The 112,160-nt window shown below is 61.6% G+C and overlaps 3 protein-coding genes across 3 annotated transcripts; 1 reads left to right on the top strand and 2 right to left on the bottom strand.

Annotated features, from left to right (window-relative positions):
* Window positions 1-11,169: 11,169 nt before the first annotated feature.
* Window positions 11,170-76,566, top strand: PLCH2 (phospholipase C eta 2). Its single transcript, XM_055306779.1, has 23 exons — window positions 11,170-11,332; window positions 12,518-12,747; window positions 52,376-52,522; window positions 54,143-54,386; window positions 54,557-54,686; window positions 58,945-59,115; window positions 61,178-61,271; window positions 61,475-61,678; window positions 61,907-62,027; window positions 63,588-63,759; window positions 64,139-64,246; window positions 65,312-65,470; window positions 67,824-67,910; window positions 68,348-68,430; window positions 68,840-68,937; window positions 69,021-69,203; window positions 69,562-69,669; window positions 70,187-70,311; window positions 70,391-70,475; window positions 70,710-70,856; window positions 71,230-71,309; window positions 73,361-74,126; window positions 75,092-76,566. The coding sequence occupies exons 2-23, from the start codon at window positions 12,669-12,671 to the stop codon at window positions 76,342-76,344; spliced, it is 4,644 nt and encodes a 1,547-aa protein (XP_055162754.1). The 5' UTR covers window positions 11,170-11,332; window positions 12,518-12,668; the 3' UTR covers window positions 76,345-76,566.
* A 2,079-nt stretch (window positions 76,567-78,645) lies between these two features.
* Window positions 78,646-94,031, bottom strand: PANK4 (pantothenate kinase 4 (inactive)). Its single transcript, XM_055306792.1, has 19 exons — window positions 93,898-94,031; window positions 89,782-89,864; window positions 89,251-89,465; window positions 88,556-88,739; window positions 88,212-88,304; window positions 87,747-87,900; window positions 87,476-87,657; window positions 86,832-86,913; window positions 86,120-86,220; window positions 83,996-84,151; window positions 83,262-83,374; window positions 82,848-82,935; window positions 81,961-82,112; window positions 80,995-81,050; window positions 80,817-80,866; window positions 80,318-80,422; window positions 79,895-79,995; window positions 79,710-79,778; window positions 78,646-79,201 (listed from the first exon to the last, which is right to left on the bottom strand). The coding sequence occupies exons 1-19, from the start codon at window positions 94,019-94,021 to the stop codon at window positions 78,988-78,990; spliced, it is 2,322 nt and encodes a 773-aa protein (XP_055162767.1). The 5' UTR covers window positions 94,022-94,031; the 3' UTR covers window positions 78,646-78,987.
* A 1,927-nt stretch (window positions 94,032-95,958) lies between these two features.
* HES5 (hes family bHLH transcription factor 5) lies at window positions 95,959-97,358 on the bottom strand. The gene is made up of 3 exons (XM_055306855.1): window positions 97,291-97,358; window positions 97,046-97,211; window positions 95,959-96,933 (listed from the first exon to the last, which is right to left on the bottom strand). Exons 1-3 carry the CDS (start codon window positions 97,342-97,344, stop codon window positions 96,656-96,658), a joined length of 498 nt encoding a protein of 165 aa, XP_055162830.1. The 5' UTR covers window positions 97,345-97,358; the 3' UTR covers window positions 95,959-96,655.
* Window positions 97,359-112,160: the final 14,802 nt, after the last annotated feature.

The raw sequence follows: 112,160 nt of genomic DNA, 5'->3' as shown, positions 1-112,160 counted from the left end.
AGGGGCGGGGGGGCGACGTGGCCGCTAGCGGGGGTCCGGGGCGCGGCTCCGAGGGGCGGAGGGGGGGCGACGTGGACGCGGGGCGGGGCTGGGGCGGGGCTGGGGCGGGGCCTCGAGGAGCCGCGAGGGGCGGGGGGGCGACGTGGACGCCCGCGGGGGTCCGGGGCGGGGCTCCGAGGGGCGGAGGGAGGCGGCGTGGGCGCCCGCGGGGGTCCGGGGCGCGGCTCCGAGGGGCGGAGCGGGGCGACGAGGTCGCGGGGGTGGGCCGTAGCCGGCCAGATTCCAGGCCCGAGAAAGTGGTGGGGTTCCCCTCCGGAAGCTGGCGTGTCGGGTCGCGGAGAGCGGGGCCCCGCCCCCCAGCCTCCCCGCTCCCGGAGGGGGCTCAGTCGCAGGCCGCCGCCGTACTCGCGCGGGGAGGGGAGGGGAGGGGAGTGGGAGGGAGGGAGGGAGGAGGAAGGGCGGGGATGTGCCCGGGTGCGGTCGGGGCCCCACCCGGCTGACCTGGGGAGGAGGGGGAGGGAGCCCCTGGCCCTTTCGGCTCCAGAGAGAGCGCCTCGCTTCGGGGCTAGGGAGCCTCCGAGCCCAGAAGGGTGCGGGGCGGGACGGGCGCCACTCTGGGCCGCCCCTCTGCTGTCGCTGGCTGGAACTGACGGCTGCGGCGCGGCTGCGGGGACTGGCTCAGGGCTCGTCCGGAGGTCCCCCGGCTGTAGGCTGTAGGCAGGCCCCTTAGAGGGAAGGCACTGCCGGGTGGTTCCCATAGTCCCTGCTGCTCCTGAGGCCCGGTGCCCATGCCCCTGTTTCCTGGAGGCAGAGGCTGCCTGAAGCTTCGGTTGGCACCCAGGGTAGACCCTTCAGCCCTGGGGGGTGTGGGCAGCCGAAAGACCCTGCGGCTTTCTCAGATTTCTGGCCAATTCCATATACTGGTCTGCGGCGCTGAGCTCCTTCCTGGTCCCAAAGACGCGCGGCCTGTGGGTTTGCACAGACAGGCTCAGTGTCCAGCGGCCCCCAGTGGACTCTGGTGGAGGTTTCCTTCCCTTCCTGGCCGGTTGTGCCCACGGGTGGGTCCTGCTCAGGACTGCACCTTCCCAACAACTCACCAGGTCAGCCCCACGCCTGGGCAGGGCAAGGCCAGAAACGGTGTGACCAAGTGTGTGTTCTGGGCAGGCGGGACCTGGGTCCGCCGGGCTCAGACTCAGTCTCTCCTGGTGCTGCAGCAGGTCCTTGCTAAGAGGACTTGGGGTTGGAGTCAGAGTGCAGAACGGCCAGCAGGTGGTGCCGTTGGCCCATCGCTATCTGCTCTACAGGGTCAGCGTGTAGAATTTTAGGGGATTGGGGAGTGAGTTTCACCGCAAAGAGTGAATCTGGATCAGAATTCAAGGGGTGGCGGAGTGACCCTGAGCCCCTGTGGCAGGAAGGTAGAGAGCCATGTGGACGTCAGGGACGTGGCCGGCGTGCGGGCTGGAGCTGGCTGTCTGGAGTCCAGCCCCAATGTGGGGCTGCCGTGCCCTGGCTGGGCCTGCAGTCAGGGGCCGCTCTGTTCACCTGAGTGTGCTGCTTCCCGTGTCCAGTGGAAGCCGAGCCACGGGCCGTGCTGAGCAGACGTTGCCCAGGTGTCCTCTGAGGTTCCCAGCTGTGACTTCAGCAGGCCATTGATCACTTACAGAGAGCTTTCACACACATTCTGCTTTAATCCTCTGTGAAATGGGACTGCTGGTAGAATTAGCTGGTGTTTATTTTTTTTATTTTCTTAAAATTATTTATTATTATTATTTATTATTATTTATTTATTTATTTACGATAGTCATACAGAGAGAGAGAGAGGCAGAGACACAGGCAGAGGGAGAAGCAGGCTCCATGCACCGGGAGCCCGACGTGGGATTCGATCCCGGGTCTCCAGGATCGCGCCCTGGGCCAAAGGCAGGCGCCAAACCGCTGGGCCACCCAGGGATCCCTTAGCTGGTGTTTATTAGGAGGCTGCCGTGGTGTTGCACGAGTCCCCTGGGCCACAGGCCACCCTTTGAGCAGGAGTGTGATTCTCAGCACGCTGTGTCCCTTATCCCTCCTCCAGGACACCTGCTCTGGCCGCTCCCTGAGCCCTGTCGCATACCTCACCCCCACCCCCCACCCCCGTTCCCTGCCTCATCTCCCACCTCCACCAGGCAGCAGCCTAGGGGGCAAGCCAGTGGTCAGCTGGCCAGCTTGTCTGTGCCCCTCTGCTTCACCAGAGAGGCTAGCTTCGCCTGGAGTAATCTTCCTGCATGGCTGGCTGTTGTAACGCCAAGGCTAGAGCACTTAGGCACTCAAGAGAAACACGGTGGGTCAGCTTGTCCCTGTTCTCACTAAGGTGGTCTCAGCACATCCCCTAATCCCCAGAGCTTGGGATCCTTTTGTCACATGCCAAGGGGGATGCACCCCGTTCTGGGACTGGGAGTGGACGCTTCCAGGCAGAGATGTTGGGGGACACAAGATGTCTGGGTGCTGGGCCTGGGTGCCCCTGACTGGGCATGCACCCTGGTGGTGCAGAGAGGTGGGCACTGCTGCCTTTTATGGGGAGCGGCTCCTGAACAAACCTGGAGAACAGGTTCCTCTACCCTGTGGCTGCCTGGAGGGCTCAGAGGCCCAGGAATGCACCTCACTCCACCAGATTGTATGGGTGTGCAGTGGTCATGGAGTGGGCAGGGGGTGGGCATGGGGTGGGGGCAGCCTGGGGGGGGAGAGGCGGAGAGGGGAGCCCTGGGTGCAGACGGGCAGCACCTCCAGAACAGAGCCAGGGCTGTACAACACTGGGTCTCCTGACAACCCCTGTAGCAGAGGCCTCTTCGGCTACAGGATAGTCCCAAGCAGTGTCCCCTCAGGGGCTTGTTAGGTGGGATCAGGGCGCGAGGCCAGAACATAGAGGCTGGGCTTGGGGTTTGGGCTTGTCTGGGAGGTGATGTCAGTGGTTCCAGGGCATAGGTGGGTGGCTGGGGACCACTGTGTCCCCTGGGCTGGTCAGGGGTGGGATTTTCCTGGCAGAACCATTTGTGTGGCCAGAGCAGAGCCAGCCTGGCACTCTGGGGCTCAGGGCCATGGTCAGGGTTTCACGGGAGCCAGGACAGGAGTCCGTACTTGAAGGCTGAGGAGGGACACGGTTGCATCACGTGGCAGAGCTAAGAGATCAAAGCTCAGGGAGGCTGTTCTTCGGTCAGAGCACACATCTGGGGAATCCAGATCTGTCTGGTCCCAGATCTGTATCCTAATGATTTCACCTGTTGCTGGGTGGGGGTGGGGTCTCCATGTAGCTGTACCCGTCATCCTGGGTTGAGCTGGTTGGTAGAAGACACTAAGGGCCCAAGGAGGAAACAATTCAGGAGGGCTTCCTGGATGAGGAGGCTTTACACTGGCAGAAGGAGAGGGAGCGCTCTATCCAGACAAGAGGCTGGGGTGATGGGTCATCCTTCTGGCCTCTCATGGGGCTGGCGAGAGAAAGAAAGGGAGGCAGGGAGGGAAAGTCCAGGCCCCTGCAGGGTGAGGACCCATGGACCAGGGAGGGCATCGTCTGGGCAGGGTGTTGAGAGTGGCATGGGTCACCTGTATGCTGTCTTCACTCCAGCCAGGACAGTGGCCTCCCTCCCAGGGTGCGAGGAGGGCAAGCCCTGTCCTGGGCCACGCCCTGGGTGGGGCTGTGGGCAGGGTGGCCACCTTTGAGGGACTGAGTGCTGGAGGCTCCTGGGAGACACTCTCCCATGGTGCCAGGCTCCTTGTAGCAGCCTTCTCATTGTGGGGATGGGGACTGGGCTGCCGTGTCTGCATAGCCCTGCGACCCTGGGCGGCCCCCACCTTCCCTGGGCCTCAGCGTCCTCACCTGCCGAGGGGGGCAGCAGAGGTGTCACCTCCCCAGGCTCTGGGAACTGCAGGAAGTGTGTGCGTGTGCTGGCCGGTGTGGGCCTGTGGGACTGTGGGCTCAGGGTCCTGGGGAGCAGGGGCTGAGGACTCTGACGGTGCTGGTGCTGGGAGGGTCGGTCTGGGGCACTCCTGACCAGCTCCCGGCTCATCCCAGAGCAGGTGCTGGCCTGCCTGCAGCAGGGCTCCCCCGGGGGGACCCATCCTGCCAGCATCTCCTCTAGGGCGGGACTCTGAGTCTCCCGTGCTCTGGCTGCATCCCCCTCGGAGCGTGGACTTCACAGGTTTGTTCCAATCCACAGAGATTAGAAACCGCTGAGGGCAACAGTGCCTCCCAGCTCCTCTGGGCACCTCAGGGTGCTCACCAGTGAGGCAGACAGAGGCAGCCGGGATATTTTAGTTTCAGAGTTGAGGAAGTGAGGCTACTGAAGGCGCATGGCCTTCCTGGTCTTGGGCGTGAGTGTCTGGAAGTGACAAGTCCTGTGGGGCTTTGTGTGCGCAAGGGATGGGCGCTCCTGGGGGGCGGAGATGCCTGAGTACAGCCCGGCTGTGGCCTGCTGTGCCCTGGGTTCTCCACCAAGTGGACACATCCTGAGCCCAGGCTCTGCCGGAGGCCAGTGGCCAGGAGCTGAGGCGTCCAGCAAGAGGCCCTGGGTATTCCTGCCCTGCTGCATGCTCCTGGGCTGCTTACAGGCTGTAGATGGACGAACAGTGTGCCTGCCAAGTGTCACCAAAGGCCAGTACTGAGCAGGTACCCGGCGAGGGGTGAGTCGCCCACTGGATTTAGGAGCTCTGGGTGTGTGGTGCACTAAGCACCCTTACAGTCCACACGGTGTCCCTGCCTCACCACCCCCTGTGGCCCCGAACCGCTCTGGGCCTACAGGATAGTCTAGGTCTGCACTTGGCCCTGGAGGGCCCACAGATATTATGAGCACCTCAGGAAGTGGGGATGTGGGAACAGGGGTGCCCTGTTAGGTGAACACTGCCTCCACCACAAGGACGGCTCCAGGTACCATCTCGTCCAGGGTTGTGCTGTGAGACATCTCTCCAGGCCCCCACAGCAGGTGGCCGGACAGCTGCCCAGATCTTTGGGGGCAGCTGGGGTGCTGTCAGGTGAGGGAGGACCTGGCCTGTGGGACTTTAGAAGGTGTCTCTGTGCCCTCTTGTTCCTGTTGGATTGTACAGCCCTATTCCCAGGCCATCCATGGGGGTCGGGGCAGTGGGTGGGCATGTGTGCTGTTCCTCCAGCCTCGCGTGGCTCTGGGCACCTGCCTGGGACACCAGGCCAGGGGCAGGCAAGGGGAGCTCCTCCATGAGTGTGGGCAGCTGGAGGAGGCTTTCGGGGGAGGCCAGGCTGGTGGGCTTTGGACACTCCCCTTTACAAAGGTGGTAGCGTTTTGTCCTGAGTCCCTGAGGCCTGGGATTCTGGGTGGAGGATGCGTCTTTGGATGATGGGCGTGGGTGGGCCTAGCTGCAGTCTCCCTGCCCTGTCCTAGGGTTGGTCGAGAGCCCCGAGGGCACTGCTGAAAACCTTGATAAAATGGGCACCAGAGGGGAGCACAGCACAGAGTGTGGGGGTAGGGGGGCAAGGGATGGCCAAGGTGGCCTGCAGCACCCCTACACCCACCTCATCCCGCTAGAGGACACCCCACCCTGGGCCCCATATCCCTCGAGTGCTAGCGTCTTTGCTGTCCAAGATGCCCCAGTGTCTGCTCCCCATCCCTCGGTAGTGGCTCCGAAGACTAGTACCCCCCCCCAGCCATGCATCCACCCCAGAGCATAACCCTCCCCAGAACTGCTCTTGTCGGGGTCATGGCACCCCCGTGGCTGGGCCTCTGAGGCCTGAGGTCTTCAGTGGCCCTCCTCCCTCCTGGGACCCGTGGGACCCCCTCTGTCTCCCTTGCGGTCTGCCTGCTTCTATGCCCCTGCCTGGCCAGCCACCTCAGGTCATGGCTGGTCCTGGGTGCCGTTGGCAGGCCTGCAATGGCATGGTCAAGGTGGACGCTCACAGTGAAGCTGCTGGCGGTGGGAGATGGATGTCTGATTCGCTGTTGGCTGTGTGCCCGTCTAGCAGTGGGATGTGGGAAGCCACGGCCTGCCTCCACTGTGAGGACAGTGAGGGAAGAGCAGGGATGGGCCCGTAGGTTCAGTCTGCACTGGGACATGGAGCTCCTTGGCAGCCCTGGCTCTATGGATCAGAGGGCCCTTCCTGCCACAGAGCCTTTGCACAAGCTGTTCTTCTGAAGAGGGTGCTGCTCACAGCCCCGAGCCTGGGCTTGGCTGGCCCCTGGGCCCCTCTGAGCCCCTTCGTAACCTCCTCTGCTCTGGAGCTTTACAGCAGGTTGGCTGATGGATGCAGGTCAGGGGTGGGTGCCAAGACCTCACTGGCTGCCTTGGTCTCTGGTCGTTGGTCAGGAGCTTAGTGTGTGCTGGGTTAAGGACACAGGGATGTGGGGACGTGGCCCTGTGCCTCTTCCTCCTTCCTCTTGCCCCCAGGCTCGACTTACCTCTCACTGTCAGCAGACTCCTGCCTCCATCCCAAAGACCCAGCTCTTCATTGTCAGGTAGTGGCATCCAAGGTGCAGTCTCTGTTGCCCCTCCTGGGCCCTGGGCCGTGTGGTTCCATTTCAAACCCCCAGCTCTGAGGGTGGAGACAAAATTATCACCACCTTTGTGTCTCCACCTGGAGCTGCCTGTTGGGCCCGAGTGACTTGGGTGGAGAAGGTGGGGTTCAGGCAGGGCAGAGGGGCTCTGGTCTGCTGGTGGGTATGGGGGCTTCCCGGGCCTGTCTCCCTTTGTGGGGTGAAACCCCATTACTTGGGCCCTGCCCCTATGGGGTGTGCTCCTGGGACAAGCACCAGAGAGTAGGCCCAGGCACGGCGGTCCTGGGGTGAAGGCCAGGAGGGGCCCATGTCTGCCGGCCAGGCTGGGCTCCTCTGGCACCGGCCCCTGGCAGGTGGACACCACACCTGCCGTCTCCTGTGGGGGAGGGGCACGTAGGACCCTGCTCTAAGGGGTGAAGAAACCAAGGCTCATAGGGAGGCTTCAGGCTGTGCAGGGCTGGTTTCGAGCTGAGTTCTAACTGTGAGAGCCTCTGGGGCCACTCCTGGTGCCGGATGGATTGCCGTTGGCTTGTCTGATCTTCCCAGACAGTGTCCTGGCGGCAGTTCAGGATGCATCTCTTGTTTGTGGTAGTTCTCAGCGTGGATAGTGTTGTTTTGCTGCAGGTTTTAAAAATCAGTATTAGGAAAAAAAAAAAATCAGTATTAGTGGAGCACAGTTTCCAGTCTGAGCCATTGCTGGGACCGTCGAGAGCCAGCTGTGTTGTGACACACGGCCATTATTAACATCAAATTAAACTAATCAAATTATGTAAAACATATAAATTATTTAAAAAGCAAGGTAATGAACAGTCACACTGCTCGCCTCCCGATTAGTCACATCTTGCTGTTATCTGTGTCCTTATCTTGGTGCAGTTGAGTCTTTGCCCAGAGTACGGATGGGATATGCCCGTGTTTCTTCCTGGCGGGAAATTGGCTGCCGAGGGCGTTTTTATATGGAAATTGGCCAATAGCACCCATCAGGGCTTGGTAAATCCTGGTTGGTAAATCCTGACCCGCTCCTGGGTATAATTATCTGATGTTTACTACGTTAGATGTGAAAACTGATCATCTAAAATATTTCTGTCGATGCGGTCTTACTGAATAATATAACCCACTGATCACATGTGCATAAAATAAATATTCTTCGGTTTTTGTAGAGGTAGAGTTGGCGTGCGGGGCTGTGTTAGTTTCGGTGGCACAGACGGTGATCTGGTGGTGCGAGCATCACTCTGAGCTCACCATGATCACGTTATCCCATCGCTGACTGTGTTCCCCACACTGTCCCTCCTGTCCCTGCCACTTCTTATCTTGTGCCTAGAAGCTTGTCCGTCATCACCCCCACCCACCTGCCCTAAGGAAACCAACCACCAGCGTGGTCTCTGCATTCAAGTGTCTATGTCTCTGTTTGTCTGCTTTGTTTTTTAGGTTCTACACATGAGTGAGATCATATAGTATTTGTCTTTCTCTGACGGACTTATTTCACTTAGAATGATACTCTCTAGTTCCATCCACATCGTTGCAAATGACAAGATCTCATTCTTTTTCGTGGCCGAGTAAAATTCCACTGTACGCACCACGTCTTTATCTGTTTATCGAGGGTCACCCAAGCTGCATCTGTATCTCGGCTCCTGTAAATAGTGCGGCTATAAACGTAGGGGTGTTTACATCTTTGCAAATGAGTGTTTTCTTTGGGTAAATACCCAGCAGTGGACTTACTGGCTCATATGGTATTTCTATTTATAATTTTTGAGGGACTTCCGTATTGTTTTCCACAGTGGCTGTACCAGTTTACATTAATATAAGTAACATTTTATGAAAAAAACTTTTCTGGGACACCTGAGTGGTCAGTGGTTGAGCATCTGCCTTTTGCCACCTCACACCAATTAGAAGCCCTGATTGGCAGCTTTAGATTTCTTGATTAAAAAACCTAAATAAACGGGTTAAGTTTTAGGCAGTCATTCAGTAATAAAGAGGTTCTTACTGAAAAGATTGAGAACTATTCCATTTGGTGCTTAGTGAAAATATTTTGAATTCATGTAAGTACCAATTAATTGCCATTTCTTTATTCAAAAATTTTCTGTCAAATAAATAGTAATTTTTCAATCTTAAAAAAAAAAAAAAAAAGGACCTGCCCGCCTACAACTAGAACGCCTTCGGCCTGCGCTATGGCAGGCAGGGGGCTGCGTGGGGCTGCGCGGGTGAACCCTAAACCCCAGGCTAGGGATCCCGGCGTGGGCAGGGGCCTGGGGCTGCAGTCCTGAAGAGAAATAAAGGCAATGCTGCCAACAAAAAAAAAAAAAAAAAAAGGATCCCGGGGTCCTGGGATCAAGTCCCACATTGGTCTCCCTGCAGGGAGCCTGCTTCTCCCTCTTTCTGTGTCTCTGCTTCTCTCTGTGTGTCTCTCATGCATAAATAATAAAATAAAAAAGAAAAGTAACTTGTCTTTTTTTCCCCAAACTAATCCAGTGAGAATGGCGTGGTACGGAGCAAAGCATAATTATATTATGAGGTCTGGGACCTCAGGGCAGGAGGAAGGGGCTGGGTTCTGGGTCTGCTACTGCACCGGGACCACCACACATGTTGCCAGTGTATGTGGGGGGGGGGAACACGTGCGTGGGAAGGAGCCCTCCCCATTCTCCTTCCCGCACAGAACAGCAAGCAGTCCTCGCTGCTGCCACAGCCAAGCCTGGAGCGGGGAGTGGGTGAGAGCGGGGCCTGGGGCAGTGGCCACGTGTGGTTCTGCTCTGTCACCCCAGCAGTCCCTGTTTCCCTGTGAATGGATCTCTACTCAAGCATGCTTCAGGCTGGAAACCACTGGTCAGTGAGCTGGGCAGAGGTCCCAGATGTTGGCATGTCACAATCTCAGTCATGAACGTCGCCACCCTGTTGGGAGGAAAAGCCTTCAAATTTGGAAACCATCAGCCTGCCGAGGTGGCTGCGTGTTCTCCAAAATGCTCATTTTTACTTGATCTTGAAGTTTATCACTGGCAACAGATCCTATCACTTTGTTGTCACTTTGCTTTTTAGGTGGCGGGTTTGTGTTACTTGGTTTTGGGAAAACAGCTGCCCTGTGTTACATGCACCCATGCCGCGGAGCCCAGGCTCTTGGCCAGGCCTCCCACCCCCACCCCTGCGCTGGTGGCCATCACCAGAGTGCCTCCCTCTCAGACACCCCGTGGGCCTGTACCCGCAGTCCCCCATTTTCTCACACACAATGCTGGGAAGAGCCGAGGTTTAATAAAATTCATCTTTTGGAAGTTCTCAGGGCAGCAGCTTTTTCTTTGTTTAGATCTGAGTAAGTGGTAATGGAGGTGACAGAAGGGGTGACCCGGTGCCCTTTGGGCGGTGGCCTTGATCCTGCTGAGCATTATCTGCCATTGTGCTAAGGTAGGCACAGGGAAGGAGAGGATTATTATGCAAATAGCAGACTGTGTGCCCGGCTCTGGGGGTTCTGGGTGTTCTGGGTGTTCTGGGGACACCGGGGATCCCCACGGGCTTCCCACTTTGGGAAGCAGTGCTCTCTGGCACACCCCACGCTGGTTGCTGCTTCCTCTGCTCAATACCATCCTCTCCAGATGGGTCCTGTCCTAGCAATTCTCATGCTGTGGTCACTGGTGCACCCCCACTGGATGGGGCTGTGGACATCTTCCCGCCCCCTTGGGGGCCTGGGGAGTGTTCTTTATGGAGCAGAGCAGCTGGCCCCAGGCTGTACACATGTGTCCTGCCTGTCCCTACACCCTGGGGTCTTTCCCAACCAGGGGATGCCAGTGGAGGGAGAGGCAGTCTTGCCTTTGGCGGCAGGGAGGGCAGGCAGGAGGAAGGGGTGGCCTGGGAGCAGGCTGGGGCTTGCCATGGGCCCCTCCAGTCCTCCTGCGGGGAGCTAGGCACTCTGCTGGACACAGAAGGGGGGTGCTGCGGGCATCAGGGCCGGCGGGGGCGGGGATACCCGCTGGCCCTCCCCAAGGGCAAGGGCAGTGAGGGTGGGCAGGGCACCAGAGACTGACCAGCAAGGACGGGCCAAATGACGATCCCCTTGTCCTCTGGAGGTGGGCCTGCCAGTCTGGGTGTGAGTATCGCAGCCTTGACACCCAGTCTCCGGCTGGCTGCCCTCCTGCCTACCCGGGCCTGGGCTATACGTCTTCATTAAACAGGCTGGTTCTGGGCGGGCAGGAGCAAGAGGACCTCTCTGCCCTGTCCCCACCCCCTGGCCCAACCTGGCACTGGACAGGGCCATCTTGGGCAGTGGCCAGTTTCTAGGACTTGACATTGGCATCAGGGTGAGGGTCTGAGCAGAGGCTGAACAGAGGTGCCCCCACCTCACCTGAGGCTATGCAAGGATGGGCAGGCTTAGCTGGGGACAGCCCCCGGCCCGCAGTCCCCATTCCACAGGGCTGCTGATCCTGATGCAGGCCCCGGAGACTGTAGGGGGTCCAGCGTGGCTGGCAGGGGGTCACCACAAGAGGCCCCAGTGTGACTTGAGGGGCAGGGGTAGGTGGTGATGGGCTCAGCTCACACGGCAAGGTGCAGCCGGGCTCATGCCAACGGCTGACCTCATGGTCCTTAACGGCCGTGCCTCGGCTTGTGGTGTGGCACTGTTGCCTAATTAGGTTCTACTGTGCCAGCCCCGCTGAGCCCCACGCCCGGCCCGCTCTTATAGACGTGTCCAGGCATGGACCCCGGGCTCCCGTTGCAGCAGGAAGCCGCCGTGCCTGCTCGGGAACCCGGCAGTAGCCGGCTGGGACCGTGGTGGGAGCTGCTTGCCCTGGCCTCGTGGGCTGTGGAGCTGAGGGTCTGCTGCAGTCTGGCTGCCTCAGGTGAACCTGGGCCGGGAGACCCCACGCCTGCTGGTGAGCCTGGAGCTGGGGCGTCCAGAGGGGAGACCAGGAGCACAGGGTGGGCCTGTGAAGGGCTGTAGTGGGCACAACCAGGCTGGGGCTGGAGGGGACCCATGAGTCCTGGGTGCCCTGGCCTTAGGGCTGCCTGGCGCTCGTCCTCTGCTCTTCTGGGGCGTGGGACCCCGGAGAGCTCCTGGCTGATTCCAGGTCTCCTGCTGGTCGTGGAGGGAGTAGGAGGGGATAGGCCAGGTGGAGGCCTGGGGGCTGACGCATGCCAGGCTGAGGGAGAGACAGACTTCTGGGAGGCAGGCAGGAGCCCCAGAGGCCTGGGCTTTGAGAGGGTCATGCACTCAGGCTGACCACAGAGACCTTGGGGAGCCTGGGCCTGCCCACCTTGTCATTCTTCCTACTTGGGTAGAGCATGGCTCTTGGGTCTGGAGGGCCCAGGTCTCCTGATGCCCCATATCAACAGGGGTGGGCCTGGAAGCTCTGTCTTGGGCCCTGTGGCCTCCCATCCTGGCCTCTGCGGCCTCTCCCTGCCCCCAGGGAGGAGGAAGTCTCTGGAAGGAGTCGGGGGTGCGAGGAGGAGCTGGATGGATGTGGTGGGGGCTCCAAGCAGGAGGGGAGCCTGAGCAGGGGCCCATGGGGCTGAGCCTGGGGAGAGCACAGGAGGCAGGCCAAGCCCAGGGCCCTGTTGGGGGCTTGGAGAAGGAGCGGCTCCAACCCCTGGGCAGACAGTCAGGTGGCCGAAAGGGCCTGAGCCCCAGGGCTGGGTGGGGGTGATAGTGCAGTGAGTGCCAAGAGCTGTGGGCCCGCCGGGGCAGCATCCTCCCTGCTCCTGGGCTCCGGGGTCGTCCCACTGAGGCCCAGGCCAGGCCGGCACCTCCAGCATCTCCACAGCAGGGGAACTGGCTGATTTCTGTGAAGTGATGCCTGTCTTGCCTTTGAACTTCCTTGAGCTGTGGAAAAGCCCCAGCACAGAGCGAGGGTCACGCTCTGGTGATAGAGCCATTGCCGTGGCGACCGGGCCTCCGGCTGCACCCGCTTATCCCCCCGCCACCCCCACCCCCCCCGCCCCGTGGGCTGCTCATCTGTGAGGGATGCTGAGCTGGGCCGCCCCTCAGCAGCCCCTGCCATCCCAGCCCATCCTTGCACGGCTGGCCTGGCCTCACCCGCCTGCTGCCCTGCTCTCTCTAGGTGTGTCATGAGCCCCACACCCAGCCTCTGCTCCAGAGGGGGACAGAGGGACCTGACAGCAGCCCCCTCCTGCCTCCTGCGGGTGGCCAGCTCCAGCTGGTGACCCAGGCCGGCGCCATCTCTCACCACCGGGAGCCTCCACCCCTCCGAGATGGCTCCCCCGCCAGAGGACCCAGGGCCCAGGCTGGAGAGTGGACGGCATTTCCTGAACATCAATGTTCTGCCTGTGGGTGAGTGAAGCCTCTGGTCAGATGCTGTTGTGGCGCTGAGTCCGGCTTTCCCAGCTTGGTCCCCCAGAGCAGGTGGGCTGCCGTGGGCAGGGAACCCCACACGCGATGCCGGGAGTGGCTGGTGTGCACCTGCCCCAGTGCACAGGGTGACACGTCTTTGCTGGGGGCTGAGGTGGCCCCACCCAAGGTCCCTGGCTTTCCTCAGGCTTAACAGGAACTGTGACAGCTCGAGTTGTTCAAGGGGGGCTCTCAGGGGCTTTGGGCAGAGGCAAGACACAGGCTTCTCCCAGGGCTGGGGCTAGGGGTGGGAGAACAAGGTCATACCCTGCCCCTGCTGCCCTGGGCCTGTTCCCCCCTCCAGGGCCAGAGCAGGGAGTGGCAGACGAACAGACTTTCCTATTAGGGAGACAGCTTTGGGGCTGCCAGCTGGCCCCCCAGCCCTGTCTATCTCAGTCAGGCCCTGGGGACCTGGGCCAGCTCGGGGTCCTCAGCACAGCTGGGCTGTGCATCCCAGGGAGGCTCTTGGCATTTCTGAGCCTGTTGGCAGAGATGTCTGTAGTCTCTGGAATAGAGCACACCGTCTCCTCTCTCAAGTTCAGAAGAGATGGGAGTATAACGTGCACATTGGGTGCATGGCTAGATGAGGTCCTGCCACGTGAATTTGCCCTGGAACCACCACCTTCTCTTTGTGGTATATTACTTTCTAATATTTGGAATCACACAGGTGTTTAGGTATACAGGTGAGCCTGGCCAGGTGTGAGAACCCCTACCCAAGAGGTGGGGGCCCTGGCGGTGCCCATCCCTCCCCGTCGACACGGCTCATGTCTCTCCTGCTGTATAATTTGCTCCGTACCACGCCATGATCTGCCCACGTGGAAGAATTACATACCACTAGGGTGTGAGCCTGCAGGCGGGGCCCAGGCTCCGGAGAAGTGAGAGGCTTCCCCCTCCACCGCAGGATGGTTGGTGCCTTGTCCTGAGTGCCCAGCATGTGGGCATGTGGACGGTGTGTGGAGCCGTCCACAGCCCAGGGGCCTCAGGTCGGGGCTGAGTTGCCCCGTGCGGGCTGGGTCCTGCCAGCCCCAGACCTGGGGGCTGCTGCCCTGGGGTGGGTTGGGAGCCCGGGAGGCTGCTAGTGCCCACTCTGTGCAGAGAGCCCTGGGGTGCTGCTGGTCCTCTCCGCTTCTGCCTCTGAGCAGCAGCAGGTCAGCTCTGCCCGCCCCGTGTGGGGGCCCTGGCTCTTCCTCAGCAGACGCAGCAACTGGTGGGACCCTGACTCAGCTCTCCTGGAGGTGGGGAAAGCCATAGCCGGCGGGGGGGTGAGGGGGTGTCACAGGGTGAGAGGCCCAGCCAGCAGGGCTTTGCAAGCATGAGACAGGCGTGCATCTCAGTGAGATGGTGTGTGCATGTGCGTATGTGAGTGTGTGAGCACATGAGGACCCGCTCTTTCGAGGCTCTCCGCTGCTTGCTTGGGGGTTCCCCCAGGGTAGCAGCAGTGGACATGAGTGAGGGCATGTGTGCATGGTGGGAACTGGCATGCACACCATAAGGGTCTGTGCACATGTGGGTGCGTGCGTGTAGAGCGGGCTGTGTGCACGTGCTCTGTACCCCGAAGGGCCGGACCCAGCTTGTTCTCCTACATTCCCCAGACAAGCCCCAACAGGTCTCCGCCACCGAGGGGACACGTCTGCTCAGAGGCCCACAGCCCCCTGCCCAGGTTCTGGGGCTCCTGCTCAGCTCAGTCTGGGATGGACATTGGGGGGTAGGGGGTGGGGAGTGAGGGGTAGGGGGGGAGTGGAGGCTGCAGAGCCCAGGCAGGCCCTGAGGGGAAGCAGTGGGGCCAGGAGCTAGGGGGGAGGAATGGGCTCTACCCTCTGACTGCTGTCCCCTCCCTGTGCTCTCTGTCCCCTCCCCATGCTCCCTGTTCCCTCCCCATGCTTCCCATCCCCTCCTTGTGCTCCCCATCCCTTCCCTGTCCCCTCCTCGTGCTCCCCCATCCCCTCCTTGTGCTCCTTGTGCCTCTCCATGCATGGCTTGCTGATTGATGTGAGACCAGCCCTGTGCTTGGTTCTGGCCCAGGACTGGGGTAGGAGTGTTTGGGTTTGGCCCTAGACGTCCTTCCAGAAGGCTCCCTGAGGCAGTACCACTGAGCAAAGGGAGGCTTTCCAGCCAATAGGGCAGGAGAAGTCCTGGGGCCTAGAGACCATCTCCAAGCCTGTGGAGCAGGTCAGCAGGTCCTGGAGACTGTTTGGGGACTGTCCGTGGCTGCACGTTCTGTCCCCTGGCAGTCAGGAGGCTCCTCTGGCTTTGGTCTGAAGTGTGTCCAGGTCCCTATGAGCCATAGCACCTGCCTCACTGATGCCCCTTCTGTCCCAGAGTGGGAGCAGGTGGCTGTGTGTCTGGGGTCTGCTCTGGGGCCCTAGCCTCTTGGGCTTCAGGACCTGGGGCAGTGGCTTGCATGGAGCCACTAGCTGGCACCTGCTCTGCTGGCCCCACTGGGACTCAAGGTCACGGGGTCCATGATGGGGTGTAGGCCCCAGGTTCCAGGGGGAGAGAGTCTGGCTTCCTACTGGAGCTGGGTGGGGGGACGCTAGGGGGCCGGGGACCAGGGCTGGGACAGTGGGAAGGTGTCAGGTAGGAAGGCAGCTCCCACAGCAGACTGCTTACCCCAGTCCTCCTGCACCTGTGGCCCCCGGTGTCACTTAAAGCTACGTAGTAAAGGTTTGGGACAATGTTAATGAGCTTCTCCCTGATGTTCTGAGGATGAGGGTGATGAGAGCTGGGGACAGGCTCTGAGAGACCTGCGGCCAGAGGACCCTCCCAGGGGGTGCTGAACACCTGAGCTACCCAGTTGGGGCTCCTCCCTAGTCCTTACAGCACTTGCACCAGGCTCTGCGAGTGACCCCCTCTTGATGCCTCTGGGGTCCAGGATGTCAGGCAGCAAGGGGCAGGCGAGGCAGGCAGGATCAGGCTGGACACAAAGGACATGCTCTGCAGGGGGTGAGTGAGCGTGGTTCCCCTCTAACCACCTAGTCAACAGACTGGCACTCCCTCCAGGGCTTTGGAGGCTGGGGCCTTGGGGCTTCGGGTGCATCCACGGCCCCCAGGGGGCGTGCGTGCACAGGACAACTGCAAAGGCACCCCTGAAGGAGCTGGGGCTGTGGGGGCAGTGGTTCCTCAGGGGACACCTGCCTTCTTGGGAGCTGCAGTGGATGCTTCCCTGGGTTGCTGAGCTGCCTGGCTGACCTGAGAGCTGCAGCTCCTATAGCCAGGTGAGGAGGGGGCTGCAGTGGGAGACCTCAGGAGGATCTGCCCCAGGGGCTCTGCAGTCGACCCCTGTGTGTCCACGTCTTCGAGGATGGGCCGTCTGGAGCAGCCAGAGCTTTGCTGGCAGAACAGGGCTCGGGCGGCCCACGAACTCACAGGTGGGGAGGCTCTTTTGAGCTGCCCCCCTCCACAGCCCCACCTTGGATGCTGAGCCATTGAGCTGAGGAGGATGGGGTCCTCCTTCCATGGTGCCCTGTCTAGCCTGAGGCCCAGGCCTGGGCCAGCACCGTGCTGGGGTGCTGATGCAGCACAGCGATGCTCAGAGCCGTTCAGTCACTAGCTCAAGCTCATGCAGCATGATTTCCAGAGAGGGTCTGGCCTGGGGAGGATTGGCCAGAACGTCAGGATGCTGCTGGGTGTACGAGATCATAGTGTTGGAGCCGACCAGCCAAGGGACCAGAGACAGCCAGGACTCTTAGGCTGGATGGCGTGTGTGTACCTGGAGCGGCTGGTCTCGTGGAGCGGGGGCAGCAGTCCCCCCAGCACCTCTCTGGGCATCTCCAGGGCTTGGCTGGGGCTGCGGAGACACAGCTGGGCTTGGAGCTGAGCTGCGGGTGCCCAGGACAGAGAGGTCGAGCGCGTGTCCAGGCCTGCGTGCCTCCTGTGTGCCTCCCGAGCCAGGGCTGGAGAGGTGGTGCTGAAGCAGCCTCAGGGCCCGTGCAGCTGGGGGGGGATGCAAGCGTGAGTCTCTGAGGGGGCAGCGGGATGTGTGGATCTTCAAAGTGTGTTCAGATCCATGGGCTCCCCAGGGACCTCCCACCCACTCTAGGTCGGTAGTCTTGTTCTGATTTCTTTTCCTGACTATGAAAGCAAGAAGCAAAATTTGCTCAGAGGAGGTACTTTGGAAAATATGGGAAAATGTGGAGAAGAAGCAAGATGGGTCACTACTGCTGGCACCTTCCTGGGAGGTTCTGTGCGGGGGCCCTGCACCCTCCCCCGAGGAGCCCTGCCCTGGGGCTGGGACACAGCCTACGTCCCTTCAAACCCATTGATTTTCTTCTGAGGCCTGATTTTCAGTGGCTGCCTCACAGTCAGGCAGATGTGGCACAATAGCCACCACCAAGTGTCTAGGAGCCTGTGAGTGCCGCAGTCACAGATAACGTGGCTGGTCCGTGCTGCTTCCGTACAGGTGTGTGTCTTTCCCGCTGCATGCAGTGGTATCTGATGTGTGTGCTGACTCTGAAGCTCAGGCCTCTGGCTAAGCGGCCAGTGGACAGGGTGGGAGGCCTGAGCAGAAGCTGTGGCCTCACGGCTGCCTTTCCAGGGTCAGCCCTGCCTGGAGTCAGAGGCCTCCCTGTCCCCCACCCTGAGACAGTGAGTGCACTCACCTTCCTGGCAATCCGAGGCTGCTCCAGGCTCCCTCACTCCCCAGGCAGGGACACATTCCTTTCAGGCAGCTGTGAGTCCAGAGAGCAGCCAGGGTTTGGAAGGTAAAGTCACACCCTGTGCCTGTGAGTACGAGATGGTGTGACCGATGCAAGTACTCGGAACACGTCTGCTTCCCTCTGGGGTCCCCGCACTTGCTACCTATCAGTTCTTCACTTAGACACAGTTCTCTCAGGTGACCAGTTCAAATCTCCAGTCGGGGGAGAGCGTGGGCAGGGTCTCTGCTCTTCAGCAAGTAGAGACAGGCCATGCTTCTGGGTTTCCTGGAACCCTGCTGGCTGCGTCCCCTCTGGGACCCAGCAGGCCTCTCCCAGACGCCATGTGCACTGATACTTCTTGTCATCGTGAGGACTGGCCAGATTGGGCGAATGCAGCTATGAGTTGCTATGTCCCTGGGAGTCCACTCTGGACCGGCAGGGAGACCTGTGCCCCCTGGTTGGGGTCCCCTGGGAGCAGAGTCTTCCCACAGCCCAAAGCTGGCTGCAGAGAGGAGATTCCTTCTGATGCACGTGGGGCTGGCGGCTCCCAGCTACCCATGGATCTCGAGCCTGACACCTGCCACAGTGGGGGTCCCCAGGATGGAGACCTGGCTTTGCCAGCAGATGGGGAGCCAGGCAGACTGGGATACTCCTGCCTGGTCTGCAGGGAGGCAAGTGGCCCCGGGCTAGGCCAGGAAGGGTGACTCCACATCAGGGAGCAGGGAAGGGGTCACGGCTTGCCGCTGGGGCTGGTCTGCAACCTGGCTGGAGGCCATTGGACAGGATAGGCTGGAGGTTGCTATGGCTGGCGGTCAGGGAGTTGCTTCCTACAGGGAGGAAATGTGGTTTTGGGGCATTTTGTCAGTGGGGCCAGGGAAGCCCACAGCCTGATACTCTGAGCCCAGAGTCTCGTGGGGTGGGGGCTGGCTCTGACCACCCTGGCACGCAGGAGGGAGCCAGTCCTGCCAGCATCAGGCTGAACATGTGTCTGGGTTCACTGAGGCTAGGAAGGTGTTTGTAAGGTGGGGATGCTCTCTACAGGGGCTGGGGAACAGGCCCCAGTTCGTGAAGGGGTGTCCTCTGATGAGGCTCCTACTTTAGGGGGCAGGATCTCCCTGTGTGTGTGCAGAGCCTGGGGAGGGAGGTGCTGGCAGCAGGTCCTCACAATGGGGTTTGAGCCCACAGTGGCTCTGCCCCAAGCCTGGGGGCTCCTGCTCTGCACAGTACAGGGCTGAGTTACAGAGCTGGGCTCAGAGCGGGAAGTGAGTTCCCCTCCTCCCTCCATCCCCCCGGGGGCTGGGCAAGCATCCCAGCCCTGTCCCTGTTGCCAGCTGCCCGCTGAGGAAAGGCGTAGGGCATGAGCGGTGTGTCCCTGGAGGACCTGCCGGGGAGCCCAGAGCCCTGAGGGCAGGGCGGCCCCCTTGGGCTGGCATACAGCCGGCACTCAACATGTGCTGGCTCAGGCCCTCTGCCCAGAGCAGTCAGGGAGGGAAGAGCGAGCCCAGACCTGGCCCGTGGGACAGAAGGGTCTTCTGGGGCTTTCTTTCCAGCCAGCACCAGCGTAGACAAGCATCGGCCAGGCAGCCCTGCTCCCAGCCATGCTGGCAGGTCCTCTCCCACGGGGGCCACCCCATTCACGGTGCCCAGCTCACTGCTCCCCTGGCTCACCTAGGCCTGCCTGGCCTGAACCTCTCAAACCAATTGGCTTGGATGGCTCTGCCCCAGACCTCCCCACAGCCTCTAGTCTGAGCAAATAGCACTCCATGTCCTGTAGCCCCGATCCTACTCTCAGTGTTGTCTTGGGTCCCCTCACATTCCTCTACCTCTATGGCCACGCCCTGTCTGAAACACCTGTGTATCTGGTGCCCAGGCTTAGCAGGGGCCCACAGCCAGACGGCCTGCTTCCTGCAGTACCCCATCCCCCCTTTCTGCCCTCCTCCCCCCACCTCAAACCACATATCCCAATGATACTCTAGACCTGACCTATGAACAACTCCTTGCTTTTATCTCTAAGACCCTTAGTGATCTGGCCCTGGTCCTTGCCTCCCTCCCCTGCCTCTCCCTCAGCCCCTCTGCCTCTGCTTTCCCCACCCCGATGGGGTAAAGCTCAGCGCCCCCATCTGGGGCCCCCTCCTGCTATGCCTCTCTAAGAACCCACCTGGTGTCAGCGGTTACACTTTTTGTAAACTGCGTGGGGAGTTGTTTGGGTGCATGTGTCATGCCAGTCAGTTGGCAGAGGCCTCTTCCAGGGCGGGGGGTCTTGGGATGAAGTCACACTGAATTCCTAGCCACCCACCTGGGTGCCCTGGGGACATGCAGGGTTGTAGGAATGTGTGAGCAAGTGAGCAAGCCAGTGGGAGTGAGGCAGTAAGCACAGAACAGTCAGCCTAGCCGCCAGGGCCACAGTCTCAGGGCTGAGCAGGGGGCCAGGGCCCAGTGTCCCCTGCTCCACAGACACTGGGGTGGCTGAGACCCATCCACGGGAGGGCCTTCCTTGTACCCTGGCCCTCCTCTCCCACTTGCCTCCTCCCCCCTCCCCAAGACATACTCCCCACTGCTCCCCTTCCCCAGAGCTCCCCCCCCAGCCCCCTACCACCTCCAGGCGAAGGCAGAAGCAGGGCTGGGGCAATGGGTACAGGGTTGGGGTACCCACGGGGAGGACTGGGAGGAGCTGTGCTTCTCCAGACTGTCTGTCTCCACATGGGATACAGGGGTTTGCCCTGGGGTCATTTCCAACCCCCACCTTCCTGACACAGCTGCCCTGCTCAGGGGTCTGGGCTGGCCTAGAGGGGCCGAGACTCTGGCCTTATAAGACTCAGCCATGACCCAGCCCTGACCTGCCAGAGTGACATGGAAACACCCCCAACCACATCTAATGACAGAGGCCCTTTGGGGCAGGAGACTTGGTATCCAGGAGCCTGGGGCAGGTGCCTCCTCTGTGGCATTGGGGGTTTGTGATCCTGAGGGCTAGCAGTGCCTGTCGAGACCCTTGGCTCATCAGAGATAGCCCTCCCTGTGTGTCCTCACCCCTCCTCTGGTGGCACCACTTTGGCGCTGCAAGATGCTTATGCCAGGGGCCAGGCTGCCTGTGGCTTCTCCTGTACACGTGGAGACACTGGCAGCACCTGGGCCAACGCTGCCCAAGCCTGACTGGGGTCTGTCCCCGGGCTCCAGACTCTGTGTGGGAAGCAGGAGCTCTGATCCCTCTACACTGTCTTCAGTTCTGATTGAGAACGGGACGTCTTAAGACCAGATGCTGGTGAAAAATGAAACACACACTTTCTAAATTTAGCCAGTTGAGAATTGCACATTTACCCAATTAGGCTTATTGATTCGGCGTGTGCACTTGCTCCCCCCTCCCCCCTCCCCGCCACCCCGCACTTGCTGTGCCCCTGGCTGCCTCCCCGAGTGCCTCTCTGGGCCTGTGTGTCCTCACTGGGCCCTCGCTCCGCACCTGTTACTCCGGAGCGGGCAGCGCTGTCCCTTGGGACAGTCTCAGTGTCCAGAGGGCAGCTGGTCAGTCCGGCTGGACCCCTCTCTGCCAAGGACAAGTGGACACACGCCTGAGGCTGACCTGAAGCTGGGTCCAGCCTATGCGTATGGGAGAACAGTGGGCACATGGTGCCCTGCCCTCAGGGACCTCATGATTTTCCTGGGCAGCAAGATCCACAACAAGGGCAAGGCCCTTGTGACACTGCATGTGAAGTTCTCTGGCTCAGACTGTGGATGCTGTAGTCTCAGAGAGGGTGACGTGAGGGACAAGGTGAGCAGGAAAGGCTTCCTGGAGGAGGTGCCTTGCTCCAGGCCCTGGAAACCAAGGCAGGGGTTCCCCTGGGTGTCAGGCTCAAGGGTCTGATCTTGCGGGACAGGAGATTGGGGTTCTTGAGGGTTTGAAGCCAGAAACAGCCTGGTGGGGTGGGCCTGGGGGAGGCTGGAGGCCAGAGTGGGTCTGGGAGATGTGGAAAAGGAAGACCGGCCAGGGCAGTCCTCAGTCGGGGTGATGGAGGGCTCTGGGAGTGGGCAGTGGGTAGACAGAGGACCTAGCGGTCATGGTGGGCAGATGCATACACCAGACACCCCCTCCCAGAGGCCCTGGACCCCGCCTGCCTGGATACCCTCCCTTCCTCACCAGGTTTGCAGTCTGTGGCTCAGAAGGCAGGTTTCTTTCCTGGTTTCCGATCTGCACCCCAGTTTTGTTCTGAGCAGGAGGAGTCCAGGTTTCTCTGTTCTCATCATCTGTCTGTCCCTGGGTTCTCTGGGCACATGCACCCTCCTCCCGGGGCCACACCCCCATGGCCTGCTGGGGTGCTGCCAAGCTCAGGCAGCCCCACCCCCAGGACTGGTGTCTCTGTGCCCCTGGACAGCCACCTCCTTCTCCAGCTGAGCCCCACGCCACCAGGGAAAAGGGGTGCAGGTGGGCATGGTTGGAGGTGTTGACTACTCTGGCCTGCCCCCAGCCCTGGGGACTCTCAGCCAGGTGGTGGATGGCAGGGGCGCCTGGGGCTGCCACTCTGAGGGGAGCCTTGGAGGGCCTGGGGTGAGCCCAGCACAGAAAGAAGCCCCCAGGCCCCTGCTGGGATATCTCTAAAGCTGAGGAGTGAGGGTACCCACGGGTATGATCCCCAAACGCCATGAGGCCCCAAGAAAGAGACCCTTCCTGGTCTGGGTGTGGTTCCTGAAGGTTCCCGAGCATGTCCCAGAGGCTCTGTCACTTGTCCATCTGATGTGTGCTTTTGCCCTCTCACGCCTCTCAAGGTCCTGGGCAGGCACGGGGAGGGGACAAAGGAGCAGTGGCCGTGCCTTATCCTGGGCACTGGGCCTCTGGCGGGGGCCGTGCTGGGGGCAGGGTGTGCAGAGAACCTGAGGAACCAGGAGGTCTTCCACCTGGAGAAACAGGCCCAGAGAAGGAGGGGTTGGGCTGAAGCTAGGTTGGTCTGGGGGGAGCCGGCACAGGAGCCTGCATCCCATCTACTGTTAAGGCTGCACCAGGGCCAGCTGCTGGGAGTCTTGGCCTTTCTGGAAGCTGTTGCCCAGCTGGACATGTTCTGTGGATCTGTCTTGACCCCCCCCTCCTCCACCACTGTCCGCTGCAGAAGAGGGTGTGAGGTGGGGCAGAGAGGGTGCTCCCAAGAAGCCTGGTCTGGTGGGGACGTCCTGGGAGGGAGGGTCCCCAAGGGCTCAGGGCTTGTCTCTGTGGCTGCTTTGGGGGCCCTCCAGCAGTGTGAGGGGAGCAGAAGCTGAGGCTGTGGCCTCCTTGTAGGAGGCCAGTTTGGGGAGGGGAGGCAGCGCCCCTTGGTCCTCTCTCCAGCAGGGAGTTCCCAGTTCGTGGAGAGCCCTGGGCAGCGCCCCTCCCCCACCCTGCGGAACTCTGAGGGGTCTGGTGCCTGGTGGGGGAGGCATCCCTCACCCCACCAGATCTGGACACTTGTGCGGCTTTCTGCACTCGCCACCTTCCCTCTTGGGGGAGGGGTGAAGCCGGGCAAACACCCCCTTCTTGCTGCACCAAAGCGCCCAGCCCTTGGGTGGGGAAGCGGTCCCCGGCGCCCCCCACCCCCGCAGTCCCACCGCCCGGGCCTCAGAGGGGCGTGGAGGGGGAGGCAGGGGAGCGACGACCGCGCGCATCTCCGCATCCCCGCGGGGAGAGCTGGGGACCCACTGTGCGCCGGCTGGACCCCGCTCTCCGCGCCCCGCCCTGCACCCAGCGCCCCTCACCCTGCGGCCGCCGCGCAGCCCGCGCCCCCGGCCCCCTCCGCGCTCGGGGCGGGCAGGGGGTGTGGTGCGGGCGGCACGAGTGACAGCGCTCTCCGCGCGCGGCGCCTCCACGGGGCGCAGTGTCAGCGCGCACAGCCCGCGGCGGGCCGCCCAACTGCGGGGCGACGCTGCCCCAGCGCCGGCCGCGACCCCGGCCCCGGCTCCAGCCCCCCGCCCGCCGCTGACCGCGCCGCCGCCCCCGCCCCGCCCCCGCCGCCGCCGCCGCCGCCGCCGCCGAGACAATGGACGCGGGAGCCGCCCCGCGGAAGCACAGTAGGTGCCGCGCCGCTGCCGGTGCTGCGCCCGGGGCTCGGTGGACGCGCGGGGGCGCCGCTGCTCGGGCGGGGCGGGCCGGCGCGGAGAGGCTGCTTCCGCCCCGCGGCGGGGCGCTCGGACTCCGAGGTCCAGTGCGGGACCCGGACCGAGGGAGGGGACCGTGGGGGGGCGGCCGGGGCTGTGGGTGCGGGATCGCTTCCGGCAGGTGAGGGCTCCTGGGCGCTCTCGCGGCCGCAGGTTCGCGCGGGGACATCTGGGGCTCCCCCTGCGAACTTTCCTCCCCTGGTTGAGGGTGGAACCCCCGCGACCCTGTGCTGAGCCCAGATAGGGTACCCTGTCCCCTCCCTGGATGTGCATGGTGCAGCCGGAGCCCGGCGCTCCTTTGGGTCTGTGGCGAGGAGCTGGGTGGGAATGCAGCAACCCTTGGACTGAACCCAGCTGCTTGGCTGCAGGTGCTGCTCTGGCCCGGACCCGCACTGGCAGGAGACCCAGCCAGGCTCTGGGGTGGCCCTACCCAGGCTGTCCGGAGGGTGCTGGTGCTGGGTACCAGTGCTTTCTGGAGTTGAGGGCCTGCTGGGAGAGCTCTGGGGCAGCCCTTAGGGGAGGTGGACGCTTCTGGAGCCGCCAGAGGGAAGATGCCAGGGGCACAGGAGGCCTCCCTGCCCCTCCTCTATGCCTATCCTGTCCAGTGGCCCTTGAGGCAGAGAGAATGACCACTGACTTCCCAATCAGTGTGGCCTAGCTCCCGTGGCTTTCCCCACCCCTCATCCATGGAACTGCACTCTGTCTGTCCTTTCTGTGCTCTCTGCCCTGATCTCCAGAAGGTGATGCTCAGCTCTCCGGGCACCTGGGCCATGGCGTTGAAATATTTCTGTCCTGAGGAGCCCATTTGGGTCCTGCTGGGGTCCTTTGAGCCCAAAGATTCAATCAGAGGGCTGTAGCCATGGAGGGGAGTGCAGGCACCTGGCCTGGGAGGCAGGTCAGAAGCAGGGATGGGAGCCGGCCCATGTGCCCCAGGACCCGACAGCAGCTCCTGCCTGGGGGAGCAGAAGAGATGGGTTTGGCAGCCCCCAGCCTTCCCCTTCAGTTCCATTCCCTCTGAACTTCACCCATGACCATGTCCTCTGCATGGCCCCGAGGAGAAGGTCCGGGGGTTCCGGAAAGGAGGGAAGTATGTGGCAGGTGGGGTGTGTACTGCTGTGTGACTGAAGGGTCCTCCAGCCCCCTCCCCCAAGGCTGAACATCTTGGTGGCCCAGTCCTGGTCGGTGTCTGGCCAGAGGCTGTGACTCTGCCCCCTCCCCTGGGGGGCATGAGAGCTGACACTTCTTGGGGGGGAGTGGGACTCAGTGTGAGCATGTCCTGGGCAGTGCTGTCTGTGCCTGGGGCTTCCCAGAGAGGGGTCTGGTGGCCTTTGCAGCTTGGACCCTGGCCCACCCCAGCTTTGAAGTGAGCATGGAACTGGGGTCTGCTAGGGTCCTGCATATCATCCAGCCACCAGCAGAACAGAGGGGGCTGCAGTTGGAAAACTGTTGGGAGCCCATGGACGATGTCCAGCCAGCTGGCAGTGACCCCTGCTGAGGGTGATCAGCCAGGGACTTCCTCAGCTGGTGCTGTGGAATTTTAGGGGTACCCGTGACGCCCTGTAGACCCTCCTGGTGGGGGCAGGTGGCCTGGTCCTGCCTAGGCCCTCACTCCCTGAAGCTGAGAGTTCAGGTTACATAATCCCCCCCCCCCCACCCCATGGATTGTTGTAAGTGGCAGGAGCCAGGTTTGACAACAGGAGTTGTAATTGGATTTTAATTTTTAATGTCTGCAGTAGATGAAGAGCCACAGGCCCATTTGTACGTATTCTGTTACACTGCACCTAATAGGGCTACTTCATTAGTGGGTGACTGTCATGCCAGCCGCCTGCTCCCCGGAAGGCAGGGAGTCTAGCCCAGAGACCCACAGGCTGCCTGCCACCTGCTCCGGTGTGGGGCAGGGCCAGGGTTGGGCTCCAGTGGGCGCTCCTTCACTGCTAGGCCACCCTTCCCCTCCCTCTTCTGCATTCGTGCCCATTGAATCCCCCAGGCCCTGTGTGCTGGGGAGGGGCAGCCCTTGGAAGTTTGGGATCACACCACTGGGAAATCAGCTTCCATTGCAGGCCCCGTCAGGCCTTTTGACCCCAAGGACCACTGGGTGCAGATGGCCCTGGACTTGGGGCTCTGCCTGCCTCTTCCAACTGCCAGGCCAACCCCTGGAAGCCAGGACTTATGTGTGACCTGGTTTCCCAGGTGCCAGGGGTGGGTGCAAACCAGGGTGCCCCTCGGGCCTCCAGATGGCCTTGGGCCCTGGGCAGAAGCAGGACCCCCGTGTCATTGGCCCCACCCCCATCCCCAGCTTGAGGGGTCCCTGGAGGCAGGATGGCTAGTCCCCCCTGCACTGCCCGCCCTCTAGATTATTCTTAGGTCTGTTGTATAACAAGCACGGCACAGGGAGCAAGGGCTCCTGGGAGCTGTCTCCAGCGGCAGCAGCCAGCCAGCCAGGAATGGAGCTTTGTCCCTTCCACCTGCCCGGTGCAGGGGACAGAGGAGGCTGCTTGGTCACCTAGCCCATCAGAGAGCTGGCCAGCCTGGGCTATGGAGAGGGGACCTGGGGCCAACAGGGGCTCCAGGGCTCCCAGGGCTGAGTCCGGCACGGAGGCCTCAGCCCGTGGGTGCCTGTGTGTTCCCCCCAGCCCAGGGGTCTAGGGAGAGTGTCCACCCCAGTCCCGCCTGGCTCCTCTTCTTTCCACCCCCTCAGTGCTCCCAGCAGCCTCTGGGGCACTGATTCTGGGGTCTCCACCCCCACAGAGCAGAGCAGGCTCCTCACCTGTCCTCAGCTCCTGATGTGCATCAGACCCCGGTGGGCGGGAGGCGCCAGGAAGATGGGGCTGGCACAGGCAAGCAGGCTGTGCCTGGAGAGCTGCGTCTGAGTGGGAAGGCCCCGGGGGACTCCACTCGCCTGTGTCCTGTGGGGCCAGCACCCCCTTCATCACCTCCCCCAACCCCGCACCATGTGTGTACCCTGGCACTGACACACACATGTGTATACACGCAATCACAGGACAGGAGGCCTCGGGCTGCCCCGGGGAAGGAGTGAGCTGGCTGGCGTATTGGGCCCCCCACTTCTCATCCTAAGACTTTGCCATACTCAGAGGGGTGCCCCTCCCACCAGCCAATGGGCCTTGGCAGCTGGGACAGTGTGAGGAGCATTATGGGGACACCAGGAACAGCAGAGGGAGGCAGAAGGGCAGGGAGGTGTGGGGGGCGGGGGGCAGTCTCTGAAATGTCACAGGAAGAGCCCGGGGAGCCTCTGACCCCTGCTAGGTGCCTGCTCCCCCCAGTGCCACTTCTCCTGGTCCCCTTACGGGCTGTGGTCACCTAACCAGCAGTCCCTTAGTCCTCCTCCAGAGAGCTTGGGCTTCTCATTCAATCATTCATGCAAAGCATGTAGCCCCCTGCCAGTGTTGGAGGCCTTGGGGCCCCAAGGCCACTGTGGACCTTGTCTGGGTGGCCCCCAGACAGGTGGACCTGGCCGAGGCACCCACCTTATCAGGAAGGCTGCATTCTCCCTGAACCCCAAGTGAGCTGCTCCTCCAGACCAGTGTGGAAGGGCCGCCTAGTGCCCTGTGCTGCCACAGCTGAAGAACACAAACCTCTATCGCTGGAGCCTCAGGGCCAGGTGTTCAGGGCTGTGCTGTCTCCAGAGGCTCTAAGCAAGGGTCGCTCCTACCTATTCCAGTCCCCGGCGGCCTCCCTCCAATCTCTGCCTCCGTCTGCATGTGGTCCTGTCCCTCCTGTGTTCTTCCCCTTCTCACAAAGACACTTATCATTGGATGGAGGACCTACCTGGGGCGATCTGGGACGAGCTCATCTCAAGGTGCTTAGCTGGATCACACCTGCAGAGATCATCTTCTGCATAAGTTGTGGGATGTGGATATGTGTCTTGGAGGCCACCACACAGCCCTCTGTAACAGCTGTGCTGTGCACCCACCATAGCCCTGCCCACGCCTGCGAGCCAGAGGCAGGGGCCCACATCTCACACCCCTGAGCCCCACAGGCTGAAGGCCAGCTGAGTGAGCAGAGATGCTGCCTGCTGGGTCCCCACTGCCCCAGGTTCTCCTGGGTAGGGCATGGGCTCCAGAGGCTCCTGGGGGACGGTAAGGAGGGGGCCCCGAGGTCCCAGCCTCTGGGGATGTGGAGGCCCTCCTTCAGTGAATGGCTGCTCCTGGATCCTGCCGGCCACTGATCATGACCACCCAAGGGGTGGGGTCTCCCAAGTGCCCCTTTTGTCAAAGCTGGCTATTTTGCTGGTGAGGCGAGGACCCTTGGGCAATGGCCTGCTGCCTGGGGTCTCGAGTGCATCTCTGTACCGGGGTGGACCTGACAGCCCCCAGGGGCACCAGAGAGCTGCTCTGCTGAGGCACCCCTGGGCCTGAGCAGCCCCCGAGCTGTGTGGGCTTTAGGTGTTACCCGTGAGCATGAAAACACAGCCTCAAGGCAGGCGGGGGCATTTCCATAGAAGTGGGCCTTTTAAACGGGCTCCCGGGCTCCGCTCCCGAGGATGCTCCAGCCTGAGAGCCACTCTAGAGGAATCTCAGGTGCTAGGGTGGGTGGCAAGGAGATCAGGGCCCTGGGGGGCTGTGCATCGCAGGCTAGCTTTCGCGGGAAGTGAAGCCCAGGGCCTGCCCAGGGCAGGGCCAGGGCTGGGAGGACACCCAGAGTGGGCAGACTTAAGTTGGCTCCCAGCTCTGCCACCAGCCCCTGTGTGGCCTTGGCCAGAAGACTTGGTCTGAACGTTTTCACCTGTGAGATGGGCTAATAGTAGTGAGCTGTGGGCAGCGGACAAGGGGCTGTGTGCGGAGCCCTGGCCAGCTGCTAGTGGTGGCCGCTGCTGCTGGCCCTCCCCAGCTCCCCAGGAGCGAGGGTGAGAGGCCAGGGCAGTGGTATGGCCTGGTTCCCTCTTCCTTCAGTGGTGGCCCTTCCAGCACAGGATGGTGGCCCTCTGGGCCCCTCCTTCACTAATCATGAAATGCCGCACTTTCTCAGAGCCTCTGACTGCCCCCCACCCCCGAGCATAGTAAAGATGTGTACCCTCTGGGATGTGTCCTGCAACCTCCAGAGAATAGAAAGGGTGCTGCCTTCCACCCTCACTCAGTTCCCCCCGCCTGGGACCCCTGGGCTGAGCAGGTAGGACCCACTAGAGGTCAGGTATGGGGCCGCGGCCTGCTTCAGACCCCAGCCCTGACACTCCCTGAGCTGTAGGCTCCTAGCCAGACAGTGGCCTCTCTGAGCCCCAGGCCCTCATCCCCAAGGGAAATTCAGGGGACATGCCAGGCGTAATTGCTCCTCCGAGGCTGGGGCTTCTTACTACCTCTGGGAAGATGAACCCTGGGAAGATGGTTCCCCTTGATTGGCCCTCTGGAAGCAGGACTTGGGTACAATTTAGGTCAGCCCAGGGTGGGGGACCAGCAGTGGGCCCCATGTACTGAGGGGAAGGCCAGGACACCACCAGACTCCCCAGGTCCTACTGCCTCTGAGTTGAGGCCGGACGGGGGTCCAGACCTTGAGGCTTGGAGCCCAGAGCTGCATGGTTGCTCGCTGGTGCCCCGGCCCCAGTGGGCTTCTCTGGCTCTTTTGGGTCCTGTCATCGAGGGATGCCACTTGCAGTGACAGTCAGAAGCTGTCACGGAGAACATGGTTAATCTGGATGGATCTTGGGAGGCCCTGACTCTGGGGGCTGGATGGGGGACACATGCCTCTCAGGAGGCCTCCCCCTGCCCGGGGGACTGGTTCCAAGGCCCCAGCCCCCATATTTTTGCACTGAGGTTGGCAGCCCTGTGGGTCTGACACTGGCAGGCCCTGTGCAGAGGACTGCCCTGACATTGCATGGCTCTGAAAGGGTCAGGTGCCCTTGGGAGCAGAGAGTATCCTCCAGTAACTATGGTCAGTCCCTTCCCCAGGGGGCAGTGGAGGGGTGGGCAGGGGAAAGCCAGGCCAGAGGTGACCCTCTGTGCCACAGGCCTGACCGCAGCATGGTCTGCGCCCCCAGCTCTGTGCCCTGCTTGCCGGCAGCCCTGACAAGAAAGAGTCAGGTCCGATGGCAGGGAGGTGCTGAGGCCCAAGTGTCTTTTCACACAAAAAAGCCCCAGGATCTTTGTCATCCTTCAGAAATGCCAACCTGCAAAGCAGCATTTGTGTTCTGCCTCCAGCCAATGGGAGGCAGGCAGAGCAGGACTCCTGCCCAGGCACCCTGCCTGACCCCTGCAGTGCCCCTTATTGGAAGGGGGCACCTGCAGGGTCCAGTCACTCCATTTGGCCCCACAGAGCCAGGGCAGTGACCCTGTCCACCCAGATATACAGAGGGAGAGAGCTGGGGGGTGGGGGGTGGCAGCCCTGGGTGCCGGACATGGGCACTGGCTTCAGGGGGCAAACCTGAAGTTCCCCAGGGAGTGTCTGGCTGGGGTACCCCCATGGGCCCCTCCACCCAGCCTGGCCTGCAGGGGAAGAGCTGGCAGGAGGGTTCCATGGTGGCTGCTGGCTGAATGTGAGCCAGGGGAGGGGAGGGCTGCTCGTAAGGCCAGGGACCCCTTGCTGTGGCCCTCGGGGGCCCCCCCCCCCAGGGCTTGAGAGCTGCCACCCTTACCAGCAGGAGGCTGGGGCAGCATCCACCCCCTCCTAAGAGCTTCGAGGTCATGCATCTGCCCTTGTCTGCTGAGGAGAGCACGTGGGCCTGGGCAGGTGCCCATGTCATTCTCAGGCAGTGGGGAGAGTGGCTTGGCTAGGGCTCCCCGATCAGGGACAGCTGTGAGCCTCCCTTGCAGGGGCCTGGCCATTGGTCAGCCTGGTCTTGGGAGCCCCCCTCTGTGTGTTGTTTCCAGCCCTCCCAGGGTTGGTCCTTGGTTCTGTTGTTGCTCCATTTTTTGTATGAGGATGTCGAGGCTGGGGGTGCTGACCTGCCCAGTCCTGGGGCTGGTGGGCAGTGGAGTGGGCGACCCCCTCTGCTTTCTGGTTACCTAGGGGCACCTGTGCACAGAGCAGATGCTCCCTGGTTCTGGCCCCTCATGGCAGGCGTCGTCGTGGAGGCCCTGGGCTCGTTCATCCTGGTGTAGGGGTCTGGCCTCCCCCTTCCGTCTCAGTGCTGAGAAGCGGATGGCTCACAGGACCCTACCCATGGGCCCCGGGCCAGGCCCTCCAGCCCGCAGCCCTTGCCCCTCCATCCTGTACACCACCCTCCGTCTACTCTGTGCACAGCCACATCCCACATCCACATTCCACGTCCCTGTGCCACTGCCACGCGCCGGGGTCCTCTAGCCCAGGGGTGGGGTGGAGCTGTCTCTGTGTCCCCAGCGTGTCCCCATGTGTCCCAACACCACAGGTTGTGGTGACTCCCACTGTCTCTGGGACTGTGCCCACGTCAGGGTACAGCCTGATGGGAAAACCCTTCCTCCCTCAGGTGGGGTGCGGGAGGCGAGGGACACCCTTTGGGAGCCTGAGGACCAGACACCTCCTGACTCAGCAACAAGCCCGTGTCCCGCTGGCTATGGGCAGGGGGTCCGGGCTGCCCAGGCCAGCTCCCCTGGGGAGCCCTCCTGGGCCTGGGCGGTGCTGAGTCCCCCTGCCCTATGTGCAGCTGTCCGCAGGCCACCCACCGCAGAGGCAGATCCCGGGACCACCGGAGCCGGTTCCTGGGGCCATGGCCTGCTCTCTTCGGGCTGCGGGGGCATTGACCGCAGCGGCTCCCAAGCCTGCCTCGGCCAGCAGGCCACGAAGGGTGGGGTACTCCTGGCCTCTCTATGCCTTGATAAGTTGGGGGTGAGAGAGTGATGGGCAGGGGTTCAGCTCCCTGGAACAAGGCCAGTCTGTGCTCCTCTGGGCAGAGCTGTGTCCTGAGGGGCTGGGCGGCCCATCTGAGTGTGCTCTTTCTGTGACCCGTCCTTGTCACCCTCACACACCCAGCGCCCCCTTCAGCGCCCCCTCCAGCCTGGCATGCTGTGGTGTGTGTGGGGGCGGTGTGACAGGCTGGGTGGGCTGCAAGGGGAGGGGTCATGCAGTGGAGGCTGGTTGACTGAAACCATGACCTCGGTTCTGTGGGCCTAGACCAGCAATGCCCGGTGAGAGTCCAGCCCCTTTACTGGAATGGGGCGGCCTGATGCGGCCCCCAGCCTTCCTGACCAGCATCCTGGGGGGTAGGGCCCAGTAGGGCCTTGGGAGTTCTTCAGGGTGAGGCTCCTGAGTGCAGGGAGGAGCAGGACATGGATGCCAGTGGGCTTCTAGCTGCACCCAGGGCCCAGTCGGCCTCTGCAGAGGAAAGAGCCACTGGACCATGTTTCTCTGGTGCTGTGGGGTTCAGAGAGCCAGCCCATTCCTGGGGCCCCTCTGGTGTGCGGGCCGAGGCTGCTAGGCACCTGGAACTGGATAATGGCCGACCCACTAGACACTCTGTCCACCTGCCCAGAGTGGGTGCCAGGGATGGTCTGGGCCTGGTGGGTGTGGAGGACTGGCCACGTGATAGGCTCATGTTTGCCTTTTTCGGGCAGGTCTGCACAATGTGGCAGTCCATCTGCCATTCCTAGCATGGATGGGGAGCATGGGAGCGTAGGCAGGGGCTAGGGGCCCCAAGAGGGGGCTCAGGGCAGCAGGGGGAGAGGCCTAGGCAGCCCTGCTTTTCTGCAGAGGTGAGTCCTCCCAGGCCTACCAATTGGGGAGGACTGGGGGGTCTTGGGGGCAGAGTTGGGGTGCGCTGGGGTGGCAGATGGTCTCCCCCTCCCAGGGGACATGCCAGAGGCATGGCCTGCAGATGTGAGAGCACGTTTGGGGAGCCCGTCGCCCCTCCATCCCACATGCCACTCAGGGCCTCCCCTCATTCCCCCGGGGTGGAGGGCAGGCCCCTCCCCATCGTGCCCCTACCTTTACCCCCTACCTGTGGTGGCACAGCGGGCGGAGGCGGGCGTCCTCGTGGTTGGGTTTGTGTCTGTGTTTGTGCATTTTGTGTATTTTTAAAGCGACTCTGCAGCTGTGCTTGACTCAGTTACATTCTGAAGGAGCTCTGCACGCGGCGCATTGTGGGGTTATTTTGGGCTTGGCATTATTGGGAATTATTATATTCTGCGTCTGCAAGGAAATGCACCACCACCCGGGGGATCATGGGGCTGAGGTGTCAGGGGGTACTTGCTGCAGTTTGGGAAGTGGCCCAGAGTGAGGTGGGGGCATCCCCCAAGGGCTGCCCCACACTGCCTGCCCCTCACTCTTAGGTGCAAATGGCCACAGGCCCTGTTCACAGCAGGTGCTCTGTGAAGGGCTGCAGGCTTGAGCTGGGGGCTGGGGTGTCAAGCAAGGCCCCTGGCAGTGTTCGTGGCTGTGGGGTGCTCTCAGGGAGCAGACACACAGATGGGTGCCAGGAGAGCAGGAATAGCTGTGTGGGGATGCTGGGACTCGGGGGGCCTCCCTGCCCATACCCCCGGGGCTCCTGGCTGCAGTTGGTCCAGAACCAGAACCAGAGCCCACATCAGACAGTTTCCCCAGACCCCCAGCACATGCTACTGTCTGCACTCGCCACCCCCCGCCGGGTGCTCCCCAGGTCCCCCATCCGAGGAAATCCCTTGAAGGGTTGCAGCCCTCTCATAGACATGCCACCCCAGTCATATAGCAAGGGAAGCCCACCCCCAGGCCAGTGAGTGGGGGTCTACTGCACACCCCACCACGTGTCACCTTGTCCCTGTCCGGCCCAAATCCCTCTGTCTGTGGCTGCACCCCCACCTTGTGGGATCTGGAGGGCATTGCTCAGTGGGCACATGGCTCTGCGCTGGGCTCTGACCTTGTGTTCTCTGCCACACACTCTCCCGTCTTGTCAGAAAGACCTAAATTGCCCCCCTGCACTCAGCTGTGCCTTAAAAAGACCCAGATGGTGACTCAGCCATCCCCACTGGGCACTGCTCCTGGAGACCCACAAGGGCACTGGGGTGGCTTGGTCTTCTTGAAGACACTGGACCAGACTTGCTCCCACAATGGGACATGGCCCAGTGGGCGGCCCCTTCTCTCCGCCTCTGGTGTAGGTCCTGTTTGTCCAGCCTGGGACACTGGCCCCTTTCTTAAGGAGTGGGAAGCTGTCTCCAGAACCCCTGGGCCTGGCCTCTCCAGTCCCAGTGTCCGTGGCTGGCCACAGTGGCTTTTCCATCCTTTCTCAATGGTTATGATGCTGGCCAGTCCTTATCCAGGGTGGCCTGGAGTTTGGGGCACTCAGGGCTCTCCCAGGGTAGCCTCTCCCAGGCTGGAGGCTCCATCCTTGGCATCTCCTGCCCTGTCTGGGGTTGGGGACTCGCCTGGCCATGGGGAAGGGGCTACAAGGGACCAGAGGTCTGGGGGGCCTGTGCCCCTCAGCAGCCACATGGGCTGTGATATGGGGTCACCCTCTGCAAGTGGTTTCCAGGGGACAGTGGCTTCTCTCTGGTGCTTCTGACTCTCCTGGTTGATCACCCTGAAATGAATAAGATGGCTCAGATGCTCCCCAGACAAGAAAGATATGCTGCAATGGGGAAAACCCATTCTCCTGGGGCTATGGTGGGGGGGCCAAGCCTGCTGGACAGCAGCCTGCTCTGGATGGGCATAGAGGGACACGGTGGTCAAGGACCTCTGAGGGAGCGGCTTTCGTTGGAGCCCTGGCTGCAGGAGGGTGATGTGCCCAAGGGCCAGCCGGCGCACGTGCTGCCCTTCGGGAGGGGGGGGAAGTTCTGGTCCTGCCTATGGGGGTGCTGGGGCTGCTCCCAGTGCTGTTTGCTTGAACATCCCCAGTGACTCACCCTCCGGATAAGCCACCCTTCTTCTTTCTTTTCTTTTCTTTTCTTTTTTTGCCCTAGAGAAAAAAATAAACATTCATGTGCATAGCACTTGATGGCTGCTGGGGCCCACGCAATCCAGAGGCAGGGAGTTCGGGGGCAGAGGGTGAGCAGGGGGGCAGGCAGGTCAGGGACATGGTGCCCTGGGCTCCCTGTGCTTGTGTCTGCTGCTGGCTTGACTTGCCACAGGCTGCGGGTGGAAGTGCATGTCGGGAGGACAGTCACCATGGGCAGGGAGTGTGACCTGTTGCCACCCCAGCTCCGTGTTCCTTGAGGCCCTGAGGGTCAAGGATTGATGACCAGGTGGAGTTGAGGACCTCAGGGGCTTGAGCAGGGGGCTCGTGGAGACAGATGGCCAGGATGGCCCTTCTGTGGTCAGTGCCCACTGCCTGGGCAGCTGCTGTGCTCTGTGCTGAACTGGGGCAGCCCTTCCTCCTCCAACAGGCCCCCTGGGCCCTCTGCTCTCTGCTGGGCACACATCTGGGTCCAGTAGGATGTCAATGTCTCTCTTTGATCTTGAAGGAAATTGTCTCTTCCAGGTTTCTTGGCCCTGGCCTTCCTGAGCTATGTGTTCACACCCCCGGCTTCCCTAAGCTGTGCGTTCACACCCCTGGCCTCCTTGAGCTGTGTGTTCACACCCTTAGCCTTCCTAAGCTGTGCGTTCACACTCCTGACTTCCCTGAGCTGTGTGTTCACACCCCCAGACTCCCTGAACTGTGTGTTCACACCCCCGGCTTCCCTGAACTGTGCGTTCACACCCTTAACCTTCCTGACCTGTGTGTTCACACACTGACCTTCCTGAGCTGTGTGTTCACACTCCTGAGTTCCCTGAGCTGTGTGTTCACACCCCTAGGCTTCCTGAGCTGTGTGTTCACATACTGACCTCCCTGAGCTATGTGTTTACGCCTCTAACCTCCCTGAGCTGTGTTTTCACACTCCCAGACTCCCTGAACTGTGCATTCACACCCTTAGCCTTCCTGACCTGTGTGTTCACACAGTGACCTCCCTGAGCTGTGTGTTCACACTCCTGAGTTCCCTGAGCTGTGTGTTCACACCCTTAGCCTTCCTGAACTGTGTGTTCACACTCTGCCTCCTGAGCTGTGTGTTCACACCCTAGACTTCCTGAACTGTGTGTTCACATACTGACCTCCCTGAGCTATGTGTTTACACCTCTAATCTCCCTGAGCTGTGTGTTCACACTCCCAACTTCCCTGAGCTGTGTGTTCACACCCCTAGGCTTCCTGAACTGTGTGTTCACACCCTAGACTTCCTGAACTGTGTGTTCACATACTGACCTCCCTGAGCTATGTGTTTACGCCTCTAACCTCCCTGAGCTGTGTTTTCACACTCCCAGACTCCCTGAACTGTGCATTCACACCCTTAGCCTTCCTGACCTGTGTGTTCACACACTGACCTCCCTGAGCTGTGTGTTCACACTCCTGAGTTCCCTGAGCTGTGTGTTCACACCCTTAGCCTTCCTGAGCTGTGTGTTCACACCCCTAGACTTCCTGAACTGTGTGTTCACACCCCTGGCCTCCCTGAGCTGTGTGTTCACACCCCTAGACTTCCTGAACTGTGTGTTCACATACTGACCTCCCTGAGCTATGTGTTTACACCTCTAACCTCCCTGAGCTGTGTGTTCACACTCCCAGACTCCCTGAGCTGTGCATTCACACCCTTAGCCTTCTTGAGCTGTGTGTTTACACCCCCGGCCTCCCTGATCTGTGCGTTCACACCCCTGGTTTCCCTGAGCTGTGTGTTCACACCTCTAACCTCCCTGAACTATGTATTCACACCTCTGCTCTGAGCCGCTTCAGCCTCCCTGAGACTTTGCCCCCTACCTGCTAGCTGATCAAGGCATTTCCTGTCTTAGGAAAGACAGACCCTGGCTCTGATCCCAGTGCTTTGGCGGTTAGAGGGGCAGTCACTCTGACCCCCGCTCTGAGTGGGGAGCTGGCTGGGCAGACCTTGTGCTTTTGCAAGGAAGCTCATTATGGCTGCTGCTGGGAGGTCAGCAACTGAATCTCCCAGGAAAGATGGCTTGGGTAGGGGTGTCGCCAGGGCACTGCCACCTGCCTCCAGCCTGGCCCTCCCTGCTGCCTGGGTCTGGATCTGGGAGAGGTTACTCTGTAAACACCGAGCAAGAAGTTGCGTACTGGCACGGCTTTGGGCACTGGGTTAGCTATGGGTTGCATGGCCGTATCCCCAGGGAGCCCCCTAGCACAGACTCGTTCCCCATGAGGTACATCCCCTACATAGACCTGGTCGCCACACAGTTGGTCTTGAGGCCAAGATTAACTCCCTGCTCTGTCTCTTGTGTTTCCAGTGTCTCAGCTTTTGATATGGGTGCTTATGCAACCATTGCTCTTCTGGCACAAAAGGTGAATTAATCTGGGGACGTTGTAGTATGTGGTAATGTGGGCTGGTGGTCTCCTTGCATTGGGGCTGCCTCTCCTGGTGGTGGGGCAGCAGGATTACAAGACACCCAGGGTGTGTGGGTGCCCGCGGAACCACTGGCTCATAGAGAGAGACCCAGAAGCCCCCTCCCAGGCCCCAGGCACTGGCCCCTATCTGGAGGCTCAGCATGTGCCACAGGGACGGTTTTGGAGTTTACAGGCTCTGTTCATGTGCCACGAGTCCCATGAGCGCAGCCTCTTGGGGTGACCTCACCTCCCCCCGTGGGAGACATAACAACAAATTCTGCACTAACCACAGCCTGTCTGACATGTTTATTCAGTTTGCTGCTGGAGATGAGTGTGCTACCACCCAGGATTTTTAAATGTTTCCGTTGTGCCGGTGAACGCTACATGAACAAAGTAGTGATGGAGCTAATCCCGCAGCAGCTCATGCACAACCTCAGATGTGCCAGCAGCCCCGGGGCTGGGGGCAGCTCTTGGAGGATGGTTTCAGGAGTGTGTGCTGTGACAGGGCTGTCCGTCCTAGGCACAGCAAGACTGGAGGGTGCTGACGGCCGGGAGGGGCCAGCATGCGGCAGCCCCTCGCCGCTCCCCTGACCCTGTGCCCTGAGCCTCGCTCGTCCTGGGCCAAGAGCTCTTCTGCTCACTGCACGTGCACCCTAGCTGGTCTGCTCTAGCTCTGCCTCCACCTTCATGCCCACAACCCCTTCACGTCTGGTGCTGAGTCCAGCCAGAGAAACAGCTCCATGGCCCTGTCTGTGTCTCCATCTCTGCAGGCAACTGGCCTGGTCCTTTCTGGGCTTTGTGAAGGTTTCAGCACTCTGTGGGGTTGGGGGAGGGCCCCCTTCTGCCTACCCCCGTCCTGGGCTGCCCCATGGAGCTGCGCCCATTCCTGTCCCTCTGCCTTTCCCTGAGGGTGGGGGCTGCTTCTGGTTTGCTCACTGCTCCCTTCTGAGCCCCATGTGCAAGCCTGACACATGACAGATGCTTAACGAACGATGACCGGCAGCTGGGGGTGTGGGCAGGTGGGAGGAACACCAGCAAGGAAGGATGGCTGAGCCCGGCCCTGGAGTGCCCCCCCCCCCCAGAAATGTGCCCCAGGCCTATAGGCCTGGTAGCCCGCGGCAGGGGCTGATTTGCATACATTTGCATCTGCACATTCATGCTTCTGATTTCAAGGATTTTTGTGGTTTTAATTATTAAAAGTGGCCAAGAGTGGCCTGCAAATGGCCCCAGGTGCAAAGACTGGCTACCCAGGCATGTGGCATAGATTGCAAGCCCTAGAGGGCTGGCCCAGCCTGCTGTGGGCCAAAGCTGTGGGAATGGGCATCCCTCAGTGGGCTGGGCTGGTGGCTGTGCGGCTGTTTGCCCTGGAATCCGGCCCTCTTGTCTCAGTGCCAGGCTGGCTGGGGCCCTGCCTGGCTGCCACTCGCAGGCACAGAATCTAGGTCAGGCTGGTGCAGAGAGGCAGGGCAGTCCACTGGGGCCACGGCAGCCCGGGGCAGGTCCCTGACCTGATGATCTTGACAGGGGGGTAGGGGTATGGGTAAGGGGGTTCAGTCCTGGTGGGGGGTGAGGAGGGAGGCAAGTGGCAGGATGTTGCGGCTGAGGGTGCCATTGGCAGGGGTGAATGGGGTCTGTGTGGGGCAAGGCACCTAGGGTGTGGCTATGGCCCTTCAGACAGAGCCTTCCAGAAGCCCCCATCCCTCTGGCTGTCTGTGTCCTCCATTCCCTGCCACCCACCCCGTCATTGCCCGAGTCATCCCATCCCCCCCCCCCCCCCCCCCCGCCTCCTCCCACTGGTCCATCTGTGGCCCTGGGGCTCTGGCCGCATTCTGCTCTGCACAAGGACTGGAGCCGGTCACCAGCACTGGGCCTCAGCTCCCCTCCTGCCCTGGCAACCCTCTGGCCCACGGGCCTCTGCCGTCCTTGCTGTCCCCTATCTCCACAGACACCATGTCCATCCAGCCCTGCTGCTGTGTCGTCCTTGTGCATCCTGCTCTTCTGCCTAGGAATTTAGTGCTGTTTCCAAGCTGTTTGCTGGCTCAGCAGGGCTTGGGGGACCATGAAGCAGATTCATGCCCTGGTCTGGGGCTGGCATGGGGCTGCTGGGGGCAGTGGGGACACCAGGCTTTGAGCAGCAGCCCCTGCCACCCAGGCCCTTAGGGTCTGCAGTTCTGTCTGCAGCTCACCCATTACCCTGTACTTCTGTCCAGGTCTGGGGCTTGCCTGGGTCTGCTTTTTCCAGACATCTTCTAAGACGCGCCCTCTGGAACTCACTCCTGGGGTCAGGGCCTGGATCCTGGTCTTGGCTCTGCCTCTGCTTAGCTATGAGCCCCAGGCAAAATGTCCGTGCCTCAGTTTCCCTATCTGAAAGCAAAGAGGTTGGACCCGGTGGCCTCTGGGGGCCCTTCTAACTCAGACATTCTGAGGAGCAGAGTGGAGGACGCCCCGCAGTGCTGGTGGACTTATGGTACAGCCTGTCTGAGGCTGGGCTGCAGCTTACTGCAGCAGGTCACTGGAGAAGCGTTTCCTTGGAGATTTATGTAGGACGGAAGTCCGGAGACAAAATCTGAGGTGCCCTGTGGAGGTTTGTGCGGTTGCAGATCTGCTCTACTCCACTCATGAGGAGGTGACTGCTCATAGCCTCTTGTCCCTGGAGGCTGTCAGGCAGAGTGGCTGCTCCCCAGGCACTGGTCAGGGCCCGTGGCCCTGAGGATAGTAAGGCGGTGCTCCTGGGCCCTCCCCATACAGTGGCCACCAAAGGGGACAAGGCAGTGGCATCTTCGGTACCTGAGGCCTGGCCCCAGCTGTGCCCCTTGCCCCCTCACTGCCCTTCAGGCCTTTCTCTGAGCCTCATCTGGAGGCCCTTCAGAACTGCTGGCCCTCCCTTGGTTTACAGACAGGGAAGCTAAGGCCAGAGGGGCAGTGGCTTCATGGGTCACACAGAGGTCGGACAGAACAGGGAACTGGGGTCTCCCGACACCTGGCTCTCCGTGTGCCTTCTCCTGTCTCCGGTGGTCTTTGCTCTCCCTCCCTCCCTCCCTCCTGGCCTGGTGGTCAGTCTAGGGGACACAGTGCTTCCATTGGCTGGTGGGTGGCTCTGGGGTTTGGGCCAGGCAGGGAGGGACAGCCAGTGAGTGGTGGGGGTTGTACTTCCTGTCTAGGCCTGTGTCCCTGCCCCTCTGTTTCTGGGTCTCCACCAGGGGTCTTCTGTCCCTCTTTTTCCTTTGCAAATACCATTTTGTTCATCCCAACACAGATTGTGCACAGCGGCACTCTCACCAGGCCCTGGGCGTGTGCATGTGAGCACACAGGTCCTGCAGGTCCCCACATGCCAGGAGGAGCCCAGGTCTAGCTGGGACCCCATGTGTTGGGGTGCAGTCTGGCCTTCTCCTGGTGATGTTTGGGAACCAAAGGATGGACCCAGTTGGAACTCACGGCCAGATCCAGCCTCACCTTGGCCTCTGCCCAGTGTTTTAGATCTGGATGGCGAGGACCCCGTTCCAGGGAGTGGAGGTGGATGGTCCCCTGGGTCCTCTGGGGGTGCTTCGACACCTATATATGCTTCGACACCCTATATACTCACCCTGTGCTGAGTATATAGGCCTGGGCTCTGTCCCTAGGTGGGGGAAGCCCTGCCCTTGCAACCCCAGGTCAGAGCTAAGCCCTCTGCAGAACCTTCAGCCTCAGGCAGGGAGTGGGCACAGGCAAGTGGCCAGAAGGCGGGGAGGGAGCTGGTGGTGGGCTGTGGCAGCTGGAGGCTGTGGCAGCTGGAGGTGTATGCCTGGCAGGAGGAGAAGGGCCTGGGAGGGCAGAACTTGGGCTCCAGAGCACAGAGCATGAGCTCTGCACCCCTCCAGGAGGAAGGGCTCAGGCACCCCCACCCCACCTGAGGGTATCTGTGTATTCCGGTCCCCTTCTTCAAACAAGAACAAATTAGACTCCTGGGGGCCCCGCAGGCCCTTCTTCCAGACGGGTGCATGCATCCCCACCCACCACCAGTCAGGCCAAATGCTCTCAAAGACAGAATTTTGCTTAAATGCCCAGAAAGGAGATTTAGGAGATCGGAATCTTGCAAATTAACATGTGCGGCAGGCGGCTTTTAATCACCGCGGTGATCACCCGCCCGCCCCGCCCCTCGAGGGAAGTCAGCTCCAGGCTGCGCGGGGGTGGGGCCGGCAGAGCCGATGGATTATTCATCAGAACCTGAACTTGAACCAGAACCTCCCTTTGTCCACCCCAGGGAGCCGGCACCCCGCAGGGACCCCATGTCCTCGTGCCCCCCTCTGTTCCTCTTTCTTCCTGCTGCTCCCTGCCTCAATGTCCCCATTTCTGAGGCTTTGGGGCTGCTGGCCTTTCCCAGGGGGGATTGTGTAAGGGCACTTGCAGAGCTAGGCATGGGGTGCTGGACTGGCCCCTCCCTCCTTTGCTCCCTGGCCTCAGGCAACCTCTGGTGCCATTGTTTGGCCTGGTCCCCTCTTCTTGGCCCAACAGAGCCTACCTCAGCCTCCCCCAGCTCCGGCGGCTGTAGGACCCCCTCCTGCTGCAGTCAGCGGAGAACCTCAGTCACACCTGGTGCCAGATGGAGGCTCTGCTTCTCTCTTTGGGGTCTGTGCCAGCCCAGGGGACACAAGCCCAGGGACCCTGACGGTGCTCGGTGGACACATGACCCATGTGGACATGAGAGTCCCAGTGTCAAGTTCACGAGGGCAGATCCCCAGCCCGGGCAATGGCCCCGTCCACCGAAGCCTAGGGTTTTGCTAGTGACAGCCACGGGAGAATGGCTGTCCCTTTAAGGAAGCTGGGCAGCAGCCCTGTGGCTTGCCCTGGGGAGGATCCAGGTGGTGGTGGTGACAATTCCTGTATCTCACTCCCCTCTACGCCTGGGGGCCTGGCCTGGCAGGAGGCAGTCACACCTGGGGTGGCAGCAGCTCCTAGTAGCCCCAGGTGCTCCCGCTCTGGCCTGCCGCCTGCCTGCCACCCCTGGCCTGCCGCCTGCCTGCCACCCCGTAAACCTCCCCGGCCACCCTTATGGCTGTGGGCAGAAGCGGCAGCTTTCAAAACAGCACGCGAGGGACAAGGGACGAAAATCTCTTTCGTTGATGTGGGAGATGTTATTTCTCTCAGATGCTGGATGCAGCAGGTTGAACCAGAACACACCGCAGGAAGAGGCAGGCGGCACTGGATCAAGATCCGTTGGGGGCCGCTCAGCACGTGCCTACCCCTAGACTGCTCCCCCTTGGCCCAGGCAGGACCCCAGACCCCAGGATCTTCTGCAGGACCCTCACTGAGGGACATGTGGGGGGAGGCAGAGAAGGAGCCTATGAGGGGTTTGGATGCCACGTGGCCAGGGCTGTCACCAGGGGCTCCCAGACCCCCATCGTCACCATCCTGTACACATACCTGACCAGGCAGCAGTGAAATGTCACCCTAGCCGTCCTTGAAGCACTGAGCATTCTTGGGAGCCCCTCCTTGGAGAAAACTAGCCCATGGGGTCTGGGGGAGGCTGGGTGTAATGATCTGAGGGACCCTGTGGTCTTGAGGGGCTGCCAATGGGGGGGATGTTTTGTCCTTGAGGGGAGCGTGCTGCTACCCGCCTCTGGTAGGAGGGAGATCAGAGTAGCTGAGCGTGACCTCCGGAACCACCGCTGGAGGAGTGGGCACGCGCCACCCCCACCCCCAGCCCCTGAGCCAGCTGAGACCCCCACCGCACCCCAGCACACACTGCCTCCCCTGCCCACCGCGGGCCTGGGCTGTGAAGGGTTAAGGCAGGCGGGGCTCTGGCGGGAGGGGCGGTCCCACCGGCAGCGGCGGGCTGAGCGCTCTGTGCTCCTGATCGGCCATGGGCCCGTGCTCAGGAGCAGGGACAAGCGGGGCCAGCCGAGCACCCGGCCCCCCTTGGGCCACGCTGGTATCTGTGGGGGTGGTACCTGTGGGCCATGGAGGAACCCGGGGACCCCAGCGGGCTCAGTCGGGACGAAGGTAAGAGGGATCAGAAGGGGATTCAGGAAGGAGGCTGTGATCGCCCCAGCAGGGAGCCAGGGTCAGGTGCTGAACGGCCTATTGGTGACCCACAGGGCAGAGCTCGACCCCCTCCCCCAGGGATCTCTAGGACATTCCCATTCCCCCAACACATACACATCCCCCTGTCCCCCACGTCACCCCCCTCTGTACTGGCATCTCTGCAAAAAGTGGTGACAATCCCGATGGGCGGTGGGGAGGAGTTGCCCCAGCAGAGCTACCAGTCCCCAACGTCCAGCTGGCCCCCAGGGGATGACGGCCTCAGTGTGGGGGGTCGGATCTGGAGTATCCTGCCCTGGGGGACCTGGGGGCTCACCCGGCCAGTCCCCTCCCGCTCCCCTTGTCCTGGGCAGCGTGGTAGCCCTGAGCCTTGTCAGCACCCTGGACAGGGCAACAGCTGCCTCTCCCTGAGGGGCGGGTTCTGCCTGCGGAGCCCCCGGGGGTGGGGCTGAGGGTGGATTTCCTGCTCAGATCTGTTGCTCAGTCCTGACCTGGGGGCCCGGGCACTATCCTGGGCAGACCCCAGAGATCAACAGGGCTGGCGGGAGCCCTCTCAGGCTGCCCAGCACCAGCACCAGCACCAGGGAGCTTGGTTGCCCAGCAGCGTCAGGGCCTTTACCTGTATCTCACAGGTAAGTGGGGCAGCACTTCTCAGGGTCAGGGGTAGGTCTGCCCCAGGGCAGCACTTGCCCCGGGGCGGGAGTGGGGAGAAGCAGAGAGGGAAGGGGGCCAGGGCCACATCTGTGGTTGGAGTGACCACAGCCAGATGAAGAACTTCCTGATTAAGGACTGAGACCCCAAGGAGAGTATGGCTTGCCTTCAGACAATCTGTCCAGATCCTGGTTGTTTTGGACCGACTTTGCCTTGAGTCTGATTGGTGTGGACATGGGGGAGGGACTGCGCAGCACATGTGGGAGCAGGGACCTCCCTGCTGGCTACACTGAGGGGGAGTCCCTGGCAGCGCCTTTGTGGGCTGTGTGACCACAGGCAAGGCACCAACCCACAAGGTCTCTTGTGCAAGAGAGGACCGGCGTGGGGTCCCTTCGTAGGGTGGTTGTGGGCAGAGGGTGCCCTGTCCGTGCGGGGTCTCCAAGAATGCCTGCCTGCTCCATACCCACCCTCCCTCCCTGAGATGCCTTTATGAATGGAGGATAGCATGACAGGTGAAGATGGGGCTGGTGGTGCAGACACCCCTGGCTTGGCTGAGCTCTTGGGCCACTCGTGGGCATCCCCACTTGATGACCACAGCCCCCGTGCCAGTGTGGGGCAGGGTTCCCTTGTCGGGTGGTCCCTGGGGAGAGGCTGGCCCAGCACATCCTGCCTACCTGGCCTGCAGAGAGCTCTTTGGAATCGGCAGCCTGCGCTGGTCAGAGCACAGGGTCAGGGTGTCTGCCTGCTAACCCACGAGGGACTGGGTGCTGCCAAGGCCCAGGCTGCAGCCAGCAAGGGAAGAGCCCTGGTCTCAGGAGGGTGTAGGGTAGTTGCAACAGGAGCAGAGGGGAGCTCACCCCTCAGGCACCCACTGTCTGGGTCAGGGTCTCAGCTCACCTCGAGGTGGAGATGTGTAGCATGGCCCTGGTCTGCTGGGATGAATGTGCTGCGCCCCTCCTGCCTCCCCGCTCCGGGAGAGAACAGTCCCAAATGTGCAGCTGAGGACAGAGCAGATGGGCTGGAGTCTTGGGTCCGGCCCTCCATCTGTACAGCTAATGAGCGAATGGCATGGCTTCCATGCTCCTGGCACCTTCTCCTGGAGAGTCAGTGGCTGGGCCCTGAGGGAACATGGCCCTCTCCTGGGGCAGGTGTAAGTGAGGGGGATGCAGAGGGCCCTCTCCTGTGCAGAGGCCAGCCCCATGCTCCTTGAGGGCTGTTGGGGGCAGAGGCATCAAGGAAGGGATGAGTAATCAGAAGAGCCTGCTTCTTCCTGGGACTCTGCTTCCAACAGAGCGTACGTGGGCTTCCGCCGGCTGGACGGACTTCCTGTGTGGGAAAGGCCGGTGGGCGCGGGCCCCTTGGCTGGGGACACACACCCTTCCCAGGACAAGATGTTTCATTTGGCTCTTGGGCAGCACCCAGATGGGCCTCCATATGGAGGGGGCATCGTGCCCTGGAAGACCCTAGGATGGGGGTGGGGGGGCTGGATGTCACACGGAGAGAAGGTCAGAGTGGTTCTGGAGGTCTTGGCTTCACATCGACAAGAAGTGGTCCCGGCCCAGGCAGGCCCCAACTCTGGTCAGCTGAGCTTCTGGGCTTTGGGAGCTCCCTGTCAGTCAGGGCGTGTGGTGTGGCTGACCCCGGGCCAGGTGTGGGTGGCCCCTCCTGAGCTCCCTCCCAGGTCAGCCAGGGGCGTGCGAGGGGGGGAAGTCAGGGTGACACTCAGGGAGGCGCTCCTGGCCCAGCCCACACAGGGGAGTGGGAGGGGTGCTGCACAAGGCAGAGGGGACCTTAGGAGAGCCCAGCTGTTTCTGGACAGTCCTCAAGGCTCCTGAAGCCCCAGGGCTCTCGAGGAAGCCGCCCTGGCCAGAGGGAGCAGCCGGGCCCGGGGATGAGTCCTTGGGCTCAGCCTTCTTCTGTTTCCTGTTGGCTTCATGGCTCTGTGCCCGCTGTGCCGGCGGTCGTCCAGCATCGCCAGCTGCCGCCGGCCTCCTGCGCAGGCCCAGGTGGGTGTGGGGTGGGGACAGGGCTGGTTCGCCCGATGCAGGGGGACCCCTCCCTCCACACGCAGGAGCTTCCTCTCCTCCCAGCAGGCAGGCCCGGCTCCATCTGGTGACTTTTCAGGAACATGCCCCCACCCCCAGAGCCACTGTGAGTCTGTCTCTGCTTCTCTGGCCACTCCTGGGGGCTCCCTGGGGGTAGGTCCGTTAGATAAAGGCCACAAAGCAGGGCACCTGCCTCCAGGGAGCCCAGGCCAAGGTGGGTGGTGATGGCCAACCTGCCCCTTCCCAGCCTCCACCAGGCCAGTGCATGGGAGCTGAGGGCTGGGGCCTGGGATGGGAGCCCCTAGAACATATGAACCAGGGCACCCATGAGGGCAGGATGCAGTGGACGGGCCATTAATAGAGTCCTGTCCCTGCATGGCTGTCCTCTGCGGTTAGTATCACCACTGTGGCTGAGCTGGGGGCTGCCAAGACAGGAGGGGGCAGGTCTTCAACTGGGGAAGACCCTCAGTGAGGCTGGCATGGGCTCAGCTGGGCAGGCAGAGGAGAGCAGGATGTTGGGACCCCACCGTGCTGAAGATACTGGGTGTGCTGAGCAGCCTTGGTGACCGTGTGGTGCCTACTGCATGGGAAGGGACTTCTCCAGTGGGAAGGCGCTGGGCACCAGACACTCTCTCGCCCACTGTGTTCACTGCTGCAGGAGCCTGGGCCACCGTGCGCTGCTTGTCCATCACAAATGCTTCTGTCCCATCACAACCTATCAGGTGACACTCAAGTTCCTGCTGGCTTTCCCTCAGGCCGGGTCCTGCCGAGAGCTTGTGTCACCAGCTAGTAAGGGGCAGGCTGCTGTGGTACCCTGCCCAGAGGCGTGAGCACCCAGGTCCTTGTGGATGGATGCTGCAGGCTGGTCAGTCTGCATGGTGGATGGGGCTTGGCTGGCTGTGCGAGCCTATGCCCACCCTCTAGGAACACTTGCCTCCCGGGCTCCCTGGGTTCTGAGTGCACAGGCCTGGAGAGGGTGGGCTAGGCCAGAAGCAGCCTGCAGGGGCAGAGTGAAGTCCCAGTGGTCTGCATCCCTGGTCCTCTTCCCTTCTGAGCTGGTCCACGAAGCTCTCAGGCTCCTACTGGAAGGCTGAGCCGTCTGCCCAATGGGGAGGGTGCTGTGGGGACAGAGGACTGTCCTGGCAGGTGGCATATCTAGTATGGACTGCCATTCTCTGCTGTGCCCCAATCCCTAGCCCTGAGCCCTCCATCAGGCTTGTCTGGGGCCAGCCCTGGGCCTTGCCTACTTGGCCAACCAACCCCAGGGTCTTCCGCCCTCTTGCAGACCTCTGGGCACAGTCACCCTGGAGTCCTGCCTGGAGAGCCGACTCATACTCCCTGATAAAATAAAAATAGTTGGGAGGAGGCGCCCAGACGTGCAGGGGGAGGGGGGCACGAGCTGCTTCTCAGACGTTTAAATAATCTCCGCCATATGTGTGTGGGCCTGTCCCTCCCTCTGGCGAGGCGCTGGCCAGGGGCCGGGCTGATCCCCCGTGGGTGCACAGAGCCCAGTGTGGCAGGGAGCCCACTGACCCCTTCCTCTTCTCTCCCCAAGCACAGTCTGAGTGCCTACTGCATGCTGAGCTGGCCCCAGAAGAGGGCAGGTGTAGCTCAGGGCCACCGAGGGGGGGTGGGGGAGCGGGGTGGGGGTGGGGCTGAGGACCCCATAGAGGGTGCTGGGCTCAAGCTGGGGGTTGGGGCCGGAGGAGTCTTGGGCTCCCTGTGTCCTGCTGTTGCTGCCCCTTTGAGTAGAGTGGACAGAGGAAGAACTTGCTTAAAGATCCTTCAAGAAGGCAGACAATTGCTGGGGAGGGGAGGGCCAGGCCTGGGCTGTGTGTGGGGGTGTGCTCCGCATGCCCCAGCCCTGTGTGCCTGTGCTCAGTGAAGGGACAAGTGAGGCAGGGCCTGGGCCCCGCACACCCCTTGTGGAAGTGGGGCGTAGCACTTCCAGAGTCTGCCTGCGGTGTGTGCTCACACGGGGAAGTCTTTGGGCGTCATTTGTGGGTTTTGTGGGAAGAGTAAATTGATTTTCTAGCCTTCCTAGGGAAGAGGCGGAGCTGCTGACCTGCCCTGGCCTCTTGCGACTGCTCATGTGAGGATAGGGTCAGTGTCCGTTGTAGAAGCAGGACGTTGCCAGCGTCCTGTTGGCAAGGATGCTTCCCCCTTGGACAGCAGTAGCCCCTAGAGGAAGAAGAGAGTGAGGGGGAGACTGAGGCACAGAGACAGGCAAGGGCTGCACTCAGACTCTGCTTCTCGGCCACTGTACAGGACAGGCCATCCAGGTCAGCGGTTCAGCCCTGGGCCGGGGCCAAGCTGAGGAAGGCCATGGGCACCTGTCCTCTGGGGCATCTGTGTAGGGAGTGGCCCAGCCTGTTCCTGTCTGTGCTGGGCACATCCTGGCTCTGGGCTCCTCTGGGAGTGCAGCTGGGGGCACTGGCTCTGCTGGTGATGACCTCACCCTTGAGGCCAGGATGGTCAGTGATGATGGCATCCCAGGGGCTGGCTCCCATCAGCTCCTGGGGCTGGCTTGGTGGCCTTGGCACGGGGGTCCCTGCCTGTGCTCACCCACATTTGAGTGTCTGATGTGGGCCAGTCCCAGACAGCATAGGGACAGAATGGGACAGGATAGGGTGGTCTTGCCCGAGGTCCCTGGGGGTTTGGGAACTTGTCTCATCAGGCATCCGCAAAGCAGCCTCAAAGATCCTTGAAGGAAGATCTCAGGTCACAGAACAGAACCAGTAGAGGTGTGTGCAGGGCACGCCTGAGGGGATCCCTCTCCCCCACGGAGCCCTTCTGCCCCTAGCTGGCCCCCAGCTGACTTGGCCACCTCGTGGGCCGGTTGGTCAGGTGAACCCTGGCTCGAGGGCCCGGAGGCTACGTCTGCTGGTACTGGGGCCTGGCCGCTGGGGACTGACCTAGGGTGAGCACTACAGATGGAGTCGGGGTACTGGGATGTCAGCTTCCCCCCCGGCACCAGAGCAGCTGGTGCTCTCAGGGACAGGCAGGGTGGAAACCAGGCCAGGTGAGGTGGTGTCCCAGGTGGGGGTGGGCTGGGCTCCTGTTTCTCTGGGGAGGGGCTTTCTCAGGTGCTGGGGCTCGATCCCTCTGTAACCCTGAGGGAGCGTGTGGGGGCTGGCTCATGTGGACATGAGCACATGTGGACATGGGGTTTGGGGGGGCCCACCTGGCGCTTTTGGAGAGCTGCTAGATCATAGATGCCCCCTGCCCTCTGGAAGCTGCTGCCCCCTCCCTTTGAGGGCTGGGACTCAGCCCCTTTGGGGGAGGATGGGGAAGGAGGAGCCTTGCCTCCTGGCTTGGGGGACTGAACCATTGGGGTTCAGGGCCTGCCTTGGGTTTAAGCTTATCTTAGCAGTCACCTGAAGCACAGCCTCCACAGTGGGGCAACATGGGTGCCCCCGGAGCCAGGAGCTCCCCCATGGTGTCCTATAGCCCTCGAGCACCCCCACCTTGCACAGGGGCCACAGTTCTGTGTCCACCTGCCTCATGGAGTATCCGAAGTAGTGTGGGGTCACCCTCTGTTTCCGGGCAGCACAGGGGCTTCACTGGCAGAGTCATGCATCAAGCTGGCTTGACTGGACCTTCCTCCACTTGATCAGCAGAGAACCATGCCCTGGGTTGGCTGAGGAGGACTCGGAGTCTGGGGTGCAGGAGCTGGGCCCACTCAATCTGTGCCCCCAGCCACAGCCCCTACCCAGGCAGATGGGGCCCCCAAGCCCCCCTGACTGATGGCAGGAGACTGTTGATCAGCTAGTGGCTGAGAGCCCAAGGGCATGACCTGAGGATGGCAGGGTGTGACTGGCTGGGAGAGCTTTTGAGGGGATGGGAGGTGAGAACATGCCCCCCCCCCCAGTGGAGCCAGCCCTGGGGGAGGAAAGAGGAGCAGATGTGATCAGGTGTGAACTGGATTTGAGGAGCTATAGGCCTTTGAGGCAGGAGGGAATGGCCCAGCGTTGGGGAGGGACAGCTGATGGGGGGCAGTGACCCAGGACAAGCAGGTGGGGAGGTGGGGACCACCCTCGGACCCTTGTCCTGATACTCCCTGCCGGTTTCCGGTCCCCCTGTCCGGCTCTGACTCTCCCCGCTCCCTCATCACGCCAAGGCTGTCAGGGCTCCCAGGACCCACAGCCTCTCCCATTCCAGAGGCTGAGAGCTTCCTAGTCCAATTCCACACAACGCTCCTCCTGCAAGGGACCGAGTCAGTGCCACTCTGGCAAAGGCTTTTAATTGGGTTCTGGCATTTGACTTTGAGTCGATTATGTTGGATCTGACCAGGTGGGGCCCTGGTCACCTCCTGTGACCAGCTCTGGAACTCTGGGCCTGGCTTCTATCTGTGCTGGGAACAGAGGGGTAATGGTTCCTGTCTCAGCACAGCCCAGTGAGGACGGGGCAGGGGCCCCAGGGTGGGCTAGGGGCTCACGGGCCTGTGGCAGAGGGGCCCTGGGGTCCTCACCTCAGCGGGTTGTGACTGGGGTGGGGTTCTGCTGCCTGGTCAGCTCCCAGAAGCTGCTGCTCCTGCCCCCCAACCCTGGGACTGCAAGAACCCCCTCAGAGCCCTGGCAAGTACAAGAGATGTGGGGTTAGGAGCAGGGGCTTCTGCTGGAGCTCTGGCCGGGATGGAGAGGGCCAGCAGCCTGTGAGTCCAGCATGGGGAGGGTGGTGGGAGGACTGTCACCCCAGTCCTTACAGCAGTGTTCCTGAGTCCCTGGAGTGGCTACCTCTCTGACTGGGCTGTCATTGCTAGGATGTGGGGGCTGGTGGCCTGTGCCCTTGTCGACACTGCCTCCTGCCCAGTGCCCTCTTGGTCCCCAGCTGGGAATTCCCTTGGCCTAAATCCTCTGGCCAGCTGGGCAGGACCCAGGCTTGGATTAGCACAGGGGATTGGGCAGAGGATGGGCGGGGTGGGCAGAGGCGCTGCAGCTCCCCTGCCCTTGGACTCAGGGACGCTGCCTCTTTGGGGATCCCTTCGTGGCCCTGGTGGGTGGGCAGGCTGGCCTGGGGGCCGCAAGAGACAGCAGGTGAGAGCTGGGCCATGCCGGAGGTGCCTCTAGCAGGAGGAAGAAGCGGCGGCAGAGAGGAGGGGCCCGTGGAGCCCCCGTGCCACCTGCCGTTGCCTGAGTGGCTGCTGAGCCAGGCTGGGGGACACTGGCCCCTCTGGCTCTGGGAGCCACCCCTGGCCAGCGTCCTACCATGTCTGTCCCCCCGCCATCTACCCCCAGCCAGACCAGGGCAACAGTGGCCTGCCTGGCGGAGGCCCTCCTCTGGGTCGGAGCGAGCGTGGCCATGTCCCGGCCGTGGCATCTCAGCCCACTAGGTAAGGCGGCCGGGAGGGGCCAGGACAGGCCTACTCTCGTCTGAAGGCCCTCCCCTGGGGGCCAGAAGGTGGGGGCTGCTTCTGGGGGAGAGAGGCCTACCTCCTCCCAATGAAACCGTGATCTCCTGCCGCTTGGCTCTGCGTCTGGGGGTCACGAGACTCCAGCAGCACACCCAGTCTGCCTCTCTGGCTGCTCCTTGCTCCACCCCCACTGACCCCCAGGCCTGGAGGCTAAACACCAGAAAGGCAGTAGGGAGGGTAGGGGTCGGGGGGCTGGGTCAGGCAAGGGCTGGTGGCAGGAGCCTGGCTGGGCACTCAGGTGGCTTGAAAGCTTTTGGTGAGGGGGTTCCTGGCACTCTGGGGGGCAGTAAGTGTGGGTGCAGGACATGACAGCCCTCAGAGGTGAGCAGAATGCCCCTGACGAGTGTGAGACGTGGTGTGGGGGGTTGAGCCTCTGGCAGGTGATGAGAACGTCATGTCTGTGTTGGCAGGGCTGGCCCATGGACGGCCCCATGTGGGGCTGTGTGGCCCCACTGGCTCTCTCCACTCCAGCTGAACGATGGGGCCTGGCACATGCTCTGGGCCTCCGGGCCACCCCTGGCCCCACGTCCTGCCTCTCCACCCCTACCCCCGCATACCAGCAGCCCACCTTAAGCATCCCCTGTGGAGCCAGCCTCTCTGTCAGGGTCAGGGATGGGCTTCCTCACTGGCCGGTCTCTTCGGACTGGCATGTGCCTGCACAGCAACTCCTGAGGGTCCCTCGCTGGGTGGGTCTTGTGGGGCTTAGTGACTTGGCGCTTCAGCAGATGGCACTGTCTGCATCCTGGGCTCTCTGTAAGTAGGTGTGAGGGTGGGGTGCCTCTCTAGAGCCAGGAGGCTGCCGGCCTGCTGGGCGCCCCCCGACCCCAGGACCTGGCAGACATGTAGGCTGCAGGCACTCCCAGTGGACAGAGGAGTGGGAAGAGAGGGAAGGAACGCCAGGGAAGGGTTTGCATTCTGGAGCTGAAGTCTGCTTCTGCACCTGCTGCAAGCCTTGGCCTCACTGGGCCTCCCCCCAGGGGTGGACGAGTGCCATGCCCCCCTTACTGCACGGAGGAGGAGGAGGAGGTTGGCTTTCCTGGACACCACGGGAAGGGGGCTCAGGCTCTCAGGAGAGCCTGTGGCCACTGGCTGCCTGCCTGGTACCGGCCCTGTGCCCAGCCCGGGGTCTCAATGCACAGAAGCCCCTGAGAGTGGCTCAGCCACCACAGCCCCTCATGTGTCATAGACTTTGGGGGTGGGTCATGGCAGTCAGTGGGGCCAACAGAGGGTGGGCGGGCAGGTAGCTGGAGCAAAGGAAAGCAAAGCTGTGGAGGAGCTGGGCCCGACCTGGGACCTCCCCCAACCCAGGAGAGGCTGGCCACATCCTGGCCAGGCCCAAGAGCTGGGCTCCTAACCCCCATGGGCCGGCGGGGGGTGCAGTGGATGGTCTCCACGCCTTGGCAGCACGTGGTTGGTAGGCGGTGGGGCTGGCCCAGCCCTCATGCCACTCCTGTCTATCTCTGTGTCTGTCATCTGTCTGCCTGCCGGGTCCGCGGACATCCAGTGGAGGGATGCATGAGCGCCATGCAGGCGGGGACACAGATGGTGAAGCTCCGTGGCAGCTCCAAGGGCCTGGTCCGCTTCTACTTCCTGGACGAGCATCGCTCCTGCATCCGCTGGCGGCCCTCACGCAAGAATGAGAAGGCCAAGAGTGAGCGGGGCAGCCCTGGGGGGAACGACTGGGGGGGCATCTCAGGGGCAGCAGCATCCTGAGCCCTGGGCCTGGCACGTGGGTCCAGTGGCCTTGGGGTTTTGAGGTGACCTCTGGACGCCAGGTGGGGAGGGGTAGGGGCCCCATGCCCTTCAGTGCCCTGGTTGTGTTCCTGGATCTGGGTGGGGCTGAGGGGTAAAAGGAACTTCAGTCTGGCTGGGGAACAAGACCTTCCAGAAACAGAGAGAGACACACGCCAGCCGGGCACACCAAGGGCAAGGTGGCCTGGGGCCGGGAGGGGTCCTGAGCTAAAGGATTTGTGTAGGAAGGAAGAGGTTGGTCTCTGAGCAGGGCATGGTGGGGACCAGGCTGAGGGGTAGGAATGGACCAGGAGAGACCCAGGGCTACCAGGGCAGGGTCTCAGCCCAGCAGTTGCCAAGGGCACTGTCACTGCCAGAGGCCTGGGAGAGGGCCGTGCTGCAGAGGCCCCTGGAGGGCATCCTGGAGGAGACGGCTGGCACTGCCCCCTGGGCCCAGGGAGGTGACACTGCTGAGCTCAGTTGGAGTTCCTCCTTCTCCCCGGCACTGTTCCCTGCACTGGGCATCCTGGGAGCTGGGCAGTCCCTCCTCACAACAGGGCAACCTCACGTCCTGACAAGCACTGGGTCAGATAGGGTCACGGAAGCCCCCGGAGGGGAGCAGCCGACAGGGCAGGGCCAGTGGGTGGGCCCAGGGTGCTGTTCAGAGCTGAGTCCCCATGAGGGAGGAGATGGGGGCAGCTGTTCCTGATGGTCACGCCTCCTAGTCTGGAGGCCCAGATCCCAGGGAAGTGGGCTCTGCATGCTGAGCGCTCACGGGTGAGAGCAGAGGACAGAGGGTGAGATGGGAGGATCCCCAGAAGGGCTGCCCTGCAGGAGGCAGGAGGCATGAGGCCGGCTAGAGGGGCAGTGGTGGGGATGGAGCTCAAGGTGCCTGGCTTAGGGCAAGGGGGCTGCTGGGCTGGGAGGAGCCCCCACCACTTGTACGGACCAGACCCTATGAACACCTTTCTGAGCTCAGCTCCTTGGCGTCATTCAGATTTGTAGGAGGGTCTGTGGAGCACGGGTGCTGCGTCCAGTAATGAAAGCCCTGCTAGAGCAGGATCCTGCTGCTCCCGCTGCCCCCTCCTGCTGGTGCCAGAGCTTCCTAGGGAGGCAGCCCAGGGTCAGCCCAGCCTCAGAGTTGGGAGGCCCATAGGCTTGTCTGGGCCTTGTCACCCTGCAGCCTGGCTGCTTAGTGCACAGGCCACAGCTGGAATCGCTAAGTAGGGGGAGGCCGCCCCCCTCTGGAAGGGTGTATAAAGACACCCCCAGGGAAGTGAGGAGCAGACCTCTGGGTCAGAGCAGAGCAGGGAGGGCTGACCCACCAGCCTGAGCACGTTTGTACTTTCTCTTTCTCCTGCCTGAGGGCCCTGTCCCCAGCCCCCCCCAGCCGTCAAGCTCCTCCCCGGCCTTCCCCAAGCTCCTCCCCAGCCCCAGCAGACCACCAGCCTCGCCTCCCGCCTCCCGAGTCCCTGTGTGCTGAGCTGCTGTGGCCTGGGGCCCGGGGCGGCTGTGACAGGTGCTCCCCCACCCCCCGCAGTTTCCATCGACTCCATCCAGGAGGTGAGCGAGGGTCGGCAGTCGGAGATCTTCCAGCGCTACCCCGATGGCATTTTTGACCCCAACTGCTGCTTCAGCATCTACCATGGCAGCCACCGAGAGTCGCTGGACCTGGTCTCACCCAGCGGGGACGAGGCGCGCACCTGGGTCACCGGCCTGCGCTACCTCATGGCAGGCATCCGCGATGAGGACAGCCTGGCCCGCCGCCAGCGCACTAGGGACCAATATCCTTGGTCTTGGGGGACAGACCTCAGGGACACACTGTGTCTTCCTCCCTGTGGGGTCATCCTGCCCCTGTCAGGGCCACACATTTGGGGAAGGATGCTTGGGCTGGTGTCCTGGGCAGGGGGCAGGGCACAGCTGGACCCATGTTGGTCCCTAACTCGGCCCTAAAGTGGCTGAAGCAGACATTTGATGAGGCCGACAAGAACGGGGACGGCAGCCTGAGCATCGGTGAGGTCCTGCAGCTGCTGCATAAGCTGAACGTGAACCTGCCCCGGCAGAGGGTGAAGCAGATGTTCAAGGTGAGGCGAGGCAGGGCTGGGGGCTGCAGGTGTGTGGGAGCTGCAGGAAGTCGGGCAGGGCCTGCGGTCAGTGGTCACTGAAGGAAGCCACCAAAGGTGGCACACTGGCCTGTCTCACAGGCCATGTCTCTGGTTCCCCGCCCTAGGCAGTCTTCCCAGTTGCCAACCGGCCTGGTGTTAGAAGTTACAAACGCACATCTGTCAGCTGACAGGGAGGCTTTATTGTCTGTAATTAGTTTCTGTCTTTCCAGAACTCCTGCTGCTGCGGTGGGGAGAAAAGGTGGCATTGGTGGGTTGTGCTTTGTGGGGTTGATGGGCAAGCAAACCCAGTTCCTAGGCTGCAGCCTGGAAAAATGCTTCTCCCTCCCTCTCCCTCCTTCCCTCCTTCCCTCCCTCCCTCTCTCTCCCTCTCCCTCCCTCTCCCTCCCTCTCCCCCCCCCCCCCCACGCGAACACACACAACCAACTGCTCCACCAGGCATAGCCCCTGGTGGCTTCACATGTGCTCTCATGATAGACAGGTGGTGGCACTCAGCTGGAGAGAGGGGAACCTGTAGCTCAGAACACATGGGTCTGGGCATGAATGAAGGGGCCACTGGGACACCCTCAGGCTGCTGGCCAAGGACTCGAGGTGGCTCCCAGGGCCCCTCCTGAGGGCCCCCAAGAAGACAGGGCCTGCCTGGGCAGTGAGGAGCTGGAGCTCAGGCCTGCAGATCAGCAACGCCCTGCCCCCCCCCCATGTACCCTGCCGATCCTACCTCTAGGGGAAGCTCCAGGGTGAGAGGCTCTTCCAGAATGGTGAGGCTGTTGGGGGCCAGGCAATAGGCTGGGTTAGGACTCAACCAACCTGGCCTAGGCAGGGGCACCCCGAATGGGGTACAAGTGCACACAGTCTCCCAGGGCCTGAAGGTCAAGTGTAAAGTCCTGGCTTGAAGATGCACCCACACTGGGAGCTCTGGGGAGCCCATGCCCACCTGCTCCTCCTGTAGGGACACTGGGCCTAGGTGCACTCAGCACAGGGGCTCCCCACAGAGCCCTCTGACCAGCCACCGACTTGGCTGAGTCTGGGCTCTGACCTGATGCCCTTGAGGAAACTCAGAGTAGGGAGGAGATGCCTGCAGCCTGGGTCCTGCCAATGGGGTGGGGTCTAGGCTCAAGGGAAGTGAGCAGCAGGGTAGGAAGGGCCCTGCGGAGCCCAGACCCAGGGCAGCTCAGAACCAAGCAGCCATGTCCATGGGAGTCCCTGAGAGCACAGGCCTCTCCGGCCCTCTCCACGGCCACCCTCCGCAGGGCTCTGGAACCCAGGGAAGGAGGGCTGACCTCCAGCCAGGCAGGGCAGCTTTGCTCGTTAGCATCAATTTGGTCGTCGAGAAATCTCAATACTGTTTCCATCGGAAGTGCCTGATCAAAGGAGAGTCTGTGTGGTGGGTAAAGGCTGCCTTGAACAGAGTTTCATAAAGTCTGAGATAAGAGCAGAGTGCAGGCTAGGCCCCGCGTGGCCTCCAACACCCTGTGCTGGCTCCGAGGCCTGGCCCAGCTCGGTGGCTCCTGCCTGAGCGCGCCCTCACCTCCCACGGTTGCTCTCTGCAGGAAGAGTGGCCTTCCTTCAGGAAGCACTTCTGGGGCTGAGGGGCTAAGTCTGTCCTTTTGGGTCTCCTGAGGGTCTCATCCCCATAAAGTGTTCTTACTCATCCTGAGGGCTGGCAGCTGGACAGAAAGCCAGCAGCCACCCCATCCTGGCTGGACTCCTGGCTGTACCACCCAGCACTGAACTGGGTGGGAGGCCAAATCACCCTGTAAGTCGGACACTCAACACAATGGGCATCTCTGCCCAGCTCCAGCCACACCCTGGGGGCACTGACAGCCTGGCTGGCTCTGTCCCCAGGGTGCCCTTTGACCTGCAGCATGTGCCCTGGCCTGGCCTGGCCTGCTGACTCTCAGACCCAGGGCTGCCCTCAAACCGAGCTCCAGACACATGTGGTCTTTGGTGTCTTCTGGGTCCCAGCACACGGGGCTCTGGGCTCTGATCCTGCTCCAGCCTTGGCGAGGATGCTGAGGTCCTAGAGTGAGGCTCTGGGGCCTTGCTAGGTTCTCACTTCAGTGCCAAGCTAAGGGCAGATGTTAGAGATCAGCCTTCCCAAGAGCAGTGCTCTCACTAGACACGGACATGCAGGTGGCTGTGGTACCCTGGTTCCCTGCTGATGCTGATGGTCCAGAGAGAGCCTCAGGGACCTAGTGCCCACCCCCATCACCCCAGATTGTGTCATCACGTGAGGAAAATACTCCAGATGGCACTCACAGCTGGGCGTATTGCTGTCTGTGGTGCTGACCTGATGTCCCTTCCTGCCGTATAGTCAACCTCCAGGCAGGTCTGGAGCAGCATTTTCTATGGGGACTTTCCTACCCATTCCCAGGGACCGCCATGGCCACAGGGCACCTCAGGCTCTTCTGGGCAGCCAGGCCTGCAGTTGCTGTGTCTAGTCCTCTGGGTCTGTCCCTGGCCTTGGTGTTCAGTGTTCAGGGTCTGACACTTCAGTAGATGCTCCCTGAGTGAGTGTGTTCATGAAGGGGTTTCTGGTCTCACTGGGGTCCCAGAGGGTTTGCCCCTGGGTTTCCTGCAGGTGTTGTGGGAGCTGCCCTGTCTGCAAGAGAAAGACAGTGGCCAGATCCTCTCTCTGTTGTGGGGACTGAAGCCAGGGCACTCCTGTACACCTTGGGGCCTTGTGCTTTTCTAAACAATGGGCAACCAATTGTAATTACAGGCCACAACCCAGGGTGGGCATTAACACCAAGGTGGGGTGTTAGCTCCCAGTATAGGGTGTTGGCTCCAATGTGTGGTGTTGATTCCAGAATGAAGTGTTGGCTCTCAGGGTGGAGTGTTGGCTCCAGGGTGGGGTGTTGATCCCCAAGGCGGGGTGTTGACTCTTGAGTGAGGTGTTGGCTCCAAAGTGGGGTGTTGGCCCAACGTAGGATGTTGATTTTAAAGTATTGGCTCCAGGATGGGGTGTTGGCTCCAGAGTAAGGTGTTAGCTACAGTGTGGGGTGTTGGTTCCAGGATGGAGTGTTGGCTCTCAGGTGAGGTGCTGGCTCCAGGATGGGGTATTGGCACCAGGGTGGGTTGTAGGCTCCAGGGTGGGTTGTTGGCCCCTAGGTGAGGTATTGTCTCCAGGGCAGGGTATTGGCTAAAAGGGTCTTGGCTCCAGTGTAGGGTGTTGATTCCAGAGTAAGGTGTTAGCTCCAATGTGGGGTGTTGACTCCAGGATGGAGTGTTGGCTCCCAGAGTGGGGTGTTGGCTCTCAGGGTAAGGTGTTGGCTCCAGGGTAGGATGTTGACTCTATAGTAAGGTGTTGGGTCCAATGTGGGGTGTTGACTCCAGAATGGGGTGTTGGCTCTAGGGTGAGGTATTAGCTCTCAGGGTTAAGTGTTGGCTCCAATGTGGGGTGTTGACTCCAGAATGGGGTGTTGGCTCCAGGGTAGGATGTTGACTCTAGAGTAAGGTGTTGGCTCCAAAGTGAGGTGTTGGCTTTCAGGGTGGAGTGTTGACCCTAGAATAAGGTGTTGGCTTCATTGTGGGGTATTGACTCCTTATGGATTGTTGGCTCCCTGAGTAGAGTGTTGGCTTCAGTGCAGGGTCTTGGCTCCAGGATTGAGTATTAGCTCTCAATGTGGGGTGTTGGCTCCAATGTGGGGTGTTGGCTCTTGATTGAAGTGTTGGCTCCAGGATGGGGTATTGGCACCAGCATGGGTTGTCAGCTCTAGCTTGGGTTGTAGGCTCCAGGACGGTGTATTGGCCCCTAGATGGGGTATTGGCTCCAGGATGGGGTTTTGGTTGAAAGAGCCTTGGCTCCAGTGTAGGGTGTTGACTCTAGAGTAAGGTGTTGGCTCCAATGTGGAATGTTCACTCCAGATTAGAGTGTTGGCTCCAAGAGTGAAGTGTTGGCTCCTAGGTGGGGTGTTGTCTCTCAGTATAAGGTATTGTTCCCAGAGTGGGGTGTTGATTCCCAGATGGAGCACTGACCCCAAAGTGGAGTTTTGACTCCAATGTGGGGTGTTGGTTCTCAGAGTGGGGTGACTGTGCCAGGTTTAATTGTAAGTTAATTTTGAAAGGCTAGGGGAGGGGGGGTCAGCTCTCAGTTAAAGAGTCACTTGGTGGCTTCTTGGTAGGAGAGTCAGAAGGGGAGCCCAGTGAATTCACTGCAGCCAGGGGCCCAGGGGGCTATCAGGGTGGGACATTGGGGGACACAGGCTTTGGCTTGCAGGAAGCAGATACAGATGACCACCAGGGGACACTGGGCTTTGAGGAGTTCTGTGCCTTCTATAAGATGATGTCCACCCGCCGGGACCTCTACCTGCTCATGCTGACCTACAGTGACCACAAGGACCACCTGAATGCCACTGACCTCCAGCGCTTCCTGGAGGTGGAGCAGAAGGTGAGGGCATGGGGCAAGAGGAGCCGAGTCCCAGCCTATGTGGCTCCCAGGGCACTTGAACCAGTTCAGTGTGGCCGAGAACCCTTCAGTGTGGAAGGATGGTCTATAGCCGGCATTCAGGGTCCCTAAACCCTTTCACTTAGTGGACCTGCTTTGGTTCCCATCATGGGCCATGCCAACATATTTCAGGGGGTGTCCCATGGAGGCCCTGAGGGGCCTTCTCTGTGGGCCTCTGAGCAGTTCAGCCCTGACCACAGACACCCCAAGCTTCCTGAAGGGAGCCTGCACTTGACTGCAGCACCTTTAGCGTGGAGTGCCTCATAGAACTGGGGTTCCATGTCCCAGCCTTCCCACCTGTTCCAGCCATGGGTCTGGCTAGCTTGTACCCCCTGAGCTCCAGGCCGATTGCCACCGCCACTCACTCATTAGTCCAGCAGAGGCCTCTGGGTGTCCGAGGGGCATGCCCACCCATTTCTCTTGATTCTAGGCCTTCCTGTCCATTGTAAGAGGTTGAGGGCTCCCTGGACACTGTCCTCCTGACTGGGGGCCCAGTGTCCAGAGGCTCAGGGATGTGGACTCCTCAACCTCAGATGAGGCAGGGCCTGGGTGTTACCTTCTGTGGTGGGCAGGAGGCTGGAAATCTGTAGTGGGAGAGGGGAAGGCCAGAGTCCCCCAAGGAAAGAGCACTGCTGTGGTGGGGCTCAGACAGCATATGGCTCCCACCCTTAGGGCTGGTGGGAGCAACCATGAGGACCAGCTTCCAGACTTATAACTTCCTGGAACCCTTAGGGACCTAGTTTTGGGCAGAAAGTGGGAGCAGCAGTCAGCTTGGAGGTTAGGGGCCACAGGAAGTGGCCACTGGACCGGGCCGAGGGCTGGGTGGCTGGAACAGCAGGTGCAGCCGAGAGACCCAGGCCAGTCTACCCAGCAGTTGCCCAGGATCTCCCACCACTGCTGTCCCGGGTTGGCACCCTGCCCCACTCCGCTCCACGATGAGGCTGCCCTAAGCCCAGGGCATGACAGAGGGCTGCCCCTGGGGCTGTTCTCCCAGAATCCCTCCCCACCACTCACTGTTTGCTGAGGTTCTGTCCTTGTGGCAGTTCCGCAGGCAGGAGCCCTGGGGTCTTATCCAGGTGGGAGAGGCTGACAGCAGCCTCGTTGAATCTTGATGTCCAGGGAGACTCACCCCCAGCCCAGCCACTGTGAGTGGCTCTTTATTCCCTGCCCTCTGCCCTAAGCTTTCTAGAACTCTCCCTATGTCTGGGGCTAACACTGTCCACCAGGAGGGTGGTTTGGGCCCTGACCAGCCCCCTGGACTCTGGACCTCCCGCAGTCCACAACTGCTCTGAGCTCTGACCCTATTTGTCTCCCTTGCCTCCCCTCAAGGTTACCTCTCCCCCTGCATTCCTCGGGACTTCCTGGAAGCCCTGCTGGTGGGCCTGCTTCTGGGAACTGGGGGTTCCTGGACTGGGCTGCCCCCAGGGCCCTGGGAGATTACCCAGCCTCTTATGTGTGGGGTCATTGATGTGAAGGGCCGCAGGGGCTCAGCTCTATTGTGCGCCTTCCTGTGATAGCTGTGGATAGGCAGCAGAGCGGCCAGGGAGAGGAGGCTCCCTGTGCCCCCGGGGTTCCTCCAGGGTGGGACAGGGTCCCAGTTTTCCTGCACCTTTTCACACACAGGACTGCCCTGGTCCATAGCTGTTGAGACCCCTGACACAGTGGGGATGTGGGGTGGCCCAGCTGATGAGACCAAAGACCCTCCCCAGCTTCAAGGATCCTCAGTCGGAGACAGCTCTTCCAAAGCCGTGTGATCTATCAGTAGTCCTCTGGCCACTGAAGCTCAAGTCTTGTAACACTGGGAGTAGCCAGTGGGCCACCTGATCAGGGAAGCACACTGCAGGGGCCTGAGCCTCCCCCCCCCCCCCCCCGCTCTGGTTAGTCTTGGTGTGACAATCAGAGGCAGGGTGGGAGGCAGTGGTGGTGGTGGAGGAGGGGGTCCTGCCTGAGTCTAGCCCAAGCCAGTGACAGGCTAGCTTGGGCTTAAGCCCCTGCTCTGGCCTAGATGGCGGGTGTGACCCTTGAGAGCTGCCGGGACATCATCAAGCAGTTTGAGCCCTGCCCAGAAAACAAGAGTAAGGGGGTGCTGGGCATTGATGGTGAGTGGGGGCGTCTCTGCGGTTCAGCTGTCCTGGCAGGCCGATGGGGGGGGGTGCTGGTGGCTAACTTGTGGCCCTGGACTGGTGGCCTGAGCGGGTATAGCTTCCTGTTCCACGTGGTGTGGGGATGGGTGGTGCTGAGATGAGCCTTGTGGTGTGACCGTTGTGCAGGGGCTAAGCGCCAACTTGTGCTCCCCACACAGGCTTCACCAACTATACTCGGAGTCCCGCCGGCGACATCTTTAACCCAGAGCACCATGGCGTGCACCAGGACATGACACGGCCGCTAAGCCACTACTTCATCACCTCATCCCACAACACCTACCTCGTGGGTGACCAGCTCATGTCCCAGTCTCGGGTAGACATGTACGCCTGGGTCCTGCAGGCCGGCTGCCGTTGCGTGGAGGGTGCGTGGTCAGGCCTCTAGGACTCCACATCCCCTCAGCCCCCAGGGTCCCAGGCCTGGACTGTGGACTGGCCCCACCCCTGTGGGGTCTCTGAGCAGGGTGTCTGCCCTCCTTCCCAAGCAGGAGCCGTGAGAGGCTCCTCCTGATGGTAACTGCTGGGCAAGTCCATGAACTCTGGGCGTGGGCAATCAGGCTTCTGGAGCTGACTGAGGTTTACTCTGCCCACAGTGGACTGCTGGGATGGGCCTGACGGGGAGCCCATTGTGCACCATGGCTATACTCTGACCTCCAAGATCCTCTTCAGAGATGTCATCGAAACCATCAACAAATATGCTTTTGTCAAGAATGAGTGAGTGGCTGGGACTGGAGAGGGGGGAGACTGAAGGGGGGGTGGAGGAGGGGTTCAAATGGCTCTTCCCCCACATCCTTTCTTGGGAGCAGTTTGCAGAGGCCAAGGGGCTGGTTTTGGGGTCTGTTGTTGAAGCTGAGGGTCAGGGAAGGGAGTGGAGCCACAGCTCTGGGGAGAGGAAAGGCAGTGGGTGCAGGTGCTGACAGCAGATGAGCTGTGGCTGAGTGGGGTACCTGTGCCAGCAGCCCCTGCCCACAAACACTCGGCAACCTCTGGTGTTAGCTGCCGGAAGCAGTGGTGGCTCTGGCACTAATTACCCCCAGAAGTTACTCTGTGTCCAAACACAATTTGCTGTCACTCAGCTGTAGCTACAGACATTGCTGAACAAAACCCAATTTAGTTTCTGGAAATAGAAGACTGCCTCCCCACACTTACAGTCTCCTTCAACTCTTGGCTAAACAAGGTTCACAGACAAGTAAAGAGCTAATTTAATGATGGAGGGAAGGAGAAGCAAGATTGATTTAGAAAATAGAAATAGAGGGGCCCCTCCTGAAGGAGCTTGCCCGAGTTCTGTCTTGGGCTTTCAGAAGGGAGTGGGAGTGAGGAGTGGCAGCCTGGGCCCTAGAATTTCAGGTGAGAGAGGCATTTCAGGGCAGGGATGCTGAGACAGATACCTGTCTTGTAGCTGCAGGGGACCCAGGAACCTGCTAGTGTCTCAGGACAGGGCTTGTACCTTATGTGTGCCAGCATAATCTTTGCAGGTATAAGGTTCTTCCCTAGGGCCTTGGACTTCAGGCTTCAGTCCCTTGCCTTAGAAATGGGGAGATGACTAACCTTCACCCCAAGTCCTGTTTGTTATCTCCACATCACAGGACTTGTCCATCTCTTGCTCTGATTCATGCCCTCTAGGTCTGGGTCACCTATGTTTTCTGAAAGGATCATGTTGCCCTTTGGCAAAAATCCAAGTAAAATGTGCACATGGTTAAAAAAAGTAAATCAAATAATTGAAGAGCGTAGAATGAAAATCCCTATGTTATACTCCCCATTTTGCACTATGCAGGTAATAACAATGTTCTACCAGATGGTATATGCCTGGCTTATGTTTCTTTTCTTATGGGGCCAATGTTGGGACCCCAGAGCCATTCACAGGACCATGTCTCCAGTATCTAGGTCAATGAGATTATCTTTCTCAGTCTATTCATTGCTCCATGTTTCACCTCAGTTTAGTCCCCATCTTTTTTAAACCATGACTTGCTGACTTTCTTGAATGTTTCCTTTTGTTTTCCTGGAGTTTCTAATTGCCTTTGTTTTTTCTTATTGGGATATGAACTGCATGCCTTCCTTACCTGTCCCTAAAATTTCTTAGCTCATTTCCCACCCACTCAGTTGCTTTTCAAAGCCATTGATGGGCCCCCTCCCAGAGTGGCTGGCGATTCCATCTAACCTGGCTGCTGGTGAAGATATCTTTTTATTCACTGGTGCAGGTGACTTAAGGTCTCACACAGGTGAGCCCTATCCCTCCCCTGGCTTCTCTCTGCCCCTTCTGCCTTGGGGCCACAGGTACCCAGTGATCCTGTCCATTGAGAACCACTGCAGTGTCATCCAACAGAAGAAGATGGCCCAGTATCTAACTGATATTCTTGGAGATAAGCTGGACTTGTCATCAGTAAGCAGTGACGATGCCACCTTGCTTCCTTCTCCACAGATGCTCAAGGGAAAGATTCTGGTGAAGGTGAGTCCCTGCCTGCCAGCATCCTGTGGGGACTCTGACCTCTGATCTGTGGTCAGGTGAGGGGCAGTTGCCCTGCTCTAGACAGTATGGGGCTACATACCATCTCTGACAGATTTGAGTCAGGGTAGGCCCTACCCCTGACTTGGCTTCTGTCTTCCTCCATGGTGGCCACTCAATCTGGGGACCTCCAAGTGCACACTGAAGCATTTCCCTCCCATGCTGCTGCAGCAAGGAAGTGCCAGGTTGGCCTCTACCCCGTGGCCTGAGGTTCACAAGCAAGCTTGAGAAATGCTCCTTCCCTTTGCTGCTTCTTGCATGGGTACTGGCCTCCCAGTACTTCCTGCAGGACCACTCCCATGGTCCACTGTCTCCCCACCAGGGCAAGAAGCTTCCTGCCAACATCAGTGAGGATGCTGAAGAGGGCGAGGTGTCTGACGAAGACAGTGCAGATGAGATTGATGAAGACTGCAAACTTCTCAATGGGGATGTGAGCAGGGGCTGGAAGGCCCTTTTTGGGAAGGGGGGGAGCTGCAGGTGGCTGAGAGAGGCATGTCATACTGATGTGATGGTGCTTTGCACAGACAGCTGGGTATGTGCTCAGCCAGTGGGGACCCTCCCCTACCTGCCCTTTCACACAAGACACAGCCCCTGAGCTCCTAGCTGCTGGGCTTCCACCTCTTCACCCAGAGGGGCTGGGGTTGGAGGTCACACAAGGAGGTTGAGGAGTGATAAAGGGAGCGGGGCTGGGGGGACTCTGTAATTAGCCTCTTCTCTCCTCTGGGCATAGTTCTAAGCAGTTGCTGTGAGGTGGGAAGGTATTATTTCTCCCTGAGGGCCCATTGGATGGGAAAATAATTGTGTAGGAGCATTCCCAGCCACTTCAGCTAATTGTTTTTAGAAAGCCCTGAGGCAGCAGAATTCTTTCTGCTTTGGATGTGCCTGCATATTTCTCTGGCCCCAGGTGACAGTAAGCCCATGTTGTCTGATATCTACCTTGTATGATTCCAAGCTGGGCACTGGGGCCCCCAGAAGCCTATGGCCCAGGCCCTGCCCTGGAGGAGTCGAGGTTTGTCAGGGCTATGATGGGGGCTGCTCCAGGCCGGGGAGGCTACACTGCCCAGCCTCTGGTACTGGCCAGCCAGGCTGTCTGTCCCTGCCCTTGCTCGCCTCCTTGAGGTATCTGGGAGCCAGTGGTGGGATCCCAGATCCCTAGCTGCTTAGGCCAATGAACCCTCTGACGTCTTCCCTCAAGTTCTCCTGAGTTTCTGTGGGCAGCATTGTACAGCTAAAGGATGCAGGCATTAAAACCAGAGAGGCCTTGGTTCAGGGCCTGCTGGTCACTGTCTGTGGCCCTGGGGGGCAAGTCATGTCTGCCATGCAGCCCTGGAGTAGGGTGGCGTGAGGGTAAGCAGCTCCATGTAGGAGTGAGCATGCGGCCGGGGCCAGGTGTGAGAAGCCAAGACAGGGCCTGGGATCCCAAGCTCCAGCAGGTGTGTGCGGCCACCACAGACCTGGGGACTGATGACAAGGGTTGGCCGGTGGGCTTTGACAGGTTGCCACCAACCGGAAGCGTGTAGAAAACATTGCCAAGAGGAAACTGGATTCCCTGATGAAGGAGTCAAAGATTCGGGACTGCGAGGACCCAAATGACTTCACTGTGTCCACGCTGCCCCCGTCTGGAAAGCTTGGGTACAAGGCAGAAGGCAAAAAGGTGAGAGCCCTGCAGCTGATGAGGTCAGCCTGTGGCAGGGCAAAGGGCCTGGAGTAGTCGGTCTGTGCACACCTGAGCACATGTGTGCATACACACACCCCCAAAACCCGTCCCCATATGTCCCGTGGGGAAGGACAGAGCACCCACAGTCCTGGGGGGTGAGCAGGTGGGCAGCATGCCCAGTGAAGTTCCTGCTTTCCTTGACCAAGCGATATCCAGGCGTGTGCCTGGGAACCTGGGGACACACAGGATGGTGGCCTGGACCTGAGAAACTTATGTCTGTGTGACTTTTTGCATAAGAGGGAGCAGGGAGTCAGGGAAGGCTTCCTGGAGGAGGAGGAGGGAGAAGAGGAGAGGCAATAGCAGCTCAGGCCAAACCAGCAGGCATGGGGCCTGGAGAGGGCATCAGGGAAATCCACTTTGTTCCCAGCTGCACTAGACCCTGCTCTGCTGGGATGTGGGTAGGAGGGCAATGGGGGGTGCAGGGCACGGAGTTCTCCAAGGGGGTCTAGGCAGACGGGGCAGCGTCTGGGCCTCGGGGCCAGGCACATGGCCCCAACAGGCCTCTCTGTCCCCTTGGCTGGAGGGCCCAAGGCCGTGGCCCCCCTACCCCTGGCAAGTCCCTGTGCGGGAGAGGGCAAGTGGCTCAGACTGCAGTAGGAGTGGCGGTCTGGTGGGGAAGGAGCAGGTGCACAAGGAAGGGTCCTGGTCTGCAGTGCTAGGCACAACTCTGGTGGGTGCTGGGCTGGCCAAGGATGGGCCTGGTTCCCTGAGGGACCCAGCACCCCCTCCCGAGATCCAGAGTGGCCAGGACTGGACCTTCCTTCCTGGTCTGGTGCTGCAGCTTATGCCCTGTCCAAGGTGTGGATGCTCCTCCCCCTGCTGTCCTGCGGCCCCCATGCTGCCAAGCTCTCTGTGGTCAACCAGCTGCGTCCAGGGGTCAGGAGTGGCCTGGGGCGGGCCCTCTGCTGTCTCTGGTCATCAGGCTGCGTCTGGGGGACAGGAGTGGCCCAGTGCGGGCCCCCTGCTGCTCATGGGCTCCCTGAGGGTGGTTGGAGCTCACGCCGGTGCTGTAAGCCTGCCAAGCTCAGGCGTGCAGGGGTGTGGGGAAGAAGGGTGAGTGACAGCAGACTCTGGCTGAGGCTGCAGCTGCTTCTCCAGGATGCTGGGCTGACACGCGCCTCTCCTGGGTTCTGCTCAGATTTAGAGTTGCTTGTGCAAGGCGTTTCAGGCAATGTTTACAGAGCCGTGAAGTGCATTGGCCTCAACTGGCTCCAAACGCACCATGTGCGGCTTCCAGCACCAGTGGGCGGTGAACCATCACCAAATGAGGAAGGAAATGGGCTGGCACTGCCAGGCCCAGGGATGGGGGGGAGAAACACTTCGAAGGGCGATATGGAGCATCATTGAGCTAAGCCCGTCCACTGTGTGGATCTGTGCCCTGGTCTCTACCGGCCCTTCCGTGCGGCCCACTGACTAGAAGGGCACGAGCATGGCAGACTCAGGGTGGGGATGGGAGCTGGGGCACTGCCTGTCCTGACTCCCCATGGGCCCCGGCTTCTCCCCAGGGCCAGCGAGGTGAGGGTAGGGCAGTGGCTGGAGGCTTGGGGGGCAGCCGTGGGGCAGCATCTCGGGCCGCATGTTCCGTTTCTGATGAGTGAGCCATGGTGCTCCATGGCCAGGCCAGGGGGGCAGGCGTCATGATGAGCTCCTTAGGGACAGCTCCAGGGCCTGGGGGACTGTCCCTTGTGTCCTTGGGGCAGAGCTGACCATCACCAGCTTGAGCTCTAGGTTGCCTCTTCCAGGTGACCGGGGTCCACGCCAGAGGGGTCATTGGTCCAGGCTGGGGTGTGGTTGGTGGGGGTGCATGTGGAGCCATGTGCACAGGGTGGGCACAGGGAAGGCTCGTGGTAGTTTGGGGTGAACAGGAGACATTCGGCAGCTTTGGGGGGTGCAGACCCGCATCTGTGTCATTAGGGGAGACATTTGTCTCCACAGGAAGCAGGGCAGGACACCGGAGCCACAGGGAGCTTCGTGAGGGTCACATGTAAGCATGCATGGCTGGGGAACATTCCAGACATACAAATAGTGTTTATCACATGCTTACCCTCCATGGGAAAAACATTCAGAATTGAGGCCTTAAAGAGTTTAAAACAAGAGGTCTCGAGGAGCTTGTGGGGCCTGCAGGCCCCCTCTCAGACCCCTGGTCCCCACTGAGCCCCCAAGGTGGGCCTGGGGCAGCTCCTGCTTCCTCTGGGCCTCACGAGGTCCCCCTCTTCCGGGAAGGATGCCTGGAGCCCCTGGGACGGAGGCTGGCTCCACCTGTTCACCTCTGTCCCCCCATCTGCCCCAGGCTGAGGAGGATGTGGAGTCCGGGGAGGACGCCGGGGTCAGCAGACGGAACAACCGGATCCTCATGAGTGGTTTCTCCAAGCGCAAGGTCTGACAGGGCTCCCAGGCAGGGACACCCTGTGGAGGCCCCGTGCTCCCTCTTCCCACTCACCCAGCTGTCCCTGTGGTGGCCAGCAGGTGTCCCCTCCAGCTCCTGGGGCCCCTGGCTTGCCTCCCAGAGTCCATCCCCTCTTTGGACTCTTAGCTACATCATCTGACCGGGCCTGGGGTCTGGGGTCCAGAGCCCTGGTTAGGGCTGCATGGGCTGGTGCCTCGACAGCACCCCCCAGGCCCTCCCCAGCCAATGCCCTGGGTCCCTTGGGGCCCAGGCTGACCTGCACACTGCAGAGGACAGCAGGCCCAGCCAGGCAGCCTGGGTACCAGGACCCCAGGATGGCAGGCCTGCCTCCTGTGCCCTCCAGCCCACACGATGGCCTGGCTGACCTGGGGCTCCACGGGGCCTGACTCTGCTCTCCTTCCACTCAGAAGAAGAGCAGCAAGCTAAAGAAAGCGGCCAGCATGGAGGAGGGGGATGAGGACCTTGACTCCCAGGGCAGTCAGAGTCGAGGGTCAGTGTCTGCCTCAGCCCAGACCCCGAATAGATGGCAGTGGTGGGAAGTGTCCTTGTCCTGGCAATGGCTGGACTTGGATATACAGGCCCACAGTGGCCCGGGGACAGCACGGTGGGGTGGGAGGTGTGGACCCCAGGTTGCAGGGCCAGACTGGCCAGCACGGACCCCTGAGCCTGCCCTGAACGCCTGTTGTGGGACAGGCATCCTTCGGTGGACTCAGCGCCAGCACCTGCCCCTCCCCGTGTCACTCACTCCTCAGTGTCCACGGCCCATCCCAGGCCCCGCACCACAGGGCATAGTGGACGTTAGGTGGACATCCCACATGAATCAGTGGTGCCCAGGCTGGCCTGAGTCAGGAGGGGCACCAACCCTGGGGTCCTGACCCTGTCGCCCACCCTGTCTGCAGGGCAAGCCGACAGAAGAAGACCATGAAGCTGTCCCGTGCCCTCTCGGACCTGGTGAAGTACACCAAGTCTGTGGGCACCCACGACGTGGAGGCGGAGGGTGAGGGGACGAGGGCCCCGGGGGTGTTGAGAGGGCCGGCCCCGGCCTGGGCGCGCCTCTGAAGCCGCCCGTCTGCACTACAGTGGCGTCCAGCTGGCAGGTGTCGTCCTTCAGTGAGACCAGGGCCCAGCAGATCCTGCAGCAGAAGCCGGCACAGTACCTGCGCTTCAACCAGCACCAGCTCTCCCGCATCTACCCCTCCTCCTACCGCGTGGACTCCAGCAACTACAACCCGCAGCCCTTCTGGAACGCAGGCTGCCAGATGGGTGCGTGTGGCCGGGACGAGGAAGGGGGCTGGCCCTGCACTGCCAGGCAGCTGGACTTGGTGCCAGGCCAGGGGCTTCGGAGAGCCTCTGCCACGGCGGGCTGATGTCACTGGGCTGGCACCAGGGCTGAGTCCTTGGGACCCCAGGACAAGGTGGGAAATACCACCTTGTGGCCCCTCTGCCCGTGTGCTCCTAGGGGTGGACGGGGTTGGCTGTGCAGGGCACCCGCGGCATCTGCCAGGATGTGTGGTCCTGGTCGTGCACAGAGGTGAGCCCAGGGCCCCTGACAGGAGCAGGTGAGCAGGGGGTGGGGAACGCGCCAGGCACTGACCAGGCCACCTCCCGTCCTACCTTATAGTCGCCCTGAACTACCAGTCAGAGGGGCGGATGCTGCAGCTGAACCGCGCCAAGTTCAGTGCCAATGGGAACTGTGGCTATGTGCTCAAGCCCCAATGCATGTGCCAGGGTGAGGCTCGGGGGCCCAGGGTGGGGCGGGCGGGGGCAGATGCAGCCTGGGACACGACCCCCCAGGACGCCGGAAGACGGGGTGTGCTGAAGGGCCCCACTCCCCCAGGGCCTGGTTGGGGGTGAACTGGGTCCCCAAGGAGGACATGTTTGAGGTGGCTCCACACGGGGCTCTGGCCCGGGCACCAGAGCTTCCGTTTTCTCACTGAAAACCACCTAAATCACGTGTGGATTTCTCCCCATTTTAACCTGACTCCCTCCCCCACCGGTTCTGGCTTCCTTTGCCACCTTTCACTCACCTCCTGAGAGCTATGGGGAGCCCAGCACCTGCGCCCCACCCCAGAGGATGGGCTGGGACCTGTCACAGGGTGGTCACAGGAGTGGCCAGCACCACCCCCCCAAGCAGTGCCCCCTGCTGGAGCCCTGCCTACCTTCCCCCTGCCCCCCCGCCCCCCCCCATCCTGGGGTTCCTAGTGGGCCTGTGCTGCCCCCCTCAGCCTGGCGCCCTGGCCCTCCAGGTGTCTTCAACCCCAACTCCGAGGACCCCCTGCCCGGGCAGCTCAAGAAGCAGCTGGTGCTTCGGATAATCAGCGGGCAGCAGCTCCCCAAGCCAAGGGACTCGATGCTGGGAGACCGAGGCGAGGTAGGAGGGGCCCTGGCGTGGGCGGGCGGGGCTGGAACAGCTGGCCAGGCCCGGTGCCACCCCTGCCCTCCGCGCCCAGATCATCGACCCTTTCGTGGAGGTGGAGGTCATCGGGCTTCCCGTGGACTGCAACAGGGAGCAGACGCGTGTGGTGGACGACAATGGTGAGGCCCAGGGCCCCGCATGGCTTCTCTGGCCGCAGCCTCACGGTGGAGGTGGGGGGGGCCCTGCCAACTGCCCCCTCGCTGGAGCCCATGTCAGAGCCTGGGTGGTCCCTAGCTGTTGCTTCCTCTGCCAGATGGCCAGCCCAGGAGGAAGCACTAAAGAGGGTGTGGGCCCAGGTGGCCTCCAGGCTGGACCTGGGGTGGGAGGTGACACCTCCTCCTGGTGGCCTCTAGGATTCAACCCCATGTGGGAAGAGACCCTGGTGTTCACTGTGCACATGCCTGAGATTGCACTGGTGCGCTTCCTCGTCTGGGACCACGACCCCATTGGGCGTGACTTCATTGGCCAGAGGACACTGGCCTTCAGCAGCATGATGCCAGGTGGGCAGTGGGGGCAGTGTCCCCCATAATAGAGACCAATGTCCCCTGCTTAGGCGACGTTCCCCCATAGAGACCAACGTCCCCTGCCCCCTCCCCCACAGGCCAGCGTTCCCTAGAGGTCAGCTGAGGGCAGCAGGGCTGAGCTTCCTCCCATGGGTCGGCTCCCGCCATGGGTGGGTCGAGGAGGGCACTTTGTGGATGGGGCAGGGAAGGGCGCTCAGGCTGCAGCTTCCCGCGGCCCCCTGACAAGGATGAGCCTGTGATACCGGCGGGCTTCCTGGAGAAGACCCCAGCACCGGGCTTACGGGTTGTACTCAGGCCTCAGGACCCCTGAGCAGAGTAGGGCAGGGTGAGCCGTGACTGGCTGTTTCAGGCTATCGGCACGTGTACCTAGAGGGGATGGAAGAGGCCTCCATCTTTGTCCATGTGGCCGTCAGTGACATCAGTGGTAAGGTGAGTGCCACCTGTGGGGCCTCCTGCCTTAGCAACCCCCGGCCCCTTCCCAGCCATGTTGCTGGGGTTTGGGGCCTTGCAGTTACTTTGTGGGGGCTGTTCCTCCTTCCTCAGGGTGGGCAGTGGGGGCCCCCTGACCCCTGTGTCCCGTGGCTGCTGCAGATGCCCCCGCGCCCCCCCCCCTCCCTAGACTCCTTGTTCCTTCCGTGTCTCAGGGCCCCTGGTGCTCCGTCCCTCCCTGGAAGGGGTCGCCTGGCTCTGCTCCCTGCCCCCCTCAGCCCTTGAAGGGGGTCCTCCTCCAGTGTGTGCTCCACACCATCAGGTGTGCGTGGGGGCCCCGTGTGGTCCTGGTGCCCACCGTGTCTCTCCTGCCAGCACCCCGGCCTTTAGATGCTGCTGGGCACAGTGCCACAGGCCACTTGGCTCTCGCCCCTCGTCAAGCCGTCTGTCTGTCCTGTGTCTGCCTGTCTCCACGGGCTCCGCGCCCGGCTGTCGGCGTCTCACGGCCTTCACTCTGTCTCTTTGGTCTTGCAGTGGGCTCCCTATGTCCCAAGTCTACCTTTAGAAGGACAGTCCTGTTAGGAGCTCGAAGGTACCCCAGCGCCGGGGCGGCGGAGCCCCCCCGCCCCCTCCCTGCATGCTCAGGCCATCCCCATTAGCATCTGTGATTCCGGTAGCATTTTGGAGACTGTCAGCTCATGTGACATGGATCGTGATGTGGTTCTGGGGTCCCTCGGGCCATGTTCAGCTCAGAGCCGCATTTATGAGGCAGGTCCAGGACTTCGGCTAGGCCTCCTGTGTGTGGACCCCCCTGGCCTTCCGTCCCTCCTCTGTCCTCTGTCTGATGGCCCTGTGCCCTTCTGTGTCTGGTCCTCTCCCTCGGGGCGCCCCAGCACCCTGCACCCATTGCCTCCCTGATCTCACCGGTCCTCTCTGCCCCCCACCCATGTGCTCCCTGAGTCTCTGTGCACCCATAACGCCTGGTGTGGGGTGGGGAGACCCCAGGGACCAGGAGCTCCGAGCTTGAATCCTGGACCTTCTTCTAAATGACTTTGCAGCCAACTTTGACCAAATTGCTCTGGATTTGGGATCTTGAATTGGGAAGCTGATTCAAGTGCTGACCACTTTAACACCTCTGCCCCGAGGTGCCCCCGTGTCACTGGGGAGGGGTGGCTGTTGTCAGGGTCTCTGCATGTGAGGACCCCTCTGGCCTCTGCACTCTTGAGACACAGCTGTCGGCCTCTCCAGCATTGACCCAGGCACTTGCCAACCAGTCCTGGGGACCCCTGGCTGCCCTCCTCGGGCAGGGAGACTGGGGAGAGGCCTGGCTGTCCGGGAAGGCCAGAGGCCAGCAGCAGTTCAGGGAATGCCGAGCCGGCATGGGCTCTGTCCTTAGGGCTGTGTGAGCAGAGAGCAGGGTGAGGCTGGCAGCAGTCTAGGAAGGCTTCCCAGAAGAGGCAGCACCTCCGGGGAGGGGGCCAGGCAGGGACATGGGAGAAGAGACCGCTGGCCTGTGCCCGGCTTTGCTTGCTTCCTCGGCCTGTGGCGCCTGAAGGCAGGGTGAGCGTGAGCTGGGCAGTGTCTGCTCCCATGGGTTTTCTCTTGTCTTTCTCTCCATGCCAGCACCACCCTGGGGGCCCGGCCAGAGCCGGGGGCTTTGGGGGCCTGTGAGGGGTACATGATGTGGGCACAGGAGCCAGGGGTCAGGGTCCCGGTGTGGGAGAAGCCCGGGGGCCTCCTCCTCCTGGCCCTCGCTGGGCCCACCTGCCCCGGGGCATGCAGACCCTCCATGCACTCAGGGAGGGCAGAGTCATCCTGGTATGCGCCAGGGCCCTTGTGGCTGCTGCCCCCAGCAGAGGCACCCTGGAGACCCTCTTCCCCACACACACAGCCATGAGTGGCACAGCCTGACGGCCGCAGGCGCCTTCCTGAGCTGGCCCTTGGGCTGCAGCAGGTGTGGCCTCTCACCACCCGCCAGAATGGCCTGGGCTGGGCTGGCGGCCCAGGGCCCCATGCCTGGCTGCCAGCTATGGGGGCTCCTTCTCTTGCAGGTCAAGCAGGCTCTGGGCCTAAAAGGCCTGTTCCTCAGAGGCACAAAGCCCGGCTCCCTGGACAGTCATGCTGCTGGGCGGCCCCTGCCCCGGCCTTCCGTTAGCCAGCGGCTCCTGCGGCGCACGGCCAGCGCTCCGACCAAGAGCCAGAAACCCAGCCGCAAGGCCTTCCCAGAGCTGGTCCTGGGCACGCAGGACACGGGCTCCGAGGGGGAGGCCCGTGACGTGGCCGCCCCCAGCCCTGGCCCCGTCCTAGAGGCCTCAGCCCCAGAGGAGCCCGGCAGCCGCAGCCCCCGAGGTAAGGCGCCGGCGGGGAGGAGCCTGGCTGGGGGGAGTCTGGCCCAGGAGCCGCCCTCTTGTGTCCCCGAGGGCCCCGGGCCAGCTGGGATGGCCGCCACCTGCATGAAATGTGTGGTGGGCTCCTGCGCTGGTGAGGACGCTGAGGCCCTGCGGCGGGGACAGCTGCCTAGCCCGGCGCCCGCCGCCACGCCAGAGGCCATCAGCCAGCAGCCCCGGGCCCGGGCGGACTCGCTGGGGGCTCCCTGCGCCACTGCGGGGACGGGCAGAGGGGCCCCGTGGCAGGGTCCGGGTGGCGGCGGCGGCTGTTCTGCGTCCTCGGACTCCAGCGGCCTGGGCAGCCCCGAGGTGGTCCCCCGCTGGCCTGAGGGCGCCCACAGGCAGGCAGGGGCCATGCAGAGGGAGATGAATGCCTTGTTCGTTCAAAAGCTGGAGGAGATTAGGAGTAAATCCTCCATGCTCTCCACCGGTAAGACCAGATGCTCCGCTGCAGCATCCTCCGTGCTGTCCCTGCACACGCCCCTTGGCATGGCCTGGGCTGGGTGACCCCCTGCGCTGCTGTGTGCAGAACTGCTGCCTCTGTGTGCTCGCCGTGGCTTCCTTTCCCTGTGCCCCGCTGGCTTGCCTGGAGGTCCCCTGGAGCCCCCAGCACCCCTCCCTGTCGACTGTGCCTGTCCCCTAGGCCTCTTGCCCTCAGGGCCCCCCAGCGCCTAGGAGGCCAGGGAGCAGGCCTGACCCCAGCTGCTGTGTGTGCTGAGGCCCGCGGGCCTGGTACTGGCCTGATCTCAGATCCAGGGGCCGCTTCCAGCCCCCCACGGCCTCTCCCCAGGCCAGGCTGCACGTGTTCAGCCCTGGTCCTGCACCGCAGTCCTCTGGAAAGTCTGGCACGGTCGGTGGTGTGCTGCCGGATAGCCCCTGATGGTGCCCGGGCCCCAATGTCGGCAATGGGGGTGTACCCTGCACCTGCCTCTCCGCCCTGGGCATTCATTTATGGCCTGAGTTGTGCTGAGCAGCAGTTGTGACAGGGGACCCCAGGACGGGGAGGGGCTGACAGCTGAGCCATGCCCCCACCCCAGAGCCCGATCCATCCTCGCACCCCACCCAGCCTTGCTGTTTGTCTGTCCATCTGCCAGTCCCACCCACACGCTGACCACCCTCTTCTTTCTGTTCCCACGCTGCCTCTATAGTTAGGGATTGAGAACAGCCGAGTGCCAGGTAATGGGGCCCAGCTCCTGTGTGCCCTGGCCTGTTGGGGGCCCTGGGGACCCCTCTTAGGGGCACAGCCTGTCTGCACCCCCAGCCCCAGTAGCAGCAGAGCCAGAGGGCAGGGTGGGGGGCAGCTGTGTGCACACGGAGGGACCTGGCTGCTGAAGGCCCCGTGGGCACTGTCCGTGGGGGACGTGTCCAACATGCTCCTCTCCATCTCGTCCACAGATACCCGCCCCTTCTCCATGCAGAGGACGGGCTCCTCTCTATGTGGCCTGGAAACTATTGCTGAGGAGCCAGCCCTGGGCCCCGGCCCCCCACCTCTGGTGGCTGCCCCCCCCAGCCCCTCCCCGGGAGAGTCCCTGTGTGCCTCGGGACCTGGCACCAAAGTGGCGAGCCCCCCAGCGGTCACTCTGGGAGCTTCCGTGCCCTTCCAGCCCAGGACCCGGAGCAGAGGGGACACTGAGCAGCCCCCGGAAAGCCGGCGGCAGGGTTACCATGGTGGGGAGCCTGGAGGTGTGTGTGAGGGGACCCCTAGCAGCCAGGTGGTCAGAAGGGCTGAGAGTGAGGGGCAAGTGCCCGCGGAGCACCCGGGTGGATGGCGGCCCCCAGCCGGGCCCTGCCCAGCCGTGTACTCAGATGCCACAGGTGGAGACCGGCTGTGGCGGCGGCTGGAACCTGGTGGCCATCGCGACAGCGTGTCCTCGTCCTCCAGTGTGTCATCCAGCGACACGGTCATCGACCTCTCCCTGCCCGGCCTGGGTCTGGGCCTCGTCCTGGGCCGTGAGGGTGTCTCGGGGGGTGTCTCAGGGGCTCCAGCTGGCCGCCTGCCCCTGCGGCCCTGCCCAGCCACTGCCGCCCGCCTGGACCTGCCTGCCGTGACCAAGAGCAAATCCAGCCCCAACCTGCAGGCCGCCAGCCAGCTGCCTGCTGCACCAGAAGAGCTTCGGCTGCGTCCCCTGGTGCCCAGGCTGCCCTGGGGCCACCTTCCCCTGGCAGGCCTCCGGGACTGCCCTGCAGCCGCCAAGTCCAAGAGCCTGGGGGACCTGACTGCCGACGACTTTGCCCCCCAGGTGGAGATCCTGGGCCGAAGCCTGGGCCTGGCGAGGGAGGGGCGGGCAGGGCGGGGGGCGCGGCGGGACGCCCTGACAGAACAGCTGCGCTGGCTCACAGGCTTCCAGCAGGCCGGCGACATCACCTCACCCACCAGCCTGAGTGTTGCTGGGGATGGGGTGCCTGGTCCCCCCGGCTTCCTGAGGCGCTCCTCCTCCCGCAGCCAGAGCCGAGTGCGTGCCATTGCCAGCCGGGCCCGGCAGGCCCAGGAGCGGCAGCAACGGCTGCAGAGCCCGAGGGCGCCCCCGGGGGAGGAGCGGGGCACCCCCGAGGGTGCCTGCTCAGGGGGCCAAGGGGGCTGCGGGGACGTGCCAGGCGTGGGCCCCTCCAAGGGCTCCGCTGCCCCCGGCCTCCTGCTCAGACTCTGATGGGCTCCCTGGGGCAGGTGCAGCCACCCTCCCCTCGGCCCAGCACTGCTGTGCCAGGCACACCAAGTGCCCGCGGGAGCCCTGCCCTCTGCCCCTCACCGTTCCCCTAGGAGGAAGGGAGCCTGCCTGCAGTCTGGGCTGATTTTTCATGTTAAGATATATATGAAATGTATTTAAAGTTTTAGAGACAAAGCTTCTACAACATTAAAATGGTGCCCAGTCCTTTTCCTGTCATGACTGGTTTTCTGCAGAGCAGGTGGGCGCTGAGCAGGTGTGCATATCTGCTCGGGCCTGCGCGGCTCTCGGGATGCTCCTTATATGCCCAGAGCTGCCCGGAGCACTGTTCCCTGCCTGACTGGCCGGCGTGTTCTGCACAGAGCCTGCTCTGTATGGACACTTTAGACTCTGGACACAATGCCAATAATCACGTTCACACTTGCTGGGTGTGGGATACCTACTCCCCCTGTGACTGTGTCCAAGCCTTCCTGGGTCAGGTCGGTGTGAGGACACCCCCTACCTCTGTCACCGAGGGCTCAGTGGGCTGGCTCCCCAGGGCTGGGGCCTTGCAGTCTCCGAGGTGCAGCCCTTGCTCCTCCTCTCCCCCCTCCAAGCCCCACTCTTGTGGGGGTAACCTCAGCCCTGGGCAGGGACCCCAGGCTGCGGGAGCTGCCCCTTCCCAGAAGGCTAAATGCACACAGTGCCCCTTCCCAGGAGGTGGGAGGCCAGCCCACCCCTAGGAAGTCTGTGCCTGAGCTTGTCCCTCACCCTGGCATCAGGCCTCTGCAGGCACCACCTGGTGTGCCGGGGACCACCGAGGACCTCTGCGACAGGCTGTGCCCTCTTGGCAACAGGCAGTAGGTTTGGCTGGGGAGGCCTTGGGTTCCATGCCAGATCAGCCCTGCGGGAGGGTGGGCGCCTGACACAAGGCATGTTCTCCCTGAGGTTCTCTCTGTGGCCCCAGGGACCTGCGCAGCCCCTTGCCCACTCTTAGCCAAGGCCTGGGTGGAGAGCATCTGCTGGCCCCACACACCTCCCCAGACCTAGCAGGCCCCTCCTCAGGTAGATGGGAGAACACGTTTGTGGAAACTGGTGCCTTAAGGCCACATGTAGGGCACCTTAGAGGTCGGCCTGGCCTCCATGGCCCCTAGGATCTGGGGCGCGGTGAGGTAGGGCAGCTAGGTGAGTCAGCCGGGGGCCTATGGGCCAAGGTGGGCTGGGCTGGCTGCCAGGGCTCCCAGGGATGGTGCCCTGTGTCCTCGTGAAAAGCAGGGGCCAATCCTTGTCCAGCCCTGGACATGGTTATGTTCTGGGGGCTGGGAAGCCTGGTCTGCCACAGAAGAATGCCTGGCAGTAGGGTGGGTGCCCTCACCATGTGGCTCTGCTAGGTGACGCTAGGTAGGCCAGTCAGCCCTGAGGGCTGGGCAGGGCAGGAGGGAGGACCTGCGGGGGCATCTTGATGTCAGGCTGAGTGGGGCTCTGGTTGGACTTGAAGCCTCCCGGGTGCCTGTGCTGGGCCCCTCTGCGCCAGGCTGGCCAGTGCTGCTCCCCACCAGGAAGCCAGGGACGGAGAACAGTCAGGCCCGGGAAGGCCACACACAGGTGGCCACAGCCTGCCCAGCTGTGTCAGGGTGTCGGCTGGGCTGGGGAGGTGTGGGGCCAGACCGTGGTGGGGCGTGGGCGTTAGCAGGGACACTGCTGGGGGCCCTGAGGCTGGCTGCCTGTAGGGACACAGACCTGCCTTGGCCAAGTGGCAGCTACGAGCCACCTGCATGTGGGGCTGGGGTGACACATGTGGGGTCACTGGGGAGGGGGCCCTGGAATGGTGCAGGAGTGGTCACAGCCCCACGTGAGTGTGTGGAGAGTGGGGGACGCACTGGCTCCCTGATGACTGAGCAAAGCCCCGCCTAGCCTGCACATGGGGAAGGGGCAGCACTCAGGGCTGAGCCCAGTGGGGCGCCCGCCATGGACAGGACTCCGGGCCTGGGCCCATGGTCACATGGTCGGGTCAGCTCTGAGCAGGAGTGTGTGCAGCCACCAAGGCCCTGCGAATCCCTGATGGCCTTCATGGCTTCCACTCTGAGGCAAGAGTGCGGCTTGGCACAGCCACACAGGGCAACCTTCCCTAGACAGACGCGCTGATGGGAGGCTCCTCCCTCTGGACACGGGTCGGGGGCAGTGACGCAGGATGGCCCACAGGCTCACAGCCAACCTAGGGCCTCTGGGAGCGAGCAAAGGGAAGGGCTGGCAGGACTCGCTGTCTGTGAAACCACACGGCACGGTCTGACGTCACTCCAGCCTCTATTTGGTGCGGGCCCCCAGCCCCTGCCGCCCTGTCAGAGACACGTGCGTGTATTTACATCTATACATATATATGTGTATATATATATATATATAAAAGATTATTTCACAGTTAAATATATTCCAATACGAATGTCTCACTGGACAAAAGTCGCGTCTCCCACCACGAACACGGCAGCATCACAGAAACCCCAACGCCACAAGCGCCATGCTCACACCTGGGCGCACCTGCCCGGAGTCATAGGCGCGCGACATAAATACTCTGATTTGAACTTGGTTTCCCTGTTGCAGTCGAAATACATTCCTGACAAGCGACGAGCGGAACAGTCTGGCAGGGCAGGCGCCTCACTCAGCCGGAACCTCGTACTTGAAGATGACGCTGAAGAGCCGGCCACCCAGCCGCTCAGCCAGCCAGGAGTTCTTGATGACGGCCAGCTTGAGGCTCTCACAGCGCAGGGCTGCATAGTAGTTGGTATGGACAGCGCGGCCCATGCCCTCGATGACCACCAGGTCTGCACCTCGCTCCCGAACCAGCACGGCCAGGCCCTTGTCCAGGCGGCTTCAGGAAGGAAGGGGGCGGTGAGCAGGCAGGCGGGACCTCACCCTGAATGCAGCTGCCCCCCTGGCCCCGCCCCAGGTGGACTCCACGCCCTGCCTCCTCACAAGGGCAGTGCCTGGCAAGGATGCCTGGGGCCCCCAGCCCTCGGCTCAAAGCACGGCCCTCGGGTCTGTTGCTAGAAAGCAGGCCCTTTGCAATCCGGGCCTGACCACGCTTCTCCACGTGGGACCCTAAAGGTTCTTCCTCCTTTCAAGGAGGTGAACTCCCTGTTCCTGGTTGGTTAATGGTGGGCCCGAGGAAGGGAAGAGGATGGCTCAAGAACTGTCCCAGCTGCAGGCCAGCTCTCAATGGCCAGGCTCTCACGCTCTAGGATCCCCAGTGTGGTGACTCCATCGCTTGAGCCGTCTGTCTCCTCCCAGATGAGGCACACCCCACCAAAGGGCTGTGGCCTTCAGCTGCCCGAACACGTACTGGGGGCCCGGGCGTGCGTGCAGGTGTCTTGGGGTACCTGAGGTCCAGACACGGGGAGCTGGAGCCCGTCTGCATCAGCAACAGCCTCTCCTCTCTGAGTGCCGAGCTGCCAAGCATAGGGGGTTGGTTGGTGCCTGTGAGCTGGTACCCAGGGGACTCCCACCATGCCTGTACTACTTCTCCATGTGGGGCTCCTCCAGCCCCCGGTGCCTGGCCACTTACTGAACAACAGGGTCCATGGCTGCGATGCGCTCAGCCACAATGAGGGACTCGCAGTAGGTCACGTCATTCAAGGCGGGTCCTGAGTTGCACGCCAGGATGACCTGTAGCGGGACGCCCCCAACTCTGTAGGGACCTTGGCCACAGCCCAGCACCAAGCCAGTGTTTGCTTGCCCACCCACCCGGCGCTGCTGGCTGAGAAGCATGACACCCGATGACCTCTCACTGCTTAGTGGCCTCCAGGGGGGCCAGATCCTGGGTCGGGATGAAGACGGCCCCAGAACACTGCGGTCAGGCTGACCCAAGGTCCGCGGCATAACAAGCCTCACCCGCACCTACCTGCCCCACACAGAGGCCACGACGGCGCCAACCCCACTGCAAGTGGAGGGCCCAGGGCAGGGGTCCCGCCGCGGCCTGGACGCTCACCTCCGTCCCTCTAGAGAGAAGCTCCCTGACAAAGGGGAAGACTCCCAAAATGACGTCTATTCCACTGTTATCTGCGAAAATTAAGGCACATTTGTGAGGGGGCCCCTGTAAGACAAAACCAGGACGTTCAGTTGGGAACAGGCGCGTCCAAGCGTTGCAGACACCTCCGCACTCCACACTCCCCGCAGGCTGAGGCTGAGGGCTGCTGGCTCCCGCGGGCGCTGGGGTGCCGGGGGGGGGGGGGGAGGGCGCCTGTGCCTCTTCCAGAACTGTGGCCCCAACGACCTCTGAGTCACGGCCACTGACCTAACTGGTAGAGCCTGCAAGAGTCAGGCTGGAGCAGGGGGCAGTGAGCTCAGAGCTGCAGCGTGAGACTCCTGGGGGCCCTTGGCACCTCGCCCTGGGGCAGCCCCGTGCCACCTCCCATAGCCCTCCCTGCCTCCCAGGCCTGGAGAGCACGGACTGGCCCCAAGACAGAGCCGGGGACCTCGGTGTGTACCTTCAGTCTCTGAAGCCACTTGCTATAGGAGTCCACGAGCCACGGCCGCTCTGTGGGACACGGACACGGTTAGCCACACTGCCCCGCAGCATGGTCCCCTCCTGCAGCTGCCCCCTTGTGACACCCCCCCTGCAGGGTGGGGGCTCTGGTGCAGGAGGGGAGCCCTGGCCATCCTTACCTTGCAGCTTCATCTTTGCCTCCTCAAAGCCAAACTGGGGATCAGACTCGAGGACGCTGCATGGGGAAGAAAATAAGTCATGGAAACCCTCAAACCTTAGCTCACAGCATTCACTGTAGAGCCCAGAGGAAGCATCTCCCAAAGTAGACGGGTGTGTTAGGATCCAGAGTGGGGAGGTTGCCTGCCACTGGCTGGCAGTGCTCACATGCCCCAGAACAGGCGGTCTGGGGTGCTCTAGAACACGCACGTACTATGGGACCGGGGTGGGGGGGACGGAGGGTCCTGAGTGCGTGGCAGCCTCCGGTAAGGCCCTGGGTCAGTGCCAGGCCCCAGCTTCACCCCGCACACACGCCCCAACACGCCACCTAAAGGGACGAGTGATGGGGGGAGTGGCTTTACTCCATGTTGGAGAGGATGCCCTGGCTGGACCCAGCAAGGGCCAAAGACAGGACACCAGGTGGGGGACAGTGTCCTGCAAAGGGAGAGGCCCTGCTCTGTGGTGGGCAGGCCAGCTGGCAGGGCCCAGGGCTGGGTTGGTGGTGCCACTCCCTCAGAGTCCCAGGAAACCCTACAGCGCCCCCAGACTGACAGCCCAGGCACAGGTGCTCAGGGAGGCTGGGGCATGTGTCCCCACTTGAGTCTGCAGGCTCCTTCTCCCAATTTCAAACGCTAAGTATTATCTGATTCCCACTCTAACATGCAAACCCTGGGTTTGGATTTCTACCTCTGAAAATGTCAGCCCCCAAATCCACACCCCAGCCTTCTGTCTGCCTGCTCTTGACGGGCTCCAAGCAACACCCAGTGTGCTGGGACCCCGTCTCCCCACTGCCACCTCTTTGGGGCGGGGCTGGGGCACCACACGTGGCCGAGGGGGACAGGATGGCTGTGGTCCTGGGCTCACGCTGGGAAGAGCAGGCAGGGGCAGGGCTGAAGCGTGGAGAGGCCGTGAAGGCAGCGGGCACCTACTCAGAGACAGCTTTCGCTCCCCAGTCGAAGACGTTCCCCGCCAGCAAACCTTTCACCAGGGCCAGCTGCCTCTCCTCCCAGCCCAAGGCGTCCAGACAGCGGATCACCCTCGGGAAGCACTTTAGTGCGACCCCGTTTTCCTTCTGCTTGACCTGTGGGGAGAGGCGAGAGTTGGTCAGGGAGGAAGCTTGCGTCCCCAGGCCTTCGGCAGCCAGGGCAGAGGGAGGGCGCCCTGCTGCAGACACTGCGGAGATCACCAAGAACCCGCTCTAGGGGGGACAGAAGGCCCAGCGCACTGTCACAGGAGCTCTAGCAAACCAAGATGGTAACATCTGCTGATTTGGAAGAGTGCAGCCGCAGGCAAGAGTCAGCGGCATCCAGGCTCATGCACGCTTGACCCGCACCGAGGTGCGTGAGGCTCAGCAGGGCTTTGGGCCCAGTATGGCTGTGCTGCGGGCCTGGGCTGGTCAGAGAAGGGCCACGAAGGATAACTCAGACCACCCAGGCGCCTGGTGCCCCATCCCCAGACGCCCCGTCCGAGGGCCAGGGTGGCAGGAACTGGTGGGCAACACTGGCTTTGAGCCCCTGGCTGTCGTGCCCCAGCACACAGCCTCCTGGGCAGAATGGCACCTCTAGGCCACCTGCCAGGCTCTGGCTGGCGTGTTGCCTTTCGGGGCAGGACTGGTGTCTACAAATGCCAACTCTGTGATGGTTAGCGGACCTCACCCAACCAGAGACAGGAGACCCTCCAATCCTCAGCTCCGTAGCTGGTGCTGCCAACCAAGAAGCCACCCCACACTCCCACGAGGTGGGCTAGGCCCTGCCTGTTCCCTGCTACCCGTGCCCCCCTTGCAGGCGCCAACCCTGCATGGGAAGGTGGCACTCACTTTGGAGTAGGGGTCTGGGAAGTTGAACTCATTCAAACAGTGCTCCCTTGTGTCCAAAAGGCTGCGCACGGTCAGGGTCCCGTAAGCACTGGGAAGAAGCAGGAGAAAGGAGCTTGGTGGGTTGATGGCCTAGCATGGTGCCCATCATGTCCCTGCCATGGAAGGCATTTTCCTGGTGCTCAGCTGCCAGTGGGAGGATCAAAGAAACCAGGAGAGTAGGTGTGGGCAGAGGCAGGTGCAGAGGCAAGTGGTAGCCCAAGGACAGGCCATTGGAAGCCCAGCCCACAGGCAGGAATGCACCTTCCCCTCCAGAGGCTGCCCCTTGGGCTGCCCACGGTATACCTCCTGACTCACTGCCCGCACCCCCCAGCTGGTTCCATGCCCGTCCTGGGCCAGGGGCAGCAGGACACTCACAAAGGCTGGTGCCGCAGGGTCTGCAGCTTGCTCCAGTACTTCTGCCGGAACTTCTCCGCCCTCTCGGCGGCATCCACTGAGCCCGGCTGGCTGGCCACTGCACGCTTCACCACCTGCCGAGGACAGGGTGGTCAGCACAGCCCTGGCTTTCACTCAGCCAGGGCCATGGTGAGAGCACATCCCCATGTACAGGCACATGGCCACTGGTGATCGGTCTCCTGGGGGCTTTGCCCCACGGGGTGGGAATGGGGTGGCCACTAGCCCTCCACTGAAGCTTGGGGCCACACTGCCCAGGATGGGCTCCTGCCACACTGGTGGGGGACAGGTGGCTTGGGACCATATTTGGAGGCCACGCGGGGTGCGGGGCTGGGAGCCCTCAGGCTGAAGATAGAGCCTGGGGGCCAGAGAGGCTGGGACATGTGTGTTCCCAGAGGGCCGAAAAGGCCTGAGGCACAACCCACCAGAGCCTGGAGTCCAACTGCTATTGGCCCTGACCCCATACACACCGTGTGCTTTTGAAGAAGCTCTGTCATTTCGTGTGCTGGTGAGAAATGTGAGGACCCAACAAACCCCTGGGAGGCATGTTTTTCCCTGGTTAACAGAAATCACCCCCAAACTCAAACTTGGATGCCACGGCCACCGGAGCCCCCGTTCTCCTTCCGCACACCTGTCGCTTCCTCCTCGGGAGCCCATGTCTCGTCCCCAGGGGCACCTGGCCCGCCCCGAGCCCTCACCCCATCCAGGGCCTCCTCGAAGCAGGTGAGCCAGTACTTGCGGGCCAGAGCGTCGTCCGTCAGGTCGACCGTGTCGGGCACGTAGGAAGACGGGTCCAGAAGGAGGGGCAGGTTGACTAGCGGCCGCTCCAGCCGGTCCATTTCCAGCAGGTCAAACTGGGATGAGAGATGAGAGACGGTGCACGCATCAGCGGGTAGTCCTTTGAGGCCTAGAGCCAGCCCCTTTGTGGGAGTGGCCGGGACCCATGGTAGCTGCTGTGGCCTCAGGGGACAAGCCCGCTCTTCCCCGGGTCTGCCCAAACCCACAGAGGCCACCTCCTCCCAGTGGCTCTGCTGCTTTTCCTGCACTAGAGTGGTCCCCACAGCTGGGGGCTCCTGCACCAGGGTGTGGTCATGCTTTCACTCCCCATTTCTGCCACTCAAGGCTCCACAGGTGTGGTCCCCACTCACGGCCCACTAGGCCCTTATTCTGTGACCCCCTGGTATACCAGGCCCTTGGCAAGGCTACAGGGAGCCCATGGGGCAGGCAGTCCAGGCTTCCACCAGCTCCTTGCTCCCCACAGCACGGGTGCCCAGCACACAGCCCGTGTCTGAAACCAGCTCTCTTGGCCTCACGGAGGGGCCTAGGGTCCCCTCATGGCCGATGTGCGACCGGTGGCTGCCGGCGACAAGCATGCCCTCCAGCAGTTCTAAAGGTGTGGTTGCTCAACCAGCTGGCAGTTTGGCGTTTCCAGTAAGACCGAAGCCAGTGTGTGCGCACACCTGAACTCTGCACGTGCCTGGCAGCCCTCCCCCTGCTCTCTGGAGAAGCATCCACTGCACTCCTGCAATCGTCCCTTGTCTGCCGATGGCCTACTGACTGGCAAGCTATGGGGGTGAGGAGCAGGTGAGCTCTGCGCTGCAGCGTCTGCACAAGAGGAGCCACCACAAGGAGATAAACCGGCTTCTGGATGCTCCTGAATCACAGGAAGGTCAGCAACAAAACGGCTGGTATATCACCAGGCGATGAAGGGAAGTGGATGGTTTTCCATCTCTGGGGCCCTGGCCTGGTCTTCGGGGGCTCCCCTGCTGTCTTGACAAGTAGGAGTTCAAACCATAGCTGTTCCTTGGGTAGGCTCTACCCACCCCTCTGTGAAGTGTGCAGGCTACGCAGAGACCCAGGGCAGGAGGTGTGTGTGGTGCTGAGCATCAGCTCTGATACACACGTCTTTTGCTCACGTATCCATTTGGCTTCAGGAGTCCTAAGACTAGAATCCACACTGCTCCCCCAGAAATCACAGATACAGAGGCCCATCGTGTGCCAGTCACTTGCGCCAGCCAGGCCCGAGGTGTGGGGATGTAGGGGGATGCTTTCCCTCCTGGGAAGTCACGATTATATCACACACATTCCTGCAATGCTTACGCCAACTAGGAAGAGAATCTGTGTCCACAACTGAAAATCAGCTGTGTCCGAAGAGCCAGCAGGCCGGTTCCGAAGGTGGCGTTTTAACTTGTGTGCCCAACTAGTCACTTCGATTCGTCCAGCTGGTTCTCCAGCCTGGTGCCTGAGTTCTGCTAAGTGCCCAGTGACTGACAGGAGTAACATGCCACTTGGGGGATGATCTCAAGAAGCTCATGATTCCCCAGGATGAGCTATGGTGGCAGCACCTTGCATCTGGCTGACACTAGGCCTGGCCAGAGAGCCTCTCTGCCCACTCAGCAGGCCGGAGGAGCCCCTGCCCAGGCACATGGGTGTCTCCCCAGCTGGAGATAGAGGACCGGGCAGGAAACCTCCCAAGACTGCAGACTGTCCTGTATGGTTTGAAACCATCAGGCAGAGAACGTGGTCTGAGAGAAGGCGCCTGGGTTGGTGCCTGCAGCTCTGGGTTTTAACCTTGATTCTGCTGTCACTGGTGCCACAATCCTGGGGAAGCACATTCCATGTTCTCCCTGCATACGTAGGGGCTGGATGGCATGGTCTTGGGGCTCCAGCAGAACATTTGGAAAACACAGAAATGCTAAGGCCCTGAAGAGGGAAGCAAGTGCCTGTGCCTCTCTTTTGCCCCAATGTCCACAGCTGGTCAGCGGCCAGTCTGCCCCAGGAGAGGGAATCTTGGAACCAGACCCAAAGGACCCCACACTTACGGTGCCGCTCCTCGCCCGCTGTGTCGGGCAGAGCTCTGGGGATGAGCTCATCAGCCCGGAGCTGCCTGCGTAGTTCTCTCCCCAGCTGTACTGGTTAGGGTCTAGAGTGGGGAGAATTGGGTGTCACCCCAGGGCTACCACACTGTGCCCTCACCTCAGGACGGCCCGACCACCGCTGAAGGTCCCCACAGCCCCTGGGGGAGCCTGGGGGTCGTGCTACGCCACTGTGTGCTCTCACCAGCACCGAGACCTCATAAAATGATTACGGGGACCTTCCCAAGCTTCTTAGAATAGCCTTCCCTGCCTCTCCCAATCACACCTCTCAAGCATCCTTCAAAGAGGGCAGGCTGCCAAAAAGTCAGAGCTTGTCTGACGGTAAGGAGGCAGGAGGGAGGTAGAGGAGGGCCACCCGCCCTGGCTCCTGCATGGAGCCCTGGTCACCCATGAGCTAGACCCCCCTGGGGTCGGTCACATGGCACACAGACGACCCCTCAGAGGAACTGCTGCAGAGGGCTAGCCGCCCGCCCCCAACCCCGGCCACTTCTATGAAGGGCCCAGCGTGTCCAGCACATGCCACTCAGGCCCTGGATTCCAGAGGGAGACCTGCTCCCACAGCCTCTGAGGCCTGGTAGCTTGCTCCACACCTGTCACTGCACATACCCTGTGTTGCCCCGACGTGACCACAGGCCATCACCATGGCTGCTCTACTCACTATCTTGCTCCGCTCCTTTGAGAAATGCTCCGATGGCTCCCAGGTAGCCTTCGTGTCTCAAGAACAGTGCCTGGACTTCCCCCTGCCACGGCAAGACCCCACCTGAGCTGGCCTCACCATCACACAAGGGAAGTCTGGGCGGTTTTAAACCAACTTGACCCAGGTGGCCCCTCTCTGTGCAGCAGAGACTTCCTGAAAACCTCTGCCACACATTGGTCAGACAAACTGCATTCAGTGCAGAACTTAAAAGCTTGACATTTGCAGAAATCTGAGTGTAAAGAACTTCTTCCACAAAACTAACACCCCCCTATCACCCCACTTGGCAGATGCTGTGAGCCCATCTGCAGGCCCAGCTCAGAGCAGTCCTGTGGAACGAAAGCCATGTCGGCACTTGCATGCAGCTCATCTACAGTGGGAGACAGGCCTCATGCCCAACTCAGAGATGGCCAGGGTACCCGGGTACGGGATGTTGGCACTAGCCAGAGGAGAGAGGCGGGGGTGTGGTGCCCTGATGCTGGGCTGCCTGCCCTGGGCCCCCCTGCACCCCTCCATTGGCAGGCATCAAGGACGCTGGTGCCCACGCCAAGGATCTGGGAAGAGGGAAGCCCGGGGTGCTGGAGGGGGAGGAAGTGGCACTCCAGTACCTTGGAGAAGAAGTTAATGCTGTAGGTGATGGTGCGCATGGTGACCGGGTGGCCCCGGATGAAGAAGCCGCCGAAGTACACCCTGTCCAAACAGTGTAGCTTCGCGTAGAGGCAGGCAAGCTGCCCAATGTCATTGCTGATCATGTGCAGCAGGCTCTTGGCCATGTCCTCCTTGGAGAACTCTGGGAAGGGGCAGAGGCAGGGTGCTGCTGGGGGGCCGGGCCCATGAGGGGGAGCCAGCGCATGGAGGGCATCGGCAGGGGCCCGGTACCTCTGTCGGCGGTGGCCGACTTCCCAAAGCTACTGGCGATGAGGTTGCCGCTCAGCCCCAGGGTCTGGTGAGCCCCACCGTACACGTCCTGCACCAGCATGTCCACATTGGCGTGCTGGCCCTTGGAGGCCAGGTGCAGTAGCTCATCGAACTTCTGTGGGGACAGGGCAGATGGAGGTGCATGCAGTGTGGGGGCTGCTGGGGTTCCCGAAACCGAGCCCACGTGGAGGGGCAGGTAGTGTGCCAGGCTGAAAGGTGCTCCTGAGTCATCAGACCAAAGGTGGGGAGAGGGAGGCAGGGCTCCACAGACATCGCCCGGGCAGACTGGCTGTTCTCACAACCATCCTGCAGTGACCAGGAAACCACTGCCACCTTGGGCCCCACGGTCACAACCCTCTCCTGGGAAAAGTCTGGGACATGGGACTCGGTGCAAAATCAGGAGTGACTCTCTGCAGCCTGGGATACCTTTGTTTTGGTGAGCAGAGCCCCAAGGCCCCAGAAGGTGCCACCGCCAATGGAGCTGCCACCGATCCACTCAAATCTGTCCTCTGTCTCCACCTGGAAGTGCAAGCGCAGCTGAGTGAGTGAGTGGGCCCAGCCAACAGGTCCCCAGACACGGGTGACACCACTCCTGAAGGCCAAGTCTGGGCCTTCCGCCTTCCCCCAACAGCCTGCACCAGCGTCCTATAGGTAGCTGCGTGCCCGTGATCCCCAGAGCCAGAGGGGGTTGCCCGGCCTGCTCCAACATGGCAGGCGCCCCAGCGATTGCTGCCCAGTCCCCACGCACCGCCCCGCGAAGCACGCCTCACCTTCACGATAGAAACTCCAGAACCAATGTTGACCAACAGATACGGGAAGATGTTGGGGTGATTGGTCTGGAATTTGAACTCAGGGTCGGAATCTTTCTGATACACGAAGGCCTCGTGTGGGATGTTTTTCAGCACAAAGTTGCAGCCTTTGATCAAGCAAGTCATCACATCCTCCTTGTCCACTCTGCAAAGGAGGGAGCCTGGCCACTGAAAACGCCATGGGCCACAGAAGGGCCCTCTGCCACTGTACGGTGGCTCCAATGGCTCATGCACCAGGGACTCTCCCGGATCACTGCCCCCTGCCCTGGCCGAGCTCAGCTTCTCACTTGGACAGGCACACACAGCCTCAAACACAGCCCCTCACACTGTCCCCCTCCCTTTGGCCCTGCACATGGCTTCTGACGGGCCAGCTGTGTGCACCGTGAGACCCAGCACTCTGCAACGGTACAAACGGCCCTGACCTCAGTGTCCATGCAGGCCACCCCGTCAGAACCTCTGCTCTAGAAGCACAGGGGGCACTGCTGCAGGAGCAGGGTGCCCTTCCCTCCTTGCTCCCCCAGCCCTGCCTATGGTTCGGCTACTAGAAGCCTCCTGCCAGCCCAGCCAGAGTCTAGCCCCAGGGTGGGTATGGGAGCCCCAGCCAAGAACCAAGGCCAGTGGCTCTGTGCTCCGCAGCCCCCATGGCCCCTACTGACCTCAGCCGTAGCTTCTCTTCTATGAGGTCCTTGAATTTGTACGCCCCGCCCCCGGTTGCCTGGATGACCTTTGTCTCAGTGTTAACGAGGTGGTCTTTGATGAAGTCCAGGCAGGCTTCTATGTAGGTGTTCTCGAACTTGACAAAGTGCAGTCTGGCAGTAACCTCCTCCTGGACAGAGATCTCATAGGGCGGCTCGTGGTCCTGCTCTGTGTCCTGGGGATATAGGGTGAGGGTCTGTGTGTGCTGCCCACAGGGAGGGAAAGATGTGATGAGGGCCCCGAAATGGGCACAACTCTCAGTGCCAAGTTCAGGTGGGAGGGATGGGGAGGGAGCCGGTGTGGGAGCTCCTGCCAGGGTCCTGGAGAGAAGGGGCCTGAGCCAGGCAGCACGGAAGGATTTCAGTACTAGGAACGTCCAGGAAGCTAAGCCGATGTGGGTGAGCAGCAGAGGGGGGGCAAACAGGAAATGAGAGCATTGTGTGGCCTGGGGCACCCCCTCACCTGCCAACCCAGCCTGCTAGGCAACTTACCTTGCCGGAGTAGTCAAAGGACCGCACTCTGGCAACTTTGTGCTGCACAGTGGAGTAATAGGCCAGCTTGGTCAGTGAACCCCCTGGGGGGAGACACAGACAGAGCAAATTCAGGAGCTGGCCAGGGTGAGGGACCGAGGCTCATCTGCCCACACAGTCTCCTCTGCCAGGCTGGGTCCTGTGCATAAGGTGCTTGGTGTTACTTGGACTTAAAACTCTGCGGGGGGTGCCAACCAGAGGAAAGGAACCAACAGTGAGGCCCAAGCACTGCTGTCTCTGAGAAAGCCTGTGCCATCTCAGGTCCTGGACCAAACCAGGCTTGAGACTGTCCACTTCCCCTCCGCATCAAGTCCTAGAGGAGAAAGAAAAGCATCCTGTTTCCAGGAGGTCTCAGCAATCATTAGTGATTCAGAAAAATTCTGTTTCAAACTTTGATCTTGAAAATTACCCAAAGAAAAAAACTGGAAAATGCCAGTTTCATTGACAACCACACCTGACTATCTGTGGTAGCAAGAAGGAAGCGATAAAAGGCGTATTCTCCAAGTGTGGACAGGCAGAAAGAGGGGGCCTTCCCCAGAATGCTCTAACAGTCTACCCTCTCACAGCTCTGGGCTGGGAGGCCACACAGGGCAGCAGGGTCTCCTACCCCAGGCTAGCCCTGGGACACCCTGGGAAGCTCAGCATCAAGGAGCAGGAGAGGCCTTCATTTGCCCAAAACACATTTCAAGGCCAGTTAAAAAGACATTCTGAGCAGTCACTTTCAGATCTACAGATGGAGGCGGCAGGTAAACCCATGCAGGACGGCCCTCGATGGTGGGGACGAGGAGGAGCAGAAGGCTTGGCGCCACAGGACAGCTCTGAAACCAAGCCGGTTCTTGTGGGCTGGCCAGGTGAGACAGAGCCCTATTTGAGGGGGGAGACAGAAGCTAATCTCTTGACAGTTGCTCTGTGACACAATCCCAAGGGGATATAAGAGAAACACTCCAGGCAAAAAACATATGAGGGCTGAAGCTCATCCAGGTAACAGAAGCCTGAGGCGGAGAGCAAGCGTTCGAGCCTACCCGCTGGAGCCACCGGCCCGCAGTGTGGACAGGGCCTCCCAGGACAGGCGAGACCTGCCCTTGGCGAGCCCTAGTCAGTTCACCCCGGCACAGGCTTACTCTCATCCCTAGACCCTGGGCTTTAGAGGCAGAACTCAGACTTAAGCCTCCTTATCCCTCCTCCCTTCCCCCAACCCCGGCCTGGCCCGGAGCGTCCTTCGCTCTGTGAGTTAACTGTTTCCTAAAAAGGCAACGCAAAGGGATGAAGATACACTTTGAGAAACTTTTCAAAAGTTATCATAACAAATTCCCAGGTCAGAGAGATCCAGTTTCAGGTTGCATTTCTTTTTGAGAGCTTTAAATCACAACCTAAATACGAGGTGTGGGGAGCTGTGGGGGCTGCCATGGGAGGCAACTTGGTGTCTGCGTGCCCCATACCGTGCATCCCACATGGGGCAATGCCCAGCAGCCTGTACCCCCAGGGAAGGGAAGAGACAGGGGTCTGGGAAGTGAGTGGGGACGTGCAGAGTGGGGTGGTCAGCCTGAACCAGGGTGAGCTCAGAGCAGGACAGCGGGTTCTAGAAGACAGCAGGAGAGCTCATCAGTTCTCAGGATCCCTAAGACTTAGTGACTGCCAATCTAGTCCCTGGCCACAAGCCCTGGTATGTCACATCTAACAAGTGCAGTGACCAGGCTGGTGAATGCAGTCCTGTGCTAATCAGGGTGGGACGAGGAGAGCAAAGCTTCCCTGGTCCAGGGCCAGGAGCACCCTGACTGATCAGCTGCCTGTGTCAGTCCTCCAGCACCCAAGCCAAGACCTCCCGGGTTCATCCAGACCCTCAGGGGCTGGGCATCGGGTCATCCTCTCTTCCACCATCTCTGCCTGTCCTTCCACCTTGGGTACCAAGGCACAAGGAAACCCCAGTGCATGTCCCTGCCCTGTGGAATCCCGAAGTCAGGTCAGCTTCCATTATGTGTTGATAGAGAAAATGTCCCTGATGCTTTCAAAGCGGGGAATCCACTCAGCTGACGTGAGTGTCCGAGAGACGAACAGGCCTGCCAAGACCGTAGAGCAGCTGAGCTTCCCTGGATCAAGAGGCTTGGCTGAGGGAAGGGGAAATGGGAGAAGCCTGTTTTGAAAGCAAACTGTTGACAAGCACACTGGCTGGAGGATCCAAGCTGGAGGACCTATACCCAGGCTGTGACCTCCCACCAGCCACATGAACCTAACACGAGGTCTGTGCTTAGTAACAATGAAGTTGTCCTATGGGGATACACAGACACGGGACCCAGAGCCGGGGGAACTTTCAAAGAGAGGAAATGAATATTGACACTAAAAATATCCCTCCAAGTGTCCTTTTCCCCGGAAACCCCACCTGGACTCACGCTGGAAGACTGGCTGCCCCAGGACCCCATGGAGCCAGGGCATGCCATCCGGGACTGCCAGAGCTCTGTGGCTACAAGCTGGCCCCCCGCCCCTGGGGCCACACAGGACCTCTCAGGTCAACTCCATGGCAAGCCAATTTTCAGCTGCACTTCGGAAACACTAAGTTCCAACTCCCTCCCATGGAGCAGACCCCTGGTTGTGAGTGCAGCATGACGTCTGGACATCTGGGCTCTCAGGGCTCTCGGAGCACACCCCTGACCGGGCTGCTACCACATCAAATGGGCCTGTCTCAGAAAGCAGGCACAGCAGGGCCCTGGGGGAGGTCTGGCTGCGGATGACCCCCTAAGCGGGGCCTCCAAGCTTACCGTCGGCTGCAAACATGCAGCCAGGCACAAGTCTGATCAGGTCCCACACCCCTCGCGGGGTGTGCATACCTGCCACCAGGTCGGTACTCTGAAGCACCGCCCCTGACACCGCAGCAGTCTGCAAGGTGAGAACGCAGGAACCAGCCCACCTTCCCACTGTCAGGGCTCCTACCTCTCCAGAGGACGCCTTCCCCCACCCAAGCCCCAGACATCAAAGCCATCCTCATGAACAGGGGCGTGGCCCACGCATCACAGGCCAACAGCTCCAAGGGGTCAGTCCAGGTCTCCCTGGGACATCCCAACTTATTAGAGGAGAGAGGCACACCTGTCCACTTTCAACAGGTCAGGCGTCTTACAAGTGGCCAGGGCCGCCCTGCTGGTACCAGGCATGAGTGCCCACACTCAGCTGCTGGCAGGACCAGCATACAGAGCCCCAGCAGAGATACTGAGCCCCTGCAGGGAGAGCTGTGTGAGGCCGCTGGCCTGCTGCGGGAGCCCCGGGCGGGCGGACAGTAGGACAAGGCCTCAGGCCCCGTGTGGTCAGGGGCAGAGGGCCGCGGGCCCAGCCCGCCCAGATTCCAGGCCCACCTGGCCCTTACAGCTGGTGACCTTACACGGCTTGGCTGCCTCTGCCCTCCGCGTCCTTCTCTGTGAAAGGGGGCAGCGGGGAGGTGTCCGGCGCCGGAGTGGGCTGAGGGTCTGGGGCGGGCCTGGGGCGGGCCTGGGGCGGGCAGGTCGGCAGGCTGGGTGGGGCCCTGGGGGCACCCTGCGGGGCCGCGCGGCACAGGGGGATCCTGAAGGGTGCCCGCGCGGGCCCCACATCCTCGTCCAGAGCCTCCCAACTCCCGCCGCAGGCCAGCCGTCCAGGAGCTGAGGCCGTGCCGGCGGAGGGCTTCGGGCTGGGCCCCGGCGGGCAGCCCACCGACGATTCCCGCGGCCCGAGGTGTGGCCGCCGCCCGCCCTCGGCGCGGCCCCACAGGGCGGGCCCCGGACCCCACTCGTGGCCCGCACAGGCCCCGCCAGGCAGCCGACCCTCCAGAGGTGGGCCACCGAGGGGTCGCCGGGCCGCCCGCCTCTCAGCGCTGGACTACGAGGCCCGGCGTGCCCTGCTTCGGCCGCGCGGCGCCTGCCGGGAGCTGTAGTCCGGCCGCCGCGGGGAGCGCGGGCGCCGGCGGCCCAAGGACTACAAGGTCCGACAGGCCGTGCGCGCCGGCGGCCCGCGCCCCGCCCTTCGTCCTTGCCACCGCCCCCGGCCCGCCGGCTCCGCCGCCGGCGCCCACGCCCGCCGCGCGCCGCCCCGCTCCCGGCGCCCGTCCGCGGCTACCTATGTCAATGGCGAAGCGCTTGGCGTTCTCCAGATTGCGGAAGATCTCGTCGGGGGGCAGCGTGATGCTCTTGTCCAGGCTGTCCCCGCTGCTCCCGCTGCCGCTCGCTCCACGCTCCGCCATTTTGAATGTGCCCGGCCAGCCTAATCATCTATGGAGATATATGCGCATATATTTGACTGCTAAACGCCTTCCGCGCATATATTATGCTAATGAGGCGCCCGGGCCCGCCCCTCCCCGCCCGCCCCTGTGGTCCCGGCAGCGGGAGGGCCACTGGGCCTGCCTGCGCGGGGTCCCCGAGGCCGTTGGACCAACACAAGACGTCTGGACTGTGGTCTTTGTTGCTCTTTCAACGAGCTTGCCAGATGCTGACGTCCAGCGCTCTGAGCGAGTGCAGAGGAGGCCCCTGAGGCTCGAGACCTCCCAACATAGGCCTCTTTCAGTGAGTGCGGCGCATGACCTACCAGCACGGAAGGGTTGTGGGTTGCAAAAGCCCCATGCAAAATAGGGGTGTTGGGGACGCTGCTCTGCAGGCGCCCCCAGCGCAGGGTGGACGATGCACTGGCAGCTGGAGAAGACACTCACTCTGATGGGGAGGTCTGCAGAGAGTGCAGGGGAAAGCAGGGCAGCCTGCCTGGAGGAGGCTGCCTTTTGGCAAAGTGAGGGAGTCTATGGGAGTTTGCAGGGAACTAGCTGACACGGTTCCAGAAATTGGAGCATGGACACAGATGGTGGTGGGGGCGGGTTTCAGGGCCAGTCCCTGGGAAGCTTCTGATGTCTAGGAGATCCTTGAGAGATGTGTCTCCCTCCAGGGCACTGGGCCCAGCCGGTGTTGGCGGCACACAGAGGGTCTCTAAGGTGGCTTTGGCAAGTGACTCCAGGGACCCTGGGTTGGTTACTTAGTGTCTCTGGACCTCAGCCCCCTTATGAGAATTTCAGCGGCTGCCTGGCAAGGCCTGGCCTGTGGAGCAGCAGGCTCCAGCAGTGCCCAGGGGAGGGGCTGTGGCTTCAGTACATCAGGTAGAGGCTTGGGGAGAGGCAGCCTCACAAAAGTCTTCTAAGAGGTGGGTGTGCCTGGTGGAAGAGTGCAGAGGGTCTGCTCCCAGAGGGTGCAGGCCTGGAGCACCAAGGACCCTGAGGTGCCGGCGGGGGGGGGGGGGGGGGAGGCGGGGGGTTGTGGGTCTGGCCGGGAGGCCCCCCTTCCGGGGCAGGGACATGCCTACCCGACCTGCAGTGTGCTGTGTGGCAGGCACTGGGCTGGCCTGGAGAGGGCGCCCTGGATTTTCCCACTCAGAGTGGCCAGAAAGGGATTGCGGTGGGGGTGGGGGTGGGGGTGGGCAGCAGGGAGGAAGGATGCCAGGCTGAAGAAATGTGAAAGCCTCTTGGCCCCACGTCCAGCTCCTGGGCCCTTTTAGGCTCTTGCAGACTCACCCAGCATCCACAGTCTGCCTAAAAATAGGTGCCCTTTCCGAGGCAAAGGACTGTCCTTGGCAGGTTCAGCATCAGCACTGTTTCAGCCCTGGGGAGTGGTGGGCCTGTGGGGAGGACTAGCCAAGCAGGGGCTCCCAGCAGCTCATCCAGGGATGGGGGCTGCTGGCCATGCAGGAAGGCCAAGGTGGAAGCCAACCCCTTCTCCCATGTATGTGGTAGAGGGGGCAGCTAAACCCCTTTTGCTGCAGCAAGAGCTCCAGGGCAAGCTATGGTCTTTGCATCCCCCTCATCTAAACAGAGTGGGAAGGTCCTGTAGCTGTCACTTTTCTCCCCATGCTCCCTGCCAGGGACAGAAACCCAGTCTCCTGCTGCACACGAGGGTATGGTCTGTGGGGCCTGTTCTCCTGCCTGCCTGCCTGCCTCCTGTCCTCATTCATTCCCAACTTTGCTTAGTCAGGACGAGCCCTTCTTCCTTGTCTAGAGGGTCACTGGCAATGACATGTTCCACCTACAGTTGAGTGTCACCACAGTGTCTGCCCTGCTTTGTCCCTGCAGCCCCACCCACCTGATGACTGTTGAGGACACACGTGAAGCACAAGAGACAGACCCCAGATGGCTGCTTAGTCAGATTTTATTGGAAGTCGGCAGAGCAATCCCATGGGCTCCCATGTGACTGAAAGTTCAAATTCTGAGTACACAGTCATGCCCACATGCAGCCACCCACACTGAGGGATCCTTTGAGGATCATGGTGGAGACCCCCACCCTCCCCACAAAGCCCACTATGAGCCCCAGCTAGACAACCAAGGGCACGAAGGGCCTTTTGGCCACGGCTCTGCATGGTCCTTCTGTGCCCATCCAGGCTGACACTCTTTCCTATGAGGATACACCTTGAGTTCCGCCTTCACAAAAGGCAAATGTGCCCACGGCACGGCCCACCCGCCAGGCCCTCTGGCCCAGCAGCAGCAGGCCCTGAAGAAAATCCTCTACACGTGGAGGCACCGGCGGACCGAGCCCCTGACGCCTACAAATATCATAGAACCCCGGGCGGCGGGGACTTCCCAGAAGTCACTTGCTGAAATGCAAACACAGAACAACCCCGTGGAGTCAGACACTTGGCAGAAGGTGGGCCCTGATTGTCCTATGTGACAAGGACTCTGTAAGCGCATTCTCTTGAGAATGACCCTCCTGCTGGCCCGCCAGCCTGGAGAGAGAGCCTTCCGGAGAAGGGGGCCTGTCCAAGCCCGAGAAGGGACAGACACATGGCCAGAGAAACAGGCTGGCTGGCCCTCCAGTCCTTGGGGTGGCCACCCACAAGTCCTGCCGGGTCACCAGGGCCGCCAGAGGCCGCAGGTGGGCTGGCGCGCTGCAACTGCGGTGGCCTTGGCGGGGGTGAGTACCGGCGGGGGCACCGTGCCCGTGGCCTTGGGTTCCTTGGTGGGCACAGTGGGTGCAGCGGGCGGCCGCTGGAAATGGTAGAGCAGCTTCATCTGCGTGTCGCTGGCTGAGTGCAGCGTCAGGAACTGCACGGCTTCCTGCAGGCACCAGGAGTAGCCCTCGCTGTAGTCCTGGTGCAGGCTTTTGGGGCCAGCGGCAGCGGCGAAAGCTGCAGGGGGAGGGCAGTGGTGATTGGTGCCCGCAGGCGGGGGCGGGCGCAGGGGACGGGGCTGCGAGGGACGGGACACGGGGAGTGTGGGGCATGGGGACTGCGGGCTCACCTTTGCTGTGCTTCAGGTAGCTGACCGCCATCTCCAGGATGTCAGCCTTCTCCAGCTTGGAGTTGGGCTGGTGGCGCGCGAACTCCTGCTCCAGCAGCAGCTTCAGCTGCTCGATGCTGCTGTTGATGCGGTCGCGGCGCATCTTCTCCACCACTGGCTTGCGGAGCTGCGGGGGGACACGGGCGTCAGGCGGCAACCGGGGCGCGGGGGCGCGGGGGCGCGGGGCGGGCGGGTGGCGCACTTACTCGGTTCTTCTCTTTGGGGCTGAGCAGCTCCACGGCCACGGTGCTGGGGGCCATGCCTGGCGCAGAGAGGCGGCTGGCGGGCGGGGAGTGGCGGGCGGCGGGCCGGCGGGCCCTATATAGGCGCGGCGGCGGGCAGGCGCCTGGGGCCCGGGCGCCGCGGCCGTTCCCACACTCGGCGGCCAATGGCCTGGCGGGCCGCACAAAGGCGCCGGCCCATTAGCGCACGCTAAATTGCCTGTGAATTGGCGCGGGCACAATGGGTGCTCCCTGGGAGCAGGTGGGCCGCTCTGCACAATGTCCGGGCTGTGGGAACGCGCTCGCCCTCATTAGCATCCCGGGGCCTGATGCTGGGAGCCCTGCGCCTCAATATGCTGCCTTTTCCCAGGCCTCGGGGATGGGCGGTGGGCAGGAAAGAGTGGTGCCCCTTCCCTCTCCCGGTGACTCCCGCTGGTGGCTGGCAGAGGCTAGGTGGGGGAGGGTTTTGGAGTGAATCAGCGCATCGGCTTCCAGTGGTTTGGGCACCCTCCCTGTTGGGGACCTGCTGCGCCCCCAGGGCAGGTGGAACAGAAGAGAGAGGCTCTCCCTGGACAGGCACCTCCATCATCCTGTGTGCAAGTGGAGCAGGGATCCAAGCTCCTAGGATCAGACGGACTGGCCTAGGTGATCAGCCCGGTCTGTCACCTAGGGCAGTGACTTCTCCAGAGGTAGAGCTAGGAAAGGGGCTGCCATGCTTCCCTGGCTCGGCTTTGAGTAGCTCCAGGGAAGCAGAGCACGTGAAATGCCCAGCAGGGAGCCTGGCACCTAGGCACTATCACTGGATCTGCCTCACCCCATCCTCTGGGGAGTACCTTAGCAGGTGGTAGCACCTGGGATGCTCTGCCAACAGGCGCTCCTCAGGACTGCACCCTACCTCATCTGGCAGGAAGTATGGCCATGGCTGTCTGCAGAGTAGCCATGGATGGAGAGTGAATGGCTTCAGGTGTATGTTTGACACACACACGTGGTCACTACACATGCAAGACTTGGGGGGAAGCCTCTGTTGCATGCTGCCCTCTGCCCAGTCTAGTGGGCACTTACAGGGTTTGCTTTCTTTGAAGGGCATTTTGCCAGTGGGTGGGGAGGAAGGGTGCCAGGTGGTAGACATGAGGGTCAGAGCAGGACAGGCCTGGAGCCCACTCAGATGCTACAATCTCAGACAGCCCCCTAGGGCCTCACCCAGAGAACTGATAATCCTGGTGTCTGGCCAGCCAAGCTGAGGTCCAGAAGCTGCGTTGGGGCCACCCTTCTGCCCAGAGCAGTCATCTTCCTCTGATTCTCTGGAGTCAGGAATCCAGTTTCCTGCAGGGACTGAGGGAAGGAGAGGGCCTGGGGCTTCTTCCCCGGACAGGGCAGGACCAGCTGGGTGAAAGGGGCAGGCAGGGCATCTGTCCCAAGAGCTAGCAGGTGGCATCAGGGCACATTAGCCACAGTGAGAATTCAGGAGCATTTCCAGGTATGGCTGGAAACTATGGGGTTTTACCAAGGGTCCAGTCAGACTTTTCCCCCTCCTGGGGTCTTGGCAGTGACCCACAGCTATGACTGTCTTGTTTGGTGGACCTGCTCCAGAAATTATTCCCCCCACCCTCCACCGTATACAAGGGGTCTTTGGTTTCCCAGCCCTGCCGGGAAGCATGCAGGATGGTGTCACGACAGCCAGGGCAGGTGTGGCTTGGAGCCAGCTCAGAAATGCCCCATGGGCCAGCTGGTCACCTGCTAGGGTGGGTTAGGCTCGGGGAGCTCCCAGAGTGGAACCTTCAGGTGCTTCTGGAGAAAGGAGAGCAGGGAGCTCCCGTTCACCCCTCTGGTGGCTTCTCCCCCTCCTCCCTCCTAACAGCACTTCTCTTGAAGGGGACACAGTCCCTGGGCTGGCTGTGGGAGATGGGTGACCCTGAGGGCTGGGGCAGCCTCACCCTGAGCTGCAGCTCATCTCTGAGCAGATGGGACCCTACTATAGATATTTGGCTCTACTTTGATGTAAAAGGGCAGGGGACATCCGAGCAAGCTGGGGATGAGCGTGCTGAGGCCATGTGCTTCCCCCTCTGCTCCCCGGCCCCTGGAGACTGACTGTAACTTACAACTTTGATGTGAGCTGGCTGGTCCTGCAGGCTTCGAGGGGGACCCAGTGATGCTCAGTGGGACCATTTTTGCAGCCAAAATGGGGCTCATGCTGGGCAGTCAGAATGTTTTGTTTTGGTGTGTTCCTTGTCTACTTGTGGGCTTCTTGGGGGGGGGGCTGGGGTGGAGAGGGTCAGGGTCAGGATGACAGCCAGGGACTCAGCACCAAGGAAGTGCTTAGCTGAGGGTGGAGGGAATGCAGGCAGGCACCAGGAGCAAGCCCCACGCTCACCCTGGCCCTGGCCACAGCCTCCACTGGCTAGAAATAGGCCCAAGCCCACATGTGCCCTGACCTCCTGTCTGCTAACAGTGGGGGTCCCAGGGCTCTGACCACAAATGAGGGCAGTGCTCAGGCCAGGCCCTCCTGCTTATGGCCTCACCCCCCTCCCCTCCTCAGAGGGGGGCAGTTGGTTAGGGCTTGTGTCCTGCCCTCCCCCCTCTCCCAGGCTGGCTCTTGGTCCCAATGAGACACGTGCAGGAGACACGGTCCAGCTGCCCACCCACCCGCCGTGGGCCAGGGTGGCCGGCTCAAGGTGAGGGTGGTAGGTGGGCTGTGGCGGAAAGGGGAGGCTACCTTCCTCTACCCTCCTCCCCTGCGCTGGAGCAGCTTTGGTCCATTTTTCAGTTGTGGGAAATATGAAATGAGCGGTGTTAAATCCCAGTGAGGCCGGATGAGAGGCCTGCTCCCTCCCTGCGTGCGGGCCAGATGGCAGCTCCGTGCGGCCTCCAAGGCACACGCCTGGCCTTTGTGGGCCGTTTAACACTATGAATGGGGCCAAAGTGTGGGAAACTCCTCGGGCTCCTGGCTCACACCACCCGAGGGGGCTGGCCCACCAGGCCTGGGGGAGGGGGCCGCCGATGGGCGGGTTAGGGGAGAGCTGAGGCCACTCCAGGCTGGTGGGCTTTGCGCAGAAGCGTCCGGAATCCAGGGGATGGTTAGCAGCTGAGGAGGGGATCCCCTCTCCAGCTGGGGCTTTGAGGGGGAGGGAGAGTTTGTCCTGTCCCCCACCCTGGGGAACTCCGTGAGTCTGGAGTGAGGTGCTGTGGATGTGGACAGCTTCCCTAGTTGGTCATGATTTTGCAAAAATTCGGGAACCTGGGACTGAAACCCCTTTCTGAATGACCTCCACCCCCATCCTCAAACAGGGTGACCAAAAGCAGGCGGCACCATGTGTGGGGGGTTTTGGGGGCAGGTAGGGTTCCAGGGGCATTTGCTCCTTCTTGCTGGGAAAGTGAAAGGGTGCAGCCGCCAGGGCGGGCGGTGTGGGGCTCTCCAGAAATCAAGCAGGGCGCTGCCGTGTGGTCCAGAAGGTCCTCTCCTGGGTCAACACCCTGAAGACTGGGATGCAGGGCTGAGAGCTGTGTGCTTACCCACGGTCACGGCAGCATTGCTCACAGGAGCCAAGTGGGGGAGGCAACCCAGGTGTCCATCGCTGGATGGATGGGTGTGCAGAACAGGGTCCCTCCCGACGACGGAACGTAGTCCAGCCTTCAGGGACTTCGTGCTCCTGAAATAAGCCTGTCCCCAAGGATGGGTCCCGAAGGGCTCCCCGCACACGCAGTTCCCAGGGGGTCAGATCCCTCGGGACAGGAAGTGGCAGGGTGGGTGCCAGGGGCTGGGGGGCTCCCAGAGAGACCCTCTGGGAGGATGAAAAGTTCTGGAGATGGTGGTGATGGGCACACGACAGTGTCCATGTGTTTCATGCCCCTGAACCATATGCTTGGCAGTTACAGCCATAAATTTTGTTAGGTGTATTTTACGATACAGGTGTTTTCCAAAGGCCGACTGTTTGCCTAGTGAGAGCGTGGGGAATGGCTGTGCCCTCCCGGGAGATGCGCCTGGGGGTCGTGCCTCGCTCCCTCCAACGGCGCCCCATCTATGGGTGACTCTTGATGACCGGAGGTTGGAGGTCAGACGAGAGGTGTCCCCACAACATGGAGAGGCCTGCACCTTCCCCATGGGCCAGGCCTGGCAACAGACTGTGTGCCAAGTGTCCCTGGCGGCCCTGGACCGCGCGCTGGCAGCGGCGAGTGCGTGCGTCTGAGGTCACTGTGTGGCTGCAGCCTGACCCCACTGCTCTCCCGGGCGTGGCCCTTCTTCCCGCCCCATCTGCACAGGCCTCTGGAAGCCTGTTTCAACAGCGGCTGGAGGGCAGAGGAATGCCGCGAGGGACCCAGCACCGGCCCTACGTCCGGGACACGGGCGGAGTCTCCAGTCTGCCTGAATTGCAGTGAGGTACATGTACTGCCTTTGCCACTGCGCAGTGTGGGAGCTGTTGACTTTGTGGCCCCACTGTAGTCAGGGCTGCCCCAGGGACTGTGGCCACCACCAGGCCAGGAAGAACCCCAGGGCCCCCTTGGCCTTAGCTCCCTGCACCCCTTCCCATACCAAAGAATTGGGTTCAGAGATGAGAGCTCTTGCTCCTCCCTCCCTGCCCTTGCAGGAGCAGTAGACACTCAGGGCTTGGGGCTTGGAGGGCACTGAGTCCTGGCCCCTATTCCGGGGAGAAGGACTGGAATGGGGGCTGGGGAAACCTTCACAGGTAGGGGGTAACTTTGAGGGGTGTATATCCAAGACAGGCCGACACTCTGGCCAGGACACTGTTTAATGTTGGCAGAGAAGTGGAGGGAATCCCCCCCAAAAAAATGCCAACAGTTTGGGGGCATAAATTTGGTTACTTTTCATTGTGTGTGTATTTTCCAGATTCTCTAGAGTGAGCATCCACTACTCCTGTAATTTCTAAAAGGGAGTGTGCACACTTGGGCTGGGTGTTTTGTGGAGGGCTGGTGCACTGATGTTTTTGAGAAGAACAGTGATTTGGCGAATGGATGTAAGACAGGGATGTCAAGGGAGGGCTTTCTGCAGGAGGAGCCTCCTGAGGTGTCCTTGGAAGGAGGGTGGGTATATTCCAGGTGAGGAATCCCAGACACTGTGCCAGGCAAAGAGAATAGGGGCATCTGGGCTTATGGGGGACCAGAGTCTCCAAATCTGGCTAGAAGGGGTTCCCCTGCATGCATACCTGTACCTGCGAGCTGGCACAGCCCACTCCCCTTGGTAGGTCGGGGCATGGACACAGCTCAGTGTGCTTCCCAGCCCTGTCCCGCTGCCCAGCTGGTAGAAGCCCCCCCAGTGGAAGAACGTTCAAGGTGGTTGAGCACTGATGTACCACCGTGTCGGGAGCAGGTGGGTCCTGGGGGGAGCATGAGGGAAGGACCTGTCAGCAGCTCGTCTTCCGCACTGTCTGGTTGGGGGGTGGTCAGTGCCCTGACCTTTGTGATGCTCCCGAGGCCGGTCCAATTCTGCACCCAGCTCCCACAGGGCCTGGGGCCTGTACTGTCCCACCCACAGAGAACTCCTCGCAGATGGTGTCTGTGCATTTCAGGGAGTGCCCTGGGGGGTGTAGGACTGGGGTGCAGCTTGAGCCTGGAGGGTTGCGATCTGAGCACATTCACCATCGGCGTCAGGGGCTGGGTGCAGGGGGCACGTCTAGGCTGAGGCTGGGCTCTCCCCTTGGCTTTCTGTTGAACACATGCCAGGCCTTTCTGTGCCTCAGTTTACCTGTGTACAGTGGGGTTTCCCTGCCAAGACCACCTGATGGAGGCACTGGTTCTAGGTTTCCAGGGATGACCAAGGGTGGACAAAGACAAGCAGGGCATTGCTGGGAGGAGAGTAGTGCCCACCCCAGCTGCCCCCTTGGCCCCAGGCCTAGAAGGAGACGCCATTGCTGGGGCTGACTGCTTGGGGTTGCCTGTTATTCTCACCCATAAAAGGCCAGTGCCCTGGAGCAGGGTCACCAAGTCAGGGGTTCAGGGCTCTCCACATACCCCTTGTCCATGCACCAACCTCTCTTTCCATTATGGGGAGCTCTGGGGGGCATAGGGCTCTGAGCAGGGATGGAAGGACAGTGTGTGAGCACCCACAGGTGGGCTGGACTGGGAGTCAGGTCACAAATCCATAGCCTCCTCCTATTCCATGATTCAGGAGGCTGGGACCCTTCCCCAGAAGCTACCCCTGGACAGCTATCCAGCTGTGAATTCTGGGCTCACCTCTTACTCATAGGGACCTGGAGCAAGCTGGTTCCTCACCCAGACGGTGAGGTGCTGATTCCGGCCTCTGCACTCACCCCTTCTCTCTGCTGTTCATGACCAGGCTCTACTCTGCAACCTGACTGTGGGGAGGGGCAGGGGATCCACTCATCTTCAGGGCTCCTGCCCATTATGAGGGGGTCACACATAGGCTGCAGCCCCATCAGGTTCCCAGGCTGGGCTTGGGGAGCCCTGCTTTTGCGGGCCAAAGCAGACCCCCCCTTTCCCAAATGGAGTGTGCCCTAGTCCCTGAGCAGGGGGATGGGGGCGGGGGGCAGAGTCCTCAGGCTTGACCAGCCCCAGCCTCTGTGGCCTCAGTTTCTCCAGTGCAGAGAGGGGCTGGGGCTGACATGCAGAGGCGGGTGGTGTGGGAAAGCTCGGAGCCCTTGAGTCTCATGGGCCCCCTCCGGATTAGGGGCTTCTCTGGCCCACGTGGCCCCCCGCCCTCCCAGCGGCCGGGGGCAGGCCCAGGTCGCAGTCCCAAGCTGGTTAAAACCCTGTGGTGTCAGAGAGCAGCTCGCTCCCAACCTCTGAAAGGCAGACAAGCCCTTTATTGCTCTATTATAACGCGGAGCCAGATGGTCTTTTGGGAGTTCCCCCCCTTCACCCCCCGTGGCCGCCCCCATTCATTCAGAGGCAGAGCCCGGCACTAATGCCGCGGGGGGCCCAGGCACGCTTCCATGGCCTGGCGCAGTGTGGGAACCGCAGGCCAGTGTAAACCCACCGGGCAGCCAGGAGGAGCGCACGGGGACCTGGCGGGGAGGCTGGCCAAGCCCCCCCCCCCGCGGAGGCCAGACTCCCAGCAGACCCTCCCAGGGCATCTCCCCGCTCAATGACGCCAGTGCTGCCACCTGAGCTTTGGGGGATCCAGCTGTGCCCAGGGGCGAGCACCAGGCCTCCATGGTGTCTGTGTCTTCCCAGGAACACTTTCACACGTAAAGCACTGAGAAGACATCCAAAGAAGAAAAATATTTTGCGACATGTGAAAATAAGATGAGACTCAAATGGAGCGTTCGTGAATAAAATGTCACGGGAGCAGGCCAGGCACACCCCTTCGCTGTTGAGGGGGCTACTTTCCTGGTATGAGGCAGAGGTGAGCAGGTGGGGCAGACACAGCCTGAGACCCCGAAATCCTTGCTGCATGTGTGGAGCGGCACCCGGTAGGTGCTTGCACTCTTAGCTGTGCTAACTTCTGTTCTGACTCCCACCCCAGGGCTCATCCCACCCACCCTTCTCATCTGGGTGCTGGCAGGGGGGTGGGGGGGCCCACTGAGGAACAGCCTCTTTGCCAAGGCTGAATGTCATCACTCCCATTTCACAGGCAAGTGAACTGAGGACCAGTTTGTCCCTCGAGGCCAAGCTGCCAGTGGGTGGCAGAGGCCAGACTGGACCCTGGATGAGAGCAGGTGGGGCAGCTCCTTCTCCCCACGCAGAGGACCAGAGTGGGTTCCTGGATCTGTTCCTGCTTCGGTCACTTGGCCACTTGATATCAACTATTTGTGCTTCTTCCAGGGTCTGGGGGGACCTTCCCCTCATACCCACTGGATGGGTCCAGGCCTTCAGAGTATTCTGCACTTGAGGAAGACCTATTTTGTTCTAAAAGCACCACAGCTCCCTCTCCCTAGCTGAGCTCCTGTCCTGCAGTCTGACCCCATTGGCTCACTGGGGTCCTGGCCCTGCTGGTCCACCTCCTCGCTCCCCCTGCCCACTTTGTGGGCCTGCTGGAGACTGGGCTGGCCTTCCCTGGGCCTTGTGTTCCCCATCTTATTGTCCAAGCCTTGGCCTGGCTAATCCCTAAAGAGCCCCCTGCCTCCTGGACACTGCCCAAACAAGCACAGGGTGGGACCTACAGGACCTTGAGCCTGGGGCAGAGGACTTGCAGGGCTTGCAAGGATGGCAACAAATTTGCACACGAATGTTTGAGCAAGAGAGGACAAAAGTAACCCCTGGGGTGGGGGCCACCTACTGCTGGCTTAGTTACCTGGGAAGCGGGGTGGAGGCAGGGGGCCCTGGGCAGCTCTGGGTGGCCGATTTGGGAGTCCCTTCTCTTTGCCCCACAGAGTGACAAACTGACACAGGCACCCTGTCCCATGATGGTGGAAAGAGGCAAGAACCACAGTTTGGGCAAGCACCATCCCAGCTGGGTTCCTCTTCTTCCCAGGCATTGTGGTGACCTGATCGGTCACAAATCAGGGTTCAGGCTGCATGCCCTCGGTGGTCACTCCTTGCTCACCCTGGAACCCCCCCCCCCATAGGACCTCCATCCTGACTCCAGACAACTTCATCAGCATCCCTTTTGGGTATGTGCTGGGGCTCCCACATACCACAGACCCCCCCATTATATCAGGTAATCTGGGCCAGCTGTCAGGGGTACAGGGTTCCAGGCTGGTGTGGTGACCCATCAGTGAGGCTCAGCACTGGCAAGCAGGGCACACTTGATGCTCTCGGCACCACTGGGTGGGGGGCTCCTCAGACCCACCAGGACACAACACCCCTGTTCACAGATGAAGGCTAGAGAGGACAAGGATCCTGGCTGAATACGCAAGCTGAGGGGAGGAAGCAAGGCAGAGTGCCCAGAGCCTGGCCAGGGGGCAGGATGTGGGGGAGGCTGGCGAGGCTTCAGGATCTGGCCCTTCCGAGCCTGGTTGCCCCCAGTCTGGCAGTGGCCTCATGTTCAGCATCCTGTGCCGGACTGAGATGGACTGAGATGGCCGCCTGTCTCCGGGCTCTGGGCCCCGTGGATCAGAGCCCATCCACCCTGGAGCTCACTTGTGGGAGAGAGGGCAGCCCCATCAGCCCCCCTCAGGCCTGTTTCTCCGTGTGTGAAATGGGGTGCAAGGGGGTCTTGGTGGTCTCACTGGCCCAGGGCCCCCTGCTGGTCTGCTGCCACGCAGGGAGGCCCCGGGGCAGGGAACACACTGGCCCTGATTGCAGGCAGCAGTCCTGCAGCCCTGTCGTCCCCAACCCGGAGGGGAATTTGGGCGGGAGGGCCGCTCCGGGTGGCTTCCCATACTCCGCCCCTGCTGTGGACATTCATCCTGCACAAAAGGCGCGTGCTGGCTTTGTATTTGGAGCTGTGGGCCTAGAGGCCATCTGGGGAGCACTCTGAGCAAGGCGGGGCTCCCCCAGGCGGCCTTTGAAGGTCGAGAAAGCAGCAGCAGCTCCAACAAGATGCCAGAGGGTTGCACATCTGGCCAGTGTTGGTGCCTTCCCAGTTCCCTAGCCCTCACTGGCCTTTGCCTGGGGCCACTAGGGATGAGAAAGGGACCCCCACCCCTACCCCTTCTGATTGCTGCTCCCTGGGTGCTCCTGCCAGAGGACCTCTGGCTGTGGGGGTGTGGAATCAGGGTTCGAAGCCAGATGCCACCACTTAGTGGCTGGGCTCTCTAGACTTCAGTTTCTTCATCTGTAAAATGGGGCTACTGACAGTCCACCTGCAGCAGGCACTGAGGAGGAAGGGAGCATTCAGGAGGCCCCTACCGACAGTCCCCCTGAATCAGGAGCTGAGGAGGAAGGGAGCACTCAGGTGACCTCAGTGCACTGCTGCTGGTATTAACATCACCATTGTCTGGGGTCCCCCCTGCGCTCTGCTAGGCCTTTGCCTTGGCCCACCCCACTTCGTTTGGAGCACAGTCCCTGCCCAAGTTCTGTGCCGCCTGGGAGCTGGTCTTTGGAGCAGGGACAGGCTGGGGTTCAGGGGCCAAGGCTGGGTGAGCTCAGGCAGGGAGCCAGGCTGAGGCCTGTCTCCTGCTCATAGTCTTGCCTCCCCCCCTTGGGATTCTGAGCAGGTCCAGGGAGATGGGTGTCCTGCTCAGTTTGTATGCAGTAGGTGCTAAATAAGTGTGCAGTTCCTTGCCACACCCTCCTTGTCCAGGCCCCACAGCACCCCCAAGTCTGACTCAGCCCTGGGCCTGCCACAAGTTTGCTCAGCTGAAGGTGGGGTAGGGGCTGTCAGCCCCAAGCAAACCCTCCTGCTGACCTTCCCCTCTAGAAGGCCAGTGGCCTGTGCAATCAGGAGGGGCACCCAGAGGGACGAGGTGGGTGGGGAAGGAGCAGGGCATCCAAGGGGCTCTCCACGCAGGGGCCTGTCCTTGCTGGGAGACTTCTGGGGCCAGTGCTTGGCAGACAGGACGTCTCTGGGGGCCCCTACCCCCACCCCTGCTGGGGGGGACATCCTTGAGAGGGTGTCCTGCTGGCCCCGAGATAATCCGGGCTTTGGAGAGGGTGTGAGAGGCTGCCCGCCGACTTTCCCACAGCCCCACATAAAGGGCCAGCCGCCAGCTGCTCTCCCACAAAAGGCTCCCAGCCATTCAGGGCCTGGAGGCAGGCGGGGCAAGCAGAGGAGCAGCCACGGCCTACCTGGCCACCCCCAAGCTGAGCTGGCATCATGGGGACAGCGCCTGCCTGCTGACCATCCAGGGCCTGGGAGGTCCCTGGTGGGGGGGGCTAGGGAGCAGCCTCATGCAGCCACCTCAGCCACGCGCCTGCTCCTCCCCCACCCCATCTCGCCCCAGGCTGGCACGGTTCCTGAGCCTGTCACTCACCCTGGACACCTGGGGCAGAGGGCCCATCAGGGGACCCTTCATACTCCTTCTGTGGGGCCAGCATGGCCACCGCCATCCCTGGGCAGCCAGCCCTACCACTCTCCTCCCCATCACACTCCCTGGCCTGGCCTCATCCCTGCTGGCACCCACCACCCCAACCCTGGCCTGCACTGTGCTCACATCCCCACCCGCACTGCATCCTGCCACCCATGCAGTGCAGGTGACAGGACACTGAGCCGGTAGGGGCAGGGGCAGGTAAGGCTTCTTCACCGGACCTCAGCTTTCTCAACGAGATGGAGGATGGTATTGCCTCCTCCCTGGGCTAGTGGAACAGCCTCTGAAGACCTGCTGTTTAAATACCAGGTGCTGGGGACACCAGGGTAAGGGAGCTGTGCATTTCTTGCCCCAGAGCACTCTGACCATAACCTTGTACTAAGAGGACCCACCTAGGGGGCGGAGGAGGTGGCAGCTGGAGCCTGACCTTTCAGAAAGCAAGATGAGGGTGGGGTTCACCAGGGGCAGCACCCCTGGTCCACTACGGGGCCCTGCCTCCCCCTACACCTCTGCTGGTAAGCACTCTGTCTCTCATGCTGTATCTCCTGCTGCCCCTGCCACCACTTTCATCCCCCAGTGAATATGGCCAGGGCCAGCAGGTACCTGGGCCAGCAGGTGGAAGACCAGTCAGATGTGAGGGGCTGGAGAACCCCAGGGTAGAGACTGAGCTTGGCTCCTGAGAGCAGGCAGTGATTGGAGGGTGACCTTGGACCTGGGCCTGGAGGGCGGGCAGGTGGGGTCCACAGAGGGCACTGAGCTCCCAGGGGCAGCTGTTTCCCCGGCCTCTGCACCCTGGGCAGGCAGCTGGACTGCTGGGGGCCACTCCGTGAGGGTCTGACGGCAGGACTCAGTGGTGGGGCACCTCCCGCCAGTGCTCCACGTGTCTCCCCGCTGCAGTCCACACCCCCACCTGCTGGGGGTGGGGCAGGGACACCATTATCCCAGCCTGGCAGCCCCGGGGGGCCTGTGCTTTGTCCAGCCTTGGCCACTGATTGGCGGCCCAGCGTGGGAAGGCCCCGGGCGCCCCAGACTCCATCACCCTGCTCAGCATAAAGGCTCTGCCAGCACCCAGCCACATCCACTGCCTTCCTCCATCCTCCTGCCCTGCACACCCCCCAAAGTGAAGATTGGCTGGGGTCTGGGGGCACCGGTGGGCGGGGTGGGTGTGGGGTCGGAGCAGGGCTGGCAGTCATCCTCACCACCTCTCTGGTGTCCCTTTTGTTTGAGAAGTTTGTGGGCCCCAGCCCAGCCCTGAGCTGGAGGAAGGACAGGATGGGGGCGGGGGCGACACCACGGGGGGGGGGGGGGGGGGGAGCACCGCCTTGGCCTAGTGAGGGGTGTGGGGCTGGGGCAGCGGCTAGGAGGGATGCCCCCTAGGGCAGTGCCCTCCCCTCCACCCTGGCCTCCCTCTCCACAGCCCCTGAGCCTGGCAGCTCCGCCAGGGCCTTGGGTGGACTTGAGGGAAGGTGATCCTCTCCGCGCACAGGTGCAGATGGACACGCGGCTAAGATGAGGAGCGCTTGCCAGAGTCCTGCTGCCCTGCAGGAGCCGCGAGCCGGTGCAGTCCCCACTCACAGGGAGGTGCGGTGGTGACTTTGCCAGGCCCCTGGGACCCAGAGGGGAGGGCCCGGCTGGCGAGCACAACACTGCTCACAGGAGGGCACTTTGTTTCCTGTCCTGTCTCCCGCCCAGCGCCAGGGTAGGGGGGGGCCTTTGGCCATAGGCAGTGCCCCCCACCCCTCCAGCTTGACGGGGGGTCCCAGGGGAAGGGCTTTTTGTGTTGTGAGGTCTGTAAGTGGTCAGGATTGTGGCAGAGGGAGCTGGGGCAGTGCTGATGGGGCGGAGGGGCGTGCTGGGGGCTCCGGCCTGGACCTCTGGGGACCTCCACTGAGCCCACGCTGGGCCGAGAGCGCCCCCACGCCCTGCCTGGGGCAGGCCCGGGGACACAATCTTGGAGGGGGGAGGCTGAAAACCAGAGAACCAGTCTCCCTGTCTCTGACTCCATGGTGGGAAGGGGCAGGCACCTCCGGGGAAGACGGAGCACAGGGCCTGGGGTTTGCTGCCCCCTGGTGTCCTGTGACCTGACAGTGGGAAGGGCCTGCCGCTGCCACCTCTACGGCTCCCAGGGAGGGGAAGAGGCTCGAGGTGTCCCCCTAGCTGTGGCCAGGTGATAGGCCCCTCAGGACCCAAGCCAAGCCCGTCCCCGAAGGGGGTGGGGTGGGGTAGCGAGGAAAAATAGCGAGGAGGGAATGCCCAGCCCCTTCGAGTCTTCTTGTAGGTTCCAGGAAAGAGGGTGAAGAGACGCTGACCCAGACGGGAAGTTACCTTCTGGGAAAGCACCGGCCCTGCTGTGACTGGCTCGGTGTACAGGGAGGAACCCAGGGAGATGATGAGTCAGTGCCTGGGCAGTGACCACAGCAGCCTGCAGCCTGCCTGGTCCATGCTGCTGCTGCTTCCTTACTGGACGCAGCTCCAGCTTATGGGGCCCTGAGCTGCAGCCCCTGATGGGTGGTATCCCCTTTGTGCTCCCGGTGTCACACTCAGGGTTGTACTTGCACCATCGAGCAGCCTCTTCCCTGTGTGGGTGAGACGGCCTGGACAGCCATGCCTGTGCCCACAGCTGGGCATGCAGCAGGTGCTCAATAAATGTGGGCTAAACGGAGCATGGCTTCCTGGAGGCTGGGGCCGCTCTTCCCCTGGCCCAGGACTATCTCGGGGACTAACCCAGGGCAGGCCTGGGGCTGTGCATTTGATCCGCTGCTTTCTGCATTTACTGGGCAAGTAGGTGGTCAGGAGGTGGGCTCATGACTCCGGGGAGCCCATCTGTCATCTGCCAGATATTGAAGCATCTTGGGGATCCTTGGGGTATCACATTTTATTTGGGGGCTGATGGAGCACAGTTGCCCCTGAGGATCTCCTGTGGACACAGAGACACAGGCCTGGGGACACTTACTGGATGACGGGCAGCCTCTGCCCCCAGTGCCCTGGCCCCCACCTTGGCAGGTGGGTGGGTGTCAGCCTGTCCAGGCACAGGCCGGGTGGGGGCTCCAGGCTGCCCCATAAGCGCTGTTTGAACGGAGGATCAAGAGCAAGCAAGGTGCGTACCATCAGGCTACGGCCACACTCACCAACATTCACTTTGTGTGCTCACGCTTTTCTTTGTAAGATGATACCTGTGACCTCTTCTAAACGAAAGAGAAAGGCCAAGTAGAGCTACAGTTTTTATTTCACAATGACAGTTCAGGGAGAACTTACTGGGAAAGAAGCTGTGGCTTCCCCAGGAGGGGCAGGAGCCCCTGTCTGTGCAGGGACCGGGGCCTCAGGAGCTTCCTTCCTGTGTGGCAAGGGCGGGGGTGGTGCCTCTTAGGGTGTGGGACCCACAATGCCTTCGGCTCCGGACTTGTCACCCAACCACATGCACTACATGGGGGCAAGACATCCATGTGGCATGCAGCTCTTATTTTTTAGGTAAGGTTTTTATTTTTATGTCATTCGCAGAGAGTTGTAAGAAATGTTACAGAAAGACCCTGCATGTCCTTTGCCTGGTTTCCCCTGTGGCTGACGTCTTACAGAACTGTGGCATGGGGTTTATGGGGACGTGGTCAAGATAGCACCTTATCAACATGAGGACCCCTCCTGCTTTCTCTTAAAAGCTTTTTGATTCATTTTAAGACAACTGTTGTGAAATACACATGAGATGTGCCATGCTAGCCGTCGGCGAGTGCACAGCCAGCGGCACGACACACCTTCACACCATTGTGCACACGTCCCCGTCAACTGTCTCCAGAACTTTCCGACTTCTGAGACTGATGCTCTGCCCCATGAAACGCTGCCCCCCTTCCTCCCCAATCCCTGGCGCCTGCTCTCTCTAGAAACGTGAGGACTCTAGGTCCATTGTGCCAGTGGATTCAGAGGGAATTTGTCCTCTCGTGACCAGCCTGGCTCCCTGGGCATGCGGGCCTCAAAGTCAACAGTGCTGCCATACCCGTCAGAACTTCAGCAGTGGTCCATCGTGCGGGTAACGCACGCATT

Source organism: Nyctereutes procyonoides, unplaced genomic scaffold (assembly GCF_905146905.1).
Source record: "Nyctereutes procyonoides isolate TBG_1078 unplaced genomic scaffold, NYPRO_anot_genome, whole genome shotgun sequence".
Classification (NCBI taxonomy): domain Eukaryota; kingdom Metazoa; phylum Chordata; class Mammalia; order Carnivora; family Canidae; genus Nyctereutes; species Nyctereutes procyonoides.
This window is presented reverse-complemented; position numbering and strand designations above follow the sequence as displayed.

Bases quoted from the DNA above. Each gene is read 5' to 3' on its own strand.
- PLCH2 (XM_055306779.1), top strand. From the start codon at position 12,669: ATGGCTCCCCCGCCAGAGGACCCAGGGCCCAGGCTGGAGAGTGGACGG. The intron at 67,911-68,347 runs GTCTGACAGGGC...CCTTCCACTCAG, and splicing joins GTGGTTTCTCCAAGCGCAAG to AAGAAGAGCAGCAAGCTAAA. The intron at 69,670-70,186 runs GTGAGGCTCGGG...CTGGCCCTCCAG, and splicing joins GCCCCAATGCATGTGCCAGG to GTGTCTTCAACCCCAACTCC.
- PANK4 (XM_055306792.1), bottom strand. From the start codon at position 94,021: ATGGCGGAGCGTGGAGCGAGCGGCAGCGGGAGCAGCGGGGACAGCCTG. The intron at 84,152-86,119 runs GTAAGTGTGGGG...CTCTCATCCCAG, and splicing joins AGCGGGCGAGGAGCGGCACC to TTTGACCTGCTGGAAATGGA. The intron at 79,779-79,894 runs GTAAGTGGCCAG...TATGCTTGGCAG, and splicing joins GCCATGGACCCTGTTGTTCA to CTCGGCACTCAGAGAGGAGA.
- HES5 (XM_055306855.1), bottom strand. From the start codon at position 97,344: ATGGCCCCCAGCACCGTGGCCGTGGAGCTGCTCAGCCCCAAAGAGAAG. The intron at 97,212-97,290 runs GTAAGTGCGCCA...GTCCCCCCGCAG, and splicing joins GCCCCAAAGAGAAGAACCGA to CTCCGCAAGCCAGTGGTGGA. The intron at 96,934-97,045 runs GTGAGCCCGCAG...CTCCCCCTGCAG, and splicing joins CTACCTGAAGCACAGCAAAG to CTTTCGCCGCTGCCGCTGGC.